We start from the raw sequence: 144179 nt of genomic DNA, 5'->3' as shown, positions 1-144179 counted from the left end.
TGTTGTCTGTTTTTATAAGGACCGCCACCCAGGCTCAAAGGGATCATAAGATTATTCATGCTAGAAACTTCCGTGTGCAGCCACAAGCTATTATGGGCTCTAGCATAGTTGAGTAGGTTACATGATCTCTTGAAGAGGTGGGCTAACAGATGTAGGGGAAAGTAGGTGTAACTGTCCATCCGGAGTAAAGAGTGATTGTTTCTGAAAGACTGTGTCTCGGTCATCCGTTTCTCAAACATCATGTAGTGCGAGAATCAAGTGGAGGCGATCGAGTCTTCTGGGGAAAAGTGCGCAAACCTCTGCAGAGTGTACAAACTAATCATGGTTAGCCGTGTCCCCGGTTATGGACAACTTGAGTATCTAGTACCTGGATTATCATGTGAATCTCATCATCATGTTACTTTTAATTAATTTTGTTGGGTTAATGATGACACTTAATTGGGATTGAGATGCTGTCAACCATCTCAATGTTTCACAACCACCATGATAGTTAAATAAAAATTATTCCTTTGCAGTAGGGAAAAATTGGCTTTTCGCAAAACTGTAACCATAGAGCTTTCCACCAGCCATATATGCATGTAGTATAGCATTATTATGTTCATTATTCTCTGTGTTATTTTGCCAGCATATTCCATGTGCTGACCCGTTTTCGGGCTGCAACGTTTCATGTTGCAGACTTTTCAAACGACGAGTAAGGTGCCTTAGGTCGTGGTCTTATACTCAGTGATGCCGTTGGAGTTGATGGACTCACTTATCTTCCAAGTCTTCCGCTGTTATCGTATTTAGATGGCCTTAAGCCATATTTATCATACTTATTCTCTTTTGAGATATTCGATGTAATAAGTGTGTGATTGCTACTCTGTTATAAATCCTCCATTTGTACTGTGCGTGTCAGCATTACTGATCCAGGGATGACACTGGTGCACAGCAGCACATACTATTTGAGGTCTGGTCGCTACACCATATGGTTAAGTGGTCTGATATTTGCAAGCCCAAGGACCAGGGCGGCCTTGGGGTCATTTCATCTAAGCGGATGAATATTGTCCTCCTCTCCAAATGGCTTTGGTGCGTTCAGACTGGCAAAGGTGGACTGTGGCTGGAGATTATCCGTGCGAAGTACCTACGAGGGCAACCTCTGGCGTTCGCCTCTAGATCTGGAGGGTTCCATTTTTGGCAATCGGTGATCCAACTAATGCCGGTCTTACGAATTGGGACCTCCATTAAAGTGGGCACTGGCTCCGGCACCATGTTCTGGCTCGATAGATGGGCTGGAACTAGACCATTTGCCGAGCAGTTCTACACGTTATTCTCCATATGCACCCGCCCACAACTTTCGGTGGGCGTGGCATTGGCTGACATAAGCACTATTGCCTTTCGCCGTACCTTTGGGGCGATGGAGATCGCTCAGTGGGAGGAGCTGCTTGAGTGTATTGCCCTACACACCCCCTCCCTTGAGCCCGACTCGCTCACCTGGCGCCTTAAGCCCAATGGCAGATTCTCTACTAGACCCCTTTACTAGGCAATTGTGCCCACCCCCGGGCCTATTGAGCTCTCTGCGATATGGGAGATCAAACTCCCCTTGAAAATCCGCATATTCCTCTGGCAATGGGTCAAAGGCCGTCTGCCCTCGGGTACAGAGGTGCGTAAGCACAATGGCCCTGGAGACGGTCTCTGTCCCATTTGCTTGGTACCGGAAGATTGCAACCACATGTTCTTCCGGTGCCCTGCGGTGCAGTTCCTATGGAGCTGCTTCCGGGAGGTTGTCGGCGGCGTTTGGTGCCATGACAACCTTCCAGACTTGTTTGGGGAGATCCTTAGGCTCCCCAACTCTAGCCGTGCCCCTACCTGGGTGGCTATGGGTACCCTTTCATGGACCCTTTGCTGCATCCGCAATAAATTTGTTGGGGAACGTAGTATTTCAAAAATTTCCTACGATCACGCAAGATCTATCTAGGAGAAGCATAACAACGAGCGAGGAGAGTGTGTCCATGTACCCTCGTAGACCGAAAGCGGAAGCGTTAAGTAATGTGGTTGATGTAGTCGAACGTCTTCGCGATCCAACCGATCCAAGTACCGAACGCACGGCACCTCCGCGATCTGCACACGTTCAGCTCAGTAACGTCCCTCGAACTCTTGATCCAGTTGAGTCCGAGGGAGAGTTTCGTCAGCACGACGGCGTGGTGACAGTAATGATGAAGTTATCGGCGCAGGGCTTCGCCTAAGCACTACGACGATATGACCGAGGTGTGTTTCTGTGGAGGAGGGCACCGCACACGGCTAAAAGATCAACTTGTGTGTTCTAGGGTGCCCCTCCCCACGTATATAAAGGAGGGGGAGGAGGAGGCCGGTGAGGGAGTCCTGGACTAAGGGGTACTCGGGCGTCCGACCTGTTATCTATGGGCCAGACTGATGGGCTGTGAAGACATGAAGGCCGAAGGCTGTACCTGTGTCCGGATTGGACTCTCCTTGGCGTGGAAGGCAAGCTTGGCGATTGACTATGAAGATTCCTTATTATGTAACTGACTCTATTTAACCCTAGATCCCTCCGGTGTCTATATAAACTAGAGGGTGTAGTCCGGAAAGGATATACTCATTACCATAGTCATAAAGGCTAGACTTTTAGGGTTTAGCCATTATGATCTCGTGGTAGATCAACTCTTGTAACACTCATATTCATCAAGATCAATCAAGCAGGAAGTAGGGTATTACCTCCATAGAGAGGGCCCGAACCTGGGTAAACGTCGTGTCCCCCGTCTCCTGTTACCATCGACCTTAGACGCACAGTTCGGGACCCCCTACCCGAGATCCGCCAGTTTTGACACCGACATTGGTGCTTTCATTGAGAGTTCCATTGTGCCGTCGACGAAAGATCTGATGGCCCCTTCAATCGTCGATAGTGACGCCGTCCGAGGAGAAACCTTCCTCCCCGGACAGATCTTCGTGTTCGGCGGCTTCGTACTGTGGGCCAACTCGCTTGGCCATCTGGAGCAGATCGATAGTTACGCCCCTGGCCATCAGGTCAGATTCGGAAGCTTGAACTACGTCGCAAACGTCCGCGGAGACTTGATCTTCGATGGATTCGAGACCGCGACAATCGCTCCCCCTCGCTCCGATGAACATGACTTAAATCTGTCATCGGGTCACATCCAGGAGATGCTTCCTGTTGCTGCAACGGCCTTAGAGCCGGAGCAGATTGTGCCATCCGATGCCACAGAGTCCGCGGTGTTGGAGCCGCACACAGACTCGACACCCTGCAATATTTGCGTCAACGGAACTCCGAACTCGTCTCCGCCTATAAGTTCTAGACCATGTACGCCCGCGGACACCGAGCTGGACCGGTTATCGATTTTCGAATTCAGCGCCGCAGACATCTTCCAGTACTCACCTTTGGGTGATGTGCTAAACTCTTTAAAGAATTTGTCCTTGGAGAAGGACTCACAGCCGAACTATGTTCGGTTCGACTAGGGGCTGATGATGGGGAATTTTGCTTCCCACCCGCCACCCACTTCATAGCCACTGTCGATGACTTAACCGACGTGCTTGATTATGGCTCCGAAGACATCGACAGTATGGACGACGATGCCGACAAGGAGCAAGGCCAAGACCAGCCATTCACTGGACGTTGGACGGCCACCTCTTCGTACGACGTGTACATGGTTGACACACCTAAAAAAGCTAGCGATGATGACAAAGAAAATCCAGTTGCGAATAAACCTTTTGAGACAAAGTCCAAGCGCCGGCGCCCTAAACGCCGTTCTAAGCCTCGTCGCTGAAAAGATGGCAACACTGGCACCGGAGAAAATAGTACTCCGGGCGACGCCGAAAACAGTGAAGACCCTATTGGAGCTGCATCCAAACAGGAGGAACAAGACAACGAGCAAGTTAACCCTGATAAACAGACCATGCCCAATGACCCGGATGACGACAGTTATCGTCCAGTCACCGAGGATGAGGAGAGCCTCGGCAGCGAGGATTTCATCGTGCCTGAGGCACCCCTCGAGCAGGAGCGCTTCAAGCGCCAGCTAATAGCTACTGAAAGAAGCCTGAAGAAAAAGCAGCAGCAGCTCCAAGCCGATCAAGACCTACTCATTGACAGATGGACCGATGTCCTGGCAGGCGAAGAATACGGCCTCAAGCGCCCAGCCAAGAGTTACCCGAAGTGCAGACTGCTACCTCAGTTCGATGAGGAGGCACCAGATCCCATACCTCCCTCGCGCAATGCGGAACGACCACCGCGTGGTCGGGACAGTGCGGCGGACCGACCACCCCGCGGTCGGGACAAAACGGCAACTCATGCCGAACAGCAGAACGCCCCACTGCCCCGCAAAAACAGAGACAAGACAGCTCGGGAGTATACATACGACCTTCGACAGGAACTGGATAGTAGAGCAGGGCACACCAGATCAATCTACGGATCGCGAGCACGCTTTCCGACTCGGGATGACGGCTACCTATTAGGACGTGACAAACCTAGTCATGCCCGGGCCGATAACCGCAGGCGGACTTCATCGGAGGTGTGCCGTGACGCGGCCCAATATAGAGGCGCCGCACACCCTCTCTGCTTCACAGATGAAGTACTGGATCACGAATTCCCCGAGGGGTTCAAGCCCGTCAATATCGAATCATACGAAGGAACAACCGATCCCGCAGTGTGGATCGAAGATTTTATTCTCCACATCCATATGGCCCGAGGAGACGACCTCCACGCCATCAAATACCTCCCACTAAAATTAAAAGGGCCAGCTAGACACTGGCTAAATAGCTTGCCTGAAAATTCCATCGGCAGCTGGGAGGACTTGGAAGAAGCTTTTCTTGACAACTTCCAAGGTACTTATGTCCAGCCACCAGATGCTGATGACTTAAGTCATATCGTCCAACAACCTAGAGAATCAGCCAGAAAATTCTGGACTAGGTTCCTAACCAAAAAGAACCAGATCGTTGACTGTTCGGATGCCGAAGCCCTAGCAGCCTTCAAACACAGCATCCGCGACGAATGGCTTGCCCCCCACCTCGGCCAAGAAAAGCCGAAGTCTATGGCAGCCCTCACGGCACTCATGACCCACTTTTGCGCGGGTGAGGATAGTTGGCTGGCCCGTAGCACAAACACAGCCAACGAGGCAGGCCCCTATGAGGCCAAAAATAGCACCAGCAAGCTCCGACGCAATAAACACAAACACCGAAGTAATGGCGATAACACCGATGACACGGCAGTTCACGCCAGATTCAGTGGCTCCAAGTCCGGCCAGTGGAAGAAGCCTTATAAAAGGAACAGCGAGGGACCATCCAGCTTGGACCGCATACTCGACCGTCCGTGCCAGATACATGGCACCCCAGACAAATAAGCCAATCATACCAACAGAGATTGCCGGGTTTTCAAGCAAGCCAGCAAGTCAAATGCAGAAAGCAAGAAAACGGGATTGCAAAGCGAGGACGACGACGAAGAGCCCCAGAAGCCGAACACTAGAGGACAGAAAAAGTTTCCCCCTCGAGTCAAAACGGTGAATATGATATATGCTACACACATCCCCAAAAGGGAGCGCAAGCGCGCACTCAGGCACATCTATGCGGTAGAGCCAGTTGTCCCAAAAATTCAATCCATGGTCGTCATTCCCGATCACCTTTGATCGCCGAGATCATCCAACTAGTATCCGTCATGGCGGTTTGGCCGCACTGGTCCTCGACCCAATCATCGACGGACTTCACCTCACACGAGTCCTAATGGACGGTGGTAGCAGCCTCAACATGCTCTATCAGGATACAGTGCACAAAATGGGCATTAATCCCTCACGAATCAAGCCCACAAAGACTACCTTTAAAGGAGTCATACCAGGCGTAGAGGCCCGTTGTACGGGCTCAATCACGCTACAGGTGGTCTTCGGTTCCCCGGACAACTTCCAAAGCGAAGAGCTAATCTTCGATATTGTCCCTTTCCACAGCGGCTACCATGCACTGCTCGGACGAACCGCGTTTGCTAGATTCAACGCGGTGCCACATTACGCTTATCTCAAGCTCAAGATGCCCGGTCCACGCGGCGTCATTACAGTAAATGGAAACACGGAACGCTCCCTCCGTACAGAGGATCACACCGCCGCCCTAGTAGCAGAAGTACAGAGTGGCCCTCTCAAGCAGCACTATAATCTGGCTGCCGAGCCACTGGACATCATTAAGAGGGTCCAGACTACACTGCAACAGGACAACTCGGCTTGTCAAGAGCTCAATTAGCAATTCGGCCTCCGTCCCAGCCCCGACGAGGGACTGGCATTCGTACCACGCGTACATAATTACGCACTCAAAACCCCATGGGTACCGAACGGAGGCATACTAAGCTCACGATCCACAGTGTGGCTCGACCGACCCTGGGATTCGCACACCTTTACTTTCCCTTTTTATTTCGGGCTTTTCGAGGTCTATTCGGACGACCCACTTGCAGAACACACCAAGGAGGCAAGGAGCTCTGGCGTACAAGGAAATCCCCAGGTGATCTCTACTAACGATTGCCATACTTGTTTTGCATACCCAACTCGCCCTTGGTCATGGCATGTTAAATAGCCTTACTCTCTTATCGCATTACTTATACAAGTACGCCTCAGCGTGTTAATCACATCACAGATAAAGGGTAGCGTCAGCTTATTACTTAATTTTCCTCCCTTTTTCTTCGTATTCATTACTCATTGCACACGTACACTCTAGTACATATTATTACGCCAGGGGCTTCATCACGCCCCACATTACGGCAATAAAAGTCCGAACACTTTTACAGTATAGTTCGGCACCCCGAACTTATAACATTATATGCATCGGCTCCGAATCATGTCTTTGGTCAATAGTTGGGTTGCCCGGCTCCTGTGCTTACTACCTTACATTCCGCTATATCGGCTAGGGTAGTAAAGAGAGAACTACTGCGACTGTGTCCCGGTTCTTCCGGACGAGCACCTCAGTAGAGAAAGCCGAAAACTGACTGTCATGATGCGGCGAGAGCCGGTCAGCTGTTCGAGAGGTCCCAAATCGTTAGAGATTTTCTCCGCTTCTTGCGAAGAATCGGTTTCCCCGATTAGGCGTGTGTCACGCCCCTAGTTCGGTCTTTCGAATACCAGGGGCTTCGCCGAATTTCTTATTGTCAAACTCCTATGGCTAAGTGAGGGCGGTAAAGGCCGCATAGTCTGATTGCCTTGTTCGTTGCGCTCAACACCTCCTTTAAGGACCAGAATGTGGAGTAAAGAGTGTTTAGATTTATCCCGAACACCCCCGTACTACCTACGTGGGGGTAGAAGCCGACGACTAATCAACCCTCAGATTTCATAAACGGACGCACAGGAGGTAAAATTTAAATCGCAAGCATTATATTACACAACATCATTGTTCCATATTACATGACATGATAATACGAATGTTTTCATGGGAATATAACATCCTTCGAACATTGCTCCGCCACAAGGTGGGACCCCTCCAGGACACTATCAAAATATAGCTTGGGTCGATGATGCTCCTTGCCCTCAGGCGGCCCCTCGGTCACCAGCTTCTTGGCATCTAGCTTCGCCCAATGCGTCTTGACGCGGGCAAATACCATCCGTGCACCTTCAATGCAGACCGATCGCTTCACGGCTTTGAGCTGTGGGCAGGCACTCACGAGCAGCTTCACAAGTCCGAAGTAGCTGCTGGGTGTGGGCTCGGTAGGCCACAGCCGGACTATCAGGTCCTTCATGGCCAGCTCGGCCGACCTGTGCAGCTCGACCAGCTGTTTCAGTTGGTCGCTAAAGGGCACCGGATGTTCTGGTCCAAAATATTGAGACCAGAACAGCTTCTCGGTAGACATCCCCTCTTCGGCTCGATAGAACTCGGCACCATCTGATATGCTGTGCGGCAGATTCATAAACGCCCCTGGAAAACCCAAATTCGGGTCAGTACAAGGAATGTTTCCTTTGCCTACTGGCTTTGCATAGCGAAAGACTTACCCGCCGTAATCTTCTTGGCCGCCTGAATTTCTTGGAGGGCGCTCTGGGCTTCGGCTCGGGCATCCTGTGCACTCTGATGGGCCTTCGCAAGTTCGGACTCTTGCGTCTTAAAATCGCGCTCCAAGGACTCGAGCTTCTCGACGGCGTCCTGGAGCTCTCGCTGGGCCTCGCTAACCAGGGCCTCGTGCTTCTCGCGCGTGGCGCGTTCCTTGGCCGCTTTGTCCTCGGCCTCGGCTAACGCCTTTTTGAGGGCCGCCACCTCGGTCGTGGCCCCTAATAAAGTTCATGACACTTTAGTCAGCTTGAACAATTTACCCTTCAATATACACGCAGGTTACTGCATACCTTGGCTATCCTCCAGCTGCTTCTTCACGAGGCCGAGCTCTTCCTCGGCCCGCTCCAGTTTCTGCTTAAGTCCGGAGACCTCCGCGGTTTGAGCGGTAGCAGCCCGCAACGAGGCCTGCTTATTCACATAGACACCTTATGTTAGACTCCTGCGAAAATTAATTTTGATCCTCTGTTCGGCTTTTCTTTCCAGACACCGAACAGAGCATCAGGGGCTACTGTCTATGCTGTGATATTCTTCTTACAATTACGTTACTCACCTCAAAGCCTGCTAGAAGGCTAGCGCAGGCTTCGGTCAGCCCGTTTTTGGCGGACTGAACCCTTTCAATCACCGTACCCATATGGGCACGGTGCTCATCCACAATGGAGGCGCCTTGCAGTGCTTCCAGTAGATGATCTGGCGCCTCCGGTTGGACAGAGGACGCCGGTAGCACACCCCCTCCTTTCGGGAAGGGCCGTTTGCAGGACTCCGGGGCCGTATAGGTCTCCGGAATAGAATCCAGCTGAGGGTCGAGTAGAACTCGGCCTGCACCGTCCGTTTCTGTAGGGGCTTTTCCCCCATGTATCCGGCGGCCCGGGAGTCATCCTGGGGCGCCACCCCGACGATCTCCGGAGCCTTCCCCCGGTCCGAGGAGGCCCTTTGAGACGCCTCCTCGTCATCACCCTTGGCCGAAGGGGAGTAAGCGGACGGCGGTGACATGCTGGCCCTCTCCTTTGGGTCCAGCGAACCTTCTGATGAAGATAGCGGAGAGCTGTCCCGAGCCGGACTACAATAACACGATTCAAACACTGCAAGGCAGAAAGGATGGACGTTCGGGCGTGCATAAAGATTTTTGATACTTAATATGTGGCTCGAGGCTTGGCCCGGGAAGGCCGCTCCGCACTACTATCGACATCCCACGCAGAGTTATCCGCGGGGGAGCCTTTTCCCCTCTTGGGCGCCTTCGCCTCCAGGTTCTTAGAGGCCGCCCTCTTCTTCCTCCCCGCCTCAGGTGGGGACTCATCTTCTTCCTCCTCCTCTTCGTTGTCATCTTCGGCGGACGAAGAGTGAGTCTCGTCTTCGGACATCACATCCGAAGCTCCTTTTCGGCGAAGGCCACTCCTGGCCCCCTTGGCCGCTTTCTTGGCCTTCTTCTCCGGCACGTCATAAGGCACCGGAAACAACATCTTCGTCAGAAGTGGGAATTCTTGGTCCTCTGGAAGTGGAGCCGGACAGTTAATCCGCCCCGCCACCTCGATCCAGGCCTGGCGAAGTGGATGGGAAAGCTTAGAATCCATCCTCAAAATATGCCGGTGAAGGATATACCTCGAAAACATTAAAAGACTTACCGAATTGGCCAGGCGTTTTAAGCTAAGCCCGCGATCTTCGGTCGTGGGCGGTGGCGTCTCGCCAGCCTTGAAGTGCACTTTCCAGATATGTTCGTGCGTCGCGCCGAAGAGCTCTAGTAGCGTCTGGTGCTTGGCTGGATCGTACTCCCACAAATAGCAAGTCTGACGTTGGCACGGAAGGATCCGGCGAATGAGCATAACCTGGATCACATTGACAAGTTTGATCTTCTTGGTTATCATGTTCTGGACGCACGTCTGGAGCCCAGTTATCTCGTTCGAAGATCCCCAGGTCAGGCCCTTCTCTTGCTAGGAAGTGAGCCGCATGGGAACTCCGGATCGGAATTTGGGGCCGCCACCCAGTTGGTGTCTCGCGGCTCGGTGATGTAAAACCACCTTGATTGCCATCCCTTCACAGTCTCCGCAAAGGAGCCTTCAGGCCAGGTGACATTGGGCATCTTGCCCACCATGGCGCCTCCGCACTCTGCTTGTTGACCGCTCACCACCTTCGGTTTCACATTGAAGGTCTTCAGCCATAGGCTGAAGTGAGGTGGGATGCGGAGAAAGGCCTCACACACGACAATAAATGCCGAGATATTGAGGATAAAATTGGGGGCCAGATCGTGGAAGTCCAGCCCATAGTAAAACATCAATCCGCGGACAAACGGGTGAAGAGGGAATCCCAGCCCGCGGACGAAATGTGTGAGAAACACAACCCTCTCATTGGGCTCTGGGGTAGGGACGATCTGTCCCTTGGCCAGGAGTCGGTGAACGATCTCCTTGGCCAGGTATCCGGCCTCCCGGAGCTCCTTGATGTCCTTCTTCCTAACGGAGGAAGCCATCCACTTGCCACCAGCTCCGGATCCGGACATAACTGGAGTGCTTTCTTGAAAGGGAAAAAAGCTAGAACTTGGGCGCTGGAGCTCGAGGACGGAAGGGCTGAGGGAGAGAAGGGGTGCAGATGAAGAAAGGGAATCCTTATCCCCTTATAAAGGCCGCGAATATCAAGCGCCTCCCCACTCGCCCTGAATGCTCGCCTATTCCCAAGGCCTGTGTAAACGGCATGATTGGGTTACCCATGCCCGCATTGATGAGAATCCCGCAATAAAGGGACACGATCTCTGCTTTGACAAGACGTGCCAATGGCAACCGCGTCTCGAAACATGGAGCAGTGAACACAAAACGGTCTGAAGTTATGACCAGGCTGATGTAATGTCATGTTGTAAAAAGCTGTCAGCGGATGGGACTCGTGCAAGTATTATATTCTCTCTGCGGTTGTGTGTGGTACGTGTTACAGGTCCGGATACTATCGTCGCATCCGAAGACTATCTTGGAGTTCGGAAAAAGGGGAACCCGCCTTGCAATGCCGAAGACAATCTGCGCGCCGGACTCCTCGTCATTGAAGCCAGGTTGAGGGGCTACTGAGGGAGTCCTGGACTAAGGGGTCCTTGTTGGAAATATGCCCTAGAGGCAATAATAAATTGGTTATTATTATATTTCCTTGTTCATGATAATCATTTATTATCCATGCTAGAATTGTATTGATAGGAAACTCAGATACATGTGTGGATACATAGACAACACCATGTCCCTAGTAAGCCTCTAGTTGACTAGCTCGTTGATCAATAGATGGTTACGGTTTCCTGACCATGGACATTGGATGTCGTTGATAACGGGATCACATCATTAGGAGAATGATGTGATGGACAAGACCCAATCCTAAGCCCAGCACAAGATCGTGTAGTTCGTTTGCTCAGAGCTTTTCTAATGTCAAGTATCATTTCCTTAGACCATGAGATTGTGCAACTCCCGGATACCGTAGGAATGCTTTGGGTGTACCAAACGTCACAACGTAGCTGGGTGGCTATAAAGGTGCACTACAAGTATCTCCGAAAGTGTCTGTTGGGTTGGCACGAATCGAGACTGGGATTTGTCACTCCGTGTAAACGGAGAGGTATCTCTGGGCCCACTCGGTAGGACATCATCATAATGTGCACAATGTGACCAAGGAGTTGATCACGGGATGATGTGAGTTACGGAACGAGTAAAGAGACTTGCTGGTAACGAGATTGAACAAGGTATCGGGATACCGACGATCGAATCTCGGGCAAGTACCATACCGATAGACAAAGGGAATTGTATACGGGATTGATTGAATCCTCGACATCGTGGTTCATCCGATGAGATCATCGAGGAGCATGTGGGAGCCAACATGGGTATCCAGATCCCGTTGTTGGTTATTGACCGGAGAGTCGTCTCGGTCATGTCTGCCTGTCTCCCGAACCCGTAGGGTCTACACACTTAAGGTTCGGTGACGCTAGGGTTATAGAGATATTAGTATGCGGTAACCCGAAAGTTGTTCGGAGTCCCGGATGAGATCCCGGACGTCACGAGGAGTTCCGGAATGGTCCGGAGGTAAAGATTTATATATGGGAAGTCTTATTTTGGTCGCCGGAAAAGTTTCGCACTTTATCGGTATTGTACCGGGAGTGCCGAAAGGGGTCCGGGGGTCCACCAGCCCCGGGGGGGGCACATGGGCTGTAGGGGGTGCGCCTTGGCCTATATGGGCCAAGGGCACCAGCCCCAAGAGGCCCATGCGCCAAGAGATAAGAAAAGGGAGAGTCCTAAAGGGGGAAGGCACCTCCGAGGTGCCTTGGGGGGGGGGGAGGACTCCTCCCTGGCCGCACCCTTCCTTGGAGGAAGGGCCAAGGCTGCGCCCCCCTCTCCCTTGGCCCTATATATAGTGGGGGGGGAGGGAGGGCAGCAATATCCTAGCCCCTGGCGCCTCCCTCTCCCTCCCGTGACACCTCTCCCTCCCGTTAGTGCTTGGCGAAGCCCTACCGGGATCCCCGCTACTTCCACCACCACGCCGTCATGCTGCTGGATCTCCATCAACCTCTCCTCCCCCCTTGCTGGATCAAGAAGGAGGAGACGTCGCTGCTCCGTATGTGTGTTGAACGCGGAGGTGCCGTCCGTTCGGCGCTAGGATCATCAGTGATTTGGATCACGACGAGTACGACTCCATCAACCCCGTTCTCTTGAACGCTTCCGCTCGCGATCTACAAGGGTATGTAGATGCACTCCCCTTCCCCTCGTTGCTAGATTACTCCATAGATTGATCTTGGTGATGCGTAGAAAATTTTGAATTTCTGCTACGTTCCCCAACAGTGGCATCATGAGCTAGGTCTATGCGTAGTTTCTATGCACGAGTAGAACACAAAGTAGTTGTGGGCGTAGATGTTGCCAATTCTTCTTGCCGCTACTAGTCTTATCTTGTTTCGGCGGCATTGTGGGATGAAGTGGCCCGGACCGACCTTACACGTACGCTTACGTGAGACAGGTTCCACCGACTGACATGCACTAGTTGCATAAGGTGGCTAGCGGGTGTCTGTCTTTCCCACTTTAGTCGGATCGGATTCGATGAAAAGGGTCCTTATGAAGGGTAAATAGAAATTGGCATATCACGTTGTGGCTTTTGCGTAGGTAAGAAAAGTTCTTGCTAGAAACCCATAGCAGCCACGTAAAACATGCAACAACAATTAGAGGACGTCTAACTTGTTTTTGCAGGGTATGCTATGTGATGTGATATTGCCAAAAGGATGTGATGAATGATATATGTGATGTATGAGATTGATCATGTTCTTGTAATAGGAATCACGACTTGCATGTCGATGAGTATGACAACCGGTAGGAGCCATAGGAGTTGTCTTCATTTTTTGTATGACCTGCGTGTCATTGAATAACGCCATGTAAGTTACTTTACTTTATTGCTAAGCGCGTTAGCCATAGAAGTAGAAGTAATCGTTGGCGTGACAACTTCATGAAGACACAATGATGGAGATCATGATGATGGAGATCATGGTGTCATGCCGGTGACAAAGATGATCATGGTGCCCCGAAGATGGAGATCAAAGGAGCAAAATGATATTGGCCATATCATGTCACTATTTGATTGCATGTGATGTTTATCATGTTATGCATCTTATTTGCTTAGAACGACGGTAGCATAAATAAGATGATCCCTCACTACAATTCAAGAGAAGTGTTCCCCCTAACTGTGCACCGTTGCGAAGGTTCGTTGTTTCGAAGCACCACGTGATGATCGGGTGTGATAGATTCTAACGTTCGAATACAACGGGTGTTGACGAGCCTAGCATGTACAGACATGGCCTCGGAACACATGCGAAACACTTAGGTTGACTTGACGAGCCTAGCATGTACAGACATGGCCTCGGAACACAAGAGACCGAAAGGTCGATCATGAGTCGTATAGAAGATACGATCAACATGGAGATGTTCACCGATGATGACTAGTCCGTCTCACGTGATGATCGGACACGGCCTAGTTTGACTCGGATCATGTATCACTTAGATAACTAGAGGGATGTCTATCTGAGTGGGAGTTCAATAATCAGATGAACTTCATTATCATGAACATAGTCAAAAGGTCTTTGCAAATTATGTCATATCTTGCGCTTTAGTTCTACTGGTTAAGATACATTCCTAGAGAAAATTTAGTTGAAAGTTGGTAGTAGCAATTATGCGGACTGGGTCCATAAACTGAGGATTGTCCTCATTGCTGCACAGAAGGCTTATGTCCTTAATGCACCGCTCGGTGTACTGAACCTCAGCGTCGTCTGTAGATGTTACGAAACATCTGACATACACGTTTTGATGACTACGTGATAGTTCAGTGCGTAATGCTAACGGTTTAGAATTGTGGCACCAGAGACGTTTTTGAAACGTCGCAGAACATGTGAGATGTTCCGAAGACTGAAATTGGGATTTCAGACTAGTGCCCACGTCAAGAGGTATGAGACCTCTGACAAGTTTCTTAAGCCTGCAAACTAAGGGAGAAAGGCTCAATCGTTGAGCATGTGCTCAGATTGTCTGAGTACCACAATCGCTTGAATCGAGTGGGAGTTAATCTCCCAGATGAGATAGTGATAGTTCTCCATAGTCACTGCCACCAAGCTAGTAGAGCTTTGTGATGAACTATAACATATCAGGGACAGTTATGATGATCCTTGAGGAACTCGCGATGTTTGACACCGCGAAAGTAGAAATCAAGAAGGAGCATCAATTGTTGATGGTTAGTAAAACCACTAGTTTCTAGAAGGGCAAGGGCAAAAGGGATACTTCATGAAACAGCAAATCATTTGCTGCTCTAGTGTAGAATCCCAAGGTTGAACCCAAACCCGAGACTAAGTGCTTCTGTAATGAGGGGAACGGTCACTGAAGCAGTACTACCCTAGATACTTGGTAGATGAGAAGGCAGGCAAGGTCGACAGAAGTATATTGGATATACATTATATGAATGTGTACTTTACTAGTACTCCGAGCAGCACCAGGGTATTAGATACCGGTTCGGTTGCTAAGTGTTAGTAACTCGAAATAAAAGCTGCGGAATAAATGGAGACTGGCTAAAAGTGAGATGACGATGTGTGTTGGAAGTGTTTCCAAGGTTGATGTGATCAAGCATCGCATGCTCCCTCTACCATCGAGATTGGTGTTTGCGTTGAGCATAAACATGATTGGATTATGTTTATCGCAATACAGTTATTCATTTAAGGAGAATAATGGTTACTCTGTTTATTTGATACCTTCAATGGTCTTGCACCTAAAATGAATCTCGATCGTAGTGATACACATGTTCATGCCAAAAGATATAAGATAGTAATGATAGTACCACATACTTGTGGCACTACCACTTGAGTCATATTGGTATAAAACGCATGAAGAAGCTCCATGTAGATGGATCTTTGGACTCACTCATTTTTGAAAAGATTGAGACATGCGAACCATGTCTATTGGTATATATGCATGAAGAAACTCCATGCAGATGGATCGTTTGGACTCACTTGATTTTGAATCACTTGAGACATGCAAATAATACCACATGGGCAAGATGACTGAAAGGCCTCATTTTCAGTAAGATGGAACAAGAGAGCAACTTGTTGGATGTAATACATTTTCATGTGTGCAGTCCAATGAGTGCTGAGGCATGCAGTGGATATCATTATGTTCTTACTTCACAGATGATTTGAGTAGATGATGAGTGTATTTACTTGATGAAACACAAGTCTGAATTATTGAAAGGTTCAAGTAATTTCAGAGTGAAGTTGAAGATCGTCGTGACAAGAGGATAAAATGTCTGTGATATGATCATAGAGATGAGTATCTGAGTTACGAGTTTGGCACACAATTAAGACATTGTGGAAAGTGTTTCACAATTAATACCGCCTGGAACACCATAGTGTGATGGTGTGTCCGAACATCATAACTGCACCCTATTGGATATGGTGCATACCATGATGTCTCTTATCAAATTACCACTATTGTTTATGGGTTAGGCATTAGAGACAACCGCATTCACTTTAAAAGGGGCACCACGCAATTCCGTTGAGACGACACCGTTTAGAGAAACCTAAGTTGTCGTTTCTTAAAAGTTTGGGGCTGCGACGCTTATGTGAAAAAGTTTCAGGCTGATAAGCTCGAACCCAAAGCGGATAAATGCATCTTCATAGAATACCCAAAAATAGTTGGGTATACCTCCTATTTCAGATCTGGAAGCAAAAGTAATTGCTTCTAGAAGCGAGTCCTTTCTCGAGGAAAAGTTTCTCTCAAGAATTGAGTGGGAGGATGGTGGAGACTTGATAGGGTTATTGAACCGTCACTTCAACTAGTGTGTAGCAGGGCACTGGAAGTTGTTCCTGTGGCACCTACATCAATTGAAGTGGAAGCTTATGATAGTGATCATGAAACTTCGGATCAAGTCACTACCAAACCTCGTAGGACGACGAGGATGCGTACTACTTCAGAGTAATGCGTAATCCTGTCTTGGAAATCATGTTGTTGGACAATGATGAACCTACGAGCTATGGAGAAGCGATGGTGGGCCCATATTCCGACGAATGGCTCGAAGCCATGAAATCCTAGATAAATGGATCTTTAAGAAGAAGACGGACATGGACGGTAATGTTACCGTCTATGAAGCTCGACTTGTGGCAAAGAGTATTTTCACAAGTTCAAGGAGTTGACTACGATGAGATTTTCTCATCCGTAGCGATGCTTAAGTCCGTCGGAATCATGTTAGCATTAGCTGCATTTATGAAATTTGGCAGATGGATGTCAAAACAAGTTTCCTTACCAGTTTTCGTAAGGAAAGGTTGTATGTGATACAATCAGAAAGGTTTTGTCGATCCTAAGGATGCTAAAAGGTATGCTAGCTCCAGCGATCCTTCCATGGATTAGAGCAAGCATCTCGGAGTCAGAATATACGCTTTGATGGAGTGATCAAAGTTTTTGGGTTTATACAAAGTTTGTTAGAAACTTGTATTTACAATAAAGTGAGTGGGAGCGCTACAACATTTCTGATAAGTATATGTGAATGACATATTGTTGATCCGAAATGATGTAAAATTTCTGGAAAGCATAAAGGGTTGTTTGAAAGGAGTTTTTCAAAGGAAGACCTGGATAAAGCTGCTTACATATTGGGCATCAAGATCTATAGAGATAGATCAAGACGCCTGATGATACTTTCAAAGAACACACACCTTGACACGATTTTGAAAGAGTTCAAAATAGATCAGCAAAGAAGGAGTTCTTGGTTGTGTTACAAGGTGTGAGTATTGAGTAAGACTCAAGACCTGACCACAGTAGAAGAGAGAGAAAGGACGAAGGTCGTCCCCTATGCTTTAGACGTAGGCTCTACAGTATGCTATGCTGTGTACCGCACATGAAGTGTGCCTTGCCATGAGTTGGTCAAGGGGTACAATAGTGATCCGGGAATGGATCACATGACAGCGGTCGAACTTATCCTTAGTACCTAGTGGACTAAGGAATTTTCTCGATTATGGAGGTGAAAAGGAGTTCGTCGTAAAGGGTTACGTCGATGCGAACTTTGACACTAATCCGGATGACTCTGAGTAGTAAACCGGATTCGTATAGTAGAGCAATCATTTGAAATGGCTCCAAATAGCGCGTGGTAGCATCCACAAGATGACATAAATATTCGTAAAGCACACACGGATCTGAAAGGTTCAGACCCGTTGACTAATAACCTCTCTCACAAGCATAACATGATCAAACCAGAACTCATTGAGTGTTAATCACATAGTGATGTGAACTAGATTGTTGACTCTAGTAAACTCTTTAGATGTTGGTCACATGGTGACGTGACCTATGAGTGTTAATCACATGGTGATGTGGACTAGATTATTGACTCTAGTGCAAGTGGGAGACTGTTGGAAATATGCCCTAGAGGCAATAATAAATTGGTTATTATTATATTTCCTTGTTCATGATAATCATTTATTATCCATGCTAGAATTGTATTGATAGGAAACTCAGATACATGTGTGGATACATAGACAACACCATGTCCCTAGTAAGCCTCTAGTTGACTAGCTCGTTGATCAATAGATGGTTACGGTTTCCTGACCATGGACATTGGATGTCGTTGATAACGGGATCACATCATTAGGAGAATGATGTGATGGACAAGACCCAATCCTAAGCCTAGCACAAGATCGTGTAGTTCGTTTGCTCAGAGCTTTTCTAATGTCAAGTATCATTTCCTTAGACCATGAGATTGTGCAACTCCCGGATACCGTAGGAATGCTTTGGGTGTACCAAACGTCACAACGTAACTGGGTGGCTATAAAGGTGCACTACAGGTATCTCCAAAAGTGTCAGTTGGGTTGGCATGAATCGAGACTGGGATTTGTCACTCCGTGTAAACGGAGAGGTATCTCTGGGCCCACTCGGTAGGACATCATCATAATGTGCACAATGTGACCAAGGATTTGATCACGGGATGATGTGTTACGGAACGAGTAAAGAGACATGCCGGTAACGAGATTGAACAAGGTATCGGGATACCGACGACCGAATCTCGGGCAAGTACCATACCGATTGACAAAGGGAATTGGATACGGGATTGATTGAATCCTCGACATCGTGGTTCACCCGATGAGATCATCGAGGAGCATGTGGGAGCCAACATGGGTATCCAGATCCTGCTGTTGGTTATTGACCGGAGAGTCGTCTCGGTCATGTCTGCATGTCTCCCGAACCCGTAGGGTCTACACACTTAAGGTTCTGTGACGCTAGGGTTGTAGAGATATTAGTATGCGGTAACCCGAAAGTTGTTCGGAGTCCCGGATGAGATCCTGGACGTCACGAGGAGTTCCGGAATGGTCCGGAGGTAAAGATTTATATATGGGAAGTCTTATTTTGGTCGCCGAAAAAGTTTCGCACTTTATCGGTATTGTACCGGGAGTGCCGAAAGGGGTCCGGGGGTCCACCAAGGGGGTCCACCAGCCCCCAGGGGCCACATGGGCTGTAGGGGGTGCGCCTTGGCCTATATGGGCCAAGGGCACCAGCCCCAAGAGGCCCATGCGCCAAGAGATAAGAAAAAAGGGAGAGTCCTAAAGGGGGAAGGCACCTCCGAGGTGCCTTGGGGAGGAAGGACTCCTCCCTGGCCGCACCCTTCCTTGGAGGAAGGGCCAAGGCTGCGCCCCCCTCTCCCTTGGCCCTATATATAGTGGGGGGAGGGAGGGCAGCAATACCTAAGCCCTGGCGCCTCCCTCTCCCTCCCGTGACACATCTCCCTCCTCCCGCAGCGCTTGGCGAAGCCCTGTTGGAATCCCGCTACTTCCACCACCACGCCGTCGTGCTGCTGGATCTCCATCAACCTCTCCTTTCCCCTTGCTGGATCAAGAAGGAGGAGACGTTGCTGCTCCGTACATGTGTTGAACGCGGAGGTGCCATCCGTTCGGCGCTAGGATCATCGGTGATTTGGATCACGACGAGTACGACTCCATCAACCCCGTTCTCTTGAACGCTTCCGCTCGCGATCTACAAGGGTATGTAGATGCACTCCTTCCCTCTTGTTGCTAGTAAACTCCATAGATTGATCTTGGTGATGCGTAGAAAATTTTGAATTTCTGCTACGTTCCCCAACACCAAGATGGGATCTCGTGGGTACAAAAGGTTGCGGCGATGGAATTAGGTTTTTGGCTCCGTCTCTGATCGTTTGGGGGTACGTAGGTATATATTGGAGGAAGGAGTACGTCGGTGGAGCAACAGGGGGCCCACGAGGGTGGAGGGCGCGCCCTGGGGGGGTGGGCGCGCCCGCCTACCTTGTGGCCTACTCCTTTGTTTCTTGACGTAGGGTCCAAGTCTCCTGGATCATAATCTTCCTAAAAATCACGTTTTCGAAGGTTTCTTTCCGTTTGGACTCCGTTTGATATTCCTTTTCTGCGAAACTCTGAAATAGGCAAAAAACAGGAATTCTGGGCTGGGCCTCCGGTTAATAGGTTAGTCCCAAAAATAATACAAAAGTGAATAATAAAGCCCAATAATGTCCAAAACAGTAGATAATATAGCATGGAGCAATCAAAAATTATAGATACGTTGGAGACGTATCAGTGCACTGGAGCCTGTGCTTGTAGTTCAAATTTGAATTATGCACATTAAATGCGCAGAAACTCAATTAATGTATAAAAAGGCCAAACAAACCCAGAATAATTCCAAAATTTAGCACGATACTTCTATTTGTTCTAATCTGCCTGTGTAAAAAGATTAAGGCGGGAGAAGGCAGTGTACGTATGTCGTTTCGCACATGTAGGTGACATGTTCCCTCTCAGAACCACGAGCCTTCTTGAGGGAAGCTCCGGTTTGCAAGAAGCTTACACCAAAGCTTGTCCCAATTCGGCCAAAAAATTTACCGAAGCATGTTGGTGCCATGTCATGACACCATGCCAAGTTTCATGATTTTCAGGCGTGTTTTGGATTTACAGGAATTAAAAAACCAAGTTTCTCAATCTTTCTGAGCGAGCCATGACGCCCAGATGTTTGAATTTCATTCCCATGTCTTGCATGGGACCTATAAATTCACCCAAGGACACACATGTGATTTTTCAAACAATTTTGGTGCACTGGAGCATGTGCTTGTAGTTCAAATTTGAATTATGCACATTAAATGCCCAGAAACTCAATTAATGCATAAAAATGCCAAACGAACCCGGAATAATGCCAAAATTTAGCACGATACTTCTATTTGGTCTAATCTGCCAGTGTGAAAAAATTAAGGCGGGGGAAGGCAGTATACGTATCTCGTTTCGCACACAGAGGTGACACGTTCCCTCTCGGAACCATGAGCCTTCTTGAGGGAAGCTCCGGTTTGCTAGAAGCTTACACGAAAGCTTGTCCCAATTCGGCCAAAAAAATTACCGCAACATGTTGGTGCCATGTCATGACACCATGCCAAAGTTCAAGATTTTCAAGCGTGTTTTAGATTTACAGGAATTAAAAAACCAAGTTTCTCAATCTTTCCGGGCGAGACACGACGCCCAAATGTTTGAATTTCATTCCCATCTCTTGCATGGGACCTATAAATTCACCCAAGGACACACATGTGATTTTTCAAACAACTTTGGTGCACTGGAGCATGTGCTTGTAGTTCAAATTTGAATTATGCACATTAAATGACCAGAAACTCAATTAATGCATAAAAATGCCAAACGAACCCGGAATAATTCCAAATTTTAGCATGATACTTCTATTTGGTCTAATCTGCGGGTGTTAAAAAATTAAGGCGGGAGAAGGCAGTGTACGTATGTCGTTTCGTACATGGAGGTGACACATTCAAGCGCCTTCATGAAGGAAGCTCCAGTTTGCAAGAAGCTTACACCAAAGCTTGTCCCAATTCAGCCAAAAAATTTACTCAAACATGTTGGTGCCATGTCATGACACCATGCCAAGTTTCATGATTTCAGCCATGTTTTGGATTTACAGGAATTAAAAAATCAAGTTTCTCAATCATTCCGGCCGAGCCACGACGCCTAGATGTTTGAATTTCATTCCCATTTTATTGCATGGGACCTATAAATTCACCCAAAGACACACATGTGAATTTTCAACAAACTTTGGTGCGTTGGAGCATGTGCTTGTAGTTCAAATTTGAATTATGCACATTAAATGCCTAGAAACTTAATTAATTCATAAAAATGCCAAACAAACCCGGAATAATTCCAAATTTAGACACGACGCTCATGTACTAGTTACATGTTCACTGTATGTAAATGTTCTAGAAATTCAAACACCATCCTTTCCCTCCATAACACCATTTTGTCTTTTAAAACATAATAAAAAATCAGGTATACCACAAACAGTTTACTAGAAAGAATCGTGTAGGATGCGACATAAAATATCTTGGCGCACCGTCTTGTCTGGCTTACGCAGGAAGCTTCGTCGTCTATAGTCCACCGCCCCCGCTGTCACATCCCTAGCTTTACCTTGCACTAGGCTAGCACATGTCTGTTGCAGCATGTTTAAATTTTATTTAAAGCTGAAATGGGGATTGATCAAACCCTAGCACCAGAAAGAACTCAAATAGGTTCAAATAAAATCTTTTTCAAAGAACCCAAAATGCCTTTGAAAATGTTCATGATTTCTGATAAAGGTGAAAACCTCTGCCAAAAATGATGAGCATATTTCTTGGCCACTTATGGTTTTTTAGTTAAATCATATTGTATTTGAATTGAAGCATTTAATGCCTATAAATATTTTAAATGCTTCAATACTTATGAAAGCAATTGGGGGCAGTTGGAAATAATTCTAATAGTGCCCACAATTATTTTCAGGATTTTACAAATGAGTTAGTATTTCTACTAATTCAAAACAAATCAAAATAATTAGAAAACAGAAAGCAGAGAGAGAAGATACCTACCTGGCACCCACCAAAGCCACCTGGCCGGCCCAGCTGGCGGCCCAGCCCACCAGGCGCTCTCCTGTCGCCTTCCTCCTCGCGCCAGTAGGCGAGGGCGCGTGCCCGACGCGCGCAGCTACACGCCGCGGCCACCTCCTCCCTCCCTGCCTGCCTGGCTCCGCCTCGACGCGTCTGGACGATGCCACACGACCCCCAGAGCCGTCCGGCTCTCCCTCTCTCTCCCCGAACGCTCTCCCCCTCCTCTGTTCTTTCCGCCCGAACGCCTCCGTCGCCGCCGCTCGCCACCACCGCGGACACCGCCATCCCGGCGACGCCCTGAGATGCCCAAGAGCTCCGCCTAGTACCCCTCTTCCTCCTCGTCGAGCTGTGCAACGCCGGACGCCCCCGAGTGCCTCCACGTCGTCGTCTTCAACCTCCCAACGCCGGAGATCTTCGTCGCCGCCCCGCTTGCTCCGGCCTCTCCCCGAGCCCACTGACCAACCCTGCGGAACCGCTGTGAGCTCCTACGCCCCTCGCCCCTCTCCCCGTCGACGCGTTCGTCCTCTAGCCCCGATCCCCAACCGTGACCGAAGCATCTCGCCGCCGGCTATGGCGTAGCCGTGGCCACAGCCGCGCAAGCTCACAACCGAGCGCGCCACCGTGCTCAGCACGTTCCCAGGAGTCGACCGCGACCACCCGCGGCTCCTGCCGTTCCATGCAACGCCGATCCGCTTGACGCCCGAACTCCGGCCGCCGCACAAGTCGCCGCCGCCATCGCTTTAGGCCACTAGAGCTGCTGCTGTGAGCACCACTGGACGCGGACGAGTCTCCTCGTCACGTAGAGCCTCTCCGTCGTGCAAATGGTCGCCTGTGGGCGATTCCCGATGCCCTCCGCCGCGTTCGGCCTCGCCGGCGGCTAAACGCCGGCGGGTTGACCGCTTTGACCGCCGGTGGGTTAGCCCCGGTTGACCAGGGGATTTGACCTCCCTTGAGTCTATGACATGCGGGCCCCTCCCGGCTAATTAATCTAGTTTAGGTTTAAACTTAATTAGTTTAACCTAGGTTAGTGCTAATCTAACTAGGTTAGTTCAGTTAGCCACTGACACGCGGGCCCCACTGGTCAGTTTGACCTGGGCTGCCCCGTTGACTCGCTCACGTCATGCTGACGTAGTGCTGACGCAGTAATGCATTTTCCGGAATTAGTTTAATTCTAAATAATTAGAAAATCCAGAAAATTGCCTAAACTTCTAAAAATCATAGAAAATCAACCGTAACTCCAAATGAAAAGATTTATATATGAAAAATGATCAGAAAATCCAATCTATCCATCTGTACTGGTTTCATGCATGTTTAAACAACTTAACCTTGCTGTTTAGTTCAAAACATGATAAGGCACATTTTAAATTCATAATTTGAGTTTGGGATCGAACCTTTGGTTCAAAATGACCCAAACCCATCTGTTTGTAGTTGCATTAGCCAAAACACATTCATATTGCCATGTCATAATCATGCATCATAATTGTTGCATTGCATTGATTGTGTTCTTCCTTGTTTGCCGGTGTTTGTCCCCTCTCGATAGACGTGGTCCCGACGATGAGTTCGATGACACCGATGCAGTACTATAATATCTTCAGAAGTGCCAGGCAAGCATAACCCCCTTGTTCATTCCGATACAATCCCACTCTCTCGCTCCCGCTCTCTTTTACTGCATTAGGACAACAACGATTCATCTGTTACTTGTTGCGGTAGTTGAACCCCTTATCCTCTGCATGACCTGTCATTGCCACAGTAAATAGATGAAACCCACTAGCATGAGTAGGAGTTGTTTGAGCCCTGATGTGCCTACTCATTCATGCTTGTTTGTCATGCCTGCTACTGCTTAGAGTTGAGTCGGGTCTGATTCATCGGGGATGAGTTGGAATGGTGATGAACATGTCCTACTGTGTGTGAGCTAAGTGTGTGAACACGATTTGGTAAAGGTAGCGGTGAGAGGCCATGTAGGAGTACATGGTGGGTTGTCTCATTGAAGCCGTCCTCAGGAACTGAGTTCTGTGTTTGTGATCCATGATACAGTTACTACCACGCATTGGGCCCGAAACCAATGGACCCTCTCGGCTTCTTAATCACCCTTGTCCTCTGTCCAGGAGTTGCAAGTAGTTTCTGGTGTTTGTAGTATGCTGGAGGCCGTGGGCAGCGCTGACCCGAGGGGTGGGCTGTGATGCGGTAGGCACGTGGCCGGTGTACCGGGCGCCCGTTTGGTGTCTCGGAACCCTGTACACATCGTTCGGGGCCGTATGTGGAAACCTCGGCCGGACTCCCTGCGGATGGAACCTGAATAGGCGATAAACCTGGACTAGAGACTTGAGTGTTTAGGTAGGCTGTGGCCGACACCCTCGCTGGGCTTCCGCTTGAAGGTTGCCGAGTACATGCTGTGTAAACGGCGGTAAGTGGTGAGAGCGTGTGTGACGAAGTACACCCCTGCAGGGTTAATATGATCTATTCGAATAGCCGTGTCCGCGGTAAAGGACTTCTGGGTTGCCTATAACAGTTCATAGACAAGTGAAAGTGGATACTCTAAAATGCGCAAGATAAGCGTGAGTGCTATGGATGGCGTTCTCGTAGGGAGACGGGAGCGGATCCATAGTGGAGTATTGATATGGTGAATATGTGGACTCGTGTGCGCCACCTCAAAAGAGTTACTTGCAGTCGTAGTTAGGATAGCCACCGAGTCAAAGCTGGCTTGCTGCAGTTAAACTCCACCACCCCCTTTGTTGATACCGATGCATATGTAGATAGTTCTGATGTAAGTCTTGCTGGGTACATTTGTACTCACGTTTGCTTATGTTTTGCAGAGAGACGTCAGTCTCGCTAGTAGTTCCGTGTGGACTTCGACGTTTAGCTTGATACCTCAGCTACGATCTTGTGCCCTCAGCAGGATCTAGTAAATAGTCAGGCTTCTCAGCCTTTTTCATTTGTAGATGTCTGTACTCAGACATGTTAAGCTTCCGCATGTGTTTGACTTGTATGCTCTGAATGTTGGGTCATGAGACCTATGTTTGTAATATCTGGCTCTTCGGAGCCTAATGAATAAATACTCTGAGTCGTAGAGTCTTGTTGTGATGCCATGTTGTATTTGCACATATCGAGCATATTGTGTATATGATTGAAATGCTTGGTATGTGTGGGATCCGACAACCTAGTTGTTTATCCTTGGTAGCCTCTCTTATGGGGAAATGTAGTCTTGTGCTTCCATGAGCCATAGTAGTCCGCTACAGCCCGGTTCACCGGAGTCCTGCTAGCCCAGCACTACTGCTCCGGAACACTTGACTGGCCGGCATGTGATTCACTTCGTTCCTGTGTCTGTCCCTTCGGGGAAATGTCACGCGGTGACATCCGGAGTCCTGCCTAGCCTGCTACAGCCCAGGTTCCCGGAGTCCTGTTAGCCCAGTGCTACAGCCCGGATTCGCACGCTGCTGACCGACATGCTCGATGTTGATTCATGTATGCCTGTCCCCGTAAGTTAGTGCCACTTTGGGTTCACGACTAGCCATGTCGGCCCGGGTTCTCTGTCATATGGATGCTAGTGACATTATCATATACGTGAGCCAAAAGGCGCAAACGGTCCCGGGCCATGGTAAGGCGACACCCGTGGGAATACCGTGCGTGAGGCTGCAAAGTGATATGAGGTGTTACAGGCTAGATCGGTGTGACTTAGAATCGGGGTCCTGACAGCGTTGGTATCAGAGCCTGACTGCCTGTAGGATTACCAAGCCAAACTGGTCGAAGTTGTGTCTAGAAATGCTTTAGTTATATAAGGGAATTGATTGTGGGAGGGAAGGTAAGGCTCTTTTTAGTCCTTTACCTTATGCCCTTCTGATCTGAGTCACCCTCTTCTACGGGGATTAAGAACTAGGCCTTCTCATCTTTCTATCAGGATCACGTGTTACTAATTCGTAGACTCATAGGATTGACGGATTTAAGCCTCAGTTCAGTTTCTACTACTTCCGTGTGTTCATAATTGGTCCCGGAACCTTGATATTGTGCTTCTAAGTGGTTATGCCACCATTTTTGCAGGATGTCTCAAATCCTTTGAGCATTTACAGCCGTTATGCTGTCCGAGTCATCCCAGGCTTCTAAATAATCTGATGCATTTGCAAATCCCTTCTTTCCGTTTCCGATGTTCCTTTGGGCCAGATTAACCACACTAATCGCTGAGTTGAGGTATTCTATTGCCTCGACATATACGTTGGAGTTATTATTACGACCCTAGGTGTCTTAGAAGATTACCTAGCAAACTAGCCATGTTTTGTGATCCCGGTGTGATGATTCTGGCCATCATTCTCGAAAGCATCCTGTGATGTTATTAGTTAGTAGGTATTCTACTCCTGGGTTTTGAACCCGAGATTCACCCAAATTACTTCATGTTGTTAGTATTTGCTAGTTCCCTTAAGATATTAGTAACCCTTGCAATAGTCCTCGAGGTCCGTGGTATATCACTCTTCCAAATACCATGAACCATCCTTGGCAGAAGTTCCTCGTTGAACTAAAGGATCACAATAAGAGTGCTCTTAATGGGTTCTCCCTTCAAGAATTGTGAATCTGCCAGTCCTTCCTCTTCTGCATGGGTTATCCGGAAGAAACATGTTGAACTTGGTTCGACATACTAATATATGCATCCACAACTCAAAATTTTATATGTTCCTTGAGTTTACCCTCCTCAGCTGTATTCAGACCCCAGTCTATCAATTGATAGTCAGGAGTAATTGTGCATTTGTGTTATCGATGCCTATTATTCTTGTGGTCTGTCAAGCCATTCTAATCCGGAATGACTAGGAGAAACAAACTCCAGTACCTCGTCCATCTCTGGGATTGGGTCAAAGTAGTTGTATTCCGCAGATCAAATGCCTAACCAGCTTTTGTTCTGTTCTACCTTCGAGTATTACCCCCTTTATGTCGAGAATATCGTAGGAATTGCACCACCTCTTATGAATTCTTGACGCAGTGATACTCCTCGCCATCATCATTCATTTCTTGGTCCCGTGTTGTTGCAACCGGAATGCCGACAAGTGAATCGTGATGCGTGAAATCAATACTCCTAGCAACTCCGTTGCTTGGTAGTTAAAGGACAATAATTTCATCCTTAGCGTGTTGGTTACTGAATCACATCCTAAGGTTGATCGTGCTACCTAGTCCTTATTTCCGGTGCACTCTTCGATCAATGAGTTAGGATTATTCAATCCCTTGCTTATTGATCATATCATCTTGCTCTGAAAGGCGAGATTGTTCTCGAGCCTAGTAACATATCGGTGGTTCGTGATTTCCTGAATATCTTCTCGGAAGTATCACCAGGTTGTCACCTGACCGCTATGTTGAATTCGTGATCAAGTTGGTTTCCTGTAAACCACCCCTTCTCCAAGAATCCGTGTTGGATACCCCTGAGCTAGTTGGTCAAGCTAAACAACAACTTGGAGAGTTGGAAGATAAAAGCTTGGTCTAGCTTAGTTCATTTCAAGGGATATATTTGCGTGTGTTGAAGAAAGATGATATCTTTATTGATTGATCCTCGTGATCAATTGTTGGATCTATTGTCTTGTCCAAACTTTGATTTGAGTGTGGGCTATCCTTAAATCAAATCAGAACCAACGATATTCGTAATGCTGTCTTACTCGTGGTTGATCCTTTGAGCATACACCATTACATCCTTTGGTCTGATCAATGCTATCACCGTGTTCACATGTTGGTGGAAGTCCAGTGATATGGAAATTCCGATGAGTTGCTGTTGAGCCCATCAGCAGCATTTTGTCTCCCCCATGATTCATGTCGAACATCAACCTAGTGTTGAAAACTTTGTAACCATTGCCTTCATGTTGTTCATGAGGTATATGTTTGGTGCAAGAAGTGGCTTTCTCCAAGTTCACGTGCATTAGGTGCAAGTTGCCGTCGTGAATTCTAGAAAGTTAGCTTTGCTTCCTCTGGAATCATCCCAAGTCAGTCATGCACATGCGAAGTATGCCATGGCTTGAGAGATTAGCTACCTCCATCCCATCGGTATTTCCTAGCACACCAAGCCACTGATTGATTTGTTCAAAGAAAAGAAGTTCATGCGCTACTCCTGAAGGGCCCGGATGGACATGCACAAGACTTCGTTACCCTAGATGATGGTTCCCCACCTGAACTCGGTAGTGTTTTATCATAAGACTACTATGTGGTCATGCTTGTCTGGGACAGCGTGTTCACATGTGTTTAGCAGAACCAGCTCATGTTTTGGAGCTTGCTATCTTAGTTCATTCCTCGAGAATCTCGCAACGCCATCTCGTCGAATTGTGTTGCAAAATTTCTTTTCAGACATGCCGAGTCTGAAGTATCCTATCACCAATCGGATCTGAATCTCAGGCAGATATGATGGTTGGAACATTCCCAACGGTTGCATTTTGTTCCCAGCTTGCACCCCATCGTGCCAATTTTCCATGGGCTGCCCTTCTCAGCAGTTGCTGTCCAGGTCCATCTTCAAAGGTGGACTTACCGTGAGTCCCATTCATTTCCGATGATAAGCAAAAATCATCCATTTTGTTGTCTTCAACAAGGTAGTCCACATCGTCCATTCTAGCCCGAGTGTGTCATTCTCCCGAACTCCCTCGAACGATTGCCGTGATTTGCATTAAGCTGGTATAAAGAATTTCAATGATCTCTATATCAAAAGTAATTCTTTTTGCCACTTAAGGTAATAATTCTACGAGTCACCTTTCCCAAGGTGCCCCGTTATGGAATCATGGCAATTTTCCTCGCTGCTTTGAAACCCTCGTCAAATTGTTTCTTCCGCCCCTCCTGATGCATGTTTTGCCTCTCAGCTCCAGAGATGTTCCTACGTCTCATTCCGTGAGTTGATCTTGCGATCATTAAGATGATCCTAAGCTGCTCGAACCTCAAGAAGATCGATCCTTCTAGAGTTTTCCCTTTCCTCTTGTTGTCTTGTTGGATGGAGTTCTCAAAGAAAGACATCGAGACAAAGATGGTGATCGAATCAACGTTCTTATGAAGTGCAACTTGGATCGTGAAGATCATGTTAGCTTGTACCCCCTTTGTCTTCTTACCTCACGTCTTGAATCTCGGGACGAGATTCTTGTTTAGTGGGGGTGAGTTGTCACATCCCTAGCTTTACCTTGCACTAGGCTAGCACATGTCTGTTGCAGCATGTTTAAATTTTATTTAAAGCTGAAATGGGGATTGATCAAACCCTAGCACCAGAAAGAACTCAAATAGGTTCAAATAAAATCTTTTTCAAAGAACCCAAAATGCCTTTGAAAATGTTCATGATTTCTGATAAAGGTGAAAACCTCTGCCAAAAATGATGAGCATATTTCTTGGCCACTTATGGTTTTTTAGTTAAATCATATTGTATTTGAATTGAAGCATTTAATGCCTATAAATATTTTAAATGCTTCAATACTTATGAAAGCAATTGGGGGCAGTTGGAAATAATTCTAATAGTGCCCACAATTATTTTCAGGATTTTACAAAATGAGTTAGTATTTCTACTAATTCAAAACAAATCAAAATAATTAGAAAACAGAAAGCAGAGAGAGAAGATACCTACCTGGCACCCACCAAAGCCACCTGGCCGGCCCAGCTGGCGGCCCAGCCCACCAGGCGCTCTCCTGTCGCCTTCCTCCTCGCGCCAGTAGGCGAGGGCGCGTGCCCGACGCGCGCAGCTACACGCCGCGGCCACCTCCTCCCTCCCTGCCTGCCTGGCTCCGCCTCGACGCGTCTGGACGATGCCACACGACCCCCAGAGCCGTCCGGCTCTCCCTCTCTCTTCCCCGAACGCTCTCCCCCTCCTCTGTTCTTTCCGCCCGAACGCCTCCGTCGCCGCCGCTCGCCACCACCGCGGACACCGCCATCCCGGCGACGCCCTGAGATGCCCAAGAGCTCCGCCTAGTACCCCTCTTCCTCCTCGTCGAGCTGTGCAACGCCGGACGCCCCCGAGCGCCTCCACGTCATCGTCTTCAACCTCCCAACGCCGGAGATCTTCATCGCCGCCCCGCTTGCTCCGGCCTCTCCCCGAGCCCACTGACCAACCCTGCGGAACCGCTGTGAGCTCCTACGCCCCTCGCCCCTCTCCCCGTCGACGCCTTCGTCCTCTAGCCCCGATCCCGAACCGTGACCGAAGCATCTCGCCGCCGGCTATGGCGTAGCCGTGGCCACGGCCGCGCAAGCTCACAACCGAGCGCGCCACCGTGCTCAGCACGTTCCCAGGAGTCGACCGCGACCACCCGCGGCTCCTGCCGTTCCATGCAACGCCGATCCGCTTGACGCCCGAACTCCGGCCGCCGCACAAGTCGCCGCCGCCATCGCTTTAGGCCACTAGAGCTGCTGCTGTGAGCACCACTGGACGCGGACGAGTCTCCTCGTCACGTAGAGCCTCTCCGTCGTGCAAATGGTCGCCTGTGGGTGATTCCCGATGCCCTCCGCCGCGTTCGGCCTCGCCGGCGGCTAAACGCCGGCGGGTTGACCGCTTTGACCGCCGGTGGGTTAGCCCCGGTTGACCAGGGGATTTGACCTCCCTTGAGTCTAGGACATGCGGGCCCCTCCCGGCTAATTAATCTAGTTTAGGTTTAAACTTAATTAGTTTAACCTAGGTTAGTGCTAATCTAACTAGGTTAGTTCAGTTAGCCACTGACACGCGGGCCCCACTGGTCAGTTTGACCTGGGCTGCCCCGTTGACTCGCTCACGTCATGCTGACGTAGTGCTGACGCAGTAATGCATTTTCCGGAATTAGTTTAATTCTAAATAATTAGAAAATCCAGAAAATTGCCTAAACTTCTAAAAATCATAGAAAATCAACCGTAACTCCAAATGAAAAGATTTATATATGAAAAATGATCAGAAAATCCAATCTATCCATCTGTACTGGTTTCATGCATGTTTAAACAACTTAACCTTGCTGTTTAGTTCAAAACATGATAAGGCACTTTTTAAATTCATAATTTGAGTTTGGGATTGAACCTTTGGTTCAAAATGACCCAAACCCATCTGTTTGTAGTTGCATTAGCCAAAACACATTCATATTGCCATGTCATAATCATGCATCATAATTGTTGCATTGCATTGATTGTGTTCTTCCTTGTTTGCCGGTGTTTGTCCCCTCTCGATAGACGTGGTCCCGACGATGAGTTCAATGACACCGATGAAGTACTATAATATCTTCAGAAGTGCCAGGCAAGCATAACCCCCTTGTTCATTTCGATACAATCCCACTCTCTCGCTCCTGCTCTCTTTTACTGCATTAGGACAACAACGATTCATCTGTTACTTGTTGCGGTAGTTGAACCCCTTATCCTCTGCATGACCTGTCATTGCCACAGTAAATAGATGAAACCCACTAGCATGAGTAGGAGTTGTTTGAGCCCTGATGTGCCTACTCATTCATGCTTGTTTGTCATGCCTGCTATTGCTTAGAGTCGTGTCAGGTTTGATTCATCGGGGATGATTTGGAAAGTTGTGAACATGTCCTACTATGTGTGAGCTAAGTGTGTGAACACGATTTGGTAAAGGTAGCGGTGAGAGGCCATGTAGGAGTACATGGTGGGTTGTCTCATTGAAGCCGTCCTCAGGAACTGAGTTCTGTGTTTGTGATCCATGAAACAGTTACTACCACGCATTGGGCCCGAAACCAATGGACCCTCTCGGCTTCTTAATCACCCTTGTCCTCTGTCCAGGAGTTGCAAGTAGTTTATGGTGTTTGTAGTAAGCTGGAGGCCGTGGACAGCGCTGACCCGAGGGGTGGGCTGTGATGCGGTAGGCTCGTGGCACGGTGTACCGGGCGCCCGTTTGGTGTCTCGGGAACCCTGCACACATCGTTCGGGGCCGTATGTGGAAACCTCGGCCGGACTCCCTGCGGATGGAACCTGAATAGGCGATAAACCTGGACTAGAGACTTGAGTGTTTAGGTAGGCTGTGGCCAACACCCTCGCTGGGCTTCCTCTTGAAGGTTGCCGAGTACATGCTGTGTAAACGGCGGTAAGTGGTGAGAGCGTGTGTGACGAAGTACACCCCTGCAGGGTTAATATGATCTATTCGAATAGCCGTGTCCGCGGTAAAGGACTTCTGGGTTGCCTATAACAGTTCATAGACAAGTGAAAGTGGATACTCTAAAATGCGCAAGATAAGCGTGAGTGCTATGGATGGCGTTCTCGTAGGGAGACGGGAGCGGATCCATAGTGGAGTATTGATATGGTGAATATGTGGACTCGTGTGCGCCACCTCAAAAGAGTTACTTGCAGTCGTAGTTAGGATAGCCACCGAGTCAAAGCTGGCTTGCTGCAGTTAAACTCCACCACCCCCTTTGTTGATACCGATGCATATGTAGATAGTTCTGATGTAAGTCTTGCTGGGTACATTTGTACTCACGTTTGCTTATGTTTTGCAGAGAGACGTCAGTCTCGCTAGTAGTTCCGTGTGGACTTTGACGTTTAGCTTGATACCTCAGCTACGATCTTGTGCCCTCGGCAGGATCTAGTAAATAGTCAGGCTTCTCAGCCTTTTTCATTTGTAGATGTCTGTACTCAGACATGTTAAGCTTCCGCATGTGTTTGACTTGTATGCTCTGAATGTTGGGTCATGAGACCTATGTTTGTAATATCTGGCTCTTCGGAGCCTAATAAATAATACTCTGAGTCGTAGAGTCTTGTTGTGATGCCATGTTGTATTTGCACATATCGAGCATATTGTGTGTATGATTGAAATGCTTGGTATGTGTGGGATCCGACAACCAAGTTGTTTATCCTTGGTAGCCTCTCTTATGGGGAAATGTAGTCTTGTGCTTCCATGAGCCATAGTAGTCCGCTACAGCCCGGTTCACCGGAGTCCTGCTAGCCCAGCACTACTGCTCCGGAACACTTGACTGGCCGGCATGTGATTCACTTCGTTCCTGTGTCTGTCCCTTCGGGGAAATGTCACGCGGTGACATCCGGAGTCCTGCCTAGCCTGCTACAGCCCGGTTCACCGGAGTGCTGTTAGCCCAGTGCTACAGCCCGGATTCGCACGCTGCTGACCGACATGCTCGATGTTGATTCATGTATGCCTGTCCCCGTAAGTTAGTGCCACTTTGGGTTCACGACTAGCCATGTCGGCCCGGGTTCTCTGTCATATGGATTCTAGCGACATTATCATATACGTGAGCCAAAAGGCGCAAACGGTCCCAGGCCATGGTAAGGCAACACCCGTGGGAATACCGTGCGTGAGGCCGCAAAGTGATATGAGGTGTTACAGGCTAGATCGGTGTGACTTAGAATCGGGGTCCTGACACCCGCTTGAACCACACTTGCGTGCTAGTTTCTCGCGGCACCGAGCGAATTTTTTTTGCCACCGCGGAAATATCTATCTCCCCGCCCCCTCCCTCCTACCAAAAGCCACATTTCCACTATTCCTCCTTGCTTTCCAAGTTCAAACCTTCACTGCTGCTTACTGGCAGCTCAGCCTCCTCACCGGCGACCCTTCTTCTTGCAGCGCCTCCTCCTTGCCGGCTACCCTTCTTCTTGCAGCGCAGCCTCCTCGCCGGCGACCCTTCTTCTTGCTGTGCGGCCTCCTCGCCGCCGACCCTTCTTGCTGCGCGGCCTCGTCGATATGGTCAGGAAATCCACACCCCACCCACACCATCCTCCTCATTTCCCGTCCCACATGCCCCGACCGACGGAGCGACACCTTCCACCGAAATCACTGCCCCCTCCTCCAATTAAGCACCGCCCACAGCCATTTTGCACGCAGTATAACATGGAGCTCAGTAGCATGCGGCCGCACGCGCGAATGAGGTCGCTATGGCTGCCATGCGTGTCGACCACCAGATCTTGGAGGAGCACCTCGTCTTCGAGGCCACCGTCGACACTGCCACGCGGTTGTCTACTTTAAAATACAGTTCGTGATGGTTTCTCGTGGCCACCGCCAGTTCCTTCTAGTGATTTGTCCTCTGTAATGTTAATATGCAATCTGATGTTCAGTTAACAGTTTGGTCCTCTAAAATGAAATGTTCAGTTAACACTTTGGTCCAACAATTGCTACATTTTGTAGTAATGTTCTCAAGCATTCTTTGTTTTGTTAACTGTCTTATCTTCTAGCCCTGTTTCTATTCTGCAATGTTGTGCTCAGTTGACTATTTTGGTTCATTTGGTTTGTTGTCCATTTAACTATTTGGTTCAGTTCTACAATTTGATTTTCATTTGCTGTGGGTACAATTCTGTATTGTTATGCATGTGACACCAATTGAATTTGGTTGTACTCAATACATATTCTACTGATAGTATGGCAACTCTCAGTTAACCTGATCAAGATCTTCCTTATGTGTGTTGTAGCGAAACAATGGGAGACACTGCGGTTTACCATCGAGGTTTGTTCAAGCAGGTTCCTTTGGCTAATAGCACATTATTGTGCAGTTGCAGGAATCATTCTAATATTTAGGTTTCTTACAATTTGGTCTTGCACATGTAGGTCCTGCTATCAGAGGCTTAGACCCACTGTTCGACCCATTTTTCATATGGGGAAATGAGATGTCCATGAATATCAGTCAAGTCAAGAAACTCAGAAAGATTGTTAGGATGAAGAAACTTGCGACGAATAACAACAAGATCTTTGTTTGCACAATGAAGAAGACATCAGTCAACTATAGGATGGTACCAACTCTTTTACCTTGTTTTTACCCCTTGCGCCATTTCAAAATTTACAACAACGATTTATGCATAGCTTTGTTTTCAGTACTTTTCAAAGCAGTTCACCGATGATTACCTCTCAAACCACCTGCATGGTCAAGAGGCGAGGAAGGTATTCATTCAACACACACGGTACAATATTGAAGTCTTGCTGAAGAGGATGAAGGTTGGGCGGGCAATTATCCATAGCCACTGGCCTAAAGTTGCAAGGACATTCAACATCACTGAAGGCTCAGTATCTGCCTTCCGCTTCTGTAGTTTCCCAGATGAGATTTATTTGTCTATTTACCGTGTATGCTGTTGTTGGGGAACGCAGTATTTCAAAAAAATTCCTACGATCACGCAAGATCTATCTAGGAGATGCATAGCAACGAGCGGGGAGAGTGTGTCCACGTACCCTCGTAGACCGAAAGCGGAAGCGTTAAGTAACACGGTTGATGTAGTCGAACGTCTTCGCGATCCAACCGATCAAGTACCGAACGCACGGCACCTCCGCGATCTGCACACGTTCAGCTCGATGACATCCCTCGAACTCTTGATCCAGCTGAGATCGAGGGAGAGTTTCTCCAGCACGATGGCGTGATGATGGTGATGATGAAGTTACCGACGCAGGGCTTCGCCTAAGCACTACAATGATATGACCGAGGTGGAAATCTGTGGAGGGGGCCACCGCACACGGCTAAACAATAAACTTGTGTGTCTATGGGGTGCCCCCCTCCCCCGTATATAAAGGAGTGGAGGAGGGGGAGGGCCGGCCTCATGGGGCGCGCCCAAGGGGGGGATTCCTACTCCTAGTAGGAGTAGGTTTCCCCCCTTCCCTAGTTGGAGTAGGAGAAGACGGAAGAGGGAGAGGCAGAGAAGGAAAGGGCCACCCCCCCCAATTCCGATTGGGCTTGGGGGGAGCGCGCCTCCCACTTGGCCGCCTCCTCCTCTCTTCCACCATGGCCCATTAAGGCCCATTAACTCCCCGGGGGGTTCCGGTAACCCCCTAGTACTCCAGAAAATGCCGGAACTCATCCAAAACCTTCCCGGTGTCCAAACATAACCTTCCAATATATCAATCTTCATGTCTCGACCATTTCGAGACTCCTCGCCATGTCCGTGATCACATCCGGGACTCCGAACAACCTTCGGTACATCAAAACACATAAACTCATAATACCGATCGTCACTGAACGTTAAGCGTGCGGACCCTACGGGTTCGAGAACTATGTAGACATGACCGAGACTCACCTCTGGTCAATAACCAATAGCGGAACCTGGATGCTCATATTGGCTCCCACATATTCTACGAAGATCTTTATCGATCAAACCGCATAACAACATACGTTGTTCCCTTTGTCATCGGTATGTTACTTGCCCGAGATTCGATCGTCGGTATCTCAATACCTAGTTCAATCTCGTTACCGGCAAGTCACTTTACTCATTCCGTAATGCATCATCCCGCAACTAACTCATTAGTCACATTGCTTGCAAGGCCTATAGTGATGTGCATTACCAAGAGGGCCCAGAGATACCTCTCCGACAATCGGAGTGACAAATCCTAATCTCGATCTATGCCAACTCAACAAACACCATCGGAAACTCCTGTACAGCATCTTTATAATCACCCAGTTACATTGTGACATTTGGTAGCACACTAAGTGTTCCTCCGGTATTCGGGAGTTGCATAATCTCATAGTCATAGGAACATGTATAAGTTATGAAGAAAGCAATAGCAGCAAACTAAACGATCATCGTGCTAAGCTAATGGATGGGTCTTGTCAATCACATCATTCTCTAATGATGTGATCCCGTTAATCAAATGACAACTCATGTCTATGGCTAGGAAACTTAACCATCTTTGATTAATGAGCTAGTCAAGTAGAGGCATACTAGTGACACTCTGTTTGTCTATGTATTCACACATGTACTATGTTTCCGGTTAATACAATTCTAGCATGAATAATAAACATTTGTCATGATATAAGGAAATATAAATAACAACTTTATTATTGCCTCTAGGGCATATTTCCTTCAGTCTCCCACTTGCACTAGAGTCAATAATCTAGATTACACAATAATGATTCTAACACCCATGGAGTCTTGGTGCTGATCATGTTTTGCTTGTGAGAGAGGCTTAGTCAATGGGTCTGCAACATTCAGATCCGTATGTATCTTGAAAATCTCTATGTCTCCCTCCTTGACTTGATAGCGGATGGAATTGAAGCGTCTCTTGATATGCTTGGTTCTCTTGTGAAATCTGGATTTCTTTGCCAAGGCAATTGCACCAGTATTGTCACAAAAGATTTTCATTGGACCTGATGCACTAGGTATGACACCTAGATCGGATAGAACTCCTTCATCCAGACTCCTTCATTTGCTGCTTCCGAAGCAGCTATGTACTTTGCTTCACACGTAGATCCCGCCACGACGCTTTGCTTAGAACTGCACCAACTGACAGCTCCACCATTCAATATAAACACGTATCCGGTTTGTGACTCAGAGTCATCCGGATCAGTGTCAAAGCTTGCATCCACGTAACCATTTACGACGAGCACTTTGTCACCTCCATAAACGAGAATCATATCCTTAGTCCTTTTCAGGTATTTCAGGATGTTCTTGACCGCTGTCCAGTGATCCACTCCTGGATTACTTTGGTACCTCCCTGCTAAACTAATAGCAAGGCACACATCAGGTCTGGTACATAGTATTGCATACATGATAGAACCTATGGCTAAAGCATAGGGAATGACTTTCATTTTCTCTCTATCTTCTACGGTGGTCGGGCATTGAGTCTGACTCGACTTCACACCTTGTAACATAGGCAAGAACCCTTTCTTTGCCTGATCCATTTTGAACTTCTTCAAAACTTTATCAAGGTATGTGCTTTGTGAAAGTCCAATTAAGCGTCTTGATCTATCTCTATAGATCTTGATGCCCAATATATATAGGCAGCATCACCGAGGTCTTTCATTGAAAAACTGTTGTTCAAGTATCCTTTTATGCTATCCAGAAATTCTATATCATTTCCAATCAATAATATGTCATCCACATATAATATTAGAAATGCTACAGAGCTCCCACTCACTTTCTTGTAAATACAGGCTTCTCCAAAAGTCTGTATAAAACCATATGCCTTGATGACACTATCAAAACGTTTATTCCAACTCCAAGATGCTTGCACCAATCCATAAATGGATCGCTGGAGCTTGCACACTTTGTTAGCATCCTTTGGATTGATAAAACCTTCAGGTTGCATCATATACAACTCTTCTTCCAGAAATCCATTCAGGAATGCAGTTTTTACATCCATTTGCCAAATTTCATAATCATAAAATGCGGCAATTGCTAACATGATTTGGACGGACTTAAGCATCGCTACGGGTGAGAAGGTCTCATCGTAGTCAACTCCTTGAACTTGTCGAAAACCTTTCGCAACAAGTCGAGCTTTGTAGATAGTAACATTACCGTCAGCGTCTGTCTTCTTCTTGAAGATCCATTTATTCTCTATGGCCTGCCTATCATCGGGCAAGTCAACCAAAGTCCACACTTTGTTCTCATACATGGATCCCATCTCAAATTTCATGGCCTCAATCCATTTACGAAATCTGGGCTCATCATCAATTCCACATAGTTCGTAGGTTCGTCATGGTCAAGTAACATCACCTCCAGAACAGGATTACCGTACCACTCTGGTGCGGATCTTACTCTGTTGACCTATGAGGTTCGGTAGTAACTTGATCTGAAGTTACATGATCATCATCATTAGCTTCCTCACTAATTGGTGTAGGAGTCACAGGAACTGATTTCTGTGATGAACTACTTTCCAATAAGGGAGCAGGTACAATTACCTCATCAAGTTCTACTTTCCTCCTACTCATTTCTTTCGAGAGAAACTCCTTCTATAGAAAGGATCCATTCTTAGCAACGAATATCTTGCCTTCGGATCTGTGATAGAAGGTGTACCCAACAGTCTCTTTTGGGTATCCTATGAAGACACATTTCTCTGATTTGGGTTCGAGCTTATCAGGTTGAAGCTTTTTAACATAAGCATGGCAGCCCCAAACTTTAAGAAACGACAACTTGGGTTTCTTGCCAAACAACAACTCATAAGGTGTCATCTCAACGGATTTAGATGGTGCCCTATTTAACGCGAATGCAACCGTCTCTAAAGCATAACCCCAAAACGATAGTGGTAAATCAGTAAGAGACATCATAGATCGCACCATATCTAATAAAGTGCGGTTACGACGTTCGGACACACCATTACGCTGTGGTGTTCCGGGTGGCGTGAGTTGCGAAACTATTCCGCATTGTTTGAAATGAAGACCAAACTCGTAACTCAAATATTCTCCTCCACAATCAGATCGTAGAAAATTTATTTTCTTGTTACGATGATTTTCCACTTCGCTCTGAAATTCTTTGAACTTTTCAAATGTTTCAGACTTATGTTTCATCAAGTAGATATACCCATATCTGCTTAAATCATCTGTGAAGGTCAGAAAATAACGATACCCGCCGCGAGCCTCAATATTCATCGGACTGCATATATCAGTATGTATTATTTCCAATAAATCTGTTGCGCGCTCCATTGTTTCGGAGAATGGAGTTTTAGTCATCTTGCCCATGAGGCATGGTTCGCAAGTACCAAGTGATTCATAATCAAGTGATTCCAAAAGTCCATCAGTATGGAGTTTCTTCATGCGCTTTACACCAATATGACCCAAACGGCAGTGCCACAAATAAGTTGCACTATCATTATGAACTCTGCATCTTTTGGCTTCAATATTATGAATATGTGTTTCACTACTATCGAGATTCAACAAAAATAGACCACTCTTCAAGGGTGCATGACCATAAAAGATATTACTCATATAAATAGAACAACCATTATTCTCAGATTTAAATGAATAACCGTCTCGCATCAAACAAGATCCAGATATAATGTTCATGCTTAACGCTGGCACCAAATAACAGTTATTCAGGCCTAAAACTATTCCCGAAGGTAGATGTAGAGGTAGTGTGCCGACGGCGATCACATCGACTTTGGAACCATTTCCCACGCGCATCGTCACCTCGTCCTTAGCCAATCTTCGCTTAATCCATAGTCCCTGTTTCGAGTTGCAAATACTAGCAACAGAACTAGTATCAAATACCCAGGCACTATTGCGAGCATTAGTAAGGTACACATCAATAACATGTATATCACATATACCTTTGTTTACTTTGCCATCCTTCTTATCCGCCAAATACTTGGGGCAGTTCCGCTTCGAGTGACCAGTCCCTTTGCAGTAGAAGCACACAATATCAGGCTTAGGTCCAGACTTGGGCTTCTTCACTTGAGCAGCAACTTGTTTGCCGTTCTTCTTGAAGTTCCCCTTCTTCCCTTTACCCTTTTTCTTGAAACTGGTGGTCTTGTTGACCATCAACACTTGATGCTCCTTCTTGATTTCTACCTCCGCAGCCTTTAGCATCACGAAGAGCTCAGGAATTGTCTTATCCATCCCTTGCATATTATAGTTCAACACGAAGCTTTTGTAGCTTGGTGGCAGTGATTGAAGAACTCTGTCAATGACACTATCAACCGGAAGATTAACTCCCAGCTGAGTCAAGTGATTATGGTACCTAGACATTTTGAGTATATGTTCACTGATAGAACTATTCTCCTCCATTTTACAGCTGTAGAACTTATTGCAGACTTCATATCTCTCAATCCGGGAATTTGCTTGAAATATTAACTTCAACTCCTGGAACATCTCATATGCTCGATGACGTTCAAAACATCGTTGAAGTCTCGGTTGTAAGCCGTAAAGCAAGGCACACTGAACTATCGAGTAGTCATCAGCTTTGCTCTGCCAGGCTTTCACAACATCCGGCGTTGCTCCTGCAGCGGGTCTTGCACCTAGCGGTGCTTCCAGGATGTAATTCTTCTGTGCAGCAATGAGGATAATCCTCAAGTTACGGACCCAGTCCGTGTAGTTGCTACCATCATCTTTCAACTTAGCTTTCTCTAGGAACACATTAAAATTCAAAGGAACAATAGCACGGGCCATTGATCTACAACAACATAGACATGCAAAATACTATCAGGTACTAAGTTCATGATAAATTAAAGTTCAATTAATCATATTACTTAAAAACTCCCACTTAGATAGACATCCCTCCAATCATCTAAGTGATCACGTAATCCATATCAACTAAACCATGTCCGATCATCACGTGAGATGGAGTAGTTTTCCATGGTGAACATCACTATGTTGATCATATCTACTATATGATTCAGGCTCGACCTTTCGGTCTCAGTGTTCCGAGGCCATATCTGCATATGCTAGGCTCGTCAAGTTTAACACGAGTATTCTACGTGTGCAAAACTGGCTTGCACCCGTTGTATGTGAACGTAGAGCTTATCACACCCGATCATCACGTGGTGTCTCGGCACGACGAACTATCACAACGGTGCATACTCAGGGAGAACACTTATACCTTGAAATTTAGTGAGAGGTCAACTTATAATGTGTAACACCCCGAATGTAACTTTCCATATTTGTAATTCCAACTCTTGCCATTTTCGGCTATGTGTTATGATATTCCCTTCGTGGTCGGGTTTTGTCTTTCGTTTTGCATTTTGTTCATGTCATGCATTTCATATCATGTCATCATGTGCATCTCATTTGCATACATGTTCGTCTCATGCGTCCGAGCATTTTCCCCGTTGTCTGTTTTGCAATCCGACACTCCCACATGCACCGGCGCACCCCTCTTGTCTCTTTTCGTGAGCGGGTGTTAAACGTTCTCGGAATGGACCGAGTCTTGCCAAGTGGCCTTGGTACACCACCGGTAGACCACCTGTCAAGTTTCGTTCCATTTGGAGGTCGTTTGATGCTTCAACGGTTAACCGGGTAACCGCAGAGGCCTTTTGTGTGTTGCAGCCAAACACCCCTCCAAACAGCCCAATAACCCATCTAAGCCCCCTCCATGCTCTCGGTCGTTCGATCATGATCATGTGGGTGAAAACCGCACTCCATTTGGACACTCCTAGCTCCCTCTACCTATAAATATGCCTTCCCCTTCTAAATTCGCGGTCTAACCCTAGCCTCTTCCTCCTCCCGCCGCCGGACGCGTCCACCCCGCCGCCGGACACGTGCGCACCGTCGCCCCGGCCAATCCCACCTCGCCACGTCACCGCCGCCGGCCCCCTCTCTCCTCCGCCGCCAGGGCCCGCGGGGCCCGAGTCGCCGCCCGCCGCCGCCCGTGCGGATCCCGCGAGCCGCCGCCCGCGCCAGCGCCTCGCCGCCTCGCCTGCCGGCCGCCGTGACCGCCGCCGCCACGATCCTCGCCGTCGCCGCCCTTGGAGCACCGCCGCCGCCCGAATCGGGAGGATCCCGAGCACGCCGTCTCCGGCCGCTCCTCCCGCGCCTCGCCGCCCTTCACCGCCTCGTCGCCGGTGCCGTCTCCTTCCAACTCCGGCGAGCTCCGGCCCCGCCTCGGCATCCGTGCCCGAAGCCCCAGATCCAGATCCAAAACCAGTTGACCCCGAAATTCCTCGAAGTCCCGTTTTGCTTACTTTATGTTGCTCTGTTCATCATGGCATATCTCATTGCATACTGCTCCGTTTTGCATGTATGATATATCGAAATGTTCATCACGAGATACTCTTCATTTTATTCCATTGTGCCATGCTCATTTGAGTTCATCTTGATACCCAAATCTCTGGTGCAAGAGTGCTATATGATGTTTACTGTTGTTACTTATCAGAACTTGATGTTTTGTTATTTTTGTTGCATTTGATGTGTGCATCTTATGGGCATGAGCTATACAGGTGTTTTGATCTATGCCATGCCATCTCTACAGGGGTGTATGCCATGTATTTTTGTGATCTATGTGGTGACTAGCACAAGCATGCAAACTAGGCTTCGCGATGTTTCTGTTTTCAGGGACTTAGAATTTTTGCAGTCTTTTGCTGCTGTTATTTTGGTGCCATGTATCCATGTGTCTACAGTGAGATCCATACTTCTTTTGAGTATGTTCAGTAAGGATGTTTTGTACATATGGTCATGCTCTATCCATATATGCCTCTATTTGCAATTATGGAGTGCCCTAGCATGTCTCAATCTTGCTCTACTTTTGCTATAAAATGTTCTTGGCAGAATGTTAACATGACATACAATTTTGCCAAGGTTGTTGTAGTTGATACATACATGCTATGAACTTTCTCTTGCCATGATTAGCTTCATAAACATGCCATCTTACTGTAGGTATGCTTGTTTTGTCATGCATTGCTTTGTGATGAGTGAATAGAGCTCACAAAGATGCCTTCATAATTCTGTTAATGCCATGCTCTGTTTTCTGCCAAGTCTGTAACCTGTTAACGAAACTTGCTATGTTTACATGGCTGCCATCATATCTTCTGATCCTTTTTGGCTCATAGTCAGTAAGGGACTTTTGTTCTATGCATTTAGTGGATTCATGTCATGCCTTGTTTTGCTATGATAAGTTCCTGTAGCATGTTGATTGATTGCTCTGAACATTGCTACCTGATGCTGTTTCAGCCATGTTCAGTATTTTCACCGTCTGTGAAGCTGATATCTTTTGCACTTTTGCCATGCTTGTTTGAACCTGTTATTGTGTGATCTAGCCGTAGCTCAGTGTTCATGTTTTGGCAAGCATCTCTTGTAGATCACTGCCATATGCTTTGTTGCTATGTTGGGGTGCTGTAGCATAGTTACTTGATGTATTCTAAGTGGCATCATGTTGTTAATCGCAGAATCGTGTCATTCTTGTTTTGCTTGTCATTTGCAAACCGTGCATCCGCTCCCGGTGATCTTTATATCGATTTCGACCGAAATCATCTCATCTTTTCAGTGGCATACTTGGTTTGCCAAGTTGATGCCATGTTCATCCTTTTTCTTCCGGAGCACGCATATGCATCGCATATCACATCTCGCATATCATGCATGTATTGCATCATGTTGCTTGTGCATTTCCCGTGATTGATTGTGGTTCCATTGCTTGTGTTCTTGTTGTGGGTAGAGCCGGGAGACGAGTTCATGAACAAGGAACCTGTTGAGTACGCTTACGAGGATCAAGCTTTCGACAACTCTGAGAACCTTGTAGGCAAGATGACCATACCCTCGAAATCACTTCTATCTTTGCTTTGCTAGTTGTTCGCTCTATTGCTATGCTGCGCTACCTACCACTTGCTATATCATGCCTCCCATATTGCCATGTCAAGCCTCTAACCATCTTTTCCTAGCAAACCGTTGTTTGGCTAAGTTACTGCTTTTGCTCAGCCCTTCTTATAGCGTTGCTAGTTGCAGGTGAAGTTGAAGTTGGTTCCATGTTGGAACATGGATATTTTGACATATCAGAATATCTCTTATTTAATTAATGCATCTATATATTTTGTAAAGGGTGGAAGGCTCGGCCTTATGCCTGGTGTTTTGTTCCACTCTTGCCGCCCTAGTTTCCGTCATACCGGTGTTATGTTCCTTGAGTTTGCGTTCCTTACGCGGTTGGGTGATTTATGGGACCCCCTTGACAGTTCGCCTTGAATAAAACTCCTCCAGCAAGGCCCAACCTTGGTTTTACATTTGCCTACCTAAGCCTTTTTCCCTTGGGTTTTCGCGAGCCCGAGGGTCATCTTTATTTTAACCCCCGGGCCAGTGCTCCTCCGAGTGTTGGTCCAAACTAGAGCACCGTGCGGGACCATCCCTTGGCAACTTGGGTTACGTTGGTACCTGTACGCTTAGCTTATCCGGTGTACCCTGAGAACGAGATATGTGCAGCTCCTATCGGGATTTGTCGGCACAGCGGGTGGTCTTGCTGGTCTTGTTTTACCATTATCGAAATGTCTTGTAAACCGGGATTCCGAGACTGATCGGGTCTTCCTGGGAGAAGGTCTATCCTTCGTTGACCGTGAGAGCTTATAACGGGGTAAGTTGGGACACCCCTGCAGGGTATTATCTTTTGAAAGCCGTGCTCGCGGTTATGTGGCAGATGGGAATTTGTTAATGTCCGGGTGTAGAGAACTTGACACTTGACTTAATTAAAATACATCAACTGTGTGTGTAGCCGTGATGGTCCCTTTTCGGCGGAGTCCGGGAAGTGAACACAGTTCGGGTTATGCATGAACGTAAGTAGTTTCAGGATCACTTCTTGATCATTTCTAGCTTCGCGACCGTTGCGTTGCTTCTCTTCTCGCTCTCATTTGCGTATGTTAGCCGCCATATGCTTAGTGCTTGCTGCAGCTCCACCTCATTACCCCATCCTTTCCTACAAGCTTAAATAGTCTTGATCTCGCGGGTGTGAGATTGCTGAGTCCTCGTGACTCACAGATTCTACCAAAATAGTTGCAGGTGCCGACGATACCAGTGTAGGTGACGCAACCGAGCTCAAGTGGGAGTTCGACGAGGAACGTGGTCGTTACTATGTTTCGTTTCCTGATGATCAGTAGTGGAGCCCAGTTGGGACGATTGGGGACCTAGCATTTGGGGTTATCTTACTTTCATTTGTATTTGACCGTAGTCGGTCTATGTGTGGATTTTGGATGATGTATGAATTAGTTTATGTATTGTGTGAAGTGGCGATTGTAAGCCAACTCTCGTTATCCCATTCTTGTTCATTACATGGGATTGTGTGAAGATGACCCTTCTTGCGATAATACCTACAATGTGGTTATGCCTCTAAGTCGTGCCTCGACACGTGGGAGATATAGCCGCATCGTGGGTGTTACATAATGCTACCGCCGAACTAAGCAAAATAAGATGCATAAAGGATAAACATCACATGCAATCAACATAAGTGGTATGATATGTTGGGGAACGTAGTAATTTCAAAAAAATTCCTACACACACGCAAGATCATGGTGATGCATAGCAACGAGAGGGGAGAGTGTCGTCCACGTACCCTCGTAGACCGTTAAGCGGAAGCGTTATGACAACCTGGTTGATGTATCGTACGTCTTCACGATCGACCGATCCTCAGTACCGAACGTACGGCACCTTCGTGTTCAGCACACGTTCAGCTCGGTGACGTCCCGCGAACTCACGATCCAGTAGAGCTCGAGGGAGAGTTTCGTCAGCACGACGGCGTGATGACGATGTTGATGAAGCTACCGACGCAGGGCTTCGCCTAAGCACCACTACGATATGACCGAGGTGGATTATGGTGGAGGAGGGCACCGCACACGGTTGGGAGAGATCAATGATCAACTTGTGTGTTCTAGGGTGCCCCCTGCCCCCTTATATAAAGGAGCAAGGGGGGAGAGGCGGCCGGCCAAGGAGGGCGCGCCAAGGGGGCAGTCCTACTCCCACCAGGAGTAGGACTCCTCCTTTCCTAGTCGGAGTAGGAGAAGGGGGAAGGAGGAGGTGGAGAGAAGGAAGGAGAGGGGGGCCGCCGCCCCCTTCCATTGTCCAATTCGGACTGGGGCAAGGGGGGCGCGCGCCACCTCCTGGCTGCCCTCTCTCTTCTCCACTAAGACCCAATAGGCCCATTACATCCCCGGGGGGGTTCCGGTAACCTCCCGGTACTCCGGTAAAATCCCGATTTCACCCGGAACACTTCTGACGTCCAAATATAGGCTTCCAATATATCAATCTTTATGTCTCGACCATTTCGAGACTCCTCTTCATGTCCGTGATCATATCCGGGACTCCAAACTACCTTCGGTACATCAAAACACAAAAACTCATAATACCAATCGTCACCGAACTTTAAGCGTGCGGACCCTACGGGTTCGAGAACTATGTAGACATGACCGAGACACGTCTCCGGTCAATAACCAATAGCGGAACTTGGATGCTCATATTGGCTCCCACATATTCTACGAAGATCTTTATCGATCAAACCGCATAACAACATACGTTGTTCCCTTTGTCACCGGTATGTTACTTGCCCGAGATTCGATCGTCGGTATCTCAATACCTAGTTCAATCTCGTTACCGGCAGGTCTCTTTACTCGTTCTGTAATACATCATCCCGCAACTAACTCATTAGTTACAATGCTTGCAAGGCTTATAGTGATGTGTATTACCGAGTGGCCCCAGAGATACCTCTCCGACAATCGGAGTGACAAATCCTAATCTCGAAATACGCCAACTCAACAAGTACCTTCGGAGACACCTGTAGAGCACCTTTATAATCACCCAGTTACGTCGTGACGTTTGGTAGCACACAAAGTGTTCCTCCGGTAAACGGGAGTTGCATAATCTCATAGTCATAGGAACATGTACAAGTCATGAAGAAAGCAATAGCAACATACTAAACGATCAAGTGCTAAGCTAACGGAATGGGTCAAGTCAATCACATCATTCTCCTAATGATGTGATCCCGTTAATCAAATGACAACTCATGTCTATGGCTAGGAAACTCAACCATCTTCGATTAACGAGCTAGTCAAGTAGAGGCATACTAGTGACACTATGTTTGTCTATGTATTCACACATGTATTATGTTTCCGGTTAATACAATTCTAGCATGAATAATAAACATTTATCATGAAATAAGGAAATAAATAATAACTTTATTATTGCCTCTAGGGCATATTTCCTTCATGATATGGCCATCATCATCTTGTGCCTTTGATCTCCATCTCCAAAGCCCTGTCGTGATCACCATCGTCACCGGCTTGACACCTTGATCTCCATCGAAGCATCGTTTTCGTCTCGCCAACTATTGCTATCACGACTATCGCTACGGCTTAGTGTTAAAGTAAAGCAATTACATGGCGATTACATTTCATACAATAAAGCGACAACCATAAGGCTCCTGCCAGTTGCCGATAACTGTTACAAAACATGATCATCTCATACAACAATTTATATATCATCACGTCTTGACCATATCACATCACAACATGCCCTGCAAAAACAAGTTAGACGTCCTCTACTTGTTGTTGCAAATTTTACGTGGCTGCTACGGGCTTAGCAAGAACCGTTCTTACCTACGCATCAAAAACCACAACGATTTTTCGTCAAGTGTGCTGTTTTAACCTTCAACAAGGACCGGGCGTAGTCACACTTGATTCAACTAAAGTTGGAGAAACAGACACCCACAAGCCACTTGTGTGCGAATCACGGCGGTAGAACCAGTCTCATGAACGCGGTCATGTAATGTCGGTCTGGGCCGCTTCATCCAGCAATACCGCCGAATCAAAGCATGACATGTTGGTTAGCAGTATGACTATTATTGCCCACAACTCTTTGTGTTCTACTCGTGCATATAACATCTATGCATAGACCTGGCTCTGACACCACTATTGGGGAACGCAGTATTTCAAAAAAATTCCTATGATCATGCAAGATCTATCTAGGGAATGCATAGCAATGAGCGGGGAGAGTGTGTCCACGTACCCTCGTAGACCGAAAGCAGAAGCATTAAGTAACGTGGTTGATGTAGTCGAACGTCTTCGTGATCCAACCGATCAAGTACCAAACGCATGGCACCTCTGTGATCTGCACACGTTCAGATCGATGATGTCCCTCGAACTCTTGATCCAACTGAGGTCGAGGGAGAGTTTCGTCAGCACGACGGCGTGATGACGGTGATGATGAAGTTACCGATGCAGGGCTTCGCCTAAGCACTACAACGATATGACCGAGGTGGAAATCTGTGGAGGGGGCACCTGTTGGGGAACGTAGTATTTCAAAAAGTTCCTACGATCACGCAAGATCAGAGAGTGTTGTCCACGAAGCCTCGTAGACCCAAAGCAGAAGCATTATGACAACGCGGTTGATGTAGTCGTACGTCTTCATGATCGACCGATCCTACTACCGGAAGTATGGCACCTCCGCAATCTGCACACGTTCAGCTTGGTGACGTCCCACGAACTCTAGATCCAGTTGAGTGTCGAGGGAGAGCTTCGTCAGCACGACGGTGTGATGACGGTGAAGATGAAGTTACCGACGCAGGGCTTCGCCTAAGCACTACAACGATATGACCGAGGTGGAAATCTATGGAGGGGGCACCGCACACAGATTATATGCTCCATGGCTTTCAAAACGTTTTTGAAGTCCCGGTTCTAAGCCGTAAAGCATGGCGCACTAAACTATCAAGTAGTTATCATACCGAGCTTGCCAAACGTTCATAACGTCTGCATCTGCTCCTGCAATAGGTCCGTCACCTAGCGGTGCATCAAGGACATAATTCTTATGTGCAGCAATGAGGACAATCCTCAGATCATGGACCTAGTCCGCATCATTGCTACGATCATCTTTCAACATAGTTTTTCTCTAGGAACATATCAAAAATAAACGGGGAGCTACATCGCGAGCTATTGATCTACAACATAGTTATGCAAATACTATCAGGACTAAGTTCATGATAAATTAAAGTTCAATTAATCATTTACTTAAGAACTCCCACTTAGAAAGACATCCCTCTAATCATCTAAGTGATCACGTGATCCATATCAACTAAACCATGTCCGATCATCACGTGAGATGGAGTAGTTTTCAATGGTGAACAACACTATGTTGATCATATCTACTATATGATTCACGCTCGACCTTTCGGTCTCAGTGTTCCGAGGCCATATGTGCATATGCTAGGATCGTCAAGTTTAACCCGAGTATTCCGCGTGTGCAAAACTGGCTTGCACCCGTGTATGTGAACGTAGAGCTTATCACACCCGATCATCACGTGGTGTCTCGGCATGACGAACTGTCGCAACGGTGCATACTCAGAGAGAACACTTATACCTTGAAATTTAGTGAGATGACATCATATAATGCTACCGCTGAACTAAGCAAAATAAGATGCATAAAGGATAAACTTCACATGCAATTAATATAAGTGATATGATATGGCCATCATCATCTTGTGCCTTTGATCTCCATCTCCAAAGCACCGTCATGATCACCATCGTCACCGGCTTAACACCTTGATCTCCATTGAAGCATCGTTGTCGTCTCGCCAACTACTGCTATCACGACTATCGCTACTGCTTAGTGATAAAGTAAAGCAATTACATGGCGATTGCATTTCATACAATAAAGCGACAACCATAAGGCTCCTGCCAGTTGCCGATAACTTTGTTACAAAACATGATCATCTCATACAATAAAATTTAGCATCATGTCTTGACCATATCACATCACAGCAAGCCCTGCAAAAACAAGTTAGACATCCTCTACTTTGTTGTTGCAAGTTTTACGTGGCTGCTACGGGCTTAGCAAGAACCTTTCTTACCTACGCATCAAAAACCACAACAATTTTTCGTCAAGTGTGATGTTTTAACCTTCAACAAGGACCGAGCGTAGCCACACTCGATTCAACTAAAGCTGGAGAAACAAACACCCACTAGCCACCTGTGTGCGAAGCACGTCGGTAGAACCAGTCTCGTGTAAGCGTACGCGTAATGTTGGTCTGGGCCGCTTCATCCAACAATACTGCCGAATCAAAGTATGACATGCTGGTAAGCAGTATGACTATTATCGCCCACAACTCTTTGTGTTCTGCTCATGCATATTACATCTACGCATAGACCTGGCTCCGATACCACTGTTGGGGAATGTAGTATTTCAAAAAAATTCCTACGATCAGGCAAGATCTATCTAGGAGAAGCATAGCAACGAGAGGGGAGAGTGTTGTCCACGTACCCTCGTAGACCAAAAGCGGAAGCGTTATGACAACGCGGTTGATGTAGTCGTACGTCTTCACGATCGACTGATCCTACTACCGAAAGTACGGCACCTCCGCGATCTGCACACGTTCAGCTTGGTGACGTCCCACGAACTCTAGATCCAGCTGAGTGTTGAGGGAGAGCTTCTTGAGCACGACGGTGTGATGACGGTGATGATGAAGTTACCGACGCAGGGCTTCGCCTAAGCACTACAACGATATGACCGAGGTGGAAATCTATGGAGGGGGCACCGCACACGGCTAAACAATCAACTTGTGTGTCTATGGGGTGCCCCCCTCCCCCGAATATAAAGGAGTGGAGGAGGGGAGGGCCGGCCCTCTCTATGGCACGCCCTAGGAGGAGTCCTACTCCCACCGGGAGTAGGATTCCCCCCTTCCATAGTTGGAGTAGGAGAGGAAGGAAGGAGGAGAGAGGGAGAAGGAAAGGGGGGCCGGCCCCCTTCCCAATTTGGATTGGGCTTGGGGGGGCGCCCCCACCTTGGCCGCCTCCTCCTCTCTCCCACTAAGGCCCATTAAGGCCCATGTACTCCATGGGGGGTTCCGGTAATCCCCCGGTACTCCGGTAAATGCCCGAACTGACCCGAAACCCTTCCTATGTCCAAACATAGCATTCCAATATATTGACCTTTATGTCTCGACCATTTCGAGACTCCTCGTCATGTCCGTGATCTCATCCGGGACTCCGAACAACCTTCGGTACATCAAAACACATAAACTCATAATATTGATCGTCACCGATTGTTACGCATGCGGACCCTACGGGTTCGAGAACTATGTAGACATGACTGAGACACATCTCCGGTCAATAACCAATAGCGGAACCTGGATGCTCATATTGGCTCCTACATATTCTACGAAGATCTTTATCGGTCAAACCGCATAACAGCATACGTTGTTCCCTTTGTCATCGGTATGTTACTTGCCCGAGATTCGATCGTCGGTATCACTATACCTAGTTCAATCTCGTTACCGGCAAGTCTCTTTACTCGTTCCGTAATGCATCATCCCGCAACTAACTCATTAGTCACATTGCTTGCAAGGCTTATAGTGATGTGCATTACCGAGAGGGCCCAGAGATACCTCTCTGATACACGGAGTGACAAATCCTAATCTCGATCTATGCCAACCCAACAAATACCTTCGGAGACACCTATAGAATATCTTTATAATCACCCAGTTACGTTGTGACGTTTGATAGCACACAAAGTGTTCTTCCGGTATTCAGGAGTTGCATAATCTCATAGTCATAGGAACATGTATAAGTCATGAAGAAAGCAATAGCAAGAAACTAAATGATCATCGTGGTAAGCTAACGGATGGGTCTTGTCAATCACATCATTCTCTAATGATGTGATCTCATTCATCAAATGACAACTCATGTCTATGGCTAGGAAACTTAACCATCTTTGATTAACGAGCTAGTCAAGTAGAGGCATACTAATGACACTCTGTTTGTCTATGTATTCACACATGTACTAAGTTTCCGGTTAATACAATTCTAGCATGAATAATAAACATTTATCATGATATAAGGAAATATAAATAACAACTTTATTATTGCCTCTAGGGCATATTTCCTTCAGTCTCCCACTTGCACTAGAGTCAATAATCTAGTTCACATCGATTTAACACCAATAGTTCACATCGTCATGTAATTTAACACCCTATAGTCCCCATCGCCATGTGACCAATACCCAAAGGGTTTACTTGAGTCAATAATCTAGTTCACATCTCCATGTGATTAACACCCAAAGAGTACTAAGGTGTGATCATGTTTTGCTTGTGAGAGAGGTTTAGTCAATGTTCTGCCACATTCAGATCAGTATGTATTTTGCAAATTTCTATGTGTACAATGCTTTGCACAAAGCTACTCTAGCTAATTGCTCCCAGTTTCAATATGTATCTAGATCGAGACTCAGAGTCATCCAGATCGGTGTCAAAGCTTGCATCGATGTAGCTCTTTACGACGAACTCTTTATCACCTCCATAACCGAGAAACATATCCTTATTCCACTAAGGATAATTTTGACCGCTGTACAGTGATCCACTCCTGGATCACTATTGTACCCTCTTGCCAAACTTATGGCGAGGTACACAATTGGTCTGGTACATAGCATAGCATACTTTATAAAACCTATGACTGAGGCATAGGGAATGACTTTCGTTCTCTTTCTATTTTCTGCCGTGGTCGGGTTTTGAGTCTTACTCAAATTCACACCTTGCAACACAGGCAAGAACTCCTTCTTTGACTGTTCCATTTTGAACTACTTCAAAATCTAGTCAAGGTATGTATTCATTGAAATTTTTTATCAAGCGTCTTGATCTATCTCTATAGATCTTGATGCTCAATATGTAAGCAGCTTCACCGAGGTCTTTCTTTGAAAAACTCCTTTCAAACACTCCTTTATGCTTTCCAGAAAATTCTACATCATTTCCGATCAACAATATGTCTTTCACATATACTTATCAGAAAGGCTGCAGTGCTCCCACTCACTTTCTTGTCAATACAGGCTTCACCGCAAGTCTGTATAAAACTGTATGCTTTGATCAACTCATCAAAGTGTATATTCCAACTCCGAGATGCTTGCACCAGTCCATAGATGGATCGTTGGAGGTTGCACACTTTGTTAGCACCTTTAGGATTGACAAAACCTTCTTGTTGTATAATATACAACTCTTCTTTAAGAAATCCATTAAGGAATGCAGTTTTGACATCCATTTGCCAGATTTCATAAAATGTGGCAATTGCTAACATGATTCGGACAGACTTAAGCATCGCTACGAGTGAGAAAATCTCATTGTAGTCAACACCTTGAACTTCTCAAAAGCTTTTTGCGACAATTCGAGCTTTGTAGATAGTAACACTACTATTAGCGCCCGTCTTCCTCTTGAAGATCCGTTTATTCTCAATGGCTTGCCGATCATCGGGCAAGTCAACCAAAGTCCATACTTTGTTCTCATACATGGATCCCATCTCAGATTTCATGGCCTCAAGCCATTTTGCGGAATCTGGGCTCATCATCGCTTCCTCATAGTTCGTAGGTTCGTCATGGTCTAGTAACATGACTTCCAGAAAGGATTACTGTACCACTCTGTTGCGGACCATAATCTGGTTGACCTACGAGGTTCAGTAGTAACTTGATCTGAAGTTTCATGATCATCATCATTAGCTTCCTCACTAATTGGTGTAGGAATCACTGGAACTTATTTCTGTGATGAACTACTTTCCAATGAGGGAGTAGGTACAATTACCTCATCAAGTTCTACTTTCCTCCCACTCACTTCTTTCGAGAGAAACTCCTTCTCTAGAAAGGATCCATTCTTAGCAACAAAAATCTTGCCTTCGGATCTGTGATAGAAGGTGTACCCAACCGTTCCCTTTGGGTATCCTATGAAGACACATTTCTCCGATTTTGGTTCAAGCTTATCAGGTTGAAGCTTTTTCACATAAGCATCGCAGCCCCAAACTTTAAGAAACGACAGTTTAGGTTTCTTGCCAAACCACAGTTCATATGGTGTCGTTTCAACAGATTTAGATGGTGCCCTATTTAACGTGAATGCAGTTGTCTCTAATGCATAACCCCAAAACGATAGTGATAAATCGGTAAGAGACATCATAGATCGCACCATATCTAATAAAGTACGGTTATGACGTTCGAACACACCATTACGCTGTGGTGTTCCAGGTGGCGTGAGTTGTGAAACTATTCCGCATCATTTCAAATGAAGACCAAACTCGTAACTCAAATATTCATCTCCGCGATCAGATCGTAGAAACTTTATTTTCTTGTTATGATGATTTTCCACTTCACTCTGAAATTCTTTGAACTTTTCAAATGTTTCAGACTTATGTTTCATCAAGTAGATATACCCATATCTGCTCAAATCATCTGTGAAGGTCAGAAAATAACGATACCCGCCGCGAGCCTCAATACTCATCGGATCGCATACATCAGTATATATTATTTCCAATAAGTTAGTTGCTCGCTCCATTGTTCCGGAGAACGGAGTCTTAGTCATCTTGCCCATGAGCCATGGTTCGCAAGCATCAAGTGATTCCAAAAGCCCATCAGCATGGAGTTTCTTCATGCGCTTTACACCAATATGACCTAAACGGCAGTGCCACAAATATGTTGCACTATCATTATGAACTTTGCATCTTTTGGCATCACTATTATGAATATGTGTATCACTACGATCGAGATTCAATAAACCATTCACCTTGGGTGTATGACCACAGAAGGTTTTATTCATGTAAACAGAATAACAATTATTCTTTGACTTAAATGAATAACCGTATTGCAATAAACATGATCCAATCATATTATGCTCAACGCAAACACCAAATAACATTTATTTTAGGTTCAACACTAATCCCGAAGGTAAAGGGAGTATGCGATGGTGATCTTATCAACCTTGGAATCACTTCCAAAACACATCGTCACCTTGCCCTCAACTAGTCTTTGTTCATTTTGTAACTCCTGTTTCGAATTACTAATCATAGCAACTGAACCAGTATCAAATACCCAGGGGCTACTATCAACACTAGTAAAGTACACATCAATAACATGTATATCATATATACTTTTATTCACTTTGCCATCCTTCTTATCCGCCAAGTATTTGGGGCAGTTCCGCTTCCAGTGACCATTTCCTTCGCGGTAGAAGCACTCAGTTTCAGGCTTTGGGCTAGCTTTGGGATTTTTCATGGGAGTGGCAACTTGCTTGCCATTCTTCTTGAAGTTCCCTTTCTTTCCCTTGCCCTTTTACTTGAAACTAGTGGTCTTCTCAACCATCAACATTTGATGCTTTTCTTGATTTCTACCTTCGTCGATTTCAGCATCACGAAGAGCTCGGGAATCATTTTTGTCATCCCTTGCATATTATAGTTCATCACGAAGTTCCAGTTACTTGGTGATAGTGACTAGAGAACTCTGTCAATCACTATTTTATCTGGAAGATTAACTCCCACTTGATTCAAGCGATTGTAGTACTCAGACAATCTGAGCACATGCTCACTGGTTGAGCTATTCTCCTCCATCTTGTAGGCAAAGTACTTGTCAGAGGTCTCATACCTCTCGACTCGGGCATGAGTCTGAAATACCAATTTCAGCTCTTGGAACATCTTATATGCTCCTTGGCTTTCAAAACATTTTTGAAGTCCCGGTTCTAAGCCTTAAAGCATGGCGCACTAAACTATCAAGTAGTTATCATACCAAGCTTGCCAAACGTTCATAACGTCTGCATCTGCTCCTGCAATAGGTCCGTCACCTAGCGGTGCATCAAGGACATAATTCTTCTGTGCAGCAATGAGGATAATCCTCAGATCATGGACCTAGTCCGCATCATTGCTACGATCATCTTTCAACATAGTTTTTCTCTAGGAACATATCAAAAATAAACGGGGAGCTACATCGCGAGCTATTGATCTACAACATAGTTATGCAAATACTATCAGGACTAAGTTCATGATAAATTAAAGTTCAATTAATCATTTTACTTAAGAACTCCCACTTAGAAAGACATCCCTCTAATCATCTAAGTGATCACGTGATCCATATCAACTAAACCATGTCCGATCATCACGTGAGATGGAGTAGTTTTCAATGGTGAACAACACTATGTTGATCATATCTACTATATGATTCATGCTCGACCTTTCGGTCTCAGTGTTCCGAGGCCATATGTGCATATGCTAGGCTCGTCAAGTTTAACCCGAGTATTCCGCGTGTGCAAAACTGGCTTGCACCCGTGTATGTGAACGTAGAGCTTATCACACCCGATCATCACGTGGTGTCTCGGCATGACGAACTGTCGCAACGGTGCATACTCAGAGAGAACACTTATACCTTGAAATTTAGTGAGATGACATCATATAATGCTACCGCTGAACTAAGCAAAATAAGATGCATAAAGGATAAACTTCAAATGCAATTAATATAAGTGATATGATATGGCCATCATCATCTTGTGCCTTTGATCTCCATCTCCAAAGCACCGTCATGATCACCATCGTCACCGGCTTAACACCTTGATCTCCATCGAAGCATCGTTGTCGTCTCGCCAACTATTGCTATCACGACTATTGCTACTGCTTAGTGATAAAGTAAAGCAATTACATGGCGATTGCATTTCATACAATAAAGCGACAACCATAAGGCTCCTGCCAGTTGCCGATAACTTTGTTACAAAACATGATCATCTCATACAATAAAATTTAGCATCATGTCTTGACCATATCACATCACAGCAAGCCCTGCAAAAACAAGTTAGACATCCTCTACTTTGTTGTTGCAAGTTTTACGTGGCTGCTACGGGCTTAGCAAGAACCTTTCTTACCTACGCATCAAAAACCACAACAATTTTTCGTCAAGTGTGCTGTTTTAACCTTCAACAAGGACCGAGCGTAGCCACACTCGATTCAACTAAAGCTGGAGAAACGGACACCCACTAGCCACCTGTGTGCGAAGCACGTCGGTAGAACCAGTCTCGCGTAAGCGTACGCGTAATGTCGGTCTGGGCCGCTTCATCCAACGATACTGCCGAATCAAAGTATGACATGCTAGTAAGCAGTATGACTATTATCGCCCACAACTCTTTGTGTTCTGCTCGTGCATATTACATCTACGCATAGACCTGGCTCCGATACCACTGTTGGGGAATGTAGTATTTCAAAAAAATTCCTACGATATGCAAGATCTATCTAGGAGAAGCATAGCAACGAGAGGGGAGAGTGTTGTCCATGTACCCTCGTAGACTGAAAGCGGAAGCGTTATGACAACACGGTTGATGTAGTCGTACGTCTTCACGATCGACTGATACTACTACCGAAAGTACGGCACCTCCGCGATCTGCACACGTTCAGCTTGGTGACGTCCCACGAACTCTAGATCCAGCTGAGTGTCGAGGGAGAGCTTTGTGAGAACGACGGCGTGATGACGGTGATGATGAAGTTACCGACGCAGGGCTTCGCCTAAGCACTACAACGATATGACCAAGGTGGAAATCTGTGGAGGGGGCACCGCACACGGCTAAAAAATCAACTTGTGTGTCTACGGGGTGCCCCCTCCCCCGTATATAAAGGAGGGAAAGAGGGGAGGGCCAGCCCTCTCTATGGCGCGCCCTAGGGGAGTCCTACTCCGACCGGGAGTAGGATTCCCCCCTTCCCTAGTTGGAGTAGGAGAGGAAGGAAGGAGGAGAGAGGGAGAAGGAAAGGGGCGGGGGCGGCCCCCTTCCCAATTCGGATTGGGCTTGGGGGGCGCCCCCACCTTGACCTCCTCCTCCTCTCTCCCACTAAGGCCCATTAAGGCCCATGTACTCCCCGGGGGGTTCGAGTAACCCCCCGGTACTCCGGTAAATGCCCGAACTCACCCGAAACCCTTCCATGTGCAAACATAGCATTCCAATATACCAATCTTTATGTCTTGACCGTTTCGAGACTCCTCGTCATGTCCGTGATCTCATCCGGGACTCCGAACAACCTTCGGTACATCAAAGCACATAAACTCATTATACTGATCGTCACCGAACGTTAAGCGTGCGGACCCTACGGGTTCGAGAACTATGTAGACATGACTGAGACACATCTCCGGTCAATAACCAATAGCGGAACCTGGATGCTCATATTGGCTCCTACATATTCTACGAAGATCTTTATCGGTCAAACCGCATAACAGCATACGTTGTTCCCTTTGTCATCGGTATGTTACTTGCCCGAGATTCGATCGTCGGTATCACCATACCTAGTTCAATCTCGTTACCAGCAAGTCTCTTTACTCATTCCGTAATGCATCATCCCGCAACTAACTCATTAGTCACATTGCTTGCAAGGCTTATAGTGATGTGCATTACCGAGAGGGCCCAGAGATACCTCTCCGGTACACGGAGTGACAAATCCTAATATCGATCTATGCCAACCCAACAAATACCTTCGGAGACACCTGTAGAGCATCTTTATAATCACCCAGTTACGTTGTGACGTTTGATAGCACACAAAGTGTTCTTCCGGTATTCGGGAGTTGCATAATCTCATAGTCATAGGAACATGTATAAGTCATGAAGAAAGCAATAGCAAGAAACTAAACGATCATCGTGCTAAGCTAACGGACGGGTCTTGTCAATCACATCATTCTCTAATGATGTGATCCCGTTCATCAAATGACAACTCGTGTCTATGGCTAGGAAACTTAACCATCTTTGATTAACGAGCTAGTCAAGTAGAGGCATACTAGTGACACTCTGTTTGTCTATGTATTCACACATGTACTAAGTTTCCGGTTAATACAATTCTAGCATGAATAATAAACATTTATCATGATATAAGGAAATATAAATAACAACTTTATTATTGCCTCTTGGGCATATTTCCTTCAGCACCGCACACGGCTAAACAATCAACTTGTGTGTCTATGGGGTGCCCCCTCCCCCGTATATAAAGGAGTTGAGGAGGGGGAGGGCCGGCCTCATCGGGCGCACCCAAGGGGGGATTCCTACTCCTAGTAGGAGTAGGTTTCCCCCCTTCCCTAGTTTGAGTAGGAGAAGAAGGAAGAGGGAGAGGGAGAGAAGGAAAGCCCCCCCCCCCAATTCGGATTGGGCTTGGGGGGGGCGTGCCTCCCACTTGGACGCCTCCTCCTCTCTTCCACCATGGCCCATTAAGGCCCATTAACTCCCCGGGGGGTTCCGGTAACCCCCTAGTACTCCAGAAAATGCCCGAACTCATCCGAAACCTTTCCGGTGTCCAAACATAACCTTCCAATATATCAATCTTCATGTCTCGACCATTTCGAGACTCCTCGTCATGTCCGTGATCACATCCGGGACTCCGAACAACCTTCGGTACATCAAAACACATAAACTCATAATACCGATCGTCACCGAACGTTAAGCGTGCGGACCCTACGGGTTCGAGAACTATGTAGACATGACCGAGACTCATCTCTGGTCAATAACCAATAGCGGAAACTGGATGATCATATTGTCTCCCACATATTCTACGAAGATCTTTATCGGTCAAACCGCATAACAACATACGTTGTTCCCTTTGTCATCGGTATGTTACTTGCCCGAGATACGATCGTCGGTATCTCAATACCTAGTTCAATATCGTTACCGGCAAGTCTCTTTACTCGTTCCGTAATGCATCATCCCGCAACTAACTCATTAGTCACATTGCTTGCAAGGCTTATAGTGATGTGCATTACCGAGAGGGCCCAGAGATACCTCTCCGACAATCGGAGTGACAAATCCTAATCTCGATCTCAACAAACACCATCGGAGACTGCTGTAGAGCATCTCTATAATCACCCAGTTACATTGTGATGTTTGATAGCACACTAAGTGTTCCTCCGGTATTCGGGAGTTGCATAATCTCATAGTCATAGGAACATGTATAAGTTATGAAGAAAGACAACTCATGTCTATGGCTAGGAAACTTAACCATCTTTGATTAACGAGCTAGTCAAGTAGATGCATACTAGTGACACTTTGTTAGTCTATGTATTCACACATTTACTAAGTTTTCGGTTAATACAATTCTAGCATGAATAATAAACATTTATCATGATATAAGGAAATATAAATAACAACTTTATTATTGCCTCTAGGGCATATTTCCGCCAGCTGCTACTTTCCAAAGGTTTTTGATGTTGCATGTGAAACTTGGTGCTGCTGTGTAATGGCGTAACTGAGTGCCAAAGCTATCTGATGTAATTCGATTATAAAATCCTGGTTGCTTTTATACGGATATGAAATATCTAGCATGTTTTATAAGAAATATCAGTTTGATTAGTACATGGATTATCAATAATAGGCTAATTACCCTGCTTATTGGGGTTTTCTATTGCAAACGGTTACTCAGACGACACCGTGGGGGATGAACTCAAACAACCCGCATGGTTTCTAGAAAGTAGGCATGTTCGATCAACTAACAATCACACACGGATTTCGGCAGTGAACTATTTGCGTTAGGCCACCTTGCACAAACGTTTCCACACAAAGAACTATGCAGGATGTACATACCTACGGAAATGATTTTCTGGGATTCACCGTGTGGGATGTACATACCTACGGAAATGATTTCTGGGATTCACTGTGTGGGATGTACATACCTACGGAAATGATTTCTGGGATTCACCGTGTGGGATGTACATACCTACGGAAATGATTGGGTTTCGATGCCTCGCCCGATCGCACACGCCCCAGCCTGGGTCCCAGGAGGGCCTATCCCCGACGATTTCTGGGTCGTGTGGGAAGGACCCCCCTATCGCCCACACTCACTTGGCGACGGTTCCAAATGCCGTCGCGGAAAGGGGTTAAAAACCGTTTGTTTAGCACGTCGTTGTACTAGTGATAGACATGCAAAATACTATCAGGTACTAAGTTCATGATAAATTAAAGTTCAATTAATCATCTTACTTAAGAACTCCCACTTAGATAGACATCCCTCTAATCATGTAAGTGATCACGTGATCCATATCAACTAAACCATGTCCGATCATCACGTGAGATGGAGTAGTTTTTAATGGTGAATATCACTATGTTGATCATATCTACCCGTTGTATGTGAACGTAGAGCTTATCACACCCGATCATCACGTGGTGTCTCGACACGACGAACTGTCGCAACGGTGCATACTCAGGGAGAACACTTGTACCTTGAAATTTAGTGAGAGATCATCTTATAATGCTATCGCCGTACTAAGCAAAATAAGATGCATAAAAGATAAACATCACAAGCAATCAAAATAAGTGATATGATATGGCCATCATCATCTTGTGCCTTTGATCTCCATCTCCAAAGCACCATCATGATCACCATCGTCACCGGCTTGACACCTTGATCTCCATCGAAGCATCGTTGTCGTCTCGCCAACTATTGCTTCTATGACTATCGCTACCGCTTAGTGATAAAGTAAAGCAATTACATGGCGATTGCATTTCATATAATAAAGCGACAACCATATGGCTCCTGCCAGTTGTCGATAACTGTTACAAAACATGATCATCTCATACAACAATTTATATATCATCACGTCTTGACCATATCACATCACAGCAAGCCCTGCAAAAACAAGTTAGACGTCCTCTACTTTGTTGTTGCAAGTTTTACGTGGCTGCTACGGGCTTAGCAAGAACCGTTCTTACCTATGCATCAAAACCACAACGATTTTTCGTCAAGTGTGCTGTTTTAACCTTCAACAAGGACCGGGCATAGTCACACTCGATTCAACTAAAGTTGGAGAAACAAACACCCACTAGCCACCTGTGTGCGAAGCACGGCGGTAGAACCAGTCTCATGAACGCAATCATGTAATGTCGGTCTGGGCCGCTTCATCCAACAATACCGCGGAATCAAAGTATGACATGCTGGTAAGTAGTATGACTATTATCGCCCACAACTATTTGTGTTCTACTCGTGCATATAACATCTACGCATAGACCTGGCTTTGATACCACTGTTGGGGAACGTAGTATTTCAAAAATTTCCTACGATCACGCAAGATTTATCTAGGAGAAGCATAGCAACGAGCGGGGAGAGTGTGTCCACGTACCCTCGTAGACCGAAAGCGGAAGCGTTAAGTAACACGGTTGATGTAGTCGGACGTCTTCGCGATCCAACCGATCCAAGTACCGAACGCACGACACCTCCGCGATCTGCACATGTTCAGCTCGGTGACGTCCCTTGAACTCTTGATCCAGTTGAGGCCGAGGGAGAGTTTCGTCAGCACGACAGCGTGGTGACGGTGATGATGAAGTTACCGGCGCAGGGCTTCGCCTAAGCACTACAACGATATGACCGAGGTGTGTTTTTTGTGGAGGGGGCACCGCACACGGCTAAAAGATCAACTTGTGTGTTCTAGGGTGCCCCCCTCCCCACGTATATAAAGGAGGGGGAGGAGGAGGCCGACGAAGGGAGGAGGCGCGCCATGGGGGGGAGTCCTACTAGGACTCCAAACCTAGTAGGATTCGCCCCCCTTTCCTATTCCAAGTGGGAGAAGGGGGGAAGGAGGAGGAGGAGAGAAGGAAGGAGGGGGGCGCCGCCCCCTCCCCTTGTCCAATTCGGATTGGGGCAAGGGGGGCGCGCCACCTCTTGGTCGGCCCTCTCTCTTTTCCACTAAGGCCCATGAGGCCCAATAGCTTCCCGGGGGGGAGGGGTTCCGGTAACCCCCGGTACTCCAAAACTTATCCGAAACGACTCGAACCATTCCGGTGTCCGAATATAACCTTCCAATATATGAATCTTTATATCTCGACCATTTCGAGACTCCTCGTCACGTCCGTGATCTCATCCGGGACTCCGAACAACCTTCGGTCATCAAATCACATAAACTCATAATACAAATCGTCATCGAACGTTAAGCGTGCGGACCCTAAGGGTTCGAGAACTATGTAGACATGACCGAGACACATCTCCGGTCAATAACCAATAGGGGAACCTAGATGCTCATATTGGTTCCTACATATTCTACGAAGATCTTTATCGGTCTAACCGCATAACAACATACATTGTTCCCTTTGTCATCGGTATGTTACTTGCCCGAGATTCGACCATCGGTATCACCATACCTAGTTCAATCTCATTACTGGCAAGTCTCTTTACTCGTTCCGTAATGCATCATCCCGTAACTAACTCATTAGTCACATTGCTTGCAAGGCTTATAATGATGTGCATTACCGATAGGGCCCATAGATATCTCTTCGATACACGGAGTGACAAATCTTAATCTCGATCTATGCCAACTCAACAAACACCATCAGAGACACCTATAGAGCATCTTTATAATCACCCAGTTACGTTGTGACGTTTGATAGCACACTAAGTGTTCCTCCGGTATTCGGGAGTTGCATAATCTCATAGTCTGAGGAACATGTATAAGTTATGAAGAAAGCAGTAGCAATGAAACTGTAATGATCATAATGCTAAGCTAACGAATGGGTCTTGTCGATCACATCATTCTCCTAATGATGTGATCCTGTTTATCAAATGACAACACATGTCTATGGTTAGGAAACTTAACCATCTTTGATAACCGAGCTAGTCAAGTAGAGGCATACTAGGGACACTCTGGTTGTCTATGTATTCACACATGTACTATGTTTCTGGTTAATACAATTCTAGCATGAATAATAAACATTTATCATGATATAAGGAAATATAAATAACAATCTTTATTATTGCCTCTAGGGCATATTTCCTTCAAAATTATTCATCGAGCGCGTGATCACTTGTCGTGTGACTGATGCAATCTACAAAATGTGTGGCTTCTTACAGCTATGGAGACTGCTTAGCAAGCGGCGTGATCGGGACGTCATCGACAACATCATTTCGGGTCTCCGCTCTTCGGCCTCGGCATTAGCTCCACCACCACCACCCCCTCCTGAGCCGGATTAGATTCTGTTTTTTTCTCTTTGTTTGGGGCTTGTTTTGTTGTGCCCCAGCGCCTTTGTGAGACTTGATTGTACTTGTACCGATCTTGACTTGTTGGATGCTTGGTGCGGTTGCTTTATAATATAAAGCGGGGGAAACCCTTTTTCGTAAGTATAGCAATGCTACCACAAAGTACATGTTCACTACACTAGAATGTACAAATACACTATACACAGGGGGTATAAATACACGTATTACCATGAAAAAAGGTTATTATGCTGTTTGGGTAGATATGTGACTTTGTTGCTCTTAAAAAAAAATTGGCTAGAGAACTGAAATAATAGGAAAAAAAACTTGTGCAAAAAGACGAAGAAAGAAAAAGATATGCTTGGTTTATTGCAAGAAAACTGAGCGAAAACCTGAACAACATGCTTAGCTATTCTCTGTTTTTTTTGAGCTTTTTTTTGAGACACCTGTTTTTTAGCTCATGATCTTACCTATTGCAAAACATCGATTGCTCAAAAAAAAAAAAACCTATTGCAAAACATCATTACACAATGTTGTGGTAAGTTCGGCCCAACTCCTCCTTCCACGGGTCTGGGCCGCTACTCCCACCGTCTTGACCGGCCTCTGAGAGCGTCCTCGGCAACAAAAAAACACCGCGACATGGCGCGTTTGCAGAGCCTCGCCGCCCTCGCCGCGGCGGCGGCGGCGGCCGCCGTCCTAGCAGGTACTTCCCCTTTCCTCTAACCTCGTGATCCAAGTGTCAAACACTTGCCTCTCCTTCCTCACCGGCGCACCTACTCTCCGCAGGCATGCTCTACAAACGCAAGTGCGGCCACTTGACCGCGCGGGTCCGGGAGCTAGAGGACACCCTGGCCGACGCCGTGGAGAAGGCCGCCGCAGAGCGCCGCGGCAGGGTTCGGGCTCAGCAGGTCGGCCCTCCACGAAGCTCCGCAGGTCCAACTTTGCGCATTTCATCTCATATTGCTTCGCTTTGATTCTGACAGTCACTACGGAGGGCCCTGAGCGAGCAGGGGGCGAGCCCGGATAAGGGGAAGCCGGCCAAGGCGCCGGCGTCGTATCCGATGGCGCCGATCGGCACCGTGGAGTCCTGCTTCTCCACTAGGTGCTATTCTGTCACTCAACGAGTTTGATTACTCGGAGTTGGTGATGTATGCGTGAAGGCTTGTGGTCTTATGTGTATGGGTGTTTGTTTCTGCAGGAATGGTACACCGAGACAGCCTTTGGTGGTGCCGCTGGCCAGAGCGACAGTGGTGCTTAATCCTGCCCGTGTTGCGGCCGAAGCGCTAGAGGGACTTGCTAGTTACTCGCATTGTTGGATCCTCTATGTGTTCCATCTGAACACTGATCTTGATAAAATTTGGAAAGACCCTGCTAGATCCAAGCTAAAAGCAAAGGTGTGATCTGTTGTTGGCCCTTAGCTGGTTCTAGTTGTTGTTCTGAATGTTATCGTGGATATGGGGCTGAACCAGTGAATTCTTCTGTTTTCGTGGAAGGTGAGAGTGCCTAGACTGAAAGGGGGCAAGATGGGGGTTTTGGCAACTAGAACTCCACATCGGCCTAATCCAATTGGACTCAGTGTAGCAAAGGTAAGCAATAAGCATCTTTCTGGGACCCAGCCTTTTCTTCTTATTTTTACTGTCCCTAATTACCTATAGTCTGCGTCGCATAAGGATGGAGTGGAGGTGTTACACAGAAATAGCACAATGTATATGTCCAAATATTATTGCTATTTGGAACATATATTGATGGGCCATGACATATAAGTGTACTTAGATTTAGGACTGCTAGCATTTGCGGAACTTGTAGAAAGTAATCTGAAAGATAATAATTATCAGTTTGTTGCTTACATTGTGTGTAAGGACATCTTTTGCACTACAGGTGTCCACACAGAGATGCTATCTGGAGAGGTTGTATTCTGACCAATGCTGCAATGCTTGCTACACTGTCACTTCAACTATAAGAAAAGTAACTAATGCGCCTGATTGGATATTAACGAGAACTGAATCACATGCCTCTGTATAACCTTGTAGGATAGACCACAGTGTGCAATATTTTATTAAATTGGATTATTGCCTATTTTGGCCATTCTTGCTTAGCATTCTATTATGCCTTGAGATTTTTTATGTCTTAACTTTTACTTGAGCCTTTTCTAGGTGGAGGCAGTGGATGGACATGCAATTTTGCTTTCTGGAGTAGATTTGGTTGATGGCACGGTACTGCATTAAGTGCTTATGTTCCCCAGCATTATACAACTGATTTGAACAAATTCAGCAATGTTAGTTGAGAACTCTTCCTAATATATTGCACCTCCATCTACAGCCTGTACTTGACATTAAACCATATCTGCCATATTCTGATAGCGTTGAAGGCGCAACTATTCCTAATTGGTTAGAGGTACATACTATATGGCATGTTACTCCATCCATTATTCTCTTGATCTTTACAGTTCATTTATTTTTCTGTTCATTCTTCAGAACATGCTCATTTTGTACTCCTTCGAGATTATATATGTTTATAGCTACTCTTCTGTATTCAGATGATGATTTCTCTTACCTAACATCCCTACATGACCGGAAATATTTATTCTTCACCCTTTAGGAAGTTTTACACTTTCTTTTTTATCTTACAAACTTCTCTACTTTGATACTATTACTTAGAGGAAGCTCAGTATCTTGAAAATCCAATAGATGCATCTTATTTATCGTTTATAGGCCGAAAGTTCAGTTTTTGTGCTTTTGTCAAAGTTTCACATATAGTTTATTTGCTACATATAACCTTGATGGCGGCAGGGGCACTGTGGACCTCTTATGGCTATGTTCCAATCGGCTTACTCCTGGATTATTTGCCATCTACTAATGCTGGATATTTTGTTCAAGCAGATTGATGGTGCATTAGCTGTGGAGTCTATCCACTTTTCTGAGCACTTCATTTCTTCACTTTCCAACTGCTGGGCGCATGTAGTAAGTGTTCTGGTTGTTCAGAAAATTTTGTATCTTCTTTGTATACTCTCTACCAAATGTTGTTATTTTGGTCAATATACCGTAAAGCCAGTTTCTGACTTGAAGTTCATCAAACTTAATTTGTTTCAGCAAAAGCAGGCACTCTATGCCTCAGCAGACGAGTTTCAGGACCTGATCAAGGAGGTGCTCTCCTGGGACATAAGATCATTGTCTCAGCGACTCCGCCCTCACCAGGTGACCATTGAAAGCAAGGCGGATGATTGTGGTAGCAAAGCTGATAAGGATTGCAGAAACAAAGAAGATTACCAAGCCGCTGACTCCTGCTCGATCGTAGTCTACCACCTTCATCTGGAAGGCATTGATGTCTCATACAAAATCGATGAAAATTCCAACATCATTGTTGACAATGCAGCCCTTCTCCCCAGTGCTGCAAACCAAAACAGGTGTAGCTACTTAACATGGAGGGATAAACTTAGTACTTTGTAGGAGAGTAGTATTACATAAAACTTTTGGTAAGTCGCAGGAGCACAAGCTGCAGAACGCTGTACAATATCATGAGGCTGATGAACTCAGTAGCAATCAGTACTCTATAATGCACCTGAATTTGTGGAGAATATATAATGATTTGCCATATAATCATCGCTCTTTCTAAACTTTGGATTTATCTTTGTATGCGTATTACATAGCATAAACATGCGTCTATTTTTTAATGTATACTGGCTTGAAAACTTAAGTGGTTGACAAGTAGAAAGTTCAAAAGGCGATTCATAACATTAAGGATCAGAAACGTGGAAGAGTAAATCGGCAAATGGAATTAAGGCTAACAGCTTGAGCAAGACCGTTATCTTCAACGCTGATCAGCTAGAAGGTTTCCACTGTCAAGGTTAAAGTTCCTGTAAGGTATGCATCTACTAGGTTACCCATTTCAGCTAGGATGCATGCTATAATTCACCATCTCACTGTAATAACCTTAACCTGTTCTGTCTGGATATGCTATTGGCTTATCAATCTCATAAAGGATGAGTGGCGTTCAATCAATATCTCATGACACCACATCACTTGTAAAAACATATGCCAGTTACATACATAAATTGTTGAAATTGCAGGGATCATAAAGAAGCAGTTTGGAAATTCACGATGAATCCAATTAGATGAGCTTGCCTTTGGGGGTTTAATCAAGCTATACTTGAGCAATACAGGAGATTGGTAGCCAGTCAAATAAAATGATATTCTGCAGTTCTAATTGTTTACAAGTTTGAACCCTGGCACAAATGACTATTTATATTACACATGTAGCTCAAGAATGCTAATTTCCAGGGTTGAACATATTAGCTTAGGGAGCTCGCTGAGATAACAGGGAGCTAAAAATGTACTGAACTTTAGATGAGTTCCACTTGCAGGCTAGTATTTTTTTTATTTTACCCCTGAAAACGACAGTTGACCCATTGTTGGGCATAACAATGCTTGTCTGTCAGTTGTCTCAGATACCACTTCTAAACTGGTCTGTTCTTCTAGCCCACTTTCCTCCTGGCCTGCTTGCTGTGTATTTTGTTCATCTCCTCCTTGATTTCCTTCTTGGGCCTCACTATTTTCCTCATTCATTCCACTTTCTTCTGGTCGATTCCCATTGTCTAACACAATATTTATTGATTGCTTCTTTTTGTAGAAATAAATTATCAATGCTATCAAAAGGGAAGAAGTTGAAGCAACTCCAGTAAGGATAAATAATCCCCTGAAGTTGGCAAATGTGAGTCTGCTTGAACCAGTTACTGGGCCCAAGTTCTGGCAATTGTTTCGATCTCCAATCCATTTCTTCTCAATTTGAATCATGGTATCACCCCCAGTTACGTTGAGGATTGCCTTGGAGATGTCTCCAATCAAGGGATTTCCCTTTGATAATGCCTGTGCAAGAAATATGACCACGTTATTGACTCATTTACCGGATGGAGAACAGACAACACTGTATCTTGTGTTGTCCGATGCAAGTAAAAGTATAACTTACAGGCGTAATCGGACTTAGTAGTACGTTTCAGTAAATCCATCTGGCTACGCAAGTTTGTTATTAGGCAGTAGGCACAATAATTTTGTAGCTTATTTTAGACCAACATAGTTATAGGATGTTCAAATGTATCTAATGTGATTGCTAACTAGCATTTTTTTTCTGGGGAAACCAATTGATTAACTTACGTTTACTTTCTTTATAAAGATATTGTGCAAAAGCGCATTTAATGTACTTCAACTTACATATCCAAAACCTGCAGCCTTATAAATTGGTCCCACCATAGTGTACCCTTTGCAGTGATTTGCCAGAAACAGTTTAATGTATGGAACCTCATGCACAAGTGCAGCAATACCACCATTGTTGCTTCCTCTTGAAAGTGCGTTGTGAAAATCTTCAGGGGAATTATAGGGCTTTATCTTCGACCTGTCAAAACCAAGTTCTTCCAAAAGTCCCTTGACGTAGGAGCCACGGTGGTATCCTACATATTCTCCACTTTTTAGGAGTTCGTGCACATCTGTTACAGTTGGCTGAAGCTGCTGTACTGTTAGCATTGATGTCAAGCTTGCAGTGTAACTTGATGTAAGTACCATCAGGAAAACCAACCAAATGATCAAAACTATCCGGGACAGAAAGCGTTGCACAAGCTCCTCTGCACAAGTTAAGAAAATAAATTTTAGTTATACTTTTGCCATCTCGAATCTGAAGTTGAAAACTATTATATTACTACAGTGTTGTAATGAGCTACCACATTTTTAGAAATACAAAGTTACCCAAATGTGTTTTGAGAAATTTCACATGCATTCCTCATTTTTTAAATTGTGGAGCTGTGTTAGACCGTTAGTTGCATGAGGCTTCTATAATTGTCTTCCCACTCAGACCTCTCAGCTTGATACTAAATGCTCTATTTTATGCACCAACATGGAAATGGATGTATCGTGGTAAGTATACTCAACTCTCTTCAAATATGGAGAAAAAGATCATAATCCCCAACTGTCTTGGAATTGGACCACGGACATTCTCGTTATTGCCTAGAAACTCCAATATTAATACGACCACACCAGTGTAGATGAAGAATACAATGCTTCCAAACCACATTCCAGGTTCTAGTGGCTTCAAGAAAACCCATGTATTCTTGTTTATGCTATCCCTGACTGGAACAACCATTGCTATTCCTGATTCTGTGTATGGCAGAGTGAAGTCAGCATAGAATGTTCTGTTATACCTTATTGTTATGTCTCCAATTACTATATCATATTTCTGTGAAGACAAAAAAAATTTTGTTAGCTGAGCAGATAGAAAATAATTTGAAATATGCCTGGTTAAGAAATGATTTTTGGAATATGGAAAACTAAATAAGGTTGCACTTGCTCTATGTTCTTGTAAATTAATTGTCTATACTATCTTCTGTCATCCAATAGGAGTTTCCCATGGTATCCAAAGTTTATTACCATAAATCCGTAACTGGTTCTGCATACTACAAAATCATTGGCATGCTTAGGTTGGTTGCTAATGAGAACTACTATAAATAGATGATGAGACTAGCATATATGAACAGCAACACAGCATCCTCTTTCTTTTTGGGAATGAACAGCGTCCTCAAAAGTAGTGAAGGATGACAATAATGGGTTTACAGTACTGCATGGAATGCATTTAGGGTTATCTTCAACATCCATCGTCATCCAATTTAAATATTAAGTATAATGCTTCTAATTCGAAATGAAATGTGTGCAAGTTCAGTTTGATGCTTCAAGGCCTCAACTGTTTATACTAACTAAAGAAAATCAAGTAGGGAATACAGATGAATGTGTGCAAGTTTGGTTTCATGCTTCAAGGCCTCAACTGTTTACCAACTAAAGAAAATCAAGTAGGGAATATGTAGTACTTGAAATCTTTCATACCTCAAGATAAACTTGGTAGACAAAATCATTGTAATCTTCGGCACTTCCATCATCCTTGGTACTAAATAGGACATATTCATAAGGGACTGCATAAGGAAGTCTCTTAACTGCCTCTTCAAATACATCCACTGAAAAACCGATTGCTTTAGTTGCACCTGTGATATGATCCTTTTCGACCTTCACAAATTCCGGATATCCACTTGTGCACACACCAACTTGAAGTTTCTTCCCGCTTACAGGAATCTTAAAACCTCGGGGTATTTCTATGGACTCTCCTGGCCAGATAACTGGATTTAGATGTGTTGTTGCCTGTCTGGTTTTATTTAAGTGCTGTGAGAGTTCATTTTGTGCAGTCCAGAATCCAATATCTCTCCATCCTTTCCCTACTACATTTATTATCCGAAATGTTGAAATTTGCAGCTGCCTATTTGAAAGGTCAATATTGCCACTGAGGCCTCTAAATTTATTCTGCAGGATTGCTTGCAACAGTTTTGGACCATTACTAGATGTTTCCAAGGTTTCCAAACTTATTGAATTTCTTGTGGCACCTGGTTTCTGAAATGTGGCATTTGCAATTCCAACTTTTGCTGCGGCATGTGCTACTGCCCAGATTGTATCATAGCCCCATAGTCCAAAGATGTTTAATTTCAATGGTGGATCAGTTGGGTTGTCAATCTGGAACCTCATATTCCATCTCATGGCGAAGTCATCAAGTTCCTTGGTTTTGGGAACATAAAACTCAACACCTATGGCACCATTCAATGATTCTAGGATAGAAGGATTCAGTGAATCTATTAGATTGGTTACTCCATCTGTCATGATCCATGCATATCCTTTGTTCATCATCCCTACTTCTCTTGCCTTTATGAAGAAGAGGGAGGCCAAGGTAAATGACATATGTACAACAAAGACTGTCGTTTGCATTGTCATCAGCTTATAGAGTTCTAGAGTAATTTGTTCACTAGTTGCTGACAAAGGGATCACACTTTGGTAGGGAACACGGGCATCAACTTCTTGTAGCACATCAACAAGGTATGGTATGATACCTCTACCATAGTCAGTGTCTTCATAGATAGGCACCACCTCTCTCCACCCATAGGTTTTAACCATGGAGGCAATGCAATTTACCTGTGCCGAGTCATTTATTGTTGCTCGCACAAAATATGGAAGAGTTTTAGATGATAGAGATGGGCTTGTTGCCGTGAAGGATATGACTGGGACATGACTTTTGTTTCCAAGTTTTGAGATAAATATAGCTTGCGAAGATTTCTGAGGACCAATGATGACTTCTACATTGTAATTCTCTAGCAGGTCAATAGCTGCATAATTGCACATTGAGACAAACTTTAGTTGAACATCGTACATTGAACGAAATTCATAATATGCATAAATCCCAAACAATTGATAATCCAACTGCCGGAGCGTGTGTTTTCAGAAATGTTACCACTTACATATATGAACAGTATCTAGAGGAGCGAAATAGGTGATTACCTACAAAAATAGTTGCCTGATTTCAAATTTACGATAATTTATCATATATTATATTTGTATTGCTTCCTCTTGATGGCTCTGAAATATTACTTCTTGGTGCACAGTGGATTGTTTGTCACTCTGTGATCTTGTGAAAATATATACTATGAAACAGATGCTGCTTTATATTTCAGAATAGTACCGTAAGTGACAAGGAGACATATAGGTCTTTTGTCCAGACATTAGGATAGCTGATATATCACTTCTTCCGTGGTTTGCTGGTATTCATAGTTTTTCTAGTTTTTGCATTTGTGTTACTGGCTCTTTTTTCCCCTTGGTAGATATTAATGTTACTATATCAGCTTTATTATCGTTTTTCTTCAATTCTACATCTCACTAATCTCATCCAACAGTATACTATATGTTTTCACTGTACTTGATTCATCACCCCTAGTTTTTGTTAACCTGCAGGAATTAAGCTAGGTCTCACTCCTTGCAGCTGAAAGCTGGAACATGCAACCGTGTGCTCATTTACACAGCAACAAAACTGACACCTGTGGTCCTGATGCAACACCCCTGGTGAACAGAATGCAATAATTCTTGGACATTATCTTTGGAATAGTTTGATGTGATGTGGAAATCCAGTTGCTCTTAATAGTAATGTTATGTGATGCGCAGTTGCTTCCTAATTGTACTTGTTGGTATGATTCAGTTGTCATTAAGTGGGTCATGTTTGCTTGCTTCTCTCCACAAGTAGTGAAATATGAATATTTATAGTTTCTTGATTTCCATGGTTTTGTTGACCTTTCTTTTTTATATTTTGTTTCTCAGCAGCATAACAGAATGAGCTGATGCAGTGACCTAACAATTGAGAACATGTACCTTGAGATGCAGCTTGGACATCATCACTCATGGAATCTCTGATGTGGAGGACAAGCTTGGTGCTATAGTTCCGATGAACAGCATAGAAGTCCTCCATAGCCAGTGAAACGCTGGTCCGTGCCATTTTGCCAACAATGGACCCCAAGTCAAGGATAACCCCAACATGGAGTTCCTGTGCTTCTTCTCTAGAAGTGTTTTGGGCGATAGCAAGGTTGATTGTCAGCAAGAGGAGCAGGATGACATTTTGCAGCTCCATCTGCTGAGCCGTGAGGTTTGCAGACTCTCCTTACACTTAGTTATCAAGACATTTAAGGAGGCACTCAACATCTGTCTCAGTAGTTGACTACACTACCTAATGGTAGTTGATCTCATAAAAAAATGTAACTTAAGTTGAAATTCACTTGCCTCCTATTGAATGATGGAAACGATCCCATTGATGCGTTGTTTCCTCAAAGCAGGTGAGAGGCTTCCACTGCACGTCTTTTCTATTGGCTCCTGTGATGGTTGACTTGGATGTATTAGTGAAATGCTCTATGTGTGATGATTGACAGACTTTGAAATGGTCTTTGAAGTTATGATTGGCTCAGTGTGATATTCTTTACCCCAACAGGTATTTACTTTAGTTTGGTTCACTTCTCAGCAAAATGCACATGTCCAACTTGGGAGAAGGAAGTCCTATGGACTGATGTCACTACTATGACTTTATTTCCACTTGCTGATACAAGAGGAAAGGAGCCAAGGAGTGCTGAGGTCAGATGGTTTCTCCCCTGCATACAGATAACTGGACCCTTGTCCATAACAAGGAAGTGAATTATTGCCCCTTCTAAAACAAGGTAACTCTTAAGTCAAACCTTCTCTTGGCGGAGGGTTTTTTCATCTGTGAACTACGTCTTAGATACATCTGTTTGAGGGACAAGTAATTCCGGACAGAGAGAGTAGATAATTGCCCATGCGTTGCAACATGACATAAATATTCTAGCACATTAACCTGTGATTTACATGTTCATATTAATATGATTGTGTAAATAAATGTTTACTAAATCCTGTCCGTGATTTATGTACCTAAATAATTTTTAAGATTTTACTCCCTCCGTCCCAAAATAAGTGTCTCAACTTTGTACTAGCTCTAGTACAAATTTGTACTAAGCTCAAGACACTTATTTTAGGACGGAGGGAGTATCTGGTAATCATTTATTTGGTAAAAACTTATTGGCTTACAAAAGATAATTTGGCAAGTCAAAAAAAGGCCAAGACATTTAAGGCAGTTTTCAAGGAAAACTAATGAAAAAAAACCAAAGGTGGGAGAAAAGAATCAAGGCAGAGAGAGGGAGGGAGGAATGTACTTAAAATTGAACGAAGGATGAAGTGGAAGACAGAACCTTACAATTCTATTTGTGTGTAGGAGAGATTGGGATGGACGCAATGTTTCTTACCTCGTGTCAACAGTAAAATCAGAAAAAATGAAAATAATAATAATAATAATAATAATAATAATAATAATAAAATTCTGTTTTTTTGGGAAACATTGACAAATGTTTTGAGTGCTTGCAAAGTTTTATTATGGAATGACTCGTGGAAGTTGTGACCGAAAAGTCGATGCTCCAAAGACGATCTTGTATCATGGAGTGCAAGAAAACAACTTATAATATCAAGATTCAACACAGAAGCAAAATATAGGTCTCTTGCAAACGCAACAACAAAAGTAATTTTTGGAGCATTGTTACACTCCCTTCCCCGCAAAAAAAAGTGATACGGGTTCAATCATTGTTACATTTTTTTTTGAAACTTCAATCATTGTTACAACAGCTTGGTGTTTGTCACCCACAAGCAGCAACCTTATGGTGTGATAATATTGATGCCAAGTATCTGTCAACAAATCCTATGGTTCATGCTAGAACCGACAGGGCGTTTTGGTGCCCGAGCCCAGCTGAACCTGATATCTTCACCTTCCATTCTGCGCTCGGGATCTGTGAAAAGAGTCTGCCGTGTCAGGCGCGGGTCGCAGAAAATAGGCAGCGAGGCGAAATACGGTAGGAAACAGTGCGCTAGCAGTCGGCCAGGGGCGTGCGGTTTTGACGGAGCAGGCGCGGGCGTGAACTGGTCCGTGGACCAGGACGTTAGTGTTTTTGCGTTCCATGGATCAGATAAGGGGAACAGGCCGGTGCCGAGAAACTGAGCCGTCCGTCTCACACGTTTGCGACACACGTGCGTCTCGGTCGTTCTGGAAAACCCTTGCCGCCCAACCACCCCCGGCCGCCACCATCCGCCGGCCGCCACACCACGCTGCGACGACCGGCAAGAGTATTTCTTGCGGCGGCGATAGCTGGTCGACGGCAACCGCTACGTGAGCGACATGGAAGATGCTGGATTGGACTTCTTCCTTGATGCCATTGACAGGTAAGCGATTTTGGATCCGAGCAAATCTACGGGGGGACTAGCTTGTATGCCAACTGACTGTCAATGGCCGCCACCATTGGCATCTTTTTTTATAGGTTCCCCCTGCAGGAATTCGCGGACAGCCACGAACACCCAGATTCGGTTCCTCTGATTTTGTTGGCGAGCGGCGGAGTAGGAGCGACGGCCCCTGCTGATTCCAATGCTTGCTCCGGTTGTGGTCAGCAGAGCGGCGGCGACGGCAGCGAAGCTGCGCGTGCTGGGGTTCGGCGACGACAGGAGTCATCCCCGACGAGGTCCACAGTCCACCGACAGAGTCAATCCCCAGGCCCCTCTGGTTGCACAAAAAGGTAGGAAAACAAGATTTCATGGTTTTGGTAGGATTTTCCATTGTGTGCATCCCTGGTTGGACATGGTGGATTAGTCGGAAGTTTCAGACAGGATATAGGCTATTGTAGTAGATGTGATGTAGGCAACGAACACTTTGAAACATGAAATTTCATGGATTCAGCACGTTTTTTGCAACCCCCGAGAAAATGTTATTGCATTACTGAATGAATAATGACAACCTGCGTGTTGCCAGGGTAATCACAAACAAAACCCAGAGAGAAAGCAAGACAACGAACTGAATTTTTTGTCTAATATCTGAACTGCAGATTAAGGCTGGGTAGTGCGTCGCCCGACCGGATGCCATGTCCATCCAGAATGATTTCTATGGATTGGAATAGTCGATTTGCAAATAAGCAGAGGAATCAACAAAAAGTGTGACAAGGCCTGAACTAAGTTTCAGTTTTTATTCCTTTGGTGAGTCTGCATTTGTTCAATATGGGTCAAACTCAAACATGTGAGATTATTAGGTTGTAAAGCAGTGTAATAATGTAGACCTCTGACATTTGTTGTGTTTGGCTGAAAAAATGAGTATCATCACCGAATTAGAGTAAAGTTTGGCAAACCCTGGTATTTGCAGGCTGAGGCTCGGTAGCACCCTCCCTGATAGAACCCCATGCGCTTCCCGGATGAGTGTGCTGGTGCGATTCGGAAATTTGTGGAGAAACCAACAAAAGTGTGATCAAGCCTGAGCTGGGATCAAACTTTGACTCCCTCGGCGAGGCGTACAATTTCTACAATTGTACTTGTGGGAAGTGGGATTCGGGATAAGATATTATAAAAGCAGATTGAACGCGGAGAGGGAGAAATCAATGCAGGAAATTGTGTGTGAATGCTCAGTGAGTGATGCGATCCCAAACTGCACATAATTTCTAACTTCTTCAGTGTGTTCTGGTGAATTGGGTGCAGTTGTAGTCTAACATTGGATTATCTTTGCAGGGAAAGCCTGAAGTCGGGAACAACCGGTCTTGCAGATGTGAGTGTCCGACGCTGATCAGGCTCCTGAGTCCTGAGTGTCAGATATCAGTTGTTTTTTAACAGAGCATCGTGAGAAACATAACCACTCAATGTCTCTGATGATGGGAGAGAAAGTGCATTAGCCATCAGAAAGTTGTGAACCACATGCTCACAGTAAACGAGATTGAAAATGCCTGGACTATATTGATGGAAAAGTATAATCTGAAACAGCACCCATACATGATGGAGATATATGAGATCAGGACCAAGTGGGTGAACCCTTATTTCAAGGGGGTTCTCTGTGCAAGAATGACAAGCACACAACACAACAAGAGTGCTAAATAATATGCTGAAAACGTATATGCCTCGTGCCATTGCAGTGCACATGTTTGTGAGCCAGTACATATGGCTCCAGTTTGACCGTGAACGTGATGAGAGCTACAAGGAGAAAAGAACAAGGATTTTAAGTCAGTGTCTTCCCTTCTCTGTCATTTGATCAGGTATTTCAGAGTCCTCTAACAATTGTCCCCTTGTGCAGAGTGGAGCCGTGCGGCGTATAAACCCTGTGATCGAGAGGCATGCAATCAAGGTTTATACTCGAGACATGTTCTAGTAGTTTGGTCAGTTCCTTATTGAGGGAACTGCATATAATGTGACTGAGATTGACAAGGGTAAGAAGTATGTGACGACATATAACCATGCGACCAACCGGGAGAAGTGGAGTAGCATAGTCTACGAGGTGAGAATAAAAGATGACGGCATACGAGTGCGAGTGCGGACAATTTGAACACATGGGAATATTTTTGCTGCCATGTGCTCAGGTTAATGGTCATGTCACATATTTTGCTGCTGCACTAACATGTGAAAATGACCCAACACTTGAATGAGAAAGCTTACACGGGCTCTCTGTTTTTGATTGCGCAGGTGATGGACGTATTGAATTTGGCTGAAATACCGGAGAAGCACATTGTTAAGTGTTGGAAAAAAGACGCGGGGGATATACTACCCAGACATCTGGTCCATTACCAGAAGAATGGAGCAGTGAACCATTCATTCACTTGTAGGCACTCCACAGTGACCTACAAGCGATTGATATTGTTAAAATGAGTGATGAGAGGGCGGAAGAGTTTGATCGCATGTTGAGGAAATGAAAGCAGTAATGCTGAGTTGTGCTCCTTTGGCTGAGAAGAGGGATGAGCCCGATTTTGAAGACCAGCAGACAACATAATCTGCTTGAAGGAATGCCGGTAATGGCTAGGTTGCCGCAATAGGAGATGGTCCTCCTACTGAAAAGCATAGTTTGGGATTCTCCGGTGGTGTAAATGCACGGCAGGGACTAGCGCCAGCGGCAAAGGCAGAGGGGAGCTGGTAGGCTGACAAACAGCTGTTACAAGGCTCCTTGCGAGGGTTTGAGCGAGCGGACGGGATTCTGCAGGATCTGCCGAAGGCAAGGGAACAAGAGAACAACTTGCCCTGAACGCGGGGATGCCCCGAAGCAGCCTTGCAAACTCGGGAAGTGCAAGAATTGTGGAGTTGAGGAGCACATGCGTAACAGTTGCACAAGGCCTCTGCGCGACAATTGGTGGAAAGAATAAGATGAGGTTGATATTTGTATGATTCCATTAGCATTTGAGGATTTTCTAGCAGTGCTTGTGTATGCATGGCTTAGAAAGCATATGTGAGTGCAAGTAAATGATGATACACTGTTGCATTTAGTGGGTGAGTGTTTCAATTTGAAAATTGAACTTGGGTTGCACTGAATGCAGTTTCAATATTTTTTTTTGAACTTGCAGTTTCAAAATTTGAATGAATGGAAGCCAACGTGTATATAGAGCTATAAGAGGAGGGAGGGTGGGTCTGCTTTGGTACGTGACCGTTAGGGCCTAATCAGGCTTGCACGGCTCAGTCCGGCTCAAATCTTTTCCTGGGCCGTGCCAAAACTACCGAGGTCTTATTTGGTTCGGTAGGAAAATCATAGCAATAAAAAAGTCATAGGAAATGAGATGACATATATTTTAAATCCTGTGAATAGGAATAGGAACGGAGATGCCCATTGATTCACATCATAGGATTTTTTCCATTGAGTCTAGGCTAGGCTAATGTTTATTTTCTTATGAAATGTGGAGGATAGGAAGAATCCCTCCATAGGAATATGATTCCATTCCTATAAAGCAAAGGGCTCTAAAGAAAATTTTTCTATAGAAATCCTATCCTATGAAATTCCTACAAGATTCCTCTAAACCAAAGGAGGCCTGAGCCGTTGAATCCATTTGCTGTCCTGCCATTCATAAAGACTGCATGACCCACTCTATTTTTCTTTTAGAATATAAGCTACATACACACCAGAATACTACTAAAGGCCCAAATCCCCATGCACATGAAGGGTGATGATATCAGGTGCATCTGAGCCTGGGCTCAGAATTGAGTTTTCGCTAGAACCAAGCCTATTGTAGTAGACTATCACTTTGTCAAAGAAAGAGCAGAAAACAAGTTACTCAACATTCATTCTATATCCAAGGCGATCAAGTTGCAGATGGGTTTTCAAAGCCCTTGATAGTCAAACAACAAGAAGTTTTGGCGCAACCTCAACTTAGATAGTTTTTTTTTTGAGGAGCAACGGTCCCCCACTGACTTTTATAAATCAGCAGACAACAGCATCCAAGGGGCATGTTTGAGATGCCTTTACGTATTCCGTGCGTGTATAGTTTGTTAGGATTGTTGTATATTCTGGTTCGGTTAGTGTAGATCTATGTCTTGTATAGTTTTTGTATGGATCAAGTCTACCAGAACCAAAGTAACCATAATGTAAATCCTGACCACGCACCCCATATATACACGAACGAGTCCCTGCTAGCCGATACAGCAAACTCATCCACCAATGTCTTGTACTATTACCATTTTTATGAACAGTCTTTAATTAGTAGTACTGCAAAGAATACAAGGATGATCAGCTCTCATCATTTACATGTCCTACTAGTACTAGCTACAGGTTGTGTTATCCGGTCGAGACAACAAAGCTAGTTTACACGTTGATAAAAGGAGCGCCGGTGATGATCTCGGTGGCGGCGAGCGCGACGAGGCCGAGCATGGCGAAGCGGCCGTTCCAGAGCTCCGCGTTGGCGTTCATGATGGCGCCGGCTCTGCCCTCGGCGCTCTCGCCCTGGAGCAGCGGCACCAGCGAAGCCACGGACAGCACCGCCACGGTGTAGGCGAACCACGCCTGCCCGGTGCCGCTGCCGAGCTGCGAGAGGAGCCCGTCGCCACGGCCTGCCTCCACCGCAAGCGCCGTCACGAAGCCCACCATGGCCAGCCGTCCGTTGATGCGCTCCGGCGCAGGGCCGCTGAACGCCAGCGCGTCCCAGATGGAGGTGCTCGCCTTGGGTTTGTTTGGCGGTGGTGCGCTCGGGCCCTCGGTCTGTGCCCTGACGACGAGGGCGCGTCGGCCCAGCGCTGGCAGAGACCGGGCGCCGAAGCGGCTGGCCGAGCCCCGCGGCAGGACGGCGGCACCGGCGAAGGAGCTCATGGCCATCACAGTAGCCATTAATCAGCCGTGGATGGAAGGCGCAGAAGGAAGCTACAGATGCTGCAACAGGCAAAGATGGTTGCTAGTACAGTTCTGATTGTTGTTGTGTCGCTGAGTGTTTGATGATGTATTGTGTCGAGAGAGTGGGCAAAATTTATAGGCCGTGCTCCGCGAGGGCCAACCCGTGACGAGCTGCGCGCGGTGGTCGCGGCGATGCCCACGTCGCGAACTGCTCCCGGCCATGAATTACCCTCTACGTGGAGCGAGGCAGCGACTACGCGGACGTGGAGACCACCGTGCGGAGGGCTCCAGGAAACGCCAATGAGATAGACAAGTTTCGAAGGGGGACTCCAGAATGGACAAGAAGCTTGTGTCGACGCTCAGCACTATGTGATGTCATTCAGGTTTTGTTTCTAGCTCAAGCTAACCAAAAGACTAAAGAGACACGTATCTGTGTACATACGCGAAGCCTTGCATGCAGGAAGGCAGCATGTAAACTTTATTTTTTTTTGGCGGGTATATGAACTTTATACTTGCCTTCAACATTGACCCTTAAACCACCTATGCCTGCATTGGTCCGTAGGTTGGTTCGGACGCGGCTTTTTCTTGTAAACGAGACACAAGCTTTGGGTCTCTCTCCGTGTGTGTGGATGGGGGGTGGGGTTTGGGGGGTGCTTTGCGGACGTCCGGACCACTGCCACGCCCGTTCCTGACTATCGTAGACCACCAAAACCCCTCCTCCCTTACCCACGTGCTTTCCTGCCAGATACTGGTCAGCGCCGCATTCATGCCGAACCAGAGCGGATACGACCTCTCACTGGAGCCGACATTGAAGCGACGCCGGCTGAGAGCGCCGCCCGCGCCGCTTCTCGGTGAAGACGACGTCTCTCCGCATTCAAACAACACCGGTCCATCCGTCTGCCTCCATTAAGCGCACAAAGTTGCTGAGGAATCTACTCCGGCACTACCCATCCGTCCCTCTGCGGACCACCATTAAGGACCTCGCCGCCTGCCCTGCTCTCCGCCCGCTATTTAAATCGCAGGCCGGCAACGTAGCTGCATCCATCCACCCTCCTCCCCTCTCTATCTCCTCTCCGCAGAACACCCACCATGGCCTCCTCAAACTCCAAAGCTTTGTGGGAGGGCCTCTCCTCCGACCAAAAGAAGGAGCTCGCAGCCATTGCTGCCGAATGGCATGCCACAAGGCGGACGAGCTCATCGGAGGCCGACGCTGAGCACGCGCCAATGACAAAGGCGGCCGCCGCCGAGCCGGCACCAACATCCTCGCCGGCCAATGCTGGCATCACCTTGGCGAGGCCCGTGTCCACTACGCCGACATGGCGTCGGAGGAGCGGGAGACCACGTTTCGGCAGGCGCAGGGCGACCAAGCCTACAACGTCCGCCTCCTCGATGAGCATCGACGCGTGGAGGAGCTACTCATCTCCGGCATCGCGGCGGACGTGGTGGTGGACGAGCAGGAGGCGTCACTCAAGTCCTACCACTCCGCCTGCGACATCCGTCGCGACCGCTGGCGCTACCATCAGTATCAAGAGGATTTAGAGGCCGCCTAAAATGAGATCGACTAGGCGGCCGATGAGGTTTACGGGCCCGACTCCGACGACAGCGACGAGGTTGGTAGCTCCGCGACGACCGCAACACACTGCCGCCGGCCCGTCCGCTGGTGCAACCGGCAGCGAGAAAGAGTAGTGCATGGTAGGTCGTCGATGCTGGGTCCCAAGAAGGCCACCGCTCCTCCCCTCTCGCTGCAACTAAGCTTGGTGAGCCGATCCTCGTCGGCTGATTAGCCATTGCGGAGGTGGAGGCAGAGCTGGAGACTGCGAAGGCGGAGCTGGACCTCCATTTCACGGTGCTCATGCACGGACGGACGCCGACGATTATTTAGATTAGGGTTTAGTTCAAATATGTCCGAAATGTAATGGATTTTGTCTGGTTTATATGAAATTCAGTCCATTTGCATGAATTCCGTCTGGTTAGTTGAAATGCGGTTTGAAACGTATGCGGATAGCGTTGGATGGTCGGCTCCATTTGCATGAACTCCAACTGTTGTCACTATCCGAGAGAAGCGCGCAAGAATGCATATAATTAATCTCACCCATTCCAATCTCGGCCCCATGTCGCTCCCACAAGCACCCTGAGCGCCAACCCTAGCGTCGCCGCCTCCTCCCTTTCCCTCTCCTTCCTCCTCCTTGCGCCGCCAGGGAAGCCCGCGTGGCTGCAGCGGCGGCGGGGAGTCTCCTCCCACCTGCGTGTCTTCCCGGGTAGCGGGGCCTCAAGCGTGTGGGGGCGCGATCCTTATCTAGCGGCCAATGGTGGCATGGCGGCTAGGCGCATGTGTGTGTGTGTGTGGACATGGTGACAATACATTGGCGTCGTGGATCCGTGGGTGCAGTGGCTCGCACAGGGACGCTCGGCTGGTGGCAGATCTGGCTGCGGCCATTTCTCCTGGCCTTTGAGGCGCGCATTGTTCCTGTGACGCCCCCGATTCAATCGTACACTAATCATGCACGCAAATGTGTACGATCAAGATCAGGGCCTCACGGAAAGATATCACAACACAACACTACAACATAAATAAGTCATACAAGCATCATAATACAAGCCAGGGGCCTCGAGGGCTCGAATACAAGTGCTCGATCATAGAAAAGTCAGCGGAAGCAACAATATCTGAGTACAGACATAAGTTAAACAAGTTTGCCTTAAGAAGGCTAGCACAAACTGGGATACAGATCGAAAGAGGCGCAGGCCTCCTGCCTGGGATCCTCCTAACTACTCCTGGTCGTCGTCAGCGGGCTGCACGTAGTAGTAGGCACCTCCGGTGTAGTAGGAGTCGTCGTCGACGATGGCGTCTGGCTCCTGGGCTCCGGCATCTGGTTGCGACAACCAGGTAGAAGGGAAAGGGGGAAAAAGAGGGAGAAAGCAACCGTGAGTACTCATCCAAAATACTCGCAAGCAAGGAGCTACACTACATATGCATGGGTATGTGTAAAGGGCCATATCGGTGGACTGAACTGCAGAATGCCAGAATAAGAGGGGGATAGCTAATCCTGCCAAAGACTACGCTGCAGCCCACCTCCATCTTGCAGCATGTAGAAGAGAGTAGATGGTAAGTTCACCAAGTAGCATCGCATAGCATAATCCTACCCGGCGATCCCCTCCTCGTCGCCCTGTTAGAGAGCGATCACCGGGTTATATCTGGCACTTGGAAGGGTGTGTTTTATTAAGTATCCGGTTCTAGTTGTCATAAGGTCAAGGTACAACTCCGAGTCATCCTTTTACCGAGGGACACGGCTATTCGAATAGATAAACTTCCCTGCAGGGGTGCACCACATAACCCAACACGCTCGATCCCATTTGGCCGGACACACTTTTCTGGGTCATGCCTGGCCGCGGAAGATCAACACGTCGCAGCCCCACCTAGGCACAACAGAGAGGTCAGCACGCCGGTCTAAATCCTATGGCGCAGGGGTCTGGGCCCATCGCCCATTGCACACCTGCACGTTGCGAACGCGGCCGGAAGCAGACCTAGCCTAGCAGGCGTTCCAGTCCAATCCGGCGCGCGCCGCTCAGTCGCTGACGTCACGAAGGCTTCGGCTGATACCACGACGCCGAGTGCCCATAACTGTTCCCGCGTAGTTGGTTAGTGCGTATAGGCCAAATGGACAGACTCAGATCAAATACCAAGATCTCGTTAAGCGTGTTAATTGATGTAACCACGGACACCGACCAGGGCCAGGCCCACCTCTCACCTAGGTAGTCTCAACCTGCCCTGTCGCTCCGCCACAAAGATCCACCCAGAGGGCCGCCGGGACAAAGGTCCTTTCAGCCCCCAATCCGTGAATCACTCGCGGGTACTCCTCGAGCCGACCCGACTTTAGTCACCACATGTATCATGTATAAAGTATATAAGTATATACCCGTGATCACCTCCCAAGTGATCACGGCCCGATAGTATAGCACAGCAGACGGACAAGAATGTAGGGCCACTGATGGAAAACTAGCATCCTATACTAAGCATGTAGGATTGCAGGTAAAGGTAACAACAGTAGTGGCAAAGATAGGCTATGCAGGAGAATAGGATTAACAGAAAGCAGTAACATGCTACACTACTCTAATGCAAGAGTATAGAGAAGAATAGGCGATATCTGGTGATCAAGGGGGGGCCTTGCCTGAAAGCTCAGCCGAGAAGGAGGGGTCGTCAACACTGTAGTCGTACTGGGTAGCAGCGGCGTCGGTCTCGGTGTCTAACGAGAGAAGAGGGGGAAGAAACAATAAATACAATGCAAAAAAAGCATGACGATGCATGACATGATAAAGCGTGATGCTAGGTGTGCCCAATCGCGGTAGTAGGTGATACCGGCGAAGGGGAGAAACAACCGGGAAAGTATTCCCGGTGTTTCGCGTTTTCGGACAGCTGTACCGGAGGGGGAAAGTTGCGTGTTCGATATGCTAAGGGTGTGTGGTGGACGAACGAGCTGTGTATCCGGATTCGTCTCGTCGTTCCGAGTAACTTTCATGTAGAAAGTATTTTCATGTGAGCTACGGTTTATTTTATATTAATTTTAAAAGATTTAAATCGTTTTTAGGATTAATTTAATTATTTTAATTCAACATTATCCAGAACAGTGTTTGCTGATGTCATCATGACATCAGCATGACGTCAGCAGTCAACAGAGGTGTTGACTGGGTCGCTGACGTGTGGGTCCCACTGGTCATTGACTGTTTAGTCAGCAGTTTAATTAGACAGAGTTAATTAGGTTAATTATCTAATTAGTTAATATAAACAGAATTAATTAAGTTAATTATTTAGTTAATTAATTAATTGATATATATTTTTTAATTCCCTTTTTTAGAAACGTTCTGGGCGTGGGCCCCTCGTGTCATGGGCCCAAGGCCTTAGCGGGCGCACGGGTGGCGGTTAACGGGGCGGCGCCCGAACGAGGGGCGGACCGAGCCGCAGCGAGGGGGGGGGGTACGGGCGCCACGGCGGGGCTCGCCGGCCGTCCATCTCCGGCGAAGGAAGCAGGCGTGGAGGGGTGCGGTTGCGGGCGACTACGGCGCGTGTGGGGAGGCCACGCGCATCGGTGCGGGGAGGCGGCGAACGCGGCCTGACGACGAGCGCAACAGGGCTTGCGGACGGCGCGGCCAGCGGCACAGCTCTGGCAGGCAAGGGCGCGGGCGAGGCCACGCACGAGCGGGCGAGCGCGGGGCTGCAGTGGCTGCGCCGCACGAGGCAGGAGGTAGCAGCGGGGCGAGCGCGCGCGGGGTGGACGGTGGGCGCGGTGACGGCGCTCGGCAAGCGTCGCAGCGAAGCGGGGACAGGGACGGCGGCGTTCGGGTGAGGCGCATGTGCGCGGACGAGGCAAAAGGGGCAGTGGCCGCGGGCAAGTGCGGGCGCGCGCGGGCGGAGCGCGGTGACCGCGGGGTGAGGGAGAGGGGCGGTCGCGGTCCTCACCGCGGTTGTAGGGAACGTGGCAACGGGGGGCGAGGAGGAGACGGAGACGACGTGCGTAGAGGTAGCAGGCCGGTGGGGAGGTCCGGCGAGGTGGAGGGCGGCGACGTAGCTCCGGGCGGCGGGGATCGTCGGCAGCGTCGGCGCGGTTTGTTCCCCCTCCCGATCCAATCGGGAGAGGGGGGAGGGAGATATTTCGGGGTAGGAGTGGGGTGTCGGTGGGGTTCGGGGTCTCACCGGGTGGGGGATAAGGGAATTGGGGGGGGGTGGCCGGTTGGGCCAGTTGGGCCGGCCTGGCTAACAGCTGGGCCAGCTGGCCCAGTGGGGGGGGGGGTCTTTTCTAATTTTTTTGTTAGTTTGTTTTCTGTTTTTGTATTTTCTTTTCTTTATTTCTTTTCTTTTCTGTTTTAATTCATTTTAAGTATTTAGGTCTTTTATAAAAGCATGGATCCCACACCATAAATTCCTAGGCATTTATTTGCACACCCCGAACATTTTTCTTTTAAATTTTGAAAAACTTTTATTGTTGACATTATTTTGAATTTAAATTTTGAAAAGTTTTGATCCAACACGATATTAACAATAGTAACCGGGGTGACGTGGCACCGTTAACGTGGGATTACTGTAGCTTAATTACCCGGGCGTTACAAAACTCCTCCACTACAAGAAATCTCGTCCCGAGATTTAAGAGGGGAGTAAGGGGGAAAGTTCTGGTTACGAAATTCTAGCGAGGGTTCTCGGTCTTCGTTACTCTTCTCGAAGAGGTTGATCCAATACATTGATGTCTTAATTTCTCTGCTTGAGGTCATCATGATGAAGCCATCATCCTTTCTTCGGAAATTTCATCGTACTTACGAAAGGACAAGGGGTAACTTCGGAAGAACGGACCTTACAAGGTTGACTATCTGGCAGATAACATCGGGGAAGGTGCCAGAAGGTAACCCTCGAATTGAAACCTTAAGAAAATATCGAGAGCAAAGTAAGGAGGTATCATGGGAAGTTTCGAGCGGGCAGGCAATCGTTCAATGCCTTTTACAAGGCACGAAAGGGGTTCAAAGAAACGAGAATAAGTATTGTGTTTAATACCAGAATTAATCACTAGGAAGGTGGCTCGCGAATTACCTACGAAGCCAAGCGTAAGGGATAACTTTGAAGCAGGGATATACAGGAGAGTCAGGTTTCGATCCTGTGGAACTGTGGGTTATGGGCCCACCATGTGGATTAAAAGAAGGAAGGGCGTTGACATCTTGCACGGTCATGATAGCATGGCATGTCAGAGAATAACCGGTCAGTTATGTTGGCAATAACATCAATACCAAGGGCGAGGGACAAAGAGAACCATTTTCCTGCTTGTTGAAACGAGGCGGACCATTAGGCAAAGTTCTCGTCCATCGGTGGATACCAGAATGTCATCAACAATAGTAACAGGTTCTTACTGACAGAGTTGTACACCGAGTGCTTACAAAAGCAGTGACTTATTACTGCTTAGATCATATAAATCACCAGAAAGGTTAATCAAAACAATGGAAAGGAAAAGGGTGATCATCAGATTAAACAGAACAATGGAAGGAGAAAATGTGTTTAAACACATATTTGAGGGGTATATCCTTCCCAAGGACAAGCAAAGCATGGTATCCATGACAAGAAATAACGTAGAAAACCATTTAGTAAAGGGGGAAGAAATTTCATGACATTACCCATACAACGGTGTTTGGATAATTGATAAAGAGAATTAGCATTGTGCTACAAATGCTTTTATTGATGATCGGAGTAGCACAGACATGCTTCGAGATAGCATTGACATGGTCATCGGGTAAAGATTAGGCTATGGATACACAAAGGATCCATCAAGAACAACCTATAGAATAAGTCTTACAATTTCCTCATGGAAGAATGGCCAAACTTGTTAAAAAGGATACGATAATAATAGGTACTCCGCCCAGGTGTGCTAGGCATGACATCACCTTACCGGGTCTTATAAAGACCAATGTTATAACTCTTGGAATTATGTTCCAATCATCATATCTGAGCGAGATTCAGATCTGATTGGTGTCAGGATAACTCAGACTCAGGATGCCCGAGAAGAAAAGAAAAGTGCAAAACAAATCTACGAGACGACATTGTAAGATTCTCGGGAAAGGTACAATGGAAGCGAGTGCCGAAACAAGAGTTCGTCATTTAAACCAAGGAGAGGCTGAGGAGTTGGCTGATGGACTCAGCGACAATTCATCGAGAATTCCAACAAGTTGGATTTCCACAATTATGTGAACAAGGAGATAACATTTGTTGGATCAAATGAATATAATGAGGTATGCTCGAGGAAAACATACACAATTAAACATTGGTTGAAAAGTGCACCCGAAATATGGGCTTAGGTAGCATGATCAATGTTAGAATGGTGATTCGATAACCAATGGTCTAAGAATGAATTATCGACCATTAACTTCAAAGCAATAGGGTTGCTAGAAGTTTTGAAGTCGCGCATCATAGTTCAATTGACGGTCCTCCGGTTAGAAACAACACGGGGACCAAGGAAGGAACGGATATGGCAAGAAGTATCACCTGTATCAAGAATTCCTAAGAGGTGGTGAAATTCTCATGACATTCTTGACATAAAAGATGGTAATACTCCAAGGTAAAGAACAAATGCTGGATAGCAAGGATCTCAAGGTATAACACGAAACACGAACAAGTTTGTGTTGGAGGGAAGGCAATAAAGTGGCCGATGATAACACAACTCATCGAGGGCAAGGATGGTATTTCTCTTCATGAATTCAATTGATATCCTGGAAGAGCTCAGAATGCTGATGATGATCATGACACATTTGTCGAGATATTCCATGAAGATGTAATCGATCGGCGATGACATCAAGTCAAAGGAATGATGAAGCGAAAGGTTATTGGAACCCTGGGTACGACACAAACTCGAAATCAAGTTTGCTGTTCAAGGCGAAATGATATGACGAGGAAGATCGACATAAGCTTAGCTCATCGTCGAAAGTTGTGCTCCGGGGAGAAGGACCAGGTAGCACAGTTAAAAGTTTGCACGATAATGATATAGCCGATAAGGCTAGGAATGACTTGAAGGATTATTAAACTCGTAAGCAACAAGAATTACTTAGAGTTATTGAATCGGAGTGCGGAATCGATTCACTTATCGGTGTTCTGGGTTGACAAACAACCCAGCACCCATGAAGTGACAGCGACAGGGAAAGGTAGTACTTCATAAAAAATTCATAAGATGTAGAGTAATGGCATGATATCCTCCAGATATCAGGGGTAATACTTGAAGGTAGATCATAATAGAGGTCGGGCAGACGCATTGATCTATAAAAGACAAATGTTTTAACTTGTCCGAGAAATGGGATCAAAGAAGAACAATCATGGTCGGAACCACTGTTGCAAAGGATCATTTTTTTTTGACAGAAAGACTATAAGGGAACCCCCTACAGTATAATTGGTGCAACAACCCCAAATTGCAAGTACCATGCCTTGAACCTGGGTGAGTGGGAAGGCATCAGCCCCTTCCCACCACTAGGCTATGCAAAGGATCAATTCACAGATACCAGATGATAGTTATCAAGGAAATAGTTATTATTACAAGAAGCTTTCATGATAGGATCTACATCGTGTCCATGGGCATGAACACAAAGTTCAAGGTCGACTCCCACTTCTTTAATGCATAACCTTTCATTCACTTCTCGCCTTCAACGAAGTTGTGGTGTTGAAATTTTATCTGTCATAACACTACTAGAGTATGACCCGTAGTAGTTTCCGGGTTCACACAGATTAGAAAAAAGGCATATGTCCAACCCATCGTGGCCTCTTAGGAACATATACCACAAGTTTCAAGAGTAAATATCACCAGCTCGAAAGCAGAGCAAGGTTGAGAAAGCAGAGGATACAATTTACCAAAGGCATTATGTATCCGAGAGAAGGCTCACAAGGTTATTGAATATGAAGGACGCTGTTGGATAAAATCCATTAAAGGATCTGCCGGTCCATAACAGAGCTGATGTGAGCATCGGCACACCACCAGAGGAAGTAACAATGCAAAGGCATTGGATTATAGAAACAACTGACTAATCCAGAGCTCAAATGCGAAGGAATTGTGATTTTCAAATCAAGGGATCAGAAGCAATGTTCTGATTAGGGATGGATAAGTTGAATAGTCTTAGGGGTACAATCGACGGCAATTAGATTGGTTGAGAACCAGCTCATGTTCAAAATGATGTCTGAGCCGGAAGATAATTTTAAAAGGATCAATTGAGGATTGCGTGCATTCGCACCATATTGAATCAAGGGACTCGAAATGATAATGACAAAGGATACTAATGAATATTGCTAGTCATATGGAACGCAACCATAATGCAAGCAGACAAGTATTTGCAGAGTAATAGCGGGCAGAGGATTATCAAAAGATCAGATAGTATTTCAATGTGTCTTGTAAATCATATAAACAACGGGGGGAGAGTGGATAATCGGTAAGTGCGAGGAATTATCCGTAGAGGGTATTCATGTGGCAAGAACTGCAAGGCAGTAGGCACAAAGGATTCTCGGAATAGCGGGAAGTAGTTCAGGGTATCTTGTACTAACAAGGGTAATCGAGATTGAAGGTATGGATGGCAACTATAAGTAGCTATCCATAGGGATGTCTCGGTGGTGGTGAATTTGCAAAGGCGGTGGGCACAAGTGTCTTGGTAAAACGTCGAATAGCATCTTCGGAAACTTCGGGTGCAGCAGACGATCATCGGTAATAAGGTGCTCTCCGGGTGAAAGTGATCACAAGATCCTAATGTTAGATTTAGTAAAAATTTATTTAACCCGAATAGAAGAGAGATTGGAGTCCCAGAGTATAGACGAGGAATAAAAAGATCCTAATACCACCCAATGGCGACGTGGGCCTGTAAGACACACATCCATTTTAGTAAAAGTTTTTGCAATGTCTAGACTCGACTTCGGCCAAGGAGTGTGGAAGGGGGATTCCTACAGGCAGTCGGCTCTGATACCAATTTGTGACGCCCCCGATTCAATCGTGCACTAATCATGCACGCGAATATGTACGATCAAGATCAGGGACTCACGGAAAGATATCACAACACAACTCTACAACATAAATAAGTCATACAAGCATCATAATACAAGCCAGGGGCCTCGAGGGCTCGAATACAAGTGCTCGATCATAGAAAAGTCAGCGGAAGCAACAATATCTGAGTACAGACATAAGTTAAACAAGTTTGCCTTAAGAAGGCTAGCACAAACTGGGATACAGATCGAAAGAGGCGCAGGCCTCCTGCCTGGGATCCTCCTAACTACTCCTGGTCGTCGTCAGCGGGCTGCACGTAGTAGTAGGCACCTCCGGTGTAGTAGGAGTCGTCGTCGACGATGGCGTCTGGCTCCTGGGCTCCGGCATCTGGTTGCGACAACCAGGTAGAAGGGAAAGGGGGAAAAAGAGGGAGAAAGCAACCGTGAGTACTCATCCAAAATACTCGCAAGCAAGGAGCTACACTACATATGCATGGGTATGTGTAAAGGGCCATATCAGTGGACTGAACTGCAGAATGCCAGAATAAGAGGGGGATAGCTAATCCTGTCGAAGACTACGCTTCAGGCCACCTCCATCTTGCAGCATGTAGAAGAGAGTAGATGGTAAGTTCACCAAGTAGCATCGCATAGCATAATCCTACCCGGCGATCCCCTCCTCGTCGCCCTGTTAGAGAGCGATCACCGGGTTATATCTGGCACTTGGAAGGGTGTGTTTTATTAAGTATCCGGTTCTAGTTGTCATAAGGTCAAGGTACAACTCCGAGTCGTCCTTTTACCGAGGGACACGGCTATTCGAATAGATAAACTTCCCTGCAGGGGTGCACCACATAACCCAACACGCTCGATCCCATTTGGCCGGACACACTTTTCTGGGTCATGCCTGGCCGCGGAAGATCAACACGTCGCAGCCCCACCTAGGCACAACAGAGAGGTCAGCACGCCGGTCTAAATCCTATGGCGCAGGGGTCTGGGCCCATCGCCCATTGCACACCTGCACGTTGCGAACGCGGCCGGAAGCAGACCTAGCCTAGCAGGCGTTCCAGTCCAATCCGGCGCGCGCCGCTCAGTCGCTGACGTCACGAAGGCTTCGGCTGATACCACGACGCCGAGTGCCCATAACTGTTCCCGCGTAGTTGGTTAGTGCGTATAGGCCAAATGGACAGACTCAGATCAAATACCAAGATCTCGTTAAGCGTGTTAATTGATGTAACCACGGACACCGACCAGGGCCAGGCCCACCTCTCACCTAGGTAGTCTCAACCTGCCCTGTCGCTCCGCCACAAAGATCCACCCAAAGGGCCGTCGGGACAAAGGTCCTTTCAGCCCCCAATCCGTGAATCACTCGCGGGTACTCCTCGAGCCGACCCGACTTTAGTCACCACATGTATCATGTATAAAGTATATAAGTATATACCCGTGATCACCTCCCAAGTGATCACGGCCCGATAGTATAGCACAGCAGACAGACAAGAATGTAGGGCCACTGATGGAAAACTAGCATCCTATACTAAGCATGTAGGATTGCAGGTAAAGGTAACAACAGTAGTGGCAAAGACAGGCTATGCAGCAGAATAGGATTAACGGAAAGCAGTAACATGCTACACTACTCTAATGCAAGAGTACAGAGAATAATAGGCGATATCTGGTGATCAAGGGGGGCTTGCCTGGAAGCTCAGCCGAGAAGGAGGGGTCGTCAACACCGTAGTCGTACTGGGTAGCAGCGGCGTCGGTCTCGGTGTCTAGCGAGAGAAGAGGGGGAAGAAACAATAAATACAATGCAAACAAATGCATGACGATGCATGACATGACAAAGCGTGATGCTAGGTGTGCCCAATCGCGGTAGTAGGTGATACCGGCGAAGGGGGGAAACAGCCGGGAAAGTATTCCCGGTGTTCAGCGTTTTCGGACAGCTGTACCGGAGGGGGAAAGTTGCATGTTCAATATGCTAGGGGTGTGTGGTGGACGAACGGGCTGCGTATCCGGATTCGTCTCGTCGTTCCGAGTAACTTTCATGTAGAAAGTATTTTCATCTGAGCTACGGTTTATTTTATATTAATTTTAAAAGATTTAAATCTTTTTAGGATTAATTTAATTATTTTAATTCAACATTATCCAGAACAGTGTTTGCTGACGTCATCATGACATCAGCATGACGTCAGCAGTCAACAGAGGTGTTGACTGGGTCGCTGACGTGTGGGTCCCACTGGTCATTAACTGTTTAGTCAGCAGTTTAATTAGACAGAGTTAATTAGGTTAATTATCTAATTAGTTAATTTAAACAGAATTAATTAAGTTAACTATTTAGTTAATTAATTAATTGATATAAATTTTTTAATTCCCTTTTTTTTAAAACGTTCTGGGCGTGGGCCCCTCGTGTCATGGGCCCAAGGCCTTAGCGGGCGCACGGGTGGCGGTTAACGGGGCGGCGCCCGAACGAGGGGCGGACCGAGCCGCAGCGGGGGGGGGGGTACGGGCGCCATAGCGCGCCGGCGGCCACGGCGGGGCTTGCCGGCCGGCCGTCTCCGGCGAAGGAAGCCGGCGCGGAGGGGTGCGGTTGCGGGCGACTACGGCGCGTGTGGGGAGGCCATGCGCATCGGTGCGGGGAGGCGGCGGACGCGGCCTGGCGACGAGCGCAGCAGGGCTTGCGGACGACGCGGCCAGCGGCACAGCTCCGGCGGGCAAGGGCGCGGGCGAGGCCACGCACGAGCGGGCGAGCGCGGGGCTGCAATGGCTGTGCCGCACGAGGCAGGAGGTAGCAGCGGGGCGAGCGTGCGCGGGGTGGACCGCGGGCGCGGTGACGGCGCTCGGCAAGCGTCGCGGCGAAGCGGGGACAGGGACGGCGACGTTCGGGCGAGGCGCGTGTGCGCGGACGAGGCAAAAGGGGCAGTGGCCGCGGGCAAGTGCGGGCGCGCGCGGGCGGAGCGCGGTGACCGCGGGGTGAGGGAGAGGGGCGGTCGCGGTCCTCATCGCGGTTGTAGGGAACGTGGCAACGGGGGGCGAGGAGGAGACGGAGACGACGTGCGTAGGGGTACCAGGCCGGTGGGGAGGTCCGGCGAGGTGGAGGGCGGCGATGTAGCTCCGGGCGGCGGGGATCGTCGGCGGCGTCGGCGCGGTTTGTTCCCCCTCCCGATCCAATCGGGAGAGAGGGGGGAGGGAGATATTTCGGGGGAGGAGTGGGGTGTCGGTGGGGTTTCGGGGTCTCACCGGGTGGGGATAAGGGAATTGGGGGGGGGGGGGGTTGGCCGGTTGGGCCAGTTGGGCCGGCCTGGCTAACAGCTGGGCCAGCTGGCCCAGTGGGGGTGTCATTTCTAAAAAAATTTGTTAGTTTGTTTTCTGTTTTTGTATTTTCTTTTCTTTATTTATTTCTTTTCTATTTTAATTCATTTTAAGTATTTAGGTCTTTTATAAAAGCATGGATCCCACACCATAAATTCCTTGGCATTTATTTGCACACCCCGAACATTTTTGTTTTAAATTTGAAAAACTTTTATTGTTGACATTATTTTGAATTTAAATTTTGAAAAGTTTTGATCCAACACGATATTAACAACAGTAACCGGGGTGACGTGGCACCGTTAACATGAGATTACTGTAGCTTAATTACCCGGGCGTTACAGTTCCCCTCTTGGGCGGCGTGCGGCAGCGGGCATCATTGGGTAGGACTGGCTCGCGCGGCTTGGAGCGCGTCTGGTGTGGTGCCGGGGCGGAGGTTCCTTGCTGCACAGGCGAGGCTCTTTTGGTGGTCGACGACGTGTGTCAATGAGCATGTTCAGAAGGCCGACTTGTCCATGCTGATTCGTGCCACCGCGTTGTGCTCTCCTGACCTGGTGTTCGGTCATGCATGGTGTCGGTCTGAGTTGAGCTCTCTTTCACGGTTGTGCTGTTGACGGATCGGCATCGATGGGCAAGGGCAAGGCGGTATTGGGTCCCCCCCCCCCCCCCCCGCGTTCATCGGGACTGGTAGCTTCATTGTTTTATCTTGGAACATTTTCTATGCTCATCATACATCATCACATGTTCCAAGCCACAATTTGGCTCTTTTGGGGGTTCGATTGCTATATTTATATTAGTTAGTGCATTTTCAGGCATTTAGTGAATATAATTCAAATTTGAATTGTAAGTGTATGAAATAGTTGGCAAAATTTGATTGAAAAATACTATTTGTATTCTTTAGTCTATGCATAGGCTTTACTCAAGAAAAGAAAATGAATTCAAACATTTGGGTGCCAAGCCTCAACCTGGAACATGGAACTTATCGATTTTTAATTTATAGAAAAAAGCCAAACAAAATCTAAACAACATGAAACCTAAGATGGTATCATCATATGGTATCAATATGCGAGGTAAAAATTTGACAAGGTTTTGCAAAAGTTATGACATGTACTGCTTGAAAATCGGACCAACTTGGAGAAAGAATTTAAGTTTCGAGAGGGAATGTGCCAGAAGGTGAAGTGCCCGTTGATTCATCGTTTGACCTTAAATAAAATCTAAACATACACCATCACAATTTGACCTTCTTCGAGGTTTGTTTGCTATATTTAAGTCATAGGGTGAATTTCTAGGCATTTAGTTAATATAATTTAAATTTAAACTGCAAGTACATGAAGCTTATTGATGTGTGGTCTATTGGTGGTCTTTAGTCTATGTTCAGGCCAACATAGAGCTCGTTGATACTTTGAGAACCAGATTATTTTTTAACAGTTCTAAAAAAGTGCAAACCAAGTGTGAAAAATGCATTTTGATTCTTTAAAAAAAGTGGAGGTTGGGGCTTGAACCTCCACTTCGTCTCATGTTAAACAAACAAAATAAATTTAAAACAAAACAAAATAATAACCCAACGCTTGTTAAAAAACGTGGCACAACTAGGACTCAAACCTAACACCTCCACTTCTTCTTTTTTTGCAGGAAAATGAGATTTTTATTGCTTAACCTTGGGGATCTCCACTTATTTCTAATTCCTTGCTATAACTACTGAAGTACACTATGCCATTTCTTGTGTCTATATTGTAATGCTATACGTATTGTAGTTAATACAAATACATGTAGGAAAGAAACAGATGATCCGTGTGCTGAATGACCATTGGTGGAGGTAAAGAAAAACTCGGCAAAGCACCTGAGACACGTGGCAAGAAAAATTTGCATCGTTCTAGCCGCCAAACACTTTATTTTGTTGAATACCCTCTTTTGATACTCTGCAAAGCCTTTGCCGGATAAGAAACTCAGTATACCCTGCTTTGTGCGAAGGGTATATGCCAAACACCCTTTACGGAGTGCAACACTAGGTAAAGACTTTGCCAAAGTTGAAATGACCGTTATCTAGTATACTAACGTACTCGACAAAGAAGCAAATTTCAGTACATAGAAAGATCATCTCGAATGGCTCTGCGGTAGTATGAACTGTCTTTAATTAGTACTCCCTCCGTAAACTAATATAAGAGCGTTTAGAATACTAAAATAGTGATCTAAATGCTTTTATATTAGTTTACAGATGAAGTATAAGCATTACAAAGAATATGAGGATGACTAATTCTCGTCATTTACATGTCCTAGGTACAGGTTGTGTTATCCGGTCCACGGTAAAGCTAGTTTTACACGCCGATGAAGGGCGCGCCCGTGATTATCTCGGTGGCGGCGAGCGCGACGAGACCGAGCATGGCGAAGCGGCCGTTCCAGAGCTCCGCGTTGGCGTTCATGATGGCGCCGGCTCTGCCCTCGGCGCTTTCGCCCTGGAGCAGTGGCACCAGCGACGCCACGGACAGCACCGCCACGGATTAGGCGAACCACGCCTGTCCGGTGCCGCTGCCGAGCTGTGAGAGGAGCCCGTCGCCGCGGCCTGCCTCCACGGCGAGTGCAGTCACGAAGCCCACCATGGCCAAACGCCCGTTGATGCGCTCAGGCGCGGGGCCGGTGAACGCGAGCGCGTCCCAGATCGAGGTGCTTGCCTGTGTCAGGAACAAATATCAGAAACCTGGCACAGAACCGAGTAACACTATGTAGAGGCTTAACTGATACTGCACCGTGTTGCTTATGTGGATATGTACCTTGGGTTTGTTTGGCGGTGGTGAACTTGGGCCTTCGGTTTGTGCCCTGACGACGAGGGCGCGTCGGCCCAGCGCAGGCAGAGACTGGGCACCGAAGTGGCCGGCCGAGCCACGCGGCAGGACGGCGGCACCGGCGAAGGAGTTTATGATCATCATGGTTGCCATTAATCAGACGCGGAAGGTGGAGGAAGGAGAGAAAGGAAGAATCGGCTAGATGATTACTACTCCCTTTGTAAACTAATATAAAAGCGTTTAAATCATTATTTTAGTATTCTAAACGTTTTTATATTAGTTTACGGAGGGAGTACTTGCTGTTTGTGTGTGTCGCCGAGTGTTTCCTGGTGTCCGCGCGAGCCAACCCGTGACGAGGTGGCCGCGGTGGCCGCGACGGTGCCCACGTCGCTAGCAGCTCCCGGCCGTGAAATGAATATCCTCTACGTGGAGCGAGGCAGCGAGCACGAGGGCGTGGAGACCAACCCGCCAAACAGAGAAGTTGCCAAGCATCGAGGACAAGCTTCTGTCGGCGCACGGCAGTACGTGATTTGGTTTTTGTTTCTCGCCCGAGCTAATCGAAAGCAGTTTGAGAGACACGTACGTCATGTAAACTTGGGAACCTCGGAGGCAGGAAAGCAGCATGTAAACTTTCTCACGTGAGTCTCATGCCGCATGCATACGTTGATCTGACGTTAGTGGTACTTGGTAAGAAACTATGAAAATTATTATTTTTCTTTACAATGGCTCAATAGTGGTACTAGGGCCATCAAGCCTGCACCACACCTGATGGTATGTCGAGTGGGGCGAATTCACAATCCATACCAAAGTCGCATGGGCCTAAAGTTCAACGGCGTGGTTGTGGCACTCAGTCGCGAGGAACCTCCTTGGCAACAGTTCGCCTTGGTCGACACCGAGGAGGAGGCCGCCCGCTGCAGTGGGTTGCAGCCCGCAACCGGTCGCATTCCCGCCGTAATTATTTTTAAATAGTTTAGTAGTAAAATGATAGTTGTTGTTCAAGAAACATCTATCAACAAGGCATAACCACGACTCTCAACTAGTCCGAACCTTACTAGGTCTCTCATACTCCCATTCTCAACCTCCAATCAAGCCTTGCTCTTGCTCTAGAGAGGGGGAGAGTGACCCCTCCTCTTGAGTTTATTAAAGTGGGACTGAATGAGTTACTCGTCCACGAGGGACCTTATATAGCCTAAAGTAGGATCGAAGCCATTATCACAACAAGAGTCCCTTAGAGTCTGAGTCATCAAAGTCTTCTTTGTGCCGATCAATAAACTTAGTCTGGAGTACTTGTTTTTATGTCTTTGTCTTGTCGATGTTCTTGAAGCCTTGACAGTCACTTGATGAGCATTGGTGATGTCCGGGGTAAGGTGCTCATCGAGGAAAGGAGGGCAACAACTTGCCACTTGCTAGTCCCCATGACATTCTTGGTGATTTTCCCTGTCATCATAAACTCTTTGTGGGCATCTTCATGGCCTATGTGAACTCCATTTTAACTTCAAGAAATATTCCGCGGGAATCTGGGTCCTTGTCACGCCCAATATGCGATACTATCCTAAAGAGACCCGAAGGCCCCACCAAGGATAGAACCGCATATTGAAACGCTTTTGCAAGGTGGATATCATTACATCAACATTACATAATATTTGGGGATACATACAAGGCATACAAATGTCGCAAGAATACATCAATACATCATACATAAGATCAACATCCGACTACGGATGAAACATAAACAGAAACTCAAACGACATCCACCCTGCTAACCCAGGCTGCCGACCTGGAACCTATCCCCTGATCGAAGAAGAAGCAGAAGAAGAACTCCAAACAAACGACATCGCTCTCGCGTCATGATCATCGCACAACCTGTACCTGCAACTGGTGGTGTAGTAATCTGTGAGCCACGAGGACTCAGCAATCCCATTACCATGGGTATCAAGACTAGCAAAGCTTAATGGGAAAGGAAGGGGTAAAGTGGTGATGTTGCAGCAGCGACTAAGCATGATATGGTGGCTAACTTACGCAAAGAAGAGCGAGAAGAGAAGCAAAGGAACGGTCGTGAACTAGCAATGATCAAGAAGTGATCCTGAACTCCTACTTACGTCAAACATAACCCAGAAACCGTGTTCACTTCCCGGACTCCGCCGAGAAGAGACCATCACGGCTACACACGCGGTTGATGCGTTTTAAATAAGGTCAAGTGACAAGTTATCTACAACCGGATATTAACAAATTCCCATCTGCCACATAACCGCGGGCACGGCTTCCGAAAGATAATACCCTACAGGGGTGTCCCAACTTAGCCCATGATAAGCTCTCACGGTCAACGAAGGATATTCCTTCTCCCGGGAAGACCCGATCAGTCTCGGAATCCCGGTTACAAGACATTTCGACAATGGTAAAACAAACCCAGCAAAGCCGCCCGAATGTGCCGACAAATCCTGATAGGAGCTGCACATATCTCGTTCTCAGGGCACACTGGATTGTCCAAGCTTCCGGTAGGCCAGACCAGAGTTGCCCCTGGTGGCCACCGGCGACTGACAGGTTGGACCAACACTCAGAGGAGCACTGGCCCGGGGGGGTAAATAAGGATGACCCTCGAGAGCGCGACTCCCAAGGGAAAAGAAATAGGCTAGGCAAATGGTAAAACCAAGGTTGGGCCTTGCTGGAAGAGTTTTATTCAAGGCGAACTGTCAAGGGGTTCCCATAAATCACCCAACCGTGTAAGGAACGCAAAATCCGGGAACATAACACCGGTATATCAGTAACTAGGGCGGCGAGAGTGGAACAAAACACCAGGCATAAGGCCGAGCCTTCCACCCTTTACCAAATATATAGATGCATTAATAATATAAGAGATATTGTGATATCCCAACATAAACATAATCCAACAAGGAGCAAACTTCATCTTCACCTGCAGCTAGCAACGCTATAAGAGGGGCTGAGCAAAGCGGTAACATAGCCAAACAACAGTTTGCTAGGAAGGGTGACAAAGGTTAGAGGTTCATGGCAATTTGGGAGGCTTGAGGAGCAAGTGAATAGGTAGCGCAGCAAAGCGTTAGAACGAAGCAACTAGCATAGCAATGATAGTAATGAGATCCAAGGTGACGGTCATCTTGCCTAAAATCCCGCTAGGAAGAAGAACGAATCCATGAAGAAGATGGAGCCACGAAGACGAACGAATCCTCACGATCGCAACGACACGGGAAACTATCGAGAAGAAGCACACAACAAGGTAAACACACCACACAAGAACAAGGCATGATGCTCAAACAAGAATGATGCATAACAAAGCTAAACGAAGCTACTCATGACAAGAGATGATGCATACAAGAACAACACATCACAGCAAGTTTAAATGAGGCCGGAAACAACACATAACAATTCCGGTAAGTCCTCATATGCCAATTTCGAAATTGGGCCAGAACTGAATAAGCATTAAGTTGAAATTGTTAAACAGCAAGTTAAAGAGCACCAAGATGATCTACACGAAAATCTAGTCAAGTTACATATAAAGTTCATTAGATTCGGAGCTACGGTCTAGAAGATATGATCAAAACAAGTTAAACATGGCATTGACGCAAAATGCATACAAACATCAAGCAAACACCTCAAAACAAGGATGCAACATGATAATATGTAAGTACATACAATTCTAAGCAAGTTTCATATAGAGCATGCTCAAAACGGAGCAACGGTGCAACACATACACTCCAAACAATACATAGCAACAATCTGACGAAACAGCAACTAGGCATCTAGCAAGCATCAAAACAGTATGCTACGGTAACTCAACATGAAAACAAAAGGCATGGGCATGATGTACAGGTAAAGCACAACGAAACATGAACACTGAGCTATCTCCAGAAATCACTAGAACAAGCTCAAAAGGGCATGACAAGATTGCAAATAATAACAGGTTCACAGACTTGGTGAAAAAACTGGACATGGCAAAAATCAGCATCAGGTAGCAATGTTCAGAGCACGAAATCAACAAGCTACAGGAACTTAACATAGCAAAACAAGGCATGGTAGTGTTCTACTAAATGCACATGACAAAAGTCCCTTACTGACCATAAGCCAAAAAGGACCCTAAGATATGATGGCAAGCATGTAACCATAGCAAGTTTCGTTATCAGGTTTCAGACTTAGCAGAAAACAGAGCATGGCAGAAGTATTAATATGTAGGCCTCTTTGTGAGCTTGATGCACTCACTACAGAGCAATGCATGACAAACCAAGCATACCTACAGCAAGATGGCATGTTTATGAAGCTATCCATGGCAAAAACAATTGCATAGCATGTATGGATCAACTACAATAAGCTTGGCAAAAATGCATATCATGTTAAGAATCTGCCAGAAATATTTTATAGCAAACGTAGAGCAAGATTGAGTCATGCTATGGTACTCTAAAATTGCAAACAATTGAAGGAATGGATCAATTACAACTATAGCTACAAAACATCCTTAATGAACATCTCCAAAATATGCATGGATCTCTCTGTAGCATCAAGTTTACATGGCAACAAAATTACAGCAGACAAAGACTTAGAGAAATCACTAAGTCCCTGAAAACAGAATTATTACGGGACCTACTTTGCATGGTTGTGCTAGTCACCACAGAGATCACAAAAACACAAGGGCTATACCACTGGAAAGATGGCATGACATACTTCAAAACACATGTAGAGCTCATGCTCAAAAGATGCACAGAATAAATGATACAAAAATGACAAATCTCCAAGTTCTGATAAGAACCAGAGAATAACAGCAACTAGCCCTCTTCCAACGAAGATTTGGGCATCAATATGACCTCTAATGAAAATGATGCAATTGAACAAAATGAAGAGCATCGCGAGACGAACAATTTGACATACTATACGCGCGAATCGGAGCTACATGCACAAAGTTACGGCATCTCGAACAGAGCAAGATACTGAGAATTATTGAGGACTTGGGCAAAAAAACAACCTCGGGGGGGGGGGGGGCGAAGTCAACGCGGGCTCGGGGATCCAGATCGAGCCGAGCTCGGCGGCAGAGGCGCGCCGGCGGGGAGAACCGGAGGAGCTCGGGCTCCGGCCGGCGAGAAGGAGGCCGGCGAGGCGCCGTGGCACGGGCGGCGGAGGCGGGGGTGGCGCGGCGCCGGCGACGGCAGAAGGCGGCGACGGGAGGAGCTGCAGCGGCGGCGGGGTCGGCGGGTCGCCGGAGGCGGGGCGCGGCGGCACCGCGGCGGCGGGGCGGAGGCGCGAGGCGGGCGCCTCGGAGCGGCGGCGGCGGCGGCTCGGGCCCGTGCGGGCCCGGGATGGGCTCCGCGGGCCGCGGCGGCGGGGAGGAGAGAGAGAGGCGGCGCGGGTGACGTGTCGCCTCCGGATTGGCCGGGAGCGGCGGCGCGGACGTCCGGCGGCGGGTCGGACATGTCCGGCGCGGAGAGGGGAGGATTTTTAGGGTTCATCTGCGCGAAAATCTCGGGAGAGACACACATATATAGGTAGAGGGAGTTAGGAGAGTCCAAATGAGGAGCGGTTTTCGCCCACGCGATCGTGATCGAACGACCGAGAGCATGGGAGAGAGTTTGGTGGGCTTTGGGCTGGTTTTGGAGGGGTTTTTTGCTGGATACTCAAATGGACATTGCGGAGGCCCGGTTAACCGTTGGAGTACCAAACGACCTCCGAATGGAACGAAACTTGACCGGTGGTCTCCGGGTGGTATACCAAGGCCACTTGACAAGCCTCGGCCCATTCCGAGAAAGTTTGACACCCGCACACGAGAAGAAGACAAAAGGGGGCGCCGGGTGACATAGGAGTGCCGGATTGCAAAACGGACAACGGGGAAATGCTCGGATGCATGAGACGAACACGTATGCAAATGCAATGCACATGATGACATGATATGAAATGCAGATGATGACATGGCAAAATGCAACACGCAAGCAGATGACATGGCAACGACAGTGAATAACTGGCAGACACCTGGCGCAACGGATCCGGGGCGTTACAGTCCTCCTCTAATTTTAAATATGTCCTACTTCAGAAATATCTTACAGAAAATTTGGGCCCCTTCTTCAATTATATAGTCATCTCCGATTATGGAAATACCTTGCCTGAATATGTGCGCCTCTGCACATTATATAGCCATATGTGCATGACTTCGGAAATATTTCGTGCACTGAGAACTCAATGTGCTCCTCAGACTTACAACATCAACATGAGACTTGATGCGAAGAATATACTCCCTCTATTCATATATATAGCCTAATGTATTTTTCGAGGCTAATTTTGACCACATGTTAAGCAATAGTATTTGACATGCAAGTTACACAAAGCATACCATCAAATTTGTATGTGAAAGGAGCTTTCAATAATATAATTTTCACATTATACGTCTCATATCATATTCATCTTATCAATAGTCAATGGTAGTCTCGAAAAATGCATTAGGCCCTATATAAATGATGAATGGAGGGAGTAATATATATGCAAACTTGTTCAATGTGTAACACAGTTCTCTTGTATTCATAGCAGTTTTACATTCTTCAAGGGCGCATCATAAAGATCATATTAATGGTGCGCTCAAAATAACTATCAAAAGTGAAGATGAGGGCTGCAAAAGATTTATCTTTCCCAAGGTGTTTGCAATCCACTCTCGATCATTGATCACTTATGCATTATCATATAAATTAACTAGGAAGAAGCAATGAATAGGATGCACTTCATTATAGATCATACTATGTAAGATGCATTCTACCCTCATATTTCTTATTTGATGTAGCTAGAGTCTCACCGGCACATACATAAATCACTAATTCTATGACCTTAATACTACCATTCCATTTATCACCATTATTATAAGTTTTTATGTTAGGCCTATACTATACTCACTTTGATCATTGAGATGTTCTTCGGATTCACAATTTTCGCATTGCAATGGGTATGAACTATGAAGCATATATCATGGATGAATAATTGTTCACAACCATTCTTTTCTCTTCTCATCACTAGTAACTAATCTTGGTAGACTCATGTCTCTATTGTCGTGCGTTAGGAATTTTGTCTGTTTAGAATAGTCATCTCGAAAGACATGATTAGAATTTTTTATTTTTATTTCAAATAAAAACAATATGATAAGTAGAAACCATATGCCTATATTGCACACGATGAACCGAGCTGAAATGTGTGTGAAGCCCCCATTATCACACTCGATTAGATATGCAGAACAGTGTTGTCGGGGATATCGTGCGACATATGCCAGGGGTGGCTTATCATGGATGGGGACAAGAGTACGTCGCCGGGCTCTAGAAGCGGGAGTGAGCGAGACCGCATGCGCCTGCGAATCTTACCCATGTCCGGGGCTCTCCGTGGAGATAACACCCATAGTCCTGCTCTGCGGGGTCTCCGCATGATGACTATGATCAATAGAGTAGCTACAAGTTGCTTCTTGAGCTGTTCGGCTAGAGGAGGAAGAAGAACAAGGCTAGCTCTACTCCTCTCTCTCTATATGTGTGTGTGTGTTCTCTAAGGTTCTGAACCCCTTGCATGGGGAAGACTGGGGAGTTTATATAGGCCTACCCCCCAGGGGTACAATGGTAATCCGGCCGGGTGTAGGACCCGGCCGTCAGTGTCTATGGACGCCGGCTTCTCCGCCGGCTGCTGGGGCCCGCCTCTTGGTGGGTCCCGCCGGCTGTCGTGTACTCGGCCGACAGGCCGTGCCCGCCGCTTGCGGGTCTCGCTGATCGCTTTGTACTGTAGTCTTCCTACTGATGATGGATGCTTTGTCGGGGAGAGCGTGCTACAGTCCCGCCGCCTGGCGGGCGTTCACTGTAGCCACACCCCGTCTCTTCTGATTAATGGCGTACAGACTTTGAGGAGGGAGAGGGCCGCCTGCTGGAAGGCAGCCCGCTCCCGCTGCCGCCTGTTGGGGCATCACCGCCTTCTAGTGGCTCACGAACAGGTAGGGCCCGCCGTCTACTGGCCGTACCGACCGCCCGTCATGGGAGCGCAGCTCCCTATGTAGTAGGTGATGTCACGGGCTGCGTGGCAATAGTGCCGCGCCGGGCAAGGGGTGTCCGCCTGGTACGCCGCACTGTGGCCACGCTCCGCCCTGGATTCGAGGGTGGCAAGTCACACTGTTGCCACGCCCCGTCCCGTCGTGGTTATGTGGGTGCAAACTTTGAGGGGACGAGGGGCCGCCTGCTGGTAGCCGGCCTCCTGGTGTCTTGCCGCCTTCTAGCAGCCGGCCTCTTAGACCAGCCGGCCCATGAAGCCGGCCGTTCATCCAGGAGGTGTGAGGGGCGCAGCTAGCCCCGATGTCTTGAAATACCATTGGGGGCCGATGAGGCTACCCGTGGTCATTTACTCCGACAATAGTCCCCGAAGCTGGTGAGGCACCACGGCTGAGATCGAGGAGCCTCAGCAGCTTCCTACTCTGAGTGATATGGGAATCTTGCTCCATCCGTCTTCTGGCAATGCCGACTGCTAGGAGCCGGCCATGGAGTGACCGACTGCCAGGTGAATTCGAAACATCCGAAGTGGGGCCGGGTTGCTTTGTCAGCCGGGTGGCTGGCTTGCCGCCTGTTGCTTACGCGCCACGCGGCGCCAGCTGACCAGGCTGGCCTGCCAGCCCACGCGCGTGACTGTACGCCGCCGCAGGCCTGGGCCCGCCACTACAGGGCCTCGGCACGCGCGCGGATCCGCTGCGGCCGAGGCGGGCGGTTGCGCTCCCCGTGCGCGTTGAATACACGCCGTTATGGCGCGGTTAATGTGGGAATGTGGGGGGAGTGGGTGCAATTAATCTCGCACCCCCACATCGCGCCCCCTCGGCTCCACCACCGTAGGGCTATAAGTAGAGGAGGGGTGCAGCAGAACGCACGTGCGCCCTCCTCTCCCTTCGCCTTCTTCTTCCTCTGCCTCCTTTGCCACTTCGCGGCCGCTGTGCTGCCGCCGGAGTTCTCCCGCATCCGCCGCCGCAAGGCTTCTCCGCCCTGCTGCGGCTCTGCCCGATCGCCTCCGCGCCGCGCCACCGTCGAGCTTCCGCATCCATGGCGCGTCGCGGCGGGCGCTCCGGGGACTGGGATGGCTCCAATGTCCACGACGACCACCTCACTTTCCTTCGTCAGACGAGGCGTCTGCCTCGCGCGGCGTACGTGAAGGTACGCATACCTCCTGAGACGGAGATCTCGCCGGCGCCGGAGGCCGTCGAGCACGTCGTGTTCCGCTCGCACTTCCTCTGCGGCTTCGGCCTTCCGGCGAGCGCCTTCTTTCGATCCTTCCTCAACTTCTTCGGCTTGCAGCCGCACCACCTCACGCCCAACACCGTGGTGCTGCTCGCCGCCTACATCACCCTCTGCGAGGGGTACCTCGGCGTCTTGCCGACTCTCGAGCTGTGGGGTGGGCTCTTCTACCTCAAGCTCGAGACGGCCGCCAAGGACGAGGCGGCCAAGTGCGGAGCCTGGGTCGCAGTGCGGCGTTCCGGCACCGGGGTTCGCTTCCCGACCCTCGCGCTGCTGCAGTCGGCCAAGCTGTGGCAGAAGAGCTACTTCTACGTACATAACACGCACCCGACGCCGGACTTCGTCAACTTGCCGGCTTACGCAGCCGGCCCGCCTGCCGAGCCACGCATGAGTTGGAAGTATCGGCCAAAGCGCCTGTCAGCCGCCGCCTCCGCCACCCTCACCCGACTTCAGGAGCTGATGGAGTCGGAGGGCCTCAGGGCCTCAGACCTGCTGGCCGGCTTCATGGAACGCCGGGTGCTGCCCCTCCAAGCCCGGCCCCACATCATCAGCAACATGAGTGGGCGCCGAGACCAGTGCCAGATGTGCACCAAAGTGCTGCCGGACGTGGACGTGGTCCGGCTGGTGAATTTCTTCTCCAACTGCAAGCTGTCGGAGACGGACTGGCGGTTCGGCAAGGAGCCGTACAGCCATGCCAACCCGCCGCCTTCAGTAAGTCTTTTGCTTTTCCTTTTCCATTGTTGATTCAGTTTTCTTCTTGCCGCCTGACCATGGAGGAGGAGGGTTGGCACGGCGTCGTCCTCCTCCACGGCTGAAAGAACATGCGGTGCCCCCATGTTTGGTTTTGGTAATTGATGACAATCTCTATGGACTAATGGTTGCCTTGAGTTATATTTGAAGGATTTGTCCATAGGCATTTCTTGAAGTTCATGTGTTGGTTTCAAGGAGTTTATGTGGTGACCAAGGTGTTATTAAGGAATTATCCAAAGATTGGTCATGTGAGAGTTGAGCTTATTGCAAGCATGTCTTGGAGAAGAAGATTGTGTGATCATTCATGTATATCTTCAAGACATCATCCAAATGAAGAGAGTTGAAAAGATTCATGGTTGATCAAGACTAAGTCAAGAGTGAATCAACTTGATCAACTCACAAAGCGCAGAAGATGTACCGAGAGGGATCAAGCGATCCCATGGTGTGGTAAGCATTGTCAATTACGCTTTGTGTACTAACCCATGATCTTCGTGAGAGTTCTTTGTGGGGTTAGGTTGCGGTGTGCAAGTTCAAGTGAAGCATCATGAAGAGATCAAATGCTTGAAGCTTGCCGTCCATTGTGGTGACAATGGACTTGTGAAGATGTGCGGAAGAGTGGCTCACCCATAGTGGAGCATGGGGGAGCAATCATCTAGTCTTCATCGAGCCAACGCAACCAAGAAAGGTGGTCCAACTTGAGGGAGTCAAGATCGTCATCATCTAGCTCAAGTGGACCATGTGCAAGGCAAAGGTTTGCTCTTGATAGGTTTTCTATTTTACCGGTCTCATGATGGTAGTTGGGAGACCGGGTTATAGGATCGATTGTCGTACTATCAAGGGGGGCTCTCGATGAGTAGCTTGATCGTATCGTTCATAGAGAGCTCAAACCATTGCATCCTTGCATCATCTTTATTGGTTCTTGTTTGGTTCTTCTCTTTGTGAGTTTTGGAGCTTATGGTCATCTTGATGACAAGCTCAAGTTCATCGAAAACGGAGTTCACTCGCATCTTCTATGATGTTTTCGATGTTGGAGGTTATGCCGGTTCTTCTCGGTTGGAGGTTTCACTCCTCTATTTGTTGGCATACCTCCCCTGCCTCTTCTTACTATAACCAATCGTTGTTTTGATGCTACTCGTCTTCCTCAATCCAACAAGCTTGAGTTTGCTCAATTCGGAGCTCATATGCAGAAGTTATGGCAGTTTTGGTTTCCTAGCGGTAGTACCGCGGGCCGGAGCGGTAGTACCGCTTGGGTGCTACAAGCGGTAGTACCGCTCCAGAGCGGTAGTACCGCTGGTGGCCCCCAGCCGTAGTACCGCTACGGCCTCGTGCTAGTACCGCCTCGATTCGAGGGGTCTTTTTCGTGTCGGGTTTTACGGTACTAGCCGCGGCAGTGGGGGCCGTAGTACCGCTCGTATGCGGTAGTACCGCCCTGCCACCGCGGTAGTACCGCTCTGGGCCCAGCGGCAGTACCGCGAGGGGGAGCGGTAGTACCGCTTATGGGGGCAAGCGGTAGTACCGCTCTCTGCGGGGCTGAAGTGGGGGTAACGGTTGGATTGTTCCCCCCACTATATAAGGAGGTCTTCTTCCCCAATGAACCTTATCCTTTGAGGTCGTGTTCTTCCCCCATTGTTGACCTTCTTCGAGCTTGCTAACTCTCAATCCCTCCATGGATTCTTGCTAGTTTTTTAGGGAAAAGAGAGAGGAGATCTAGATCCACATTTCCACCAATCACTTTCTCCTCTATGTGAGGGGAACCCCTTGGATCTAGATCTTGGAGTTCTTGGTGTTCTCCTTCTTGTTCTTCCTCTCATTTTCCTCCCTAGCATTAGTTGCTTCGGTGGGATTTGAGAGAGAAGGACTTGGGCACTCCGTGTGCCCTTGCCAGTGCATTTGGTGCATCGGTTTGAGTTCTCCACGGTGATACGTGGAAGTTACAAGTTGAGAAGCTTATTACTCTTGGGTGCTTGGTACCCTTGAGCTTGTTCCTCTTGGGTGCTTGGGCGCCCTAGACGGTTGGTGGTGTTCGGAGCTCAATCATTGTGGTGTAAAGCTCCGGGCAAGCGTCGGGGTCTCCAATTAGGTTGTGGAGATCGCCCCGAGCAATTTGACGGGTTCCGGTGACCGCCCCCAAGGGTTGCCAAAGTGTACGGGTTCGGTGACTGCCCCCAAGGGTTGCCATTTGTATGGGTTCGGTGACCGCCCTCAAGGGTCCCTTAGTGGAATCACGGCATCTTGCATTGTGCGAGGGCGTGAGGAGATTACGGTGGCCCTAGTGGCTTCTTGGGGAGCAATGTGCCTCCACACCGCTCCAAACGGAGATTAGCATCCGCAAGGGTGTGAACTTCGGGATACATCATCGTCTCCGCGTGCCTCGGGTATCTCTTACCCGAGCCCTTTACTTATGCACTTTACTTTGTGATAGCCATATTGTTTTTGTTATATATCTTGCTATCACCTAGTTGTTTATCTTGCTTAGCATAAGTTGTTGGTGCACATAGGTGAGCCTAGTTGTTGTAGGTTTTGTGCTTGACAAATTAACCGCTAGGTTTATTCCGCATTTGTTCAAGCCTAAACCGTAATTATTTTAAAGCGCCTATTCACCCCCCTCTAGGCGACATCCACGATCTTTCAACGGCGGCCGCCCCCAGGAGGAGGACGACGCCGTAGGAAGCGGCGGCGAAGGTGCAGGCGGCTCCTCAGGAGGCGGTCTCGAAGGGTGGCCGGACGACGACAAGGAGGACGACGAGCCATGCCGCGCTCATGGCGCCGACAGGACGGGCGCCGGCTCCTCGGCCGTGCCGACTGCAACAGGCGGCGCGCCGAAGCGTCGGGCCGACGCTGGGCTGTTTGGCAGCCGGCCCAAGAAGATCAAGACCTCGGCCGCCGCGACCAAGCGGCACGAGGCCGCCATGAAAGCGGCCCTCATCCAGAAAGCCCCAAAGCAGCTCCCGCTGGTGTCCGCGTAAGCGCGTAAGCGCCTTGTCCTATCTTGCATCTTGATTTGGGTTTGCTTCTCTTCTTTCTCGCAGTTTCCTTTATTTCCTTCATTCTTTTGGTGCGTAGCGCCCCACTTTCCTTGTCGCGAGTCTCGTCCGGCTCGGTGATCGGGGCGGCAAACCACTCAATATTTTATCTATCTCTTCAGGAAAATGAATATATTTTCAGAAAATATTTGGAGTTCCATATGGCTTTCTTTTCACTTCACCCGGACCAGTCTGCCTAGTAGACTTATTGTCAAGTAAATTTACGGATGAAGATCTTGGCAATATGCAATTCTTGATGAACGAACGGAAAAGGATCAACTTATGTTTGGCATTTTAGAGTAAATTCTTTTGTTCCTCGATGCTCAATCAAACCTTCTTTTTATGATGAAATCTTTCTCTAGGCTCTCATGTTCGTCCTCCGAGTCTTCCTCTAAAGTCATCTATTTGTCATGTGAGCATCCTCGGGGTTGCCACATTCGTCTTACGGGTCTTCCTCTAGAATTCCATATTCATCAAAGGTCATATATATCCTTTCTGGGCTCTTATATTCATATTTCGAGTCTTCTTCTAAAGTCCTATATTCATTCTCTGGGATACGATATTTGTCTTCTAGGGTTTTATATTCACACTCATCTTTTAGGATTCCGTATATTTAGATTATTCTAGGCTTTCATATTCGTCCTGTTGAGTCTTGTATTCGTCTTTTAGGGTCCCATAATCCTACTTTATATTCTTGATCCCATTTATATTTGCAGTATCACATGATACTGCAAAAAATGGTATTTCTACTTAATACACCCATAAAAGGCGATTTCGATCGAAATCCCGAACACAATAATAGTTTTTTTCCCTCTTGTTCTTGATGATATTGTAATTTTTTTCGAAAAGGGGAAAGACCCCGGCCTCCGCATCATCATGATGCACATAGCCAATTTTATTAAAAGGAAATAAATAGGTCTGAAACGTATATGGTATCAACTAAAACGACAAAAAGAAAAAGAAAACACCACAGATAGTGGGTACAAACGAAAGATTATATGACTTAACCACATAATCTATTAGTGACATGCCAGCCAAACCGGTTGAATAACGCATGTGAAACCATCTCCAGACGGTTGCACCCAAAGGCCATGAGCCCCCAGCGTCCCCACGCTGAAGTGATGACCACATACGGATCGATGCGGTGGCTCTGAAGATAACTTGCAAAAAGTTAATAGAGCGAGACCTGTTAAAAACACAGTCATTCCGGCAATTCCAAATTGCCCAAAGTAAGGCACAAACCCCTACACGGATATGACCCTTAAGTATTTTGTTGATACCAACCAACCAGTTTTCAAACAAATTTGGGATACTTGTTGGTGGTGGCAAATTATATGCAACATGAACCGTGCGCCAAATCAAAGTCGCAAAAGGGCAGGAAATAAAAAGATGTTGAATTGTTTCATCCTTATCACAAAAACAACACTTCTTACACATTCCAATTTCGTTTAGCCAAATTATCTTTGGTGAGGAACTCTGGACAAACCACATAATTTTTTTAATCTTTAAAGGTACTTTGATTTTCCATATATGCTTTCTACGGAACACAGGCCCCGTGTTAATAAGATCTTCATACATAGACTTGACAGTAAACACCCCATTGGTATTTAGTCTCCATCTAAAGACGTCACGCGCATGAGATAGGTTGACCAACATCAACCTACGAACTAAATGGAGCCACGCCATCCATTTATCGCCAATCAAGGCCCTCCTGAATTGGATGTTCAGAGGTGTTGAACCAAGGACTGATTGTACTGTATCATCTTTCTTACGCACAATATTATACAAAGATGAGTACTGAACCGCAAGCGGATTGTCCCCTAGCCAGGTATCTTCCTAGAAACTAGTGGATTGACTGATGATATTGTAATGGAATACCGAAATAATTTCTACGCTTTTTGGTGTAAAATTCTGAATTATCATGAAAAATAGAAGGATGGATAAAATTCAATTGGTCGTATTAACTGATAAATCACAGTGTGCATGAAATGTACTGTACTGGTTAATTGTAAAATCAACTTTGTGTGAATGCTACAAGAGCAAAGTTGAAGTTTAAGACTCTCTCTCTCTCCGAAATTAAAGATGCAGGAGAGCCATGCATCCCCTATCTGACTATCGGGCATTTTTAAGGAATCCAACCGTATAATTTCAGTTTTTATATCTGAGACATGGTACCTTCATAAGCCTATTATATTGCAACCCATCTCTTATTTTTAAGAAGATTTCGAATGACAAACAATTCAGCTCCTGGTAGCATATGAACTATGTATCTTTAATTAGTACTACAAAGAATACGAGGATGATCGGTTCTCATCATTTACATGTCCTACTCAGTACAGGTTGTGTTATCCGGTCGACAATAAAGTTAGTTTTACACGTTGATGAAGGGCGAGCCAGTGATGATCTCCGTTGCCGCCAGAGCGACCAGGCCGAGCATGGCGAATCGTCCGTTCCAGAGCTCCGCGTTGGCGTTCATGATGGCGCCGGCTCTGCCCTCGGCGCTGTCGCCCTGGAGCAAAGGCACCAGCGATGCCATGGACAGCACCGCCACGGTGTAGGCGAACCACGCCTGCCCGGTGCCGCTGCCGAGCTGTGAGAGGAGCCCGTCGCCGCGGCCTGCCTCCACCGCGAGCGCCGTCACGAAGCCCACCATCGCCAGCCGCCCGTTGATGCGCTCCGGCGCAGGGCCACTGAACGCCATCGCGTCCCAGATCGAGGTGCTCGCCTTGGGTTTGGTTGGCGGTGGTGCGCTCGGGCCCTCGGCCTGTGCCCTGACGACGAGTGCGCGTCGGCCCAGTGCCGGCAGAGACCGGGCGCCGAAGCGCTGCCCAGCTGAGCCCCGCGGCAGGACGGCCACACCGGCGAAGGAGCTCATGGCCATCACAGTCGCCATTAATCTGCCGGGGACGGAAGGTGCACGAATAGAAAGAAAAAAGCTACAGATGCTGCAACTGGCAAATATGATTGCTAGTACAGTTCTGGTTGTTGTTGTGTTGTTTCGAGAGAGCGGGCACAATTTATAGGCCGTGCTCCGCGAGAGCCAACCCGTGACGAGCCGCGCGCGGTAGCCGCGGCAGTGCCCACGTCGCGAGCTGCTCCCGGCCGTGAATTACCCTCTACGTGGAGCGAGGCAGCGGCTACGCGGACGTGGAGGCCACCGTGCGGAGGGCTCTGAAACGCCAAACACACAGACAAGTTGCGAAGGAGGACTCCAGAATTAATGGACAAGAAGCTTGTGTCGACGCTCCGCACAATGTGATGTGATTCGGGTTTTGTTTCTAGCTCAAGCCAACCAAAAGCACCAGAGACACACGTATCTGTGTACATAAGCGAAGCCTTGCATGCAGGAAGGCAGCATGTAAACCTTTTTTTTGTATGGATATGTGAACTTTATTCTTGCCGGTAAAGTGGTAACTGTTTTTTCTTTTTATGAAAGGGATCTCCCGACTTGTTTAACAAGACGACCACATAGTGATAGTGCTTTCACAAAAAAAACACGACCATTAGAGGTTTTTCTGGCCGAAAAAAATCATTAGGCACTGTCCCAAATACGATATCACAGTGTTGATCATTGAAGCGTTTTCTGGTCTTAAGGTGTTCAAGACGATGCACTGTCTGCAAACTCGCAATCCGTCGCTCCACCGGTGCCTATCCTTTGGCACAATCAAACACCTAGTCATCACCACGACGAGTCTTTTGTATTCTCGTTGGAGAAACACCGTCGCTTTTCCTTTTAGACACCGGTCCAATCATCAATGTAACGGCATATCAAGTGAATGAGGTCAAATAGCTCCCTCGGGAACACCCTCATAGAAGCACATTTTGTTGTGCGTCTTCCAAATGTCCCATATCACCAAAGCCACTCCAACCATTGTCATTCTCCGAGAGAAGCTCGCAATAATGTGTACAATGAATGTCACCCATTCCAATCTCGGCCCCATGTTGCTCCCGCGAGCGACCCGGGCGCCAACCCTAGCGCCGCCATCCCCTCCCCTTCCCTGTCCTTCTTCTTTCTTGCGCCGCCGTGCGAAGCCCGCGTGGTTGTGAAGGCGGCGGGCTTCTTCTCCCGCCTGCATGTCTTTTCGGGTAGCGGGGCCTCAAGCGTGTGGGGGGAGGGGGGGCGATCCTAATCTGGTGGCCAGCGGCGGCGTGGCGGCTAGGCGCATGTGTGTGTGGACGCGGCGACAACGCAGTGGCGGCGTGGATGTGTGGGTGGAGTGGCTCGCACATGGCCGCGACCGTTGCTCCTGGCCTTGGAGGCGCGCATTGTTCACCTCCTGGGCGGCGTGCGGCAAGGGGCATCGTTGGGTAGGGCTGGCTCACGCAGCTTGGAGCGCGTCTAGCGTGGTGCTGGGGCGGCGGTTCCTTGCTACATAGGCGGGGCTCCTCTGGTAGCGGAGGACGTCTGTCGGCGAGCAGGTTCAGAAGGCTGACTTGTCTGCGCTAGTTCGTGCTTCCGCGTTGTGCTCTCCTGACTCATGGTTCAGTTGTGGTGTCGGTCTGGGTTGAGCTCGCTTGCGCGGCTGTGTCATTGGCGGATCGGCGTTGATCGCCATGGGCATGGCGGCGTGCAAGCTCACATAGGCCATGGCCAGAGGGCTAGGGGCGGGACTTGCTTAACGGTGGTCGTTGACAGCCATTGGTTTGTGTCCCCCCGTCCAGCGGGACCGGTTGCTTCATTGTTTTATCTTGGAACTTTTTCTATGCTCAACATACATTATCACATGTTCCAAGCCACAATTTGGCATTTTTCAGGATTTCTATATTTAGATCATTTAGTGCATTTCCAGGCATTTAGTGAATATAATTCATCTTTGAATTGTAAGTGCATGAAAAAATTGGGAAAAGTGGATTGAAAAATACTATTGGTATTCTTTAGTATGTGTGTAGGCTTTATTCAAGAAAAGAAAATGAATTCAAACATCTGGGTGCCAAGACTCAACCCCGGACATGGAGCTTATCGATTTTTAGTTTCTAGAAAAAGAGAAACAAAATCTAAAAAATATGAAACCTGACAGGGTATCATCATATGGCATCAATATGCAAGGTAAAACTTTGAGAAGGTTTTGCAAAAGTTATGACATATACTGCATGGAAATCGGTCCAGCTTGGAGAAATAATTTAAGTTTCGAGAAGGAATGGCCAAATTTGAAGGTGAAGTGTCGGTTGATTCATCATTTGACCTTAAAATAAATCTAAGCATACGCCATCACAATTTGACCTTCTTCGAGGATTGTTTGATATATTTAAGTCATAGAGTGAATTTCCAGACATTTAGTTAATATATTTTAAATTTAAACTGCACGTACATGAAGCTTATTGATTTTTAGTCTATTGGCGGTCTTTAGTCTATGTGCCAATTTTTTCATACAAAAAGTTTCGAACGAGGAACGAAGCAGCTCCGATAGTATAAACTGTCTTTAATTAGTATAAGCACTACAAAGAATATGAAAGATGATCAGTTCTCATCATTTACATGTCCTACCAGCTACAGGCTGTGTTATTCGATCGGCAACAAAGCTAGTTTTAGACGTTGATGAAGGGAGCGCCGGTGATGATCTCGGTGGCGGCGAGCGCGACGAGGCCGAGCATGGCGAAGCGGCCGTTCCAGAGCTCTGCGTTTGCATTCATGATGGTGCCGGCTCTGCCCTCGGCGCTCTCGCCCTGGAGCAGCGGCACCAGAGACGCCACGGACAGCACCGCCACGGAGTAGGCGAACCACGCCTGTCCGGTGCCGCTGCCGAGCTGCGAGAGGAGCCCGTCGCCGCGGCCTGCCTCCACGGCGAGTGCAGTCACGAAGCCCACCATGGCCAGACGCCCGTTGATGCGCTCAGGAGCGGGGCCGGCGAACGCGAGCGCGTCCCAGATCGAGGTGCTCGCCTGTGCAGGAACAAATATCAGAAACCTGGCACTGAACCGAATAACACTATGTAGAGGCTTAATTGATACCGCACCGTGTTGCTTATGTGGATACGTACCTTGGGTTTGTTTGGCGGTGGTGCACTCGGGCCTTCGGTTTGTGCCCTGACGACGAGGGCGCGTCGGCCTAGTGCTGGCAGAGACTGGGCACCGAAGTGGCCGGCCGAGGCACGCGGCAGGACGGCGGCACCGGCGAAGGAGCTCATGGTCACCATGGGTGCCATGAATCAGACGCGGAAGGTGGACGAAGGAGAGAAGGGAAGAATTGGCTAGATGATTGCTACTTGTTGTTTGTGTGTGTCGCCGAGTGTTTGCTGGTGTATTGTTTTGAGTGCGTGGGCAGAATTTATAGGCCACGCTCCGCGCGAGCCAACCCGTGACGAGGTGGCCGCGGCGGTGCCCACGTCGCGAGCAGCTCCCGGCCGTGAAATGAATATCCTCTACGTGGAGCGAGGCAGCGAGTACGCGGACGTGGAGGCCAACCTGCGGAGGGCGCTTCTTTCATAACCCGCCAAACAGAGAGGTCGCAAAGCATCGAGGACAAGCTTCTGTCGGCGCGCAGCACTATGTGATTCGGTTTTTGGTTTCTCGGCCGAGCTAATCAAAAGCGCTTTGAGAGACACGTACGTGATGTAAATTTGGGAACCTCGCAGGCAGGAAAGCAGCATGTACAGTTTCTCCTCGACGGTAATTGTTGTACTCACGTGAGTATCATTGCCGCATGCATACGAGTTGATCTGATGTAAGTGGTACTTGGTATTCAAGAAACTATGAAGATTATTATTTTTCTTTACAATGGCCATCAAGCCTGCGCCACGCCCGACGATATGTCAATAGTGGTACTAGGGCCATCAAGCCTGCGCCACGCCCGACGATATGTCAAGCGGGGCGAATTCACCATCCATACCGAAGTCGCATGGGCCCAGAGTCGGCATGGTTGTGGCGCTCGGCCGCGAGGAACCTCCTTGGCAACAGTTCGCCTTGGTCGACACAGAGGAGGAGGAGGCCGCCCGCTGCGGTGGGTTCGGCCAGCCCGCAACCGGTTGTATTCCCGCCGTAACTAGTGCTAAATAATTTAGTAGTTTAGTGATAATTGTTGTTCAAGAGACATCTACCGACAACGTATATCCTTGACAATGTGTTTTCCAATGAGTAGGCGGGGGCGAGGGTGGTGTACAACGATTTTATAGTGAAGATCGTCGTGCATATGACAAAGTGACACAATGATGAATAGGTTCAGCCGCCTCATTGGAGCACGACATACATCCTATGAGGCGAGCTGTCAAAAGTGGTGCTCGGTGCACGAAACACTTGGAGTGTTGCCGCTTCTCAAGTCCCACGACTCTTGACTAGTCCGAGCCTTACTAGGTCTCTCGTACTCTTATTCTCAACCTCCAATCAGCCTTGCGCTAGAGAGGGGGGAGAGTGGCCCGTCCTCTTGAGTTTATGAAAGTGGGAGTGAATGAGTTACTCGCCCATGAGGGGCCTTGTATAGCCTAATTGCCTAAAGTAGGATCGAAGCCATTATCACAACAAGAGTCCCTTAGAGTCTGAGTCATCAAAGTCTTTTTTGTGTCTTCGAGTCAATAAACTTACTAGGTCTTGTCGAAGTTCTTGAAGCCTTGGCAGGCGTTTGATGAGCATTGGTGACGCTTGTTGGCGATGTCCGGGGTAAGGTACTCATCGAGGAAAGGAGGGCAACAACTTGCCACTTGCAAGTCCCCATGACATTCTTGGCGATCTTCCCTATCATCACAGACTCTTTGTGGGCATCTTCATGGCTTCTGTGAAGTCCATTTTAACTACAAGAAATATTCTGCGGGAATCTGGGTCCTCCTCTAATTTTAAATATATCCTAGTTCAGAAATACCTTGCTGAAAATTTGGGCCCCTTCTGCAAATCATATAGCCATGTCCGATTATGGAAATACCTTGCATGAATTTGTGCCCCTCTGCACATTATATAGCCATATATTCATGACTTTGGAAATATTCTGTGCACTGAGAAATCGATGAGCTCCTCGGACTTACAACATCTACATGAAACTTGAAGCGAAGAACGTAATATACATGCAAACTTGTTCAACGTGTAAAGCAGTTCTCTTGTATTCATAGCAGTTATACATTCTTCAAGGGAAGGGACACACCATTAAAGGTCATATTAATGGCGTGCAGAAAATAACTATCAAAAGTGAAGGTGTGAGCATGAGATCAATCTGTTCCTCCTCCCCTTCTTCCTCAATACATTCTTCTTTTATCCATGCATATTTGATTGTGTATTCTTCTTTTTTCCAAACACACTTGATTGTGTTGAGTGTGCTGCTCTTCGTCAACCTCATTATTTTCCTGCAAGTTAATTTGGTAAGTGTAGATTTCATCATTTGATTTTCCCAATTATTGCATCAGAGGTTTTCTTCATGGTGTACATCTTTTTCTTCATTTTTCTATGAGGGCTGCAAAAGATTTGTTTTCCCAAGGCGTTTGCAATCCACTCTCGGTCATTGATCACTTATGCATTATCATATAAATTAACTAAGCAGAAGCAGTGAATAGGATGCACTTCATTATAGATCATACTAAGTAAGATGCATTCTACCCTCATATTTCTTATTTGATGTAGAGTCTCAGCGACACATGCATAAATCACTAATTCTATGACCTTCATACTATGATTGCATTTCTCACAACTATTATAAGTTGTTATATTATATCTGTACTATACTCACCTTGATCATTGAGATGCTCTTCGGATTCGCAATTTTTGCATTGCAATGGGTATGAAGCATATATCATGGATGAATAATTGTTTTTTAAAACAAGGCGCTTGCCCGGACTTAAACTGAGGCCCTTACAGATCCAACAAGTCTACTAAAGTGCAAAGACAACAGACAAAAAGAAAAACAGTAGCAGGGGTACATGCCCTAGGGCCGATACATGGCGATGCAGCGCCAAGAAAGAGGTAAAGAAGAACTGGGAAGCTGTCGAGGTAGCGAAGGGCGGCCCCCTGCCGGTGATATCCCCTATACCGAACATCGCAGGCAGGATGAATAATCATTCACAACCATTCTTTTCTCTTCACATCACTAGTAACCAATCTTGGTAGACTCATGTCTCTTGTTGTCCGTTAGAAATTTTGTCTGTTTAGGAATAGTTGTCTCTAAAAACATGATTAAAAGATAATTTTTACTTTTTTCAAATAAAAACAATAATATAAGTAGAAACCATGTGCCTGTATCGCACACGATGAATCAAACTGAAATGTGTGTGAAGCCCCCATCATCACACTCGATCGGATGTGCAGAACACTGTGCTTGACGTCGCCCACGTTTTGCTTTTGACGACCATATGCGATGATATCAGTCGTCGGACGCAAATCGTGCGCGATGGATCAAACATCGCACATTGTCCTTTTCTTTGAAGTCCCCAAGCTGCTTGTTCATCCGCTCGATATCATCCCTACGTGTAACCTCGAGCCAGAAACGTGCATCCGGGAGTAGTCGTTTTTTAAAATATAATATATGTTCCTCAGTATAGGTGCGGGTACAAGTTTTTTTTTTAGGATCGGTGCATGTACAACTTAGAAGGGGTTTGTTTAGGGCACATCTAGATGTGCCCTAATTATCGCACATCTAAGTGACTCAATCAATCTAGAAAGAGAAAAAAGGACAAAAAATTTGTCAGCACGAACTTTACGTAAAATCAATAACATAAGACTTAGATGTGCAATACTTAAAGCATATCTAGATGTGCTTTAGCAAAACTGATACATATTCAAAGGAACCTACATGTCTTAATAACGTGGTAGAAAAATGAATTCATGTCAGTATATTTCGAGTGAGAAAAAGGAAGGATGAACCGTCTTTAATTAGCAGTACTACAAAGAATACGAGGATGAAGAACACACACTAAAACAAAGCTGCACGTCATGTCCTACTAGCTAAGTACAGGTTGTGTCCTAGTACAAGCTAAGTACTCCCTCCGTTCCTAAATACTTGTCTTTCTAGGCATTTCAACAAATGATTACATAAGAAGCAAACTGAGTGACTCTACACTCTAAAATATGTCTACATACATTCATATGTGGTAGTCATTTGAAATGTCTAGAAAGACAAATATTTAGGAACGGAGGAGTACATGTTGTGTTATCCGGTCGACAACAAAGCTAACTTATTCTACACGTTGATGAAGGGCGCGCCAGTGATGATCTCTGTGGCCGCCAGAGCGACGAGGCCGAGCATGGCGAAGCGACCATTCCAGAGCTCCGCGTTGGCGTTCATGATGGCGCCGGCTCTGCCCTCGGCGCTCTCGCCCTGGAGCAGCGGCACCAGCGACGCCACGGACAGCACCGCCACGGAGTAGGCGAACCACGCCTGCCCGGTGCCGCTGCCGAGCTGCAAGAGGAGCCCGTCGCCACGGCCTGCTTCCACGGCGAGCGCAGTCACGAAACCCACCATGGCCAGACGCCCGTTGATGCGCTCTGGCGCAGGGCCGCTGAACGCCATCGCGTCCCAGATGGAGATGCTCGCCTGTGTCAGGAACAAATATCAGAAACTTTGCCACTCGACTGCGTTTAGCTACGGCTTACGGCGCCGTGCTGCCTATATGGCATGCATACCTTGGGTTTGTTTGGCGGTGGTGCACTCGGGCCCTCGGTTTGTGCCCTTACGACAAGGCCGCGTCGGCCCAGCGCCGGCAGAGAATCGGCGCCGAAGCCGCCAGCTGAGCCCCGAGGCAGGACGGCGACACCGACGAAGGAGTTCATGGCCATCATAGTCGCCATTAGGCAGCCGCGGAAGGTGCACGAAGGACGCAAGGAGATGCTGCGACAAGCGATGAACTGCCTAGATGATTTGCTAGTTGTTGTTTTATGTCTCGCCGAGTGTTTGTTGCTGTATTGTTCGGAGCAAGTGGCCAGAATTTATAGGCCGTCCTACGTGCGAGAGCCAACCCGTGACGAGCTGGGCGCGGTGGCCGCGACGGTGCCCACGTCGCCAGCGGCTCTTGGCCGTGAATTTTACCCTCTACGTGGATCGACGCAGTGAGCACGCGGACGTGGAGACGTAGAGCTTCCTTCATAACCGGCCAAAACATCGAGCCCACGTGAACTAATCAAAAAGCACTTTGGAGACACACGTGGAACATGATTATGTACTATTGAGATTCAGACAAAGTGGAAATTCAAAAGAAATGGACCCAACATTACTTTACTATCGAAATTAGTAATCCATTTATTTTTCATCTATTATAGTGGACTAGTAAAAGTGCCTGTGCGTTGCAACGGGAGAAATAAATTATCACCCCTAGCGTCCCCCTTCCAGTTACCACTTCTTTTCTTTGTCATCATTGTCGGTAACGATGTCCACTACACGACGAACATTCCACCTAAGCTTGGAACCAATAAAAAATTGCATCACCTACATGGACAGACCAGCGAACGGTCGCGTTTGAGATCCCGGCCACATGACCCACATCTGCACAATCAAATACTTGTGCCATGTGTTTATGTTATCTGGATTCCAATCCGTGAAGGACACAAACAAAAACTAAATTCAATTTTATTTTAAAATAATCAACACTTTTTTTGTCGGGTAACACAATCAACGCCAAAAACACTGGAGGTTGTGAGTTTGATTCCAGTAACGGTCAACTATTTTTTTGCCTCATCTCCTAAACAGGGTGGTGGGTTTGATTTGTTGGGCTAGATAGCACGGACATGTTTGGAGGGCACGTTTCTTTTTTACTGGTGGAACGTTACGCGGGCAAACGTGGCAGAGGCCAACTGGCCCAAGACAGACGATTGGTAGAATAGCCTAGCTCAATATGAGGAAACACCATGGACATACTAAATGGGAGGACCAATAATATTATACCTCCATTTATATATTAAAAATAGTATATATGCCCATGGGTTAGAATGGTAGAAACAATTGACATAAATTTAGTGAGGATTGTATGTGCAAACATAATGTTCAATGTGCCACCTCCACATCGTGCTGGGCTTGATCTGCCGGATCAACCGTGGCGGTTAACAGGGCCGTCATCTTGTCCGTGAGATCCATCAGTACCTGAGCCGGAGAAGGCATCGGGTTTCCCGCTCCAGCAGCGGGGTTCTAAATAGGCTGCGCACCAGCCATAAAGACTCCAACCTGACTTGGCGGCTCAAACGGGTCCGGAATACTGTCACCATCGGAACAACCCATGAGCCTGCCATCTTGAAGTTGATACAACGAGTTTGACTCATCGGTGGCCGACTCACCGTCAGAGCCGGCGGCCGTCTCATCACCAGATCCAGATCGATCAAAGAGTCCTCCATGGATACACCCCACAAAAGCATGCCTTAAGGCAGGCCGGGCCCGCAGCGCAGAGATCCGGCTCACCAATCTTGCCAATGAAAACATGAATTCCGCCGAAGGGGACCCGGTACCCGTACTCAATTGAGCCGGCGTCGGGGCCCCAGTCTGCATCGTCGATGTAGAGCTTGCCGCGATGACTCTTGGTCATCCGGCCCACAGCGTATCCCTTGAGCCCTTCGAAGCTGCCCTTCAAGAACTCAAATCCACCGTGCGCTTGCCCCACGGTGGGCGCCAACTGTCGTGGAATTGTCACGGCAGATGTCCTCGAGTTAGGACTTAGTCGTGGAGCCATCGCAACTAGGAAGCTTGAAGGGGTTAAGTGGGACAAGGAACACGAGGGTTTATACTGGTTCGGCCCCTTACGGTGAAGGTAAAAGCCTACGTCCAGTTTGAGGTGGTATTGATTAGGGTTTCGATGACCAGGGAGCTTAACTGCTATGCCTGGCTTTCGATGAGATTGTTGTCGTCCCTAAACCGCTGCCGGGTCGTCCCTTTATATAGGGAGGCTGACGCCCAGCAGCTCTCAGAGTCCCGGCCGGCTCATAAGAGTGTCCGGCTCGGACTCTCAACTATCCTTGCCTTACACTACAAGTTCTAGCATAATAATGATTGCAACTACGGGCTTTAAGCCATATCCGGGTCTTAAGCCCATCTTTAGCCCACCATCTTCAGGCTTGGCGCCGGGCTTCTGGCAATGACCATATGAGTAACCCGGCCCCTCCTGGCGGGTAACTCTAAGGTCTATATCCTCAACATTAGGCCCCAGATTGATTTGAGCCGGCTCATGTCAATCTTCAATCCCTTCGACAGAAAATCGCCGGCTTACAATTGTGTGAAGACCATAACCCGGTGTGACGTCATCCTCTGGACTCCGGATAATCCGCCGTGACGTCATCTTCCATTAAGCCCGTTTTTTACTCCGCCAGATCCGCAACGGATCTTTACATTTACTGTCATCCCGAAAATCGAGGCGTCTCGTGAGGAGATAACCACGCCGGGGTCTCCTTGATTCTCGCGCCCACTTATGGGCTCTCCCTTATAAATAGGCCGGCCCGACGGGCTCTCAGCCACTTCTCTCTCCTTCATCTTCTTCCTCGCGCCACTGCTCCCCTGCCCGAGCTCTGCTACTACCGCCGCCGTCGCGCCCCCGGTCTTCGTCAACCTTGGCCGCTGCATCACCCTGACTCGGTCCAGACAAACGGCGGCAACCTCCGCTCCTCCTCAGCTCCGGTGAGTCCTCGCCACTCCATAGAGCAGCTCCGCTCTAGGGCTTCATAGTTCTTCCTCTGTTCTTCGTAGTTCATCACGGCTCTCAGTAGATTTGAATTTTACTGCCCCTTTTTGATCTTAGCTATGTATAGATTTACCGCGGTAGACGTTGAAGACCCATTTCTCATGCAAATATCCCTCTTTTTACTGCATAAGAGCCTTGTTCAAGCTCAAGAACCTCCTCTCGTCTGTTTCTAGGTCTAGAAACTTTTCTTTTACCCGACCATTTTGATCCAAATTTTTTACTGCGATGTGTGAAACCTGTTTACCACACTTAGTAAAAAACTGCAATCATTGAATCTCGGCGGTTTACAGTTCCGGTTTAAAGAAACCACGCGCCGTAGAACCCTTCCGGCTTAAAGAAAACCATGCGCCATAAAATTTTCTGGGTCATCTGTGATAAGGTCGTAGACAATCTGAGTTACCCTCAGGCACACCAGCGGCTTAGATGACCTGACGCACTTAGACATATATCATTAGTCCCCTCCATAAGCCGCCATATTAAACCTTAACTTGTAAGTCTCCTCCGGCTCATTATTAAACCGGACATTTCTTCCCTGTATCATAGGCTTCCAACAGTCACCATGCCTCCCAAAGCTCCTAAAGCCTCCATCACCTGCAACTGGATGAGGTCCAACGTCACCAATGAGACCCTAGCAGATTTTGTCAAGTCTGGATATCTGCCCAAGAAGGACGTCATGTCCTACCGTGCCCCTGACCCGTCAGAAGAGAGACCACAGCCAAAGGACGGGGAGGTAGTGATATTTGCGGATCACATGAGCCGGGGCTTCGCACCGCCCGGCTCAAAGTTTTTTAGAGACATTCTAAACTTCTTCGACTTGCGGCCTCAGGACATAGGACCCAACTCCGTGTCCAACATCTGCAACTTCCAAGTATTCTGCGAAGTTTACCTTGGAGAAGAACCTAGTCTGCTGCTCTTCAGAGAGCTTTTTTATTTGAACCGTCAGAATGAGTGCGCCAATGGGCCAAGTCTGGAGTTAGGTGGCATCTCCATCCAGCGGCGAAGAGACTGTCTTTTCCCTTATGCCGAGCCGCCGAGCCACCCAAAGGACTGGAACATGACTTGGTTCTATTGCCAAGACACGTCACCGGCTGATGAAAGTCCGCTGCCCGGCTTTCGCCCATCGCGTCTGGAGTCAACACACCCACTGTCAGACAAACTGACTCCGGCGGAGCGCCAGCCTCTGCTCCCCACTATCAACAAGATCAAGGCTCTCCTGGGCAATGGTCTGAATGGAATCGATCTGGTCCGGGTCTGAATCTTGTGGCGGGTGATCCCATTGAGCCGCCGCCCCGGCTTAATGTGTGAGTACACGGGCTGAAAAGACGACCCTCAGAGACACAGCCGCAATGATCTTCCTGAAGACGTTGCAGAGGAGATGACCAAGGCTCTTTTAAACGAGAGCCTGGCAGACTGCGGAAGGACCGGGTTAGCCCCCTTCTGCAAGACCAACCCAGCCCCAGCGGTAAGCCGCCAATCTGATCATCCTATCTTCTTCTGTATATAACTTTCATCTGAATCGTTTGAAGAAATCATCATTGTATTTTTCAGGCTGACGACAAGTTCTGGCGGGTCAAATATGACCATGAGGCGGCCAAGAAGGCCAGAAAGGTGAAGAAAGCCGCCAAGAAAGCTGCCCCTCGCAAGAAAGGAAGCAGGCCTACTGCTTCAGAGCTGATGCAATTAAGCGACAGCTCCGAGTCAGAGGTAACCCCTGAGCCTTTAAGTCCTTGTTGTATGTGTTGTTTGTTGTTGTCCGCCTTATCAATACTTGTTCATTGACAGGATGACACCGGCGCAAGTAACCCGGTGGTTGAAGAGGTAATGTCACTTTCCTCCGACTCGGAGCCCTTGCCAAGGCTGAAAATCCGAAGGGTAACCCGGAAAGTAAGCTTTTCACATCCTTCAGCTTATCAAGATCTTCAATTTATTTTGAAGCGACAGGTTCATGAGAGCCGGCGTCACACCCGGACCAACAAGGACACCGACCTCTCCTCCGGGTTACCTGACGCATCAAGGAAGCGCCGAACTGAGGTTATTTCTCACTTGTACCCTTTTCATCCGTTGGCGGGTGTTATACGTCAGCCACTCAATTCTTCTGACTCAAATTATCAGGAGACTTCCCCCTCTTCCGGCGACTCTATGCAGTCAAGTCTGCCGGCTTTCAAGACCGTGCCCGGGTAATGATAACCCTCTTATATTTGTTCTGGTCTTTGCTCATACTTTTTATACTAACCTTTTTTGTTCTTTCAGTGCCCAGGCAAATCTCACCAAGAGGGCGAAGAAAACCAAGTCGGCTAGAGAGCCGGATTTGCCTGAGCCGGAGGTGACGGTCCAAGAACCGCCAGCTGCCTCCGCCCCCGAAGCCACCACTCCAATGGACACGGCACCTGTAGAAGCTTCTGCTGACCCGGAGGCCTCCGGCTCGGCTCAACCAACAAATGACCCGGACGTGGTAATCACCCGGACGGAATTCGTTGAGCCGGGGAGACCTACCGTGCTGGCCAAGTGCTCCTCTAAGGGGGAGTTGCTGCAGCCCCACCGGGTGAACCTGGACCTCTCCGACTACACCAACCTGAGCATCGGAGAGCTTGTCTCTGGCTACATCAGCCAAGTGCACAAGAGCCGGGACGCAGAGGTTGCCATGGTGAACCAGATCCAGCAGAAGTCTGAGGTATCATTCTGCTGTCCTCTTACTTACTGCATAGTTACCTTTACCATGCTAGCCCCCAAGTCGACGACTTATGATTGAATATGTTGTAGACTTAGGTTCCGGCTTACTCAAATGAGCCGGCAGTTTGTAGATAGATACGTTCAATATGCATTAGCCCCCAAGTGCCAAGTGTCTTTGCTTGGAAAACGCTTGGGACTTATATAGTAGTTGTTCATGTCATAACCCGGAAATGTATGCAGGCTGCTGGCAAGAAGCTAGAGGCCGACATGGCTGATCTCAAGAACCGGCTGAAGATGCAAGAGATCGAGACCCGGAAGGCAAACGCCAAGTTTGTATCCAGCATCGCCGCGCAAGAGAAGCTGAAGACAGAGTTTGATGCTGAGCGGAAGGCGTGGGCCAAAGAAAAGGCCGCATTGGTGAACCGGGCTGAACAGGCGGAGAAGACTCTCTCCGAGAAGACCGCCAAGCTCTCCGGCCTAAAGCGCCAGGTGTCCCAGATGGTGGCCGCCATCTTCGGTAAGTCGTCTCGCCGGCTTTCATCAAGTTTAGAATGTGTATATCTCATAATTTCATCCTTGTCGGCGGCTTATCTGTCTTTGTTAAACAGGTCCCAGAAGTGCCAACCTGAATCAGAGTGTGGTGACCAAGCTGAAGGCCGTATACACCCTGGTGGAGCAACTCTACACCGGGTCACAACGTGCCTTGGCTGTGGTGGCCCTCTCCAACGAGGTGCCGACTCACCTGGCGGAAGTCCTTCGCCGGCTCGCCGTTCTTCCTCAACGGATCCAAGAACTGCGACGAGCCTCTGCAAGAGCCGGAGCGATCGCTGCGCTCAGCCGGGCTAAGGCGTTCTTGCCAGAGCTAGACCCGGCGGACATCGCCCTCGGCTACCCAAGTCTGAAGGAAGACGGCACCGCCTTTGATCAGAAGGACTTTGCAGCTTGCGTGAAGGCCGTACGCCCGGTGGCCACTCTTATTGGCAACGATACCGATCTGACCAAGTACCAGCCGGGCTACGACGCAGAAAATCAGAGGATTCCTACTCCGCGCTATGAAGCCCTCAACTTGATCCCGCCGGCTCGTCAGCACACTTTCGCCCCGGAGATTGACCCGGCCGGGTTAATTGACGAGGAAGCCCAGTTTGAAGCTCTCAGCGGCATCGACTGGAAGTCATCAACCTTCCGGGTCTTGGGAGCAGCCGGAGAAGAAGGAAGAGATGAGCCGGAGACTTCCACCCAGCAAGCGTCTTAACTTCCGCAGCCGGTTTACCAAACAATGCTCCACCCTTTTGGACTTGATGAGTTTTGTAATAGAGTAGGTGCAACAGTTTATCTCTGCCGTGCCATCGTGCACGTATTGAATGCTGAAGTCTTTTGAAGTTGTCTCTTTGATATTTCTCCGGGTCATAATCAATCCTTTGTTTTTCTTAACCTCAAAAGAGCTGCCTTTAATTATCCTGCATAGAATGGCAAATCACAAGTCTCGAGGCGGCTTACCGCCCTGAGAATCATAAGTTTTAGATAACCCGGAATATGAATCAAAAAGGACTTGTCTTCAATGATATCCTGAATACAGCCGTAAGAACATACTTAACGGCCTGCAAGCATACTTCCGGTTTAGATAACCCGGATAAGAAGGTTGGTACCGCAACTCCGGTTTACCTGTCTTATAACACCCATTGCGTTCAGCAATACTGTAAACCAAAGTTAAGCCAGCAAAGTGAGACCCGGTCGTACACACTTGGAAATAATCAGACGGAACTTTGCTATAAGGCAGAGGAACTTAGGGGCTTCCGGTTCGAATATGACCAGAGGCCCGGCCCAAAGGGGTTATGCTAGGATTCGAATACGATCATATAGCCCCCAGTGGGTGTGGCGATGCCAGTCAGGAGGGTATCGACAGCTATGTTCTCTTTGGTTCGAATACGACCCATGTTTGAACAGGAAGCCCCCAAATGACTTTAAGAATTGTTTAACGACGCTGATTCGAATACGATCCACGTCGGTTCTCAAAGGGGTTAAACTAAGATTCAAATATGATCAAAGAAAAACTCCCCAATGAGCTCGGCACTTTGCCAATCAAATGGGTATCGACGGCTATGTTCTCTTTGGTTCGAATACGACCTATGTTTGAACAGGAAGCCCCCAAGTGACCTTATTGCTTAGCTAGATTCGAATACGATCATAAGCCGGATCCTCCTTCAAGTTATCATGTAATCTTGTAATGAAAACAACACGTGCATATTTGGAGGAAAAAAGGACAGAGGTCCTGCTTTATTGCTTATCATAATAAATACATGGCTGAGGGAAATATGTACATTATGAGAGCCGGTGGCTCAAGTGTAGTAAGACCGAAGCTGAGCTATGTTCCACGGCCGACGGGTCTCTTCCTCCGACTTACGTGAATCTTTGTGCTCCCGAATATCAATGAGGTAATATGACCCGTTGTGTAAGTTCTTGCTGACCACAAAGGGCCCTTCCCAAGGCGGGGATAACTTGTGTGCATCTGTTTGATCCTGGATGAGCCGGAGCACGAGATCGCCTTCCTGGAAGACCGGGATTTAACCCGGCGGCTATGATAACGGCGCAGGTCTTGTTGGTAAATCGCTGAACGGGCTGCTGCCACATCACGCTGTCCGTCCAACAAGTCAAGAGCATCTTGGCGTGCCTGTTCATTATCCGCCTCAACATAAGCCGCCACTCGAGGTGAATCATGACGGATGTCACTGGGGAGGACGGCCTCTGCTCCATAAACCATGAAGAAAGGCGTGAAGCCTGTAGACCTATTAGGAGTAGTGTTGATGCTCCATAATACGGAGGGAAACTCCTCCACCCAACAACCCGGCGTCCGTTGCAAAGGGACCAAAAGCCGGGGCTTGATGCCCTTCAGAATCTCCTGATTAGCTCTCTCAGCTTGACCATTGGATTGAGGATGAGCAACTGAGGAAACGGCAAGTCGGATATGCTCTCGTTGACAAAACTCTTCCATGGCGCCTTTGGATAGATTGGTGCCATTGTCAGTTATAATGTTGTGCGGAAAGCCAAAGCGAAAAATCACCTTTTTCATAAATTGAACCGCCATGGCCGCATCGCACTTGCTAACTGGCTCCGCTTCCACCCACTTTGTGAATTTGTCAACTGCCACCAAGAGGTGGGTCTTCTTATCCTTGGACCTTTTAAAAGGCCCAACCATATCAAGCCCCCAGACCGCAAAGGGCCAAGTGATTGGGATCATCCTCAGCTCCTGAGCCGGCACATGAGCCCGTCGTGAGAACCTCTGGCAACCATCGCATTTACTGACCAAGTTCTCCGCATCAGCATGAGCCGTCAGCCAATAAAAACCATGGCGAAAAGCCTTGGCCACAAGAGACTTTGAGCCGGCGTGATGGCCACAATCCCCTTCATGAATCTCTCGCAAGATCTCTTGACCTTCCTCAGGGGAGACACAACGCTGAAATGCTCCTGTAACACTGCGGTGATGCAACTCTCCATTGATAACAATCATTGACTTAGCCCGCCGGGTTATTTGTCTGGCCAAAGTTTCATCCTCAGGCAACTCACCCCGGGTCATGTAAGCCAAATAGGGCATCATCCAGTCCGGTATGATGTGGAGAGCCGCCACCAGTCACGCCTCCGGGTCAGGGACAGCCAAGTCTTCCTCTGTAGGCAGCTTAACAGAAGGATTATACAGGACATCCAGGAAGGTATTAGGCGGCACCGGCTTTCGATGAGAGCCTAACCGGCTTAGAGCATCCGCCGCCTCGTTCTTCCTGCGATCGATGTGTTCCACTTGGTAACCCTGAAAGTGCCCAGCAATGGCATCAACCTCGCGGCGATAAGCCGCCATGAGAGGGTCCTTGGAATCCCACTTTCCTGATACTTGTTGAGCCACCAAGTCTGAGTCGCCGAAGCACCTTACCCGGCTCAAGCTCATATCCTTAGCCATCCGAAGACCATGGAGCAAGGCCTCGTACTCAGCCGCATTGTTAGTGCAAGGAAACAGCAACTGTAGGACATAATGGAACTTGTCACCTTTAGGGGAAGCCAACACGACTCCAGCTCCCGAGCCCTCCAACTGCCTGGACCCATCAAAGTGGATAGTCCAATATGTGTTATCCGGCTTCTGCTCGGGCACTTGTGACTCTGTCCAGTCATTGATGAAATCCACCAAGGCCTGAGATTTAACAGCAGTGCATGGCACGTACTTGAGACCATGAGGTCCGAGCTCTATAGCCCACTTAACTACTCTCCCTGTGGCCTCTCTGTTTTGAATGATATCACCAAGAGGGGCAGAACTGACCACAGTGATGGGATGACCCTGAAAATAATGCTTAAGTTTCCGGCTCGCCATGAACACACCATAAACAAGCTTCTGCCAATGCGGATATCGCTGCTTGGACTCAATGAGCACTTCACTGACATAATAAACCGGCCGCTGAACCGGATGCTCCTTACCCTCCTCCTTGCGCTCCACCACCATAGCCACACTGACGGCTCGTGTGTTCGCCACCACATATAATAATAAGGGCTCCTTATCAACCGGAGCAGCAAGGACTGGAGGCTCTGCCAGTTGCTTCTTCAAATCCTCAAAGGCAGTATTAGCTGCATCATTCCAGACAAAGTTATCAATTTTCTTCATCAACTGATATAATGGCATGGCTTTCTCACCCAAACGGCTTATAAACCGGCTTAAAGCAGCGATGCGACCCGCCAAGCGCTGAACGTCATTTAAACACGCCGGCTTAGCCAGGGAGGTGATGGCCTTGATCTTCTCCGGGTTAGCTTCAATGCCTCTGTCAGAAACCAAAAAACCCAAGAGTTTGCCTGCAGGAACACCAAAGACACACTTGGCTGGGTTAAGCATCATCTTGTAGACCCGGAGATTATCAAAGGTTTCTCTCAAATCATCTATCAGGGTTTCCTCCTTTATGGATTTAACCACAATGTCGTCCACATAAGCATGAACATTACGCCCAATCTGTTTATGAAGACAGTTCTGCACGCAACGCTGATAAGTCGCCTGTGCACACTTGAGTCCAAAGCGCATGGATACATAGCAGAAGGCTCCAAAGGGAGTGATGAACGCCGTCTTCTCCTGGTCCTTAACTGCCATTTTAATCTGATGATATCCGGAATAAGCATCCAGGAAACTTAAGCGCGCACAACCGACCGTAGCATCAATAATTTGATCAATACGGGGAGGGGCAAAAGGATCAGCCGGACACGCCTTATTTAAGTCCATGTAGTCCACACACATCCGCCAGGTGCCGTTCTTCTTGAGTACGAGCACCGGATTAGCCAACCACTCTGGGTGGAAGACTTCAACAATAAACCCGGCCGCCAAAAGCCGGGCCACCTCTTCGCCAATAGCTTTCCGCCTCTCTTCATTAAACCGCCGAAGGAACTGCCTGACCGGCTTAAATTTCGGATCAACATTGAGAGTGTGCTCAGCGAGTTCTCTAGGTACACCTGGCATGTCAGAAGGTTTCCATGCGAAGATGTCCCTAATCTCACGGATGAACTCGATGAGCGCGCCTTCCTATTTTGGATCCAGATTGGCACTGATGCTAAATTGCTGAGATGAGTCTCCTGGAACGAAATCAACAAGTTTAGTCTCATCAGCTGACTTAAATTTCATTGCCGGCTCGTGCTCCGTAGTCGGCTTTTTCAGAGAGGTCATATCAGTTGGGTCAACATTGTCCTTGTAAAACTTCAACTCCTCTGTTGCACAAACAGATTCTACATAAGCTGCATCGCCTTCCTCACACTCCAGGGCCACTTTCCGGCTGCCGTGAACCGTAATGGTCCCGTTGTGACCCGGCATCTTGAGCTGTAAGTACACATAACACGGCCGAGCCATGAACTAGGCGTAAGCCGGCCGCCCAAATATAGCATGGTACGGGCTTCTTATCTTAACCACCTCAAAGGTCAATTTCTCCACCCTGTAGTTGTTCTCATCTCCAAAGGCCACTTCCAATTCGATCTTGCCGACTGGATAAGCCGACTTACCAGGTACCACACCATGGAAGATAGTGTTTGACTGGCTGAGGTTCTTATCAACCAGCCCCATACGGCGAAAAGTCTCATAATAGAGGATGTTGATGCTGCTGCCTCCATCCATGAGCACCTTTGTGAACTTATATCCTCCCACTTGAGGAGCCACCACTAAGGCCAAGTGGCCCGGGTTATCCACCCGGGGAGGGTGATCCTCCCTACTCCACACTATAGGCTGCTCAGACCACCGCAAGTAGCGTGGGACCGCCGGCTCAACAGCATTCACAGCCCTCTTATGAAGCTTCTGATCTCGCTTACACAGACTGGTGGTAAACACATGATACTGTCCACCGCTAAGCTGCTTTGGATTGGTCTGATAACCCCCCTGCTGCTGTTGATGACCCTGGCCAGACTGCTGATTAAAGCCCCCTTGACCGTTCTGAGGATTAGAATTTGAGCCGCCGCCCGGGCCATGAAAGCCGCCGGCGCCTGAGCCGCCGCCCGGGCCATTGTAATTCTTAAAGGCCTTCATGATTGCACAATCCTTCCACAGATGAGTCGCTGGCTTCTCTCTAGAGCCATGCCTTGGACAAGGTTCATTCAACAGCTGCTCCAGCGTCGGACCTGACCCGCCGCCTCGGGGAGGGGGCCTCCCCTTACGTCGCTGGTTATTCCCTTGTGAGCTGGCGTTGGCCACAAACTCTAGGCTGCCGTCGGCCTTGCGCTTGCCTCCTCCTTGGTTCCCCGGGTTATGCTGAGGACCCTTGCCATTGCCGTTCTTCTTTCCCTTCCCTGTCCTTTCATCATCTGAAGGGGGATCCTTGGTACCATCAGAATCGGCGTACTTGACAAGAGCCGCCATTAGTGTGCCCATATCATTGCAGTCGCGCTTAAGCCGCCCGAGTTTCATCTTCAGGGGCACGAAACGACAATTCTGTTCCAACATTAAAACTGCAGAGCCGGCATCCATCTTATCTGGTGAATGTATGATCTCCTTGACCCGGCGAACCCAATGTGTCGTAGACTCACCCTCCTGCTGCTTGCAGTTAGTCAAATCCACGATTGACATAGACTGCCTACAGGTATCCTTGAAGTTTTGGATGAACCGAGCCTTCAGCTCAGCCCAAGACCCAATGGAATTCGGTGGTAGCCCTTTCAACCAAGTGCGGGCAGTCCCATCTAACATCATGGTGAAATATTTGGCCATTGCCGCCTCACTGACCTCTAGCAGCTCCATGGCCATCTCGTAACTCTCGATCCAGGCTGCGGGTTGTAAGTCAGCTGTGTAATTAGGCACCTTCCTAGGGCCTTTGAAGTCCTTAGGTAGACGTTCATTACGGATAGCTGGCACTAAACAAGGGACACCCCCGGTCCTGGTAGGGATACCTACGTCGACAGAAGTCGTCGGATAAGCCGGGGGGGGTCTGGTAAGCCGTCAATTGAGGCACTTGCTCCGCCTCTTGCCGCACTCTGTCCTGGTCTGCTGCGTGAAAGGCTCCATTATGAGCCGGGCCATGGCCAGGAGGCGGGTCATGGCGTCGGACGTTACTTGAGCCGGTCGCTGAGACCATGTGTCTGTTATAACTCGGGCTCCGGCCTGGACGAGGGGTCGAGTGGATCCTGTCCCGGCTGTAGTACGCCTCTTGCTGCGCCAGTGCTGTCTGAAGGAGTTCCCTGACCCGGCGGGTTTCAATAGCCGTCGGAGAGTCGCCGTCAACTGGGAGAGCCGCCAGCCGTGCTGCCGCAGCGACCATGTTCTCCAGCGGGTTATTATAATGACCCGGGGGTATTGGCATGTACTGAGGCGGGGCAGGGGGCACCTGGGGAGGCCCCATCACTCGTGGCTGAATAGGGGTTCCAGACCCGGGCACTATGACCCCTGGCGGGTTACTACACCATGCACCTGGCGTGTTGAAGAGGTTGCGTGGATCGTAAACCGGAGGGAGTCGAGATTGGGTCTTTTGGTCCCTCCTTCTCATGACCTCATTGGACGCGTTCTGATCCATCGTGAGTTGGAAGGACTGCGCCTGGATCAGCTGAGTTTGGGCATCGAGAGCCGCCCTCTCCACAGCCATCCTGATCCCTTCCGCTGCAAGATCCTCCTTAGCTTTCACTAGATCCAATTTTAACTGTGCCACCTCCGCATCGTGCTGGGCTTGATCTGCCGGATCAACCGTGGCGGTTAACAGGGCCGTAATCTTGTCCGTGAGATCCATCAGTACCTGAGCCGGAGAAGGCACCGGGTTTCCCGCTCCAGCAGCGGGGTTCTGAATAGGCTGCGCACCAGCCATAAAGACTCCAACCTGACTTGGCGGCTCAAACGGGTCCGGAATACTGTCACCATCGGAACAACCCATGAGCCTGCCATCTTGAAGTTGATACAACGAGTTTGACTCATCGGTGGCCGACTCACCGTCAGAGCCGGCGGCCGTCTCATCACCAGATCCAGATCGATCAAAGAGTCCTCCATGGATACAACCCACAAAAGCATGCCTTAAGGCAGGCCGGGCCCGCAGCGCAAAGATCCGGCTCACCAATCTTGCCAATGAAAACATGAATTCCGCCGAAGGGGACCCGGTACCCGTACTCAATTGAGCCGGCGTCGGGGCCCCAGTCTGCATCGTCGATGTAGAGCTTGCCGCGACGACTCTTGGTCATCCGGCCCACAGCGTATCCCTTGAGCCCTTCGAAGCTGCCCTTCAAGAACTCAAATCCACCGTGCGCTTGCCTCACGGTGGGCGCCAACTGTCGTGGAATTGTCACGGCAGATGTCCTCGAGTTAGGACTTAGTCGTGGAGCCATCGCAACTAGGAAGCTTGAAGGGGTTAAGTGGGACAAGGAACACGAGGGTTTATACTGGTTCGGCCCCTTACGGTGAAGGTAAAAGCCTACGTCCAGTTTGAGGTGGTATTGATTAGGGTTTCGATGACCAGGGAGCTTAACTGCTATGCCTGGCTTTCGATGAGATTGTTGTCGTCCCTAAACCGCTGCCGGGTCGTCCCTTTATATAGGGAGGCTGACGCCCAGCAGCTCTCAGAGTCCCGGCCGGCTCATAAGAGTGTCCGGCTCGGACTCTCAACTATCCTTGCCTTACACTACAAGTTCTAGCATAATAATGATTGCAACTACGGGCTTTAAGCCATATCCGGGTCTTAAGCCCATCTTTAGCCCACCATCTTCAGGCTTGGCGCCGGGCTTCTGGCAATGACCATATGAGTAACCCGGCCCCTCCTGGCGGGTGACTCTAAGGTCTATATCCTCAACATTAGGCCCCAGATTGATTTGAGCCGGCTCATGTCAATCTTCAATCCCTTCGACAGAAAATCGCCGGCTTACAATTGTGTGAACTTTCTCACGTAAACAAATAAAAAGCATATTAGAGACACATGCGGAACATGATTAAGTTACTATCCAAAATTCAAAATTCGGACAAAGTGGCAATTATATTCAAAAGAGATGGATCCAAATTACGTGACTATCAAAATTAGAAATCCTTTTATTTTTGTTGACGTATAAATATATTGCGTAGTCTCTTTCATTAGACGGTCTTTTGGTTGCATTGACTAGAGCATGCACCTCTACATGGTATCGGAGCCAAGAGGTCTTGAGTTCAAGACCCGGCTGGCGCAATTAAGTTGGAGCCCACTTTCGGTCCATATTTAGGCCTGAGGGAGCCACACGTGAGGGGGAGTGTTGACGTATAAATGCACTGCCTAGTCTCTTCCATAAGATCGTTCTTTTGGTTGCACTTCTGCATGGTAACGGAGCCAAGAGGTCTTGAGTTCAAGACCCGGCTGGCGCAATTAAATTGCAGCTCACTTTTGGTCCACATTTAGGCTGGAGGGAGCCAGGCTGGCGCAATTAAATTGCAGTCCACTTTCGGTCCATGTTTAGGCCTGGGGGAGTCACACGTGAGGGGGAGTATTGGCGTATAAATGAACTGTCTAGTCTCTTCCATCAGGTCGGTCTTTTGGTTGCATTTGCTAGAGCACGCACTTCTGCATGGTATCGGAGCCAAGAGGTCACCCGACTGGCGCAATTAATTTGCAGCCCACTTTCAGTCCATGTTTAGGCCTGAGGTAGCCACATGTGAGGGTGAGTGTTTACGTATAAATGTATTGCCTAGTCTCTTCCATCAGATCAATCTTTTGGTTGCATTGGCTAGAGCATGCACTTCTACAATTTTCAACATCTATTAAAGTGTATACAAGTCCTTGATGTACCTGGAAGATTTGTTTCAAATTGTCAAGGAACAATTACTTTCTACATGATCTGATTAGTTAATACTCCCTTCGATCCATATTAATTGTCGTTGATTTAGTACAACTTTAATCGAAGAGAGTAGTAAATGGTAAGGTGAAGCAAATTCGACATACTAGGTAGCGGCCCAAATTTTTCTTAAATATAGGAATTCTAGGATTAGATCCCTTTATCACATTGGGATGTTTCCCGTTCTTGAATAAACCAATTCGAGGACAGTTTGATGCCAACAAAATCATTAAAGACTGGTATTCTTTATTTTGATTCAACAAGGTGCTAAAAGCCTCTTCATGTTGGCTAAGTGATTCACTCTTCGCGTTGGGATAAAGGAATTGATATTGGCGGAATTCTTAGAATTAACTTGCTATTAGCATCAAAAATAAAATTGACAAGTCAAAGCTGGGTTTTTTTCTTGCAAGAGATAATGCGGGAAAGTATTGCTATATATTTTTCCTTTGGCCATTTCATATGTGACTGTAGGGCAAACAGAAAAATACTTTTCCTTGCTCATGAGCTTTTTTGTTGAATATTGACCCATTTTCCCCCTCTTCTTTGGATTCCTTTTGAATCTTTCTTTTTTGTCTTTCTAGTGGTATCAAGCAACCACTCAATGTTTTATCTACCTCTTCAGAAAATGAATATTTTCATAAAATATTTGGAGCGTATGGTTTTCTTTTCACTTCACTCGGACCAGTCCGCCTAGTAGGCTTATTGTCAAGTAAATTTAGGAAGAAGATCTTGGCAATATGCAGTTCTTGAAGAACGAATAGAAAAGAATCAACTTCTGTTTGGCATTTTAGAGTAAATTCTTTTGTTCCTCGATGCTCAATCAGACCTTCTTTTTGTGATGAAATCCTTCTCTATCCTCTCGTATTCGTCTTCCGAGTCTTCCTCTAAAATCATCTATTTGTCCTCTGAGCAATCCTCGGGGTCTCTTCCGGGTCTTCCTCTAGAGTTCCATATTTGTCATCTTGGGTCATATAAATCCTTTCTGGGCTCTTATATTCATCTTCTGAGTCTTCCTCTAAAGTCATATATTCGTTCTCTGGGATCCCATATTTGTCTTCTAGGGTTTCATATTCACACTCCTCTTTTTGGATTCCGTATATTTAGATTCTTCTAGGCTTTCATATTCGTCGTGTTGAGTCTTGTATTTGTTTTTTAGGGTCTCATAATCCTATTTTATAAATTTAAAAATTCTCGAACCCATTTATATTTATAGTATCATGCAATACGCAAAAAATGGTATTTCTACTTAAAATACCCATAAAAGGCGATTTCGGTCAAAATCCCGAACATGATAATGTTTTTTTTCTCTTGTTCTTGATGATATTGTAATAGAATACCGAAATAATTTCTACACTTTTTGGCGTAAAAATCTGTATTATCATGAAAAATAGAAGGATGGATAAATTTCAATTGGTTGCATTAAGTGATAAACACAGTGTGCATGAAATGTACTGTACTAGTTAATTGTAAAATCAACTTTGTGTGAATGCTACAAGAGCAAAGTTGAAGTTTAAGACTCTCTCTCTCCAAAATTTTGGATGCGGGATGAGCCATGCATCCCCTATCTGACTATGGGGCATTTTTATGGAATCCAACCGTATAATTTCATTTTTGATATCTGAGACAAGGTACCTTCATAAGCCTATTATATTCCAACCCATCTCTTATTTTTTAGAAGATTTCGAATGACAAACAATTCAGCTCCTGGTAGCATATGAACTATGTATCTTTAATTAGGAATAACCACGACGTGTTGTGTGGTGCTGTGTACTGGTCGGACATGGATCAGCACGCAGAGTCCGAGTAGTACTCCTACTACGTAATTAACCGAGTAGATTAGCTTCTAGCTGCTATATATACTCTGTATCCCCACGTTGTAACACCAGATCAGAAGCAATACAAAAGAACTACCAGGCTCGAGACGAGCCTGTAGCTATCACCAAAAATCTTCCGATCAGTTTTTCCGTCTACGTTTGCAAGTTCCGTCGAGACGATCGATTGATCTAGCTAGCTACCTCAGGTCGAGTTCACCTACACGTCTACGTGTACGTGTGTGTGTGCAGCTTGAGAATTAATCAAGCCATGACTAGCTAGCTTTGCACTTCGTGTGCATAGTTTCTGGGTGGTTTTGATCTAGAGTTCAAAAGCCAACAATGATCAGTTCTCATCATTTACATGTCCTACTCAGTACAGGTTGTGTTATCCGGTCGACAACAAAGCTAGTTTTACACGTTGATGAAGGGTGCGCCCGTGATGATCTCGATGACCGCCAGAGCGACGAGTCCGAGCATGGCGAAGCGGCCGTTCCAGAGCTCCGCGTTGGCGTTCATGATGGTACCGGCTCTGCCCTCGGCACTCTCTCCTTGGAGCAGCGGCACCAGAGAAGCTACGGATAGCACCGCCACAGAGTAGGCAAACCACGCCTGCCCGGTGCCGCTGCCGAGCTGAGAGAGGATCCCGTCGCCTCGCCCTGCCTCCACTGCAAGCGCCGTCACGAAGCCCACCATGGCTAGCCGTCCGTTGATGCGCTCCGGCGCTGGGCCGCTGAACGCTAGCGCGTCCCAGATCGAGGTGGTCGCCTGTGCCAAGAACAAATATATCAGAAAAGTGCCACTCGGCTGAGTTTAGCGAGGGCGCCGTGCCGCTTACACGGTTGGTACGTACCTTGGGTTTGTTTGGCGGTGGTGCGCTCGGGCCCTCGGTCTGTGCCCTGATGACGAGGGCGCGTCGGCCTAGTGCTGGCAGAGACCTGGCGCCGAAGCGGCCAGCCGAGCCGCGCGGCAGGACGGCAGCACCGGCGAAGGAGCTCATGGCCATCATGGTCGCCATTAATCAGCCGGAAGGTGCACGAAAGGATAGAAGGAAGGTACAGTTGCTGCAACAGGCAAAGATGATTACTAGTACAGTGCTGCTGGTTGTTGTGTCGCCGAGTGTTTTACTGGAAATCCTGTTTACTGATGTATTGTTCCGAGTGAGTGGGCACAATTTATAGGCCGTGCTCCACGCAAGCCAACCCATGACGAGCTGAGCGCGGTGGCCGCGACGTTGCCCACGTCGCGAGCGGCTCTCAGCCGTGAATTATCCTCTACGTGGAGCGAGGCAGCGAGCACGCGGACGTGGAGGCCACCATGCGGAGCGGAAAGGTGCGGCTACGCTCGAGTGCACCCACGCAGCTTATCCCGTCCGTCGGTATTCTCTGAGATTCGTGCCACAAACTGTCACAGTGCAGGTCATTTGCAGTGGGTGGCTGTTGTCCCGGTCCATTAGTACATTTTACTCCTTGCTACTCCGTCAGGCAGTGCCAGGCAGTAGCCCGCAGAGGGCGGTGCTGTCAGGTGTCAACGCTGACCAATGTAGCTGATGTCTCACTTCGTGATGTATCAAGTCAAAGCGCCGGGCCCATGTTTGTCCATACGTATCATTTATCCATCACGTTCTGTCCATTCCATTGAATAACATCTGTCATCTATAGCACAATGTAGCTTATTTCACTTTATTTTTTGGAACAGACAGTGTAGCTTTTTCAAAAAATATGTTTCAACTACGCTGGATCACAAGGTCGTGACGGCTGTATCAGGCGTATGTGTTTTGTACCAAGACTTTAATCACGGTGTCCCATGACCAGTAGTATATGGAAACGTTAGTAAGCATCTGTCATGACATATGCTGTAAGAAGTTTCTTACCAGAAGCTAAATTGTGTTGTTAAGCTCCTTCGATGCAGTTTTATCAAATGTTTTAGAGTCACGGGCTGACAAGTGGGTAGCGGGTTCCTCTCGAGATGTCAATCAGCTGGATGTGACAGGCGTGAACAGTGGCCTAGGGAGGCTTGCGGGTTCCAAATTTCTTGACTTTTGCCGCCGTTGTCACTCTGCAACTTGTCTGTAACACACTTCGGCGCCAGTTATTAAATCGAATCTCGAGGCTGGACACCAGTCTACCAGCGGCCAGGATAAGGTGTGTGCATACACCCGGAAGTACAAAATCCGGTCTCATGCGGATGAAATCTCTGTTTTGACCTTATACGTGAAGATTAGCACGATTTAACCTTGTTCAGAAAATATTTTTGAATCTCACCTTTTTAGGTCACGACAGCATCCCCGGCGTTTTGATTGCATTGGAAACGCCAAGGTCAATGGCGTTTGGCCCTGACCCACTCTTTACTAGATGACGCTGATGTGGCATGGAGGAAACGCTAGGAAGGTTGGCGTTTGGTGGCGCACATTTAAATATGTCCTTGCATAGCCTAGCTAAAGCTAGACGAGAGTTGGCTGGCTTGATAGACAACACACATAAATAAATACTCCTTCTTCTAGATACATCTATTTTCGAGACAAGTAATTCCGAACGGAGGGAGTAATACGTAGCAAATAACTAAAGTGTAGTTTCATGCCTCTTGCTACATTCAACAGTCGATCATATGTTTTCCATTTTAGAGTGTGACATATGCTATGTGTAAAAATAGACATAGGAAACCGGAAGTAAGTAATAAGGGCATCTCCAACGCTGACTTCTCAAATGATACTGTAATTGTCAACGGACTGGTCTGAACCAGTGCACGGGCACGGATACAGGAGCCGGCAATCCAATTATGATCGCATACTTAAGAATGTGATTTCAACAAACAGGCAAATTTCATGCAAGGCCGACGAAATTCGATTAAGCTCAGACATAATTTACATAAACACTGATGATATTTCGTCGCTCGACTAAAACTAAAAATATATATTTAAACTAGCTTGTAGCGGACGGTGACCTCGTACGCGTGACCGGTCTGACCAGCGGGACCACCATCCTCGTCCGTATCGTCGTCGCCAACGTCGGAGTTGTCCTTCCAACGGCGGAAGGGCACGGGGGCGCGGCCACCGTGCCTTGCCACCGCCTGGCACTCTCGAAGGAGCCGCTCCGCTCCCTTTTATGTCGTGCCAAGAGCCGCCTCGGCTAATGCCGACCCTGTCCGGGGTGCCCTGGTGGCTTTGCCCCTGTCGACCGCGGCGGGGGTGTCGCTGAGCGATTACTCCTTGCTGATCTTCGCGAGCACCCCGTCAAGGAAGCTACAATGACGCACGGCTGTCTCCGCCGTGGTCAGTGATGGGGCCACCTACTCAGGGTAGGGTCAAGGACCTGCATCCTGGACCCACCTAGGGCCCCATACCATCAACAAAGGGTTCCTGAGCCATAGGTGCATCTAGATGCCCACTTCTGAATACTCACTCGGATGCGATCCATCCTCTCGGATGGAGGTAGCTTACTCGGACGCTTACTGCCACTCAACCCCGCTCGCCGGCACTCGGACACGGAAGGCGAACGGTCCACGCGGGACCTGGAGCGTCCAAGGAGCACATCGCTAGGCTTCAAGTGTAGTTAAGATGTTAGTTACCAGTAACGCTTGTAATCAACTCCCTCCTTCATCTCTCTTGTAATGTAGCGATAATGAGGGGTGACACACTCTATATAAGCCGCACCCTGTAATTCAGCCACAAAGAAATCATAGCCTTTGGGCTCGAGACGTAGGGTTTTTACCTCTCCGCGAGGGGCCTGGACTCGTCAAATCCGAGTGTCACACATGTGCCATAGCTAGCATCAGCCCTTCTTCGTACCCCTAGCACCCATTGTCAGGTGTGAAATTGAGTGCTCGCCGTGTCGCATGCCTCACCGCCGTGATGATGCTCGATGAGGACAATGGGCCACCGCGGCCACCGAGGCAGTGGACAATTTATCGATGGTACTCCTCGTCTGGCGTTGCCGCCGAAGCGGCCACCAAGCGCACTGACCGACATGACCTCTCGGCAGCCGCCGCTTCAATGCGGACGCATGTTTCCGAGGAACCAACTTCGGCCGCTGCACCGCATTGAAGCGGACCGCCCCTTCGCATAGGCCTCGCCATGGCTGTTTAAACCGTGCGCCGAAGATGCACAAGAGATGCACCACCCCTGATACATATTACATATATATGTATGTTGTCAGATCGTCTCTGTAATAGTAGTAGCTTGAATTGTCCCTTGAATCATCTCTTGCCCTACCCACACTCTAATTACCGCCAGTACATATTATATACTTATGTGTGTTGTCAGTTATTTAGCCAGCCAGCTCTAGTTTAGCTTTAGCTAGGGCAGACAAGGAAATACTTACACGTGCGCCACCAGTCTTGTGGCGTTTCCTCCAAACGCCAAGCTTCCTGGCGTCTCCTCTCTGCCACATCAACACCGTGTGGGTCAGGGCCAAACGCCACTGACCATGGCGTCTCCAATACAATCCAAGCGTCAGGGAAGTTGGCGTGACCGATAAAGGTCAGATTCGAGAATATTTTCTGAACGAGGTCAAATTGTGCTAATCTTCGGGTATAAGGTCAAAACAGAGATTTCGTCCGTCTCATGCGGAGGGCAACGCCAAACAGACCGACAAGTTGGGAAGCATCCGAGGACTCCATCTACGGACCAGAAGCTCTTGTCGACGCACAGCACTATGTGAAATTCGGGCTTTGTTTCTCGAGCGAGCTAATCTAAGATCTTACAGAAGCACGTGTGGACCAGAAGCTGAACCTTGCTTTTTTTTTTCTTTGTCTTTGATTTTTTTTCCTTTTCCAACACGTATCTACATTTTTGTACACATTGTATATTTTTCGTACATATTTTTCAAACATATGCTCTTGATTTTCGTACACCTTGCATCTGTACTGTGTAAAAAACACATATTTAAATACATGATTAACATTTTTTTTCAAACATATGCTTTGATTTCTAATTGTTTTCATACACATTGTGCATTTTTGGTATATATATAAAACATTTTTATACGCGTTCAAAATTTATCAAATACTTGATTAACCTTTCTTTCAAATATATGTTTTTGAATATATTTTTAATACAAGTTGAAACAATTTTTTTAATGCTACAATTTAAAAAATATACAAACATTTAAAAAATGTCACAAACACATTTTTGAAATACATGATATTTTTGGTGTCCTTATGCAACTTGAGGCTTTGTGGGCAAACAAACGGGCGTGCAATACATGTCCGAAATCAAGTACTTCCCGCATGATCCACTGGGTCAACTTCGCAAGAAGCCCAAAAATAATACGGTAATCAAACACAGCCTAAGAAATTAGATGATACTACACGTTGTTATGGAATATTCTGCATTATATTTTTAATAAGGATTGGTTGTATGAAACATGCATATGTGGGGTGATGTGAGAACTAAAACTGAAAAACACATATGACATATCATTTATTGTGTTTGATTGTTTTATTGGCATACAATATTTATTAAATATAAATATCATAATAAAGTGAAAATTGTCGTGCATATTTGCATGTTGGGGTGGGGCTTTTTTTATGCATGATGTTGATGAGATGACATGCTTGCATGTTGAGAGAAATAAGATAGTGGGGACTATCTATCTAAATACAGAAAAATCTGCATTGTTTTCTTTTTTGCATACACCCATGACACGACATGAGCAAGACGCATGGTTGTTTGTGGACCTCCGTCTCACCGGAGTTTCAACGAGCGGAGATAGAACCAGAAAACAAAAATATGCTGCAACGCCATCCCCTTCGTAGTACATGCCGCCATGAAGAAACAGTAA

General features: G+C 47.5%; 7 protein-coding genes, 1 long non-coding RNA gene and 1 pseudogene across 8 annotated transcripts; 2 read left to right on the top strand and 7 right to left on the bottom strand.

Moving 5' to 3' along the window:
- Window positions 1-64625: 64625 nt before the first annotated feature.
- Window positions 64626-67675, top strand: LOC123121586 (uncharacterized). Its single transcript, XM_044541607.1, has 9 exons — window positions 64626-64754; window positions 64838-64959; window positions 65035-65153; window positions 65250-65445; window positions 65545-65637; window positions 66205-66264; window positions 66371-66445; window positions 66931-67011; window positions 67141-67675. Exons 1-9 carry the CDS (start codon window positions 64691-64693, stop codon window positions 67495-67497), a joined length of 1167 nt encoding a protein of 388 aa, XP_044397542.1. The 5' UTR covers window positions 64626-64690; the 3' UTR covers window positions 67498-67675.
- Window positions 67676-68225: 550 nt separating this feature from the next.
- LOC123121587 (glutamate receptor 2.8) lies at window positions 68226-73519 on the bottom strand. The gene is made up of 5 exons (XM_044541608.1): window positions 73264-73519; window positions 70912-72230; window positions 70072-70270; window positions 69256-69662; window positions 68226-68913 (listed from the first exon to the last, which is right to left on the bottom strand). Exons 1-5 carry the CDS (start codon window positions 73517-73519, stop codon window positions 68425-68427), a joined length of 2670 nt encoding a protein of 889 aa, XP_044397543.1. The 3' UTR covers window positions 68226-68424.
- Window positions 72205-78762, top strand: LOC123121588 (uncharacterized). The gene is made up of 9 exons (XR_006459787.1): window positions 72205-73534; window positions 73722-73873; window positions 73989-75660; window positions 75756-76007; window positions 76314-76461; window positions 76625-76883; window positions 76984-77468; window positions 77540-77740; window positions 77926-78762. It is a non-coding gene; the product is annotated as an uncharacterized lncRNA (long non-coding RNA).
- Window positions 78763-79837: 1075 nt separating this feature from the next.
- LOC123124842 (low molecular mass early light-inducible protein HV90, chloroplastic) lies at window positions 79838-80660 on the bottom strand. Its single transcript, XM_044545393.1, has one exon. It carries the CDS (start codon window positions 80540-80542, stop codon window positions 80024-80026), a length of 519 nt encoding a protein of 172 aa, XP_044401328.1. The 5' UTR covers window positions 80543-80660; the 3' UTR covers window positions 79838-80023.
- A 15952-nt stretch (window positions 80661-96612) lies between these two features.
- Window positions 96613-97246, bottom strand: LOC123124841 (low molecular mass early light-inducible protein HV90, chloroplastic-like; annotated as a pseudogene).
- Window positions 97247-112269: 15023 nt separating this feature from the next.
- Window positions 112270-113091, bottom strand: LOC123124840 (low molecular mass early light-inducible protein HV90, chloroplastic-like). Its single transcript, XM_044545392.1, has one exon. The coding sequence runs from the start codon at window positions 112981-112983 to the stop codon at window positions 112462-112464; it is 522 nt and encodes a 173-aa protein (XP_044401327.1). The 5' UTR covers window positions 112984-113091; the 3' UTR covers window positions 112270-112461.
- Window positions 113092-115495: 2404 nt separating this feature from the next.
- Window positions 115496-116334, bottom strand: LOC123124839 (low molecular mass early light-inducible protein HV90, chloroplastic-like). Its single transcript, XM_044545391.1, has 2 exons — window positions 116069-116334; window positions 115496-115970 (listed from the first exon to the last, which is right to left on the bottom strand). The coding sequence occupies exons 1-2, from the start codon at window positions 116231-116233 to the stop codon at window positions 115617-115619; spliced, it is 519 nt and encodes a 172-aa protein (XP_044401326.1). The 5' UTR covers window positions 116234-116334; the 3' UTR covers window positions 115496-115616.
- Window positions 116335-119843: 3509 nt separating this feature from the next.
- Window positions 119844-120893, bottom strand: LOC123124838 (low molecular mass early light-inducible protein HV90, chloroplastic). Its single transcript, XM_044545390.1, has 2 exons — window positions 120624-120893; window positions 119844-120534 (listed from the first exon to the last, which is right to left on the bottom strand). The coding sequence occupies exons 1-2, from the start codon at window positions 120786-120788 to the stop codon at window positions 120181-120183; spliced, it is 519 nt and encodes a 172-aa protein (XP_044401325.1). The 5' UTR covers window positions 120789-120893; the 3' UTR covers window positions 119844-120180.
- A 17834-nt stretch (window positions 120894-138727) lies between these two features.
- Window positions 138728-140942, bottom strand: LOC123124837 (low molecular mass early light-inducible protein HV90, chloroplastic-like). Its single transcript, XM_044545389.1, has 2 exons — window positions 139253-140942; window positions 138728-139167 (listed from the first exon to the last, which is right to left on the bottom strand). Exons 1-2 carry the CDS (start codon window positions 139415-139417, stop codon window positions 138814-138816), a joined length of 519 nt encoding a protein of 172 aa, XP_044401324.1. The 5' UTR covers window positions 139418-140942; the 3' UTR covers window positions 138728-138813.
- Window positions 140943-144179: the final 3237 nt, after the last annotated feature.

The sequence above is a fragment of the Triticum aestivum genome, chromosome 5D (assembly GCF_018294505.1).
Source record: "Triticum aestivum cultivar Chinese Spring chromosome 5D, IWGSC CS RefSeq v2.1, whole genome shotgun sequence".
NCBI classification, from domain to species: Eukaryota; Viridiplantae; Streptophyta; class Magnoliopsida; order Poales; family Poaceae; genus Triticum; species Triticum aestivum.
This window is presented reverse-complemented; position numbering and strand designations above follow the sequence as displayed.

What these genes read in the sequence shown, in the direction of transcription:
- LOC123121586 (XM_044541607.1), top strand. Translation starts at nt 64,691, where the DNA reads ATGGCGCGTTTGCAGAGCCTCGCCGCCCTCGCCGCGGCGGCGGCGGCG. An exon ending in GCAGGGTTCGGGCTCAGCAG is followed by an intron (nt 64,960 to 65,034) that starts GTCGGCCCTCCA and finishes TGATTCTGACAG; the next exon opens with TCACTACGGAGGGCCCTGAG. An exon ending in TTGGACTCAGTGTAGCAAAG is followed by an intron (nt 65,638 to 66,204) that starts GTAAGCAATAAG and finishes AGCCTTTTCTAG; the next exon opens with GTGGAGGCAGTGGATGGACA.
- LOC123121587 (XM_044541608.1), bottom strand. Translation starts at nt 73,519, where the DNA reads ATGGAGCTGCAAAATGTCATCCTGCTCCTCTTGCTGACAATCAACCTT. An exon ending in TGTATTCTTCATCTACACTG is followed by an intron (nt 69,663 to 70,071) that starts GTGTGGTCGTAT and finishes TAACTTGTGCAG; the next exon opens with AGGAGCTTGTGCAACGCTTT. An exon ending in AGGCTGCAGGTTTTGGATAT is followed by an intron (nt 68,914 to 69,255) that starts GTAAGTTGAAGT and finishes TTTCTTGCACAG; the next exon opens with GCATTATCAAAGGGAAATCC.
- LOC123124842 (XM_044545393.1), bottom strand. Translation starts at nt 80,542, where the DNA reads ATGGCTACTGTGATGGCCATGAGCTCCTTCGCCGGTGCCGCCGTCCTG.
- LOC123124840 (XM_044545392.1), bottom strand. Translation starts at nt 112,983, where the DNA reads ATGGCGACTGTGATGGCCATGAGCTCCTTCGCCGGTGTGGCCGTCCTG.
- LOC123124839 (XM_044545391.1), bottom strand. Translation starts at nt 116,233, where the DNA reads ATGGCACCCATGGTGACCATGAGCTCCTTCGCCGGTGCCGCCGTCCTG. An exon ending in CACCGCCAAACAAACCCAAG is followed by an intron (nt 115,971 to 116,068) that starts GTACGTATCCAC and finishes GTTCCTGCACAG; the next exon opens with GCGAGCACCTCGATCTGGGA.
- LOC123124838 (XM_044545390.1), bottom strand. Translation starts at nt 120,788, where the DNA reads ATGGCGACTATGATGGCCATGAACTCCTTCGTCGGTGTCGCCGTCCTG. An exon ending in CACCGCCAAACAAACCCAAG is followed by an intron (nt 120,535 to 120,623) that starts GTATGCATGCCA and finishes TTCCTGACACAG; the next exon opens with GCGAGCATCTCCATCTGGGA.
- LOC123124837 (XM_044545389.1), bottom strand. Translation starts at nt 139,417, where the DNA reads ATGGCGACCATGATGGCCATGAGCTCCTTCGCCGGTGCTGCCGTCCTG. An exon ending in CACCGCCAAACAAACCCAAG is followed by an intron (nt 139,168 to 139,252) that starts GTACGTACCAAC and finishes TTCTTGGCACAG; the next exon opens with GCGACCACCTCGATCTGGGA.